At 42.0% G+C, this 139,360-nt stretch overlaps 7 protein-coding genes across 11 annotated transcripts; 5 read left to right on the forward strand and 2 right to left on the reverse strand.

The window, feature by feature from the left end:
* Positions 1-14,770: 14,770 nt before the first annotated feature.
* Positions 14,771-35,142, forward strand: CDC23 (cell division cycle 23). Its single transcript, XM_080803993.1, has 16 exons — positions 14,771-14,950; positions 15,033-15,105; positions 18,094-18,231; positions 19,684-19,726; positions 20,495-20,600; positions 20,706-20,838; positions 22,395-22,572; positions 22,659-22,756; positions 22,905-22,986; positions 32,180-32,333; positions 32,454-32,573; positions 32,908-32,983; positions 33,291-33,352; positions 33,484-33,562; positions 33,640-33,759; positions 33,955-35,142. Exons 1-16 carry the CDS (start codon positions 14,790-14,792, stop codon positions 34,123-34,125), a joined length of 1,794 nt encoding a protein of 597 aa, XP_080660119.1. The 5' UTR covers positions 14,771-14,789; the 3' UTR covers positions 34,126-35,142.
* Positions 35,143-35,521: 379 nt separating this feature from the next.
* Positions 35,522-45,663, reverse strand: KIF20A (kinesin family member 20A). Its single transcript, XM_080804287.1, has 19 exons — positions 45,551-45,663; positions 44,923-45,108; positions 43,703-43,792; positions 43,479-43,598; positions 42,732-42,870; positions 42,203-42,390; positions 41,991-42,117; positions 41,614-41,808; positions 41,397-41,508; positions 41,222-41,290; positions 40,654-40,797; positions 40,341-40,506; positions 40,062-40,226; positions 39,794-39,933; positions 38,374-38,476; positions 37,678-37,873; positions 37,330-37,421; positions 36,952-37,089; positions 35,522-36,069 (listed from the first exon to the last, which is right to left on the reverse strand). Exons 2-19 carry the CDS (start codon positions 45,085-45,087, stop codon positions 35,752-35,754), a joined length of 2,667 nt encoding a protein of 888 aa, XP_080660413.1. The 5' UTR covers positions 45,088-45,108; positions 45,551-45,663; the 3' UTR covers positions 35,522-35,751.
* Positions 45,664-46,106: 443 nt separating this feature from the next.
* BRD8 (bromodomain containing 8) lies at positions 46,107-69,481 on the forward strand. Of its 4 annotated transcripts, XM_080803538.1 has the most exons (22): positions 46,107-46,138; positions 47,066-47,162; positions 56,307-56,376; positions 57,238-57,287; positions 57,503-57,625; positions 57,748-57,828; positions 58,375-58,439; positions 59,122-59,258; positions 59,792-60,010; positions 60,406-60,550; positions 61,432-61,641; positions 62,066-62,346; positions 62,695-63,147; positions 63,444-63,537; positions 63,737-63,783; positions 64,551-64,765; positions 64,974-65,066; positions 65,252-65,320; positions 65,714-65,891; positions 66,839-66,943; positions 67,417-67,461; positions 69,098-69,481. In XM_080803538.1, exons 1-22 carry the CDS (start codon positions 46,120-46,122, stop codon positions 69,155-69,157), a joined length of 2,856 nt encoding a protein of 951 aa, XP_080659664.1. In that variant the 5' UTR covers positions 46,107-46,119; the 3' UTR covers positions 69,158-69,481. The 4 variants fall into 4 exon arrangements, with proteins under 4 accessions (XP_080659664.1, XP_080659665.1, XP_080659666.1 ...); XM_080803539.1 differs by lacking the exon at positions 67,417-67,461; XM_080803540.1 differs by lacking the exon at positions 59,792-60,010.
* Positions 69,482-71,797: 2,316 nt separating this feature from the next.
* LOC308342874 (bromodomain-containing protein 8-like) lies at positions 71,798-74,289 on the forward strand. Its single transcript, XM_080803543.1, has 3 exons — positions 71,798-72,146; positions 73,170-73,433; positions 74,036-74,289. The coding sequence occupies exons 1-3, from the start codon at positions 71,844-71,846 to the stop codon at positions 74,189-74,191; spliced, it is 723 nt and encodes a 240-aa protein (XP_080659669.1). The 5' UTR covers positions 71,798-71,843; the 3' UTR covers positions 74,192-74,289.
* Positions 74,290-76,158: 1,869 nt separating this feature from the next.
* LOC308343328 (bromodomain-containing protein 8-like) lies at positions 76,159-80,215 on the forward strand (the record flags this gene model as incomplete). The annotated part of the gene is made up of 5 exons (XM_080804356.1): positions 76,159-76,166; positions 77,201-77,290; positions 77,388-77,456; positions 78,874-79,051; positions 80,069-80,215. 5 exons carry the CDS (start codon positions 76,159-76,161, stop codon positions 80,117-80,119), a joined length of 396 nt encoding a protein of 131 aa, XP_080660482.1. The 3' UTR covers positions 80,120-80,215.
* Positions 80,216-81,018: 803 nt separating this feature from the next.
* NME5 (NME/NM23 family member 5) lies at positions 81,019-106,617 on the forward strand. 2 transcript variants are annotated; one of them, XM_080804896.1, is made up of 6 exons: positions 81,019-81,060; positions 81,990-82,164; positions 92,558-92,763; positions 93,448-93,548; positions 101,403-101,521; positions 106,308-106,617. In XM_080804896.1, the coding sequence occupies exons 2-6, from the start codon at positions 82,036-82,038 to the stop codon at positions 106,386-106,388; spliced, it is 636 nt and encodes a 211-aa protein (XP_080661022.1). In that variant the 5' UTR covers positions 81,019-81,060; positions 81,990-82,035; the 3' UTR covers positions 106,389-106,617. The 2 variants fall into 2 exon arrangements, with proteins under 2 accessions (XP_080661022.1, XP_080661023.1); XM_080804897.1 differs by having other exon boundaries at positions 81,057-81,328.
* A 21,810-nt stretch (positions 106,618-128,427) lies between these two features.
* On the reverse strand, positions 128,428-132,685 carry WNT8A (Wnt family member 8A; the record flags this gene model as incomplete). The annotated part of the gene is made up of 6 exons (XM_080804934.1): positions 128,428-128,973; positions 129,993-130,135; positions 130,836-130,961; positions 132,117-132,255; positions 132,484-132,517; positions 132,618-132,685. 6 exons carry the CDS (start codon positions 132,683-132,685, stop codon positions 128,428-128,430), a joined length of 1,056 nt encoding a protein of 351 aa, XP_080661060.1.
* Positions 132,686-139,360: the final 6,675 nt, after the last annotated feature.

Below are 139,360 nucleotides of genomic sequence, written 5' to 3' on the forward strand. Positions count from 1 at the left end.
CAGATTCTCTCACATGCCTCCAGCAGGAACCCAAGCTTCTGACACCTTGATTTTGGACTTCCAGCCTCCAGAACTGTGAGACAGTACATTTCCGTTGTTTAAGCTACCCAGTGTGTGGTACTTTGTTTTGGCAACGCTAGCAAACTAATATAGGAAGCACACAAATCCAAAAAGACCTCCCTTCTGTCTCTCCAGTGGCAATTTCATACCCAAGCCCAGATGTTTAGAACTATGTGTGCTCTCCTCAAACCATTGCTGCTATAACAGCTCCAGTCAGGCCTGCTTCCAAGCAGCAGTCAGAAAGACTGGGAAAGCCCCTAAGAGCTCAGTCATTTTAAGTCCAGTCACCTACAATGATGCAGTTAAAGAAGAACATAAAGAAATTCCTGCTTAGGCCTGAAGAGCTTTAAAAAAGTTTGGGGGTGCCTGGGTAGCTCAGTCGGCAAGGAGTCAGCTTGGGATTCTCTTTTTCCCTACCCCTCCCCCCCCACCCCCCAGCCACTCGCTCTCTAAAATAAATAAATAAATCTTTTATTCAAGAATTTTGGAATTATTTAGCTATTTTACCCTCCTGTTATTTGAATAAGTAGTGACAATTACTTTACACTCATTGATTACTGCCTGTTGGGGAATTTGCTAAGGACTTTATACAAATCATTTCTTTAATCCTCTCAACCTTAGGAGATAAGAACTATTATTATTTACATATTACAGATGGAGAAACTGAGACTCAGAGCATTAGCTTATCTATAAACACACAGCTAGGCAGTAATGGAACTGATCTCTAACCCAAGTTGGCCTGAGCCCAGAGCCCGAGTTCTTTGTTACCATGTGCTCTGTCTCCCAGCCTAGGACATAGCAAGAGCTCATGGAATATTAATTCTCTTCCCTTGTCTGACTTAGTCTTGTTGTAATTGACATAAAAGCTACCATTTGTTCTGCCTGCTTCCAACTCAGAATGAAAGTAAAGTGACAGGCACATAGTAAGTGCTCAGTAAGTATTAGCTATTATACTATTAAAATTGCATTGTACATGTTCCTGTCTAGTGAAGATGGCGAATCCCTAGTCTACTGCTAATAGTGGGTACTTAGAAGTGTTCTTGAATGAACAAGGCCAATGGGATAGGGACCTGGAAAGTAAAGTTGATCTAGGAGAAAATGAGAGGCAAGGGTGGGGAGGTTGGGGCTGAGGAAGGGAGCGAGGGACACAGAAAGCAGTTGGCAGAAGGCCAGACTCCACTTTCCGTTGCTGAGGCTGCCCCTGGGGGTTGGGGGGTTGGGAGTGTGTAGTCCCTCTGCTCCTGATTGGTCAGTTTACCTTGTTTTATCCTTTACTTCCTCCCTTTCGGGGTGATGGGGAGGCTGCTGCTTGTGGTTGTATAAAGCTTTCTGGAATTCTTCCAGGAAGAGGATAAGCTCGTGAGGCACTAGCGTAGGAGTGTGTGAACAAGAGTGATTGTGTCCGGGCAGTCAGTGCCAGGGTGAGCCAGGAGGGCAGGAAATCAGGTGGATTTCTGTATAAATCCCAGCTCTCCCATTGCAGTAACTGTGTGACCTTGGGCAGGTAACTTACCTGCCTGAGTCTGATTTCCTCTTCTGTAATAAGGATGAAATAGTATCTATTGACAGGCATAAAATGCTTAGTACAATGCCTAATAAATAATTGCTGCTATTATTATTAAGTGTTAGGATTTGATGTCTTCTCTGCCTGAATATATGGATTCACCAGTTATCCTCCTCTCCCACCTATTCCCTCAGTCCTGAAAATTTGAGCCAAGTATTTCCAAGTGCCCCCTGATACCCCTACTTTCCCTTGGGCCTTCCAGTGGGGCCAGGCCTTTGGATACCTTTGGGCAGCCCCAGGATAGGAGGAAAGCATGCCTTCCTGATTCTCGGACGGTCCTTTTTCCCCCACAGCCCAGGAATGATTGATAAAAGCCTTATCTGAGTCACATTCCATTATGGGATTAAATCAGACTTACTCTGGGGCCTTCTGGCTGCTACCCCAGGCTGAGTGCCGGCAGCTCCTGGTTATTGCCTTTGGCCCAATCTGAGGTCATCACACTGTTATGGACCCAAGGGACCCTAAGGGGCAGGAGCTGAAGAGAAGCTCTGGCAGCCATTTGGGATTAGTTTCAATTAGCCAGCACTGACTAAAAATGGAAGCCACAACCAGGTACCCACTCAGCACCATGGGGGAGCAAATCAGAGATGGACACTTACCCTGCTAGCTCCAATCCGAGCAAAGGATGACAGGCTCCTTGAGAGCAGACGACAGAGATGTGGGAGATTAGCAATGGGAGTACTGAGGCCAAGCAATAATTCTGTGGTTGCAGGCAAGTTGCTAAATTTCTCTGAATCTTCAACTCTCAACTTGGAACATTAGCATTTACTACAAAGGTTAACCTAAATGGAAATGGTACTTGTTAAAAGGACAAGACCTTAGAGATAAGACTAGGTTTGGATCCTGGCTTGGTCACCCACTGACCTTGTGACATTGCTGTTAACTTCTTAGAGCCCCAATTTCCTCCTAGACGGAAAGGAGGAAATGACACTCTTCCCTCCCAAAGTTGTAAGGGTTATGGAAAACTAGGCATAGCGGTTAGCTTTGACTTGGACAAGTGGGCCTACATACTCGTCCCTCCCCACCCTACCACCAGTGCTGCTCAGTCAATAGACACTCATGATTTTTCTTCTCCTTCAGGCAGTGTGGAGGGGTGTGGATTTAGCCTTCTTGTCTACCGTCCCAAATTAGGAACACAGGAGAGAAGTTGCATTTCTCTTGCTAAGGTCTTTCGTGCATGTCTTTGTGTGCACTGGCTGAAGCCTGGACTAAACCAGGTGCCACATCTATATGAGGTCACCCATGTGGAGATGTGTTTACTGAACTGTTTAGGACCAGCCTCAGCTTCAGGGGCAGAGCAAGGAGAAAGGGAGAAATAAGGATTTTATTAGCCTTCAACAATCAGGTGGGTCTTGGAGCAGTCATGTGCAAGCTGTGAGCTATCTGGAAGACTATCCAAAGACAAGTGAAGTCTAAATGCTCAGAGCCATGCTGCCTCAGAAAAGGCTCAATCCGGAGCCTGGGTGCCAACTCAGGACTCCCAGCTTATACTTCATTCTCTCTGCCTGGGTCTCTCACCTCCCTGGCTTTTTTTCTCCCTTATCTCTTGTTTTTATTTCCACCACTTCTAAATTTATTGTGGTTGATTGTTTTCCTGTCCTGGACACACTTGGTAATCTGGCATGTGTGAAAGGACATCGGATCCTGTGCCTGTTGGAAACGCAACAGTCTTTGTGTACCTACTGTATGCCTGACGTGATCTCATCTCATTCTCAAATCAACCCTATCAGCAAGCTTCTCTTAATATCCTCCTATTCAGGATGAGGAAACTGTCATTCTAAGAGAGAAGACAAATTGCTCATGGTCACTTGGCCAGGAAGCAGCTGAAGCAGGACTTGTCCAAAGACCACATGACGCCAAAGCCTGTGACATTTCTGCTCCAACTCCAGATAAAGAGCATGCCCAGTTCTCAGCTGCACCTTCTCCCCTCATGGACCCTGGGAAAGTGTGTGAGCTATTCTGTTTTCTCAGGGAGGGCTAAAAGCCCACCAGAGTGGCTCCTGTGGTCTTCAGAAAAAATGGGACAGTAGAGGGTCCTTGGATGTCTACTTCAGGAGAGAGAAATCGGGCCCTGAGCTTGCAGGAGGAGGGATACTGGGAGTGGAGATTATTCTATCTAACTTTTAAAGAGCATAAGCAAAATAATACAAAAATGGGGGAGGCAGAGGTTACTTTGAAGTGGTGCCAGTAGGTGTAACCTGCTAGGACAATGTTTAGGCCCATGGGCCTTGGAGTCTGCTAGACCTGAGTTCGAGTTTCACACTGGCACCTGCTTCTGTGGGTGACCTTAGGCAAGGTATTTAAATTCTCGAAGACTCAGTTTCTTCATTTGTAAAATGGAGATGATGGGGGCGCCTGGGTGGCTCAGTGGGTTAAAGCCTCTGCCTTCGGCTCGGGTCATGATCCCAGGGTCCTGGGATCGAGCCCCACATCGGGCTCTCTGCTCGGCAGGGAGCCTGCTTCCTCCTCTCTCTGCCTGTCTCTCTGCCTACTTGTGATCTCTGTCTGTCAAATAAATAAATAAAAATCTTAAAAAAAATAAAATAAAATGGAGATGATGACAGTCCTTTGTTGTGAGGATCAAATGATACCATGCACATAAAGCACTAATACCTGGACCTCAGCCAATGTTAAAAAAATGGTATTATTGGGGCACCTGGGTGGCTCAGTGGGTTAAGGCCTCTGCCTTCGGCTCAGGTCATGATCTCAGGGTCCTGGGATCGAGCCCCACATCGGGCTCTCTGCTCAGCAGGGAGCCTGCTTCCTCCTCTCTCTCTGCCTGCCTCTCTGCCTACTTGTGATCTCTGTCTGTCAAATAAATAAATAAATAAATCTTTTTAAAAAAAATGGTATTATTTAGTAATAAAATTGGGTTAAGAGTAGACACCTTTCAGAAAGGTTCTATATCTTGGGTGGTGGTTATATGAATGTATGCATATGTAAAAAAAGATCATCGAACTGGAATGTTCACCTAAAATCAAGAAACCAATTCAAAACCGAAGCGCTGGGATCAAAGAATTGCAACTCTTTGCAAATATTCACACAGATTTGTGTAGAACCCCAAAGGGTGTCCTGATTATAGGAGGTGGACTCGGGTTTTTAAGAGGGAGAAAAGAAAGAGGAGGTAAATTGTTTCTAAGACAAGTTCATTGGCACTGAAAAGGAGGACTGGGTTTGTACTTCATTGATTGGTCAGGTGAAGTAGTCACTAGGCAAAAGTCCATGTCTTTTCAAACAGGATTTTCTCGTTCTTGCTGACTTCTGGGGATGTTGGAGATTTGGTCCTGTTCAAAGGTTTAGAAAACAGGACGTGCAAGACAGTTCCTCCAAATGGCTGCTCTGGCTTTATTTTAAAAATGGATCTATTTGTATTATTGTTCACAGTGCTGCACTTTTCACCTATGAAAATATGTACTTGTATGTATCATATACCTCAACAACAACAACAACAACAACAACAAGAAAAACAAAAGGAAGCTCTTGTGAGCCAGGGTTGATGAAGAGAAAGGATTCAAAAATTTTTTTAAAAAGATTTTATTTATTTATTTACAGACAGATCACGAGTAGGCAGAGAGGCATGCGGGGGTGGGGTGGGATGGGGTGGGGAGCAGGCTCCCTGCTAAGCAAAGAACCAATCCAGGGCTCGAAGGGGCTCGATGGGGCTCGAAGGGGCTCGATCGGGCTCGATGGGGCTCGATGGGGCTCGATCCCAGGACCCTGAGATCATGACCTGAGCCGAAAGCAGAGGCTTAACCCACTGAGCCACCCAAGCACCCCAGGATTCAAATTTTTAAAAAAATGACACCTGGATGGCTCAGTTGGTTAAGGCATCTGCCTTTGGCTCAGGTCATGATTCTGGAGTCCTTGGATGGAGTCCCGTGTCTGGGCTTCTTGCTCAGCAGGGAGCTGCTTCTCCCTCTGCCTGCCACTCCCCCTGCTTGTGCTCTCTCTCTCTCTCTCTCTGGCAAATAAATAAATAAAATTAAAAAAAAATTTTTTTAAACTTTGCAGCCTAAAACGTAGGGGAAAATGTATTATGGAGGTATGTCAGGCAGTTAATTAATAAATGCATATGGTTTTTCCTCCCTGGATTTTGTCATGCTTTGGGGATTTGTCAGTTTTCTTAAATGTATAATTTTTTTGGTGACCTCTTGTGTTGTTCTGAGCAAATATTCACTTTTATAGTTAAAAAACCCCACCCTCTTTGGTAGGGCCTAGCAGTAGGACCCTCTTCCCAACAGGAGGAAAGGCAGGAGTGTCCAGGTTCTGTAAGGATGGAGCCACACCCAGCATGCCCTCCTCCAATGGCCTGGCTGTGGGGTCTTGCAGCTGTCCTTGGGAAAGCCTGCCTAATGAGAAGTCTGCTGCCATCAGGCTCAGCACGGTGCCCCTGCTGAGGGAGCTCCTGCTGGATCATCTTCCCCAGGAGAATGAGCAACACAGTGATGTCAGTCCCATCAATTCTCCCTCTTCCCTACGGTTCTCAGCAGTGACCTTGGAGGTGAGGTATCCTTAGGGGGACTTTCCTGAGTCAGGGATAAAGGACATCGAGAAGGGGGTTACCCAGGGAGCCCCTGATGAGCAGGACTGGTAGCAAGGCATCCCATTACACCCTGGGGCTATTACCTTGGGGAAATGGAATTAGACAAGCCTGCCTTTCCATTATGCAAAGAAAGGGCTTTTCAAGTAAATTTCCATTTAAGAATGAGCTCAGATCAGTGAAGGTGCGGCCATAATAGCTTAGATGGTCATCACAGCTATTAAAAACACATTTTTTTCCCCTGTGCTCAGCTTGCCTTGTCATCTTCATATTGTTCATCCCCAGAAGACTGTGACTCAACCTTTCCCCAGCTTCTGGGAGCCAGGTTAATGTCCATCTATATTTTCAACTTTTTAATTCTTCAACATACAGGGTATATGAAATTTACATGCTTGGAACAGCCTGTGGGTGTATCCAGAATGTTATAAAAAGTAGATCTGGGGTTGGAGATGGGCAGCGTGTAGTTAGTAAAGCACTCCACGCGTTGGTCATTGCTTACAGTGTTGAGCTCACCTCTCTCTTCACACCATCTTATGCTACCCATTCCTTGCTTAGGTCCTCATACATCCACAGTTCATTTTTAGTTCAAGGCCTTCAAACTGGTGTCTATGTCACCTGGATACTCTTCTCTCACTCTCTCCCAGGCTGACACCTACTTACTTCCAGGTCTCAGCTTGAATCTGATGTTTTCAAGGACGCCACCCTAAAACCCACACCCCAACCCCAGACCAGGGTAGGGCTTTGAATGGCTTCTCTCTGTCTGGGTAACAAACCACCTTCAACCATGCGTATGCTCATGCTTCTGTGACTTTGATTGAGCTCCATCTTGCCTGGGGTGACCTGGCAAAGTGCAGCCGCCATCAGTTGTTGGGTTGACTGGGTGCTAGCTCTTCCTGGATAGCCTCACTCATATGTCAGGAGCCTCAGCTAGAATGATGGGAACAGCCAGGACAGCTAGAATGTCTGGGACAGCGAGGAGGCTAACCTGGGGCTTTCCTACATGGTGGTTTTCAGGCAATAAGAGGTTGGTAGTAGAAGCTACAGGGCCCTTTGAGGCCAAGGCTCAGAAGTCACATAACAATGTCTCTTCCATTTTATCTATTGGTTAAGGAAATTCACAAGGCCAGCACAAATAGGGTAACCTCCTGCTGTGAAGTAATATTGAGGGAGCCTGGATGGCTTGGTTGGTTAAGTGTCTGCCTTTGGCTCGGGTCATGATCCCAGGTTCCTGGGATCAAGTCTTGTATCGGCCTCCCTGTTCAGCATCGGGATCCCTGCTCAACATCGGGCTCCTTGCTCAGTGGGGAGCCTGCTTCTCCCTCAGCCTGCCGCTCCTGCTGCTTGTGCTCTCTCTCTGACAAATAGATAAATAAAATCTTAGAAAACAAAAGTCATATTGCAAAAAGGCACATACCCAGGGAGAGCTAGTACAGACAGCTCTGTAAGCTTTTCTTCCACTGCTCTTATCATAACTGTTACATAATTCCTTGTGTGATTGTTTATTTATCATTTTTATCCCCCCACTAGACAACTTCAATGAATGGGAGGACTGACTGTCTCATTCATCACTCTATTCCCAGAGCTTGGCACAAAGTGAGAGCTAATTAAATAGTTGTAAGTGAACACATGGATGGATGAATGAATAAAAAAATGAATAAATGAAAGATAAGATTCTTGGAGTTCCAAAGTTGCAACATAAGGTTCTGTAGATAGTCCTAGGTTTGAATCCCAATTCTATCCTTTCCTAACTATTTGACCTTGGGCAATTTTCTTCATCTCTCTGAGCCTTGAATTTTCTTTCTTTCTTTTTTCTTATTTATTTATTTTTAAGATTTTGTTTATTTATTTGACAGAGAGAAACCAGTGAGAGAGGAAACACAAGCAGGTGGAGTGGGAGAGGGAGAAGCAGGCTTCCTGCTGAGCAAGGAGCTCAATGCAAGGCTGGATCCCAGGACCCTGGGATCATTACCAGAGCCAAAGGCAGACACTTAATGACTGAGCCAACCAGGCGCTCCTCTTTCTTTCTTTTTTAATCTTAAAGTGGGGATAAAGGGGCGCCTGGGTGGCTTAGTGAGTTAAAGCCTCTGCCTTTGGCTCAGGTCATGATCCCAGGGTCCTGGGATCGAGCCCCGCATTGGGCTCTCTGCTCAGCAGGGAGCCTGCTTCCTGCTTCCCTTCCTCTCTCTCTGCCTGCCTCTCTGACTACTTGTGATCTCTATCTGTCAAATAAACAAATAAAATCTTAAAAAAAAAAAAAGTGGGGATAAAAATAACCCCCACTGTCACAGTCCAGTCCTAACTATGAGGGTTTCAACTCCACATTCATTCTCCCCTCCCCCCTTTTCTTTGAGACCCTCTTAGCTTTTCTTACTTATTAGGTGAGGGGGGTTAGTTACCTTATTTTAAAGGCCTTCCTCCAACTGCAGAGCATTGGAAACTGGGTTTTCAGGACAGAGTACATTCTGCAAAGGTCACCAGGACTCCATTCTATATAGACTACTGTCCCAACACCACCACTGGGTGTGAACCTGTGGTTCTCAACTGGGGGTGATTTGGGCCCCCTGCCCCCAGGCCATTTGACAATCTTTGAGACAGTTTTGGTTGTCACAGTTGGGGGTAGGGGCATGCTGCTAGCGTCTAGTGGATGGAAGCCAGAGACATGAAACATCTTACAGTGCACAGGACACACCTCGCCTAGCCCCAACAAAGAATTATCTGGCCCCTATAAGGTTGATATGGCCCAAACTCTGCTGGAACTGACTGTTCTTTCAGCCCTCACCAGGTTTAGATATAAAAAATTCTTCTTGGCAGTAGTCCGCCCTCACCTTTCTTTAGCCTTTGGTGTCTGGTGATGGCCACAGTCCTCCTATCCCTGGACCACACAGGTTTTTTTTTTAAAGATTTTATTTATTTGATGGACAGAGATCACAAGTAGGCAGAGGAAGCAGGCTCCCCGCTGAGCAGGGAGCCCAATGTGGGGCTCGATCCTAGGACCCTGGGATCATGTCCTGAGCGGAAGGCAGAGGCTTTAACCCACTTAGTCACCCAGGCGCCCCTGGACCACACAGTTTTGAGCAACAGCTTTCCCTCATAAGCAGTTTGAAGAGAGGGTAGGGAGGAAATGGCTCCATCTGTTGGCCGGAGCCTGCATCACAGCAGGGAACCCAGCAGATTCTTCCAGTAGAGACCTCAGGGAGAAGCAGGCTCTCCACTGAGCAGGGAACCTCAAGAGAACTCAATCCCAGGACTTGGAGATCCTGACCTCAGCCGAAGGCAGATGCCTAACCATCTGAGCCACCCAGGTGCCCCCAGTTTAAAGAATAATATTAAAAGAAACACCCATGACCCACTACTCAGATTAGGAGAAAACATTACAAACCGGTTCTGTAGAAGCCCCCCACCCCACGGACCCAGTTACACTGTCATCAGCTCTCTTTCCTTCCCCGCCTTCTATCCCTTTGCTTTTTTTCCTTTCCTTTCCTTCTTTTGTACTTCTTTTATTCCATTCTGTTCCTTTTAAAGAATTTTTTTTTGGGACACCTGGATGGCTCAGTCAGTTGAATGTCTGTCTTCAGCTCAGATCATGATCACAGTGTCCTGGGATTGAGTCCTGCATTGGGCTCCCTGCTCAGCATGGAGCCTGCTTCTCCCTCTGCCTGCTTACCTACTCTGTCTGCTCTGCCTGCCCTTCCCCCTGCTTGTGCTCACTCTCTTTCTCTCTCTGACAAGTAAATAAAATCTTAAAAAAAAAAGAATTTTTTTCTTTTTGCCCTCTGACATTTAATTGCTATGAAACCTAGAGCAAGATACTTAATTCTATGGACTTCAGCATATCTATCTATAAAATAGAAATAATAAGACCAATACCTACTTTACTGGCTTGCTGTGAGATTTAATGAGGTAATGTTTGTGTAGGCATCAAATGAGATAATCTATGTAAAATCTTAACAGACTTTGGCATAGTTGTAAGTCCCTAAACAGAAGCTATTTTTGTTTACATTATTATTTTATTTTATTATTACTTTTAAAGATTTTATTTATTTATTCATGAGAGACAGAGAGAGAGAGAGGCAGAGGGAGAAGCAGACCTCCCAAGGAGCAAGGAGCCCAATGTGGGACTTGATCCTAGGATCTTGGGATAATGACCTGAACCAAAGACAGATGCTTAACCATCTGAGCCACCCAGGCACCCTATATTATTATTATTATTATTATTTTTAAAGATTTTATTTATTTATTTGCCTACTACTTACAAGTAGGCAGAGAGGAAGACAGAAAGAGAAGGGGAAGCAGACTCCCTGCTGAGCAGAGAGCCCGATGAGGGGCTCGATCCCAGCACCCTGAGATCATGACCTGAGCCGAAGGCAGAGGCCTAACCCACTGAGCCACCCAGGCACCCCGTTTTAAAATAATTTCTTCTCTGACAGAAGAACTGTGTGTTATAATGGAAATGCACATGACCTTGAGAATCAGAGAGACATGGGTTCAAATAGTGGTTCTGTTATATACTAGCAGTGGTCACTAAAACTCTCCAGCTATCAAATGAAGGACAATGCTACTGATGGTTGGTAATCTATCACACAGGGCTGTTGTGAGAATCAGAAGAAAAGACAGGTAAAGTACACAAGAAACAGCTAAGAGACGTCTTAAAATCTTTCTCTCCCTGTCTCCTTTTCTTCTTCACTGACAGGGTAATTTTCTTTCCAGCAGGGGTATTAAAGGCAGCTGTGTGCCTGTACAGTTTCTCTTAAGCTCTAGATCCGGTTCGTCAAGTGTTTATCAAGTACTCACTAGGTGGCAACAAGCACCTCCCTGGCTTTGTGTTGTTAAGCCCAGGATACTAATCTCCTTGGAGGAAATTAAGTTCTAGGGTCATCTCCCTTCCTAGGTCTGAGCCCCTGGTTGAGGCCACTGGGCATCAGGATGTTGAGTGCAGCTCTGCTCTCTGAGACCCATCCTGTGAGCTTGGAAGCTGCCTGCTGGGTTGGCTTGGTGATGTGTCCTTGTGCACACTTAGGAGGAGGCATCCTGACCAGTAAGTAGACACAGTGGGGGCTCATAAAATGAAAGCAGAATCTTCGACTGTAGTGCAGGGATCAAACTCTGGGGTCCTCTCACCTCTTCTCCCATTCAAGGTATCTGTTGAATATTATGCAGAGGAGAGAGTCCTTGTTCTGAAGTAGGTGAGATAATGAGAGACTGAGGTCTCTGACTTTGGTTTCTGGAAGGGGCTCATAGGCTTCCAATGGGAGAGGAGCTTGTGCATCCCAACCATAATTGTGACTTCTTAATTCCTCATCACATCACTACCTTTTCATTCCGGTGCTGTTTAGTTTGTTTTAGTTTTTTTTGTTTGTTTGTTTTTTTGTTTGTTTTAAGATTTTATCTATTTGACAGAGAGAGAAAGATCACAAGTAGGCAGAGAGGCAGGCGGTGGGGAGGGGGGCAAAACAGGCTCCCTGCTGAACAGAGAGCCTGATGCAGGGCTTGATCCCAGGACCCCGAGATCACGACCCCAGCTGAAGGCAGACGCTCAACCCACTGAGCCACCCAGGCACCCCTAGCTTGTTTGAGTTTTAAGATTTTATTTATTTATTTGACAGAGAGAGACACAGCGGGAGAAGGAACACAAGCAGGGAGAGGGGGAAAGGGAGAAGCAGACTCCCCGCTGAGTCTGAGCCACCCAGATGCTTCTCATGTACTGTTTAAAAACAGAGGTTGTTTTCTTTCCTCTGACTTGCACTGAGGCAGTCTGAGTTCCAATTTTCAATTAAAAATTATCAGAGGGGGGACGCCTGGGTGGCTCAGTTGGTTAAGCAGCTGCCTTCAGCTCAGGTCATGATCCCAGCGTCCTGGGATCGAGTCCCACATCGGGCTCCTTGCTCGGCAGGGAGCCTGCTTCTCCCTCTGCCTGCCACTCTGTCTGCTTGTGCTCACTCTCGCTCCTCTCTCTCTCTCTGACAAATAAATAAATAAATCTTTAAAAAAAAAAAAATTATCAGAGGGGCACCTGGGTGGCTCAGTGGGTTAAAGCCTCTGCCTTCGGCCCAGGTCATGGTCCCAGGGTCCTGGGATCGAGCCCCGTATTGGGCTCTCTGCTCAGCGGGGGGCCTGCTTCCTCCTCTCTCTGCCTGCCTCTCTGCCTACTTGTGATCTCTGTCTGTCAAATAAATAAATAAAATCTTTAAAAAAAAAATTATCAGAGGCAGGGATGCCTGGGTGGCTCAGCCAGTTAAGTGTCTGCTTTCAGCTCAAGTCATGATCCTAAGGTCTTCTCCCTCTGCCTCTCCCCCTGCTTGTGCTCTTTTTCTCTGTCAAATAAATAAATTAAATAAATAAAAATTTTTAAAAATAGAAAGCTACGGGGGCGCTTGGGTGGCTCATTCAGTTAAGCGTCTTCCTTGGGCTCTAATCATGATCCCAGGGTTCTGGGCGACATGGGAGTCCGCTTCCCGCTCTCCCTCTGTGCCCTATCCTCCCACTTGTCCTCTCTCTCACAGTTTCTCTCTCAAAGAAATAAATAATATCTTTTAAATCTGCAAAATCCATGTAATACGAGGGACTGGGAGAAGAGGGATGGTATAGGAATAAATATTATATGACATTACATTAAAAAACAATACAAAGTTGGGGCACCTGGGTGGCTCAGTGGGTTAAGCCTCTGCCTTCGGCTCAGGTCGTGATCTCAGGGTCCTGGGATCGAGCCCCACATCGGGCTCTCTGCTTAGCAGGGAGCCTGCTTCCCCCTCTCTCTTTGTCTGCCTCTCTGCCTACTTGTGGTCTCTGTCTGTCAAATAAATGAATAAAATCTTAAAAAAAAATACAAAGTAATGATACTACTAGAACGACTATGGCCTTAAATATTGTGTAAAAAATGTATGACATGATCCCAGGGTCTTGGGATCGAGCCCTGCGTCAGGCTCTCTGCTCCGCAGGTAGCCTGCTTCCTCCTCTCTCTCTCTGCCTGCCTCTCTGCCTACTTGTGATCTCTGTCTGTCAAATAAATTTAAAAATTAAAAAAAAAATCTTAAAAAAAATGTATGACAATTCTATCCAATTTAGGTTTTCATTCATTGGGACAAAAGACTGATTGCGCCCAAAATGTGTTGTCTTGACAAAGCATTTGAAATCTTCTCTATTTTATTGTTTAAAAAGAAGACATAAAAATTTATAAAATCATATACCATTGTAAAAAATGTGATATTTAAAAGGGAAAATGTAAGAATTCTAAACAAGTCATGAAAGCATTATTTGACTACCTATAAGGCCGTAAACAATCACATCTCATTCTACATGTCAGTATATATCCAATTTATATTCAGTATATATACACATGGGTGGGACTCCTGGTTGGCTCCGTCAGTCAAGCGTCCACCTTTGGCTCAGGTCATGATTCCAGGGTCCTAGTATCAAGTCCCACAGAGGGCTCCTTGCTTAGCAGGGAGTCTGTTTCTCTCTGGGACTTCTGCTCCCCCTGCTTCTGCATGCGAGGGCTCTCTGACAAAAAAAAAAAAAAAAGAAAGAAAAGAAAATATACACACGGGTATGATACAATGCAATTTTTGTATTTGCTAACAAATCATGCTTTTCGTTCTTATTAAAACAAGTATAAAGTGTACATCATTTGTGTAACAAAAAAACAATTCTGCCTCACATACTGTATATTACAGTGTAATAAAGTTGACTTTATAATACAATTTTTAATATTACATATAGATGTAATATATATACTATATATACTAATCTAAAACAACAGACTTTAACCTAAAAGCACTTATATATAACACCCAAGGAGTAACAAATGATTTGAAAAATTCTCAAGAGAGCTGGTAAAGTCATATATAACTATGAAAAGTTTAAAAACAACAACAACAAACTGTTGAAAATGTTCACAGAATGTTTAAGAACACAAGGGGTAGATCTGGCTTTTAATCTAGCCTCTCTCCTTGGAAAAGTGATAGAAACTCCCTGAAGTTCCATTTCATCTGTAAAATTAGGATGATACGACTATCATAGAGCTGTTTAAAGGTTAAACCAGACTACGCTTGTAAAAAGACAACCTGTTATAGGGTAAACCCTCATTAATGTTAACTATCCTTAACCCCCTGGGGTGGATAAAGAGGAAGGATTCTTCACCTGAGGCCATACAGCCTACTACTCAAGGAAAAATCCAGAAGCTACCGGGCAACATTGGAGACACTTACATCATTTCGCCGTCCAATAGTACAGAATCTGCCTACAGACCACACTCTCTCGTCCAACCGCATCACCACTAAGGGGCAGGGCATTTTCCCTTCTGCACCCTTTCTTGCCCCAACTCCCAGCCCCAGCTTCCCAACCCACCTATTCTATTTACTCGTACGTCTTTGTACCGCCCAGAGACAATGCCTTTTTTTAAAATCACCCTACATCTTCTCTAGTTCTAACTTTCCCGCCCCAGCAACTCTTGAGCAATCGGAGATGGGATTGTCCCTTCTTTCCCCGCCTCTTGGTGACGTTAAGAGAAGTCACACCTCTCATTGGACATTCTGGAGCAGAAGCCTACCAATAACTGGCAGACTTTTTTGGTGCAGACGGACCGCTAGTATTATCTCTGGTGATTGGCTGGAGTGACGGGCCAGGAAAATGGCTTCTAGTCCGTCTGTAGTCCCGGTGGCTGTGACTGCTGCGGTGATCCCCGTCCTGTCACCCAGCAGCGATTTCTCAAATTTGCGAGAAATTAAGAAGCAGCTGCTACTCATCGCAGGCCTTACCCGGGAGCGGGGCCTGCTACACAGTAGCAAATGGTGAGATGTCGGGGTCAGAAGGGGCTGGACTTGGATCCTTGGCCTTTGGGGCCGTGGAGCTAATTCAGTTTGGGTGTTCCAGGTCCGCGGAGTTGGCCTTCTCCCTCCCCGCCTTGCCTCTGGCCGAGCTGCAGCCGCCGCCGCCTATTACAGAGGTAAGGATTTTCATCTCTGCTAGCGCTCCTCATCAACCCGAAGAGTTACCGAGTGCCCTGTCGCTGGATGGGAGCATAATGTTTATCAGGAATGTTTGTGGAGGGAATTCAAGCACTTAAGGAGCTGAATGTTCTAAGCGATTTTATCAGTGTGGGTTTGTTAATCTTTGTAAAGATTTGGTGGTGCTTTACTTAAGCTGAAGAAAATTAGTAAACAGTCCTTAAAAGACTTAAGCCTTTTAAGGTTTTGTAGCCCAGCCCAGACAATGTTCTTAACGTTGAGGAGGATCAACATTTTTAAAATTAATTAATTAATTAATTTAAAAAAAAGATTTTATTCATTTATTTGACAGACAGAGATCACAAGTAGGCGGAGAGGCAGGCAGAGAGAGAGGAGGAAGCAGGCTCCCCGCCGAGCAGAGAGCCCGATGCCGGGCTCGAGTCCAGGACCCTGGGATCATGACCTGAGCCGAAGGCAGAGGCCTTAACCCACTGAGCCACCCAGGCGCCCCCAAATTTTTGTTTTTTTAAAAGATTTTATTTGTCAGAGAGAGAGCGAGAGAGAGCACAAGCAGGGGGAGTGGTAGGCAGAGGGAGAAGCAGGTTCCCCAGAGAGCAAGGAGCCGGATGTGGGACTGGAACCCAGGACCCTGGGATCAAGACCTGAGCTGAAGGCAGAGGTTCAACGCACTGAGCCACCCAGGACTACCCAGAAGACTCAAAGGTTTTAACAACAGTGTGAAACTGGCTTTGGATTCAGATAGTTCTGGGTTCAAATCTCAGCTACGCTAGTGACTTTGGGCAACTTACATAATATGCTGAGCCATAGTTTTTTCATTTGTGAAACGCGGATAGTAATAGTATCTACTTTAAGGGGATATAGAGAAAATTAAATGAGATACAAATATATTTCATATATGATTTATATAGCAGGTATTTTTACATAGTCTGTGTAGTCTGAATGATTTTCATCATAATCCATTTCATTTTTCCTGAAGATGCCACTTCTTTTTTTTTTTTTTTTTAAGATTTTATTTATTTATTTGGCAGAGAGAGAGAGATCACAAGTAGGCAGAGAGGCAGGCAGAGAGAGAGGGAGAAGCAGGCTCCCTGCTGAGCAGAGAGCCCAAGGCAGGGCTCGATCCCAGGACCCTGGGATCATGACCTGAGCTGAAGGCAGAGGCTTAACCCACTGAGCCACCCAGGCGCCCCATGAAGATGCCACTTCTTGACCCCAGAAACCATGAGTATTTCCTACTCCAGAATATATTGGAGATGAGAGGGGATGGGGAAGGAAAAAAGAAAATGGTGAGAGGTTATGGAAAGGGACACTAGAGGAGTGCCTGTGTGGCTCAGTGGGTTAAAGCCTCTGCCTTCAGCTCAGGTCATGATCCCAGGGTCCTTGGATTGAGCCCCGAATCCAGCTCTCTGTTTGGTGGGGAGCCTGCTTCCCCCTCTCTCTCTGCCTACCTCTCTGCCTACTTGTTATCTCTCTCTCTGTTAAATAAATTTAAAAAACTTAAAAAAAAATTAAAAAAAAAAAAAAGGCCGCTAGACTCCTAAGCTGAATGTATATATTTAGAACTTGTTCCAATGAAGGAAACACTGAATATGTTTTGGTTCCAGTTTTGTTCTGATAATATTTGCAGCAAGAGGGATAAGGAGAATGAAGTTATTAAAGTTTTAATCAACTTACCCCTAGAATTTGTGAGGATTGTATGCTTTTTTAACTTAAATATGCATCACCTCTTTTATTTACATACAGAATTATGTCTGTGTTCTGTGCCTTTTGCAATACTAACATGTCAAAACTTTTTGAAGTATAAAAAACATAAGTAATTGCACAGTATATTGCATTTTTTTTTTATAGACATTATTCATTTGTCACAGAGAGAGAGAGAGAGAGAGCGCACCAGTAGTGGGGAGAGACAGGCGAAGGGAGAAGCAAACTCCCTGCTGAACAAGGAGCCTGATGCGGGACTCGATCCCAGGACCCTGAGATCATGACCTGAGCCCAAGGCAGACGGTTAACCAACTGAGCCACCCAGGCATCCCACTATATTACATTTTTGTACATATTTGAAAGACTAGAAGAGGCAAATATCAGATAATAATGCTAGACGTTTTCCATGATGTTTCCACTATTTCCTCCTCAAACCTCTACTACTTGCTCCATTTTACTGATAAAGAAAGGAATTCTCAGGGGTGCCTGGGTGGCTCAGTCGTTAAGCGTCTGCCTTTGGCTCAGGTCATGATCCCAGGGTCCTGGGATCTAGTCCTGCATCTCTGTCAAATAAATAAAAAAAAAATTTTAATTAAAAAAATAAAATAAAAAAGAAAGGAATTCTCAGAGAAACTAAGTAACTTCCCTATTAATGTCATGAAACCAGTAATTTAAGGAATTGCAATTTGAATCCCGGTCCCTAACACTAAAGTCTATGCAACTCCCACTACATTTAAAGAAACAGTACACATTTCTGAGTGTATTGGTTTAGTTTTTTAAATTTTTATTTTTTTCCCCAACTTTTTATTTTGAAAAAAGTTCCATAACCTTAGGGAGCACCTGGGTGGCTCAGTCGGTTAAGTGTCTGCCTTCAGCTCAGGTCATGATCTCAGGATCCTGGGATGGAGCCCTACATTGGGCTCTCTGCTCATTGGGGAGGCTCCTTCTTGCTCTCCCTCTGCCCCTCCCCCTGCTCGTTCTCTGTCTTTTTCCTCTCTGTCAAATAAATAAATAAAAAATTTTAAAAATTTCCATAACCTTAGTTTGTAATAAATAATATACAAAAATAATTAATACATAAATGTATATGTAAATAAGTATATATACACACATATATATGCTAGGTTTTGGGAGGAACAAAATACTTTTTCTTACATCTTGAAATTAATGAGTATACTTCTTCTTTTGTTAATGAATATGCTTCTTGAATTTTAATTTTTATTGTCTTAGTCTCTAACACTTACATAAACCTGTCTCTCTTCTAGGAGGATGCCCAGGATATGGATGCTTACACCCTGGCCAAAGCCTACTTTGATGTTAAAGAGTATGATCGCGCAGCACATTTCCTGCATGGCTGCAATAGCAAAAAAGCCTATTTTCTATACATGTATTCCAGATATCTGGTGAGGACCATTTTAAGATGTCATTCTGCCTTCAGTGAAACATCCATATTTAACACCAAGGGGGAAAACTTTAATCTTTTAAATAGTTTACCAGTAGTCTACTTGTTAAATGTACTTTATACTTAACAGTAATAAAGAAAATATCAAAAAAAAAGTTAAAAAATGACAGTATTAAAAGAAAATATTAAAACAATCCATAGGGCACCCGGCTGGCTATTCTGTGGAGCATGTGACTTTTTGATCTCTCAGGGTCACGAGTTTGAGCTCATGGGTGTGTAGAGTTTTGGGTGTAGAGATTACTTAAAAAAATAAAATCTTTTAAAAAAATTGACAATATATTTTTTTAAGTTTTATTTATAACTCACGAGCCCAAGATCACAAGTCGTGTGCTCTTCTGACTGAGCCAGCCATGTGCCCTGATAATACTCATTATTGACAAAGGTGTGAGGCAGTAGACTCCGTATTTTGGTAGTAAAAGTTCATAAAGAGGTTTTAGAAATCAATTTTGGCAGATTATGTCCATATGAAATACTGTGACCAGACAATTCTACTTTTAAGAAACTTGTCAAATAGAAATACTTCAATATATGCACAAGGATAGGGATATTTATTATTTTTTGTGATAGCCATAAAGTGTCAATAACCTAAATAGTTATTGTTGATTCTTGCTTGAAGTATTCTTTTTTGTTTTTTTTTTTTAAGATTTTATTTATTTATTTGACAGAGAGAAAGAGATCACAAGTAGGCACAGAGGCAGGCAGAGAGAGGGAGGGAAGCAGACTCCCTGCTGAGCAGAGAGCCTGATGCGGGGCTTGATCTCAGGACCTGAGATCATGACCTGAGCCGAAGGCAGAGGCTTTAACCCACTGAGCCACCCGGGTGCCCCTTGCCTGAAGTATTCTTTAATGTGATGTTGCAAAGTGGTGATTTTCCACACCAGCGTTCTCTCTACATTTACTACTTGCCACTTGGCATTCTATACTATACATGAGCTTTTCCTCCCCTTCTCCTTCTCCATTTATTTATTTAATATCAAAGATTCATATATTTGTAATTGTTTGTTGTTTAGTACTTTACTTAATTAGTTTGGTGCTCGGATTATTTCAGATTTAACCTTTGGGAGCCCTTGAATTATTTAAAAGTAGTGACCGTGGGGCGCCGCGGTGACCCAGTCAGTTGAATCTCTGATTCTTGGTTTCCATTCTGGTTTGATCTCATGGTTGTAGGATCCATGTTGGGCTCTGCACTCAGCATCTGCTTAGGACTCTTCCTCTGCTCTTCCCCCCCTCTCTAAAATAAATAAATCTCTAAAAAGTAAAAAATAAGAGTAGTGGCTGGTAGTATTTGCTCTTTGGTTGAACTTGGGCCCTTTATCTGGAGTCAGGTTGCTAGTTTTAGAATGAGTTTCAAAATAAACTGAGATAAGACCTTTTTATTGATTTTCTCTTACAGTCTGGAGAAAAGAAGAAGGACGATGAAACAGTCGATAGCCTAGGTATGAATTTCTTTCCCTTGTCTTTTGGACTAAAGCAGGGGTTGCACACTTAAATGCCTACATGAGCCAGGCAGGTAATATAAGTGTGTGAAGTGGACCTAGGAGGACTGTTACAAATGGGGGAGGTCAACTTCCTGCTTGTTACATACCTCCGGCTGAGGACTGCCTTAAGGAAATGTGGGCCTAGTGTTATCAAGGCTTTCTTCCCTTGGCCCTACACTGTTCTTTGGAACCTGAAGCTAAAAACTCAGATTTTTAGTTGAGGCTTGTGATTTTTAAACATTGATAACTTTCGAATTTTTAAAACCCTCTGCCGGCCTGGGGCACCTGGGTGGCTCAGTCAGTTGGGTGTCTGACTCTTGATTTTGGCTTGAATCATGATGTCAGGGTCCTGAGGTTGAGCCCCACTAGAAGATCCATGCTTAGCTGGGAGTCTTCTTGAGATTCTGTCTGTCTGTCCGTCTCTCTCTCTCTCCCCTCACCCCCCCACCACTTACACTATCTCTCTCTGTCTAAAATAAATAAATACATCTTAAAACAACAACAAACAACCTCTGTGGGTCTAACAACATATGACTGCAGACCAGTTATCAGTTGTAATTTCTGGAACAAAGTAAACGGATCGTATAAGATGTTGGCCACTTCTCAGCATTCTTACATAACTGGTGTAAGTTCCAGTTGTAACTTTGGTTGATACCAAGGGGAATGTCTAGGTCTATGAAATGAATATTGGCAGTCTTTCCTTAGATGTGAGATTTTGTTTCCTAGGTCCACTGGAGAAAGGACAAGTAAAAAATGAGGCACTTAGAGAATTGAGAGTGGAGCTCAGCAAAAAACACCAGGCTCGTGAACTTGATGGATTTGGCCTTTATTTGTAAGTGTCAGAGTAATTTGGATTTTTCTATGACATTTTCTCCTGGGTAGAGGGGAGTTGTTATGAAACATTAACTTTTCCTGTAATTGTTTCTTGCCTGCCTAGATATGGTGTGGTGCTTCGAAAACTGGACCTGGTGAAAGAGGCCATTGATGTGTTTGTGGAAGCTACTCATGTTTTACCTTTGCATTGGGGAGCCTGGCTAGAGCTCTGTAACTTGATTACAGACAAAGAGATGGTAAATTGAGAAATTTATATGAATGAACTTGGCTCCAAGTCTTACGTAATTCTGTAATGGGATGGGAGGAAAGAGGTTTGCTAAACCTTTGCTTGTAGCTAGGTCTTTGCTCCTTCTCTAATCTCTTTCACTGTTGGAATTTCAGTCTTCATTTGAAAGTCTAATGTCTGGCTCTTTGCTGGTAGTTGCTGTTGTATTTATGTGTAGTTATATTAGAGTATCTTCTCTTTATTTCATGTTTCCACATTCGAGTTTTACTCTAACTTGTTGTATAACTAAATGTTAGTATACTTTGTTTCCTTATTCCAGAAATGCTATAGGAAAGGTTTCTCTGACATCAAGGATTATATTAAAAACATTTTAAAGGTCTCTTCTGGGCTGTCCTAGGACTCCATAAAGATTTATAGATTTATTAATGAAATAATGTATATGGAAACTGCTTTATAAACAGCAATCCTTTTATTAGTCATTGTTAGAGGACATTGTCTATAGATTTTATTTTGCCATTCTTCAGTAGTTAATGGAATTGATAATACACTTCATTTTGTTGGCTTTGAAGAGCCAAAGGCTGGTTGATTTCCCCCAATAATGATACGTGCTGCTAAATCTGTATCTGAAATCTTATCTTGGCTTATTCTTATTCATTATCTCTAACTGCCTGATAGACTTTTATTGAAAGTTTGTTTTATCTCTGAACTCAAAATATGCAAAACCAAGGTTCTGATCTTGCCTGACAAATTCTCATTCTTCCTCCCAGCTTGAGAGACTCTCTTGATAGCATCACTGTTTCTCAAGACACCCAGTCTTGATGCTGCACGGTCATATTTGTTCTCTTTCTCTTACTCTTCTTATGTCTAGTCATTTGCCAGACCTCGCCATGGTTTTCTTCTTATATACATCTCTTTCTCTTGGTTTTCTTCACTATCTTGATTTTCAACATAGATTTGGATTACTTATAATTAATAGCTACTTTTCTATCTAGCTTTTCCATTTATACACTCCCATTCCTAAGCTATCGTGTATACTGTTTTCAAACTTACTCTTAAAACACCTATGTCATCATGTCATTCTCTTGCCCAGAATTGTAGTGGTCTCCTATTGCATCCCACTTGCTGTTGCGCCATAGTACCTGCTCTACCAGTTCAGTCTTATTTTTTCACTACTTTTGAGCACATAACTTCCCCTTAAACTAAGCTAGTTTCCTCATCCTATTTACATACACTCATCAGGATTGTTTTGCCTGTGTTTATGTTGTTGCCCTGCATAGAATGTTCTTTTTTGCTCTTCCTCTCTCTTTTTTCTTTTCAAGTTCTAACCATCCTCTAAGACTCACCTGAAATCCTATCTTTTCTTTGAAGTCTTCCTCAACTAGGTCATTCCTCCCTATTGTGCTTGTGAGTCCTGCTCACTTAATTGAATTGCCCTGTGTCCATTGTTAGGTGTTCCCATAAAGTTTTGGTGATAAATTTCTCTAGACAATAGAGATAGTTCCTTGATGTTCATTTGGGAGAGAGGTCAAAGTATATTAAGTGTGTCCCTCTCTCTCCTGCTGGCAGCTGAAGTTCCTGTCTTTGCCAGACACCTGGATGAAAGAGTTTTTTCTGGCTCATATATACACAGAGTTGCAGTTGATAGAGGAGGCCCTGCAAAAGTATCAGAATCTCATTGATGTGGGCTTCTCTAAGAGCTCATATATTGTTTCCCAAATTGCAGTTGCCTATCACAATATCAGAGGTGAGTGAATAAGGACAATGAAATACCATCAAATCCTGAAGGTAGCACTGTATTGTTTTCTAAACTTTCTTATCTTCTTTCTACAGATATTGACAAAGCCCTCTCTATTTTTAATGAGCTAAGGAAACAAGACCCTTACAGGATTGAAAATATGGACACATTCTCCAACCTTCTTTATGTCAGGGTGAGCTGCTTCCTTTGCTTAGAGTTGTTCAAGCTCTTTTGTGCTTTAATCTCCTGGGTTGGATTGTCACTGGGTCACGTTAGCCATGAGAAATATAGTTCACGGAGTTCCTCACTCTTGCTTAGATTGTCTTTCTTTTTTCTTCCAGAGCATGAAATCTGAGTTGAGTTATCTGGCTCACAACCTCTGTGAGATAGATAAATATCGTGTAGAAACATGCTGTGTAATTGGTAAGAGACTACTTTTTTCTTTTAAGATTTGTTTTCTTTATAAGTAATACAAATGTAAAAATAATGGTATAAAAGCATCAAGGATAACAAAATCATAGACTGTAGAATGTAAAAGCTGGGTATAATCCCACCTCCAAGATTGGTGAACATGACTCCAGAATATTTTTCTGTGTGAATACTAAAAATGAGAATGTGGGTGCATGTGTGTGTATAATTTGCTTGCAAAACTATCATTATAAACACTGATTTGTAACTTCCTCTTTTTTTTTTTTAACCGTGTATCTTTTCCATCGTTTTATTTAGTACATCTAGATTTATATTATTTTGATGGCTATTTGGTATTACATAGATGTACCATCATTTTTTTTTTTAAGATTATTTATTTATTTATTTATTTGACAGACAGAGATTACAAGTAGGCAGAGAGGCAGGCAGAGAGAGAGAGGAGGAAGCAGGCTCCCCGCTGAGCAGAGAGCCCGATGCGGGGCTCGATCTCAGGACCCTGGGATCACGACCCGAGCCGAAGGCAGAGGCTTTAACCCACTGAGCCACCCAGGCGCCCCAATGTACCATCATTTTTATGTAATCATTTTCTATTGTGTAAGTTGTGGCCACTGTTTGTTGATATAAAAATAGTTTCAGGAACCATCTTTGTGGGTGTGGATGTATGTGTGTGCACGTGCAAAATGGTATTGTTTTGTTTTGTTTTAGATTTTATTTATTTATTTGAAAGAAAAAGATACAGCAAGAGAGGGAACATAAGCCGGGGGAGTGGAAGAGGGAGAAGCAGGCTCCCCGAGACCTGATCCCAGGACCCTGAGATCATGACTTGAGCTGAAGGCAGACACTTAATGACTGAACCCCCAAATGGCAGTTTTATTAAAGATCGGGGTACAGGATCTGTGGGCAGAAAGAACTGCTGCGCTGGGGTCTTGAGGAGTGGGGATTATATACTTGGAGTTGGAGGAAGGAAAAGGGAGGTTTCAAAAGAACTTTCATGTGCTAAAGAGGACTGACCTATAAAATACTGAAGGCCTTGTCATTTTCAAGTTAAGATTGTTTTCCCCTCTAGCAAGGTTTTAACTTTAAGATAGTTGGGAGATTCCTGGAAGAAAATCACACATGTCCCACCCTGGAATGAGGGTTTGGGGGAGGTTGTAGGTTGTCAGCTTATGCTTTGTCTTCAGCTTGCCTTCTGCTCTCTCATCATTTCCCCCCTGAACAATTTTGACCTTTAAATCTTCAAGGTTGTTGAAGGTGGAAGATCTCATCTTTTGTAACTTCTTCCTGCTGAGTAGGGGTGTAGCGATGCCCCTACCTAGGGTCAACATTGGTCAGTTGGGGAACACATAGGGGAGTTATGAAAGGGGAGACAGCTGAATCCAACACGGTCAACATATATGAACCTCCTTGAGGAGCAGGGGTCATCTGTTGATGTGAAGTCATTGTAGGTGTAGAGTCTTGGCACCAAGGAGAGAGATACTGAAAAAGACAATGCATTAAGAGGAGTATGGCTATAAAGAAGTCTAGTAAAGAGATCCTTAATAGTTGACCATAATTTTCCTCCAATCCAGAGTTTAAAGCAGTCACTAAAGGAAAGAGATCATTTAAAGCACCAGTTTGAGTATTCATGTCAGTTAAAAACCCAGAAATATTTTTGTGATAATTTGGAATAAATACACAGCATTCTGTTCTTATGATAGTGCAGGTTCTGCCTTGTGCAAGAGTTAAAGCACCTAATGTCATTCTGTTTTGTAAAGCTACCTTACACATTTGTATTACTTTAGTATTTAAATGGAGAAATGTTACTCTGAGTGTCATTTAGGGATTTGACCATGTACTTATTAAGAGCTTCTTTGTGTCAAACAACATCCTCCAGTCTTAAAGAGGGAACAAAGATGGATGCCAGGTGGTCATACCAACAAGACACAGGACATATCCACCATTGTTTTAAATTTGGAAGGTTAGCTGGGTTGGTAATGGTTTTAATAATGCATCCATGCATCCAGGCAAAACCCAGAGTACCTCGGCCTATCCAGCCTGGGGAAGCAGTGACCACAAGTTAGAGTCGTGTAGCCATTGAGTCCCAGCCAGGAGCCGGCCATCTAATACTGGGCCTCCTTGAATTGCAGTCAAGATATTAAGGGCTGTTTGGTTTTGGAGGGTCATCCTTTGAATTTGTGTGAATTTCAGGCCCCTTTGATGGGGGACTTATGGCTTGATAATAATCCCCCTTTCTTTAAATTGCACCATGGACATATAGGACTAGGATGGCATATTTGGAGTCAGTATAAATATTTTTAAGGCTTTTGCCAATTGCAAAGCACAGGTGGGGGCTACAAATTCTGCTTTGGGGGCGGATGTGTTTGCTGATAGGGCTTGGCCTCAGCAGCCTGAATTAGACTGACTATAGCATACCCAGCTTTTCTTACCCCTTTTTCATGAAACAGCTGCCATTGGTAAACCAACTGTCGTCTGCATTTTTGATAGGAGAATCTTTTATTTTTTTTTAAAAGATTTTATTTATTTATTTGACAGACAGAGATCACAAGTAGGTAGAGAGGCAGGCAGAGAGAGAGGGGGAAGCAGGCTCCCCGCTGAGCAGAGAGCCCGATGCGGGGCCTGTTCCCGGGACCCCGGGTCCATGACCTGAGCTGAAGGCAGAGGCTTTAAACCACTGAGCCACCCAGGCGCCCCTAGGGGAATCTTTTAAATCTGGTTGACTGGAATAAGCAAGATCAATGACCTCCTAACAGTTAAGCTCTATAGAGATTATGATGGTCAGGTCCATGCATAAGGGTAGCTGGGTTTAAAGTTTGATAGGTTTTAAGTATTATTTCAGGCATATCTATAAGCATTGCCTGGTGTTTAATAAGTCAGTTTCCCATGGGATGCTTGGGTGGCTTAGTCGGTTAAGCATCTACCTTTGGCTCAGATCATGATCCCAGTGTTGAGGGATCGAATCCTGCATCGGGCTCCTCGCTCAGCAGGGAGCCTACTTCTCCCTCTGTCAGCTCTGCCTGCAGCTGTCCCTGATTGTGCACTCTTGCTCTCTGATAAATAAATAAAATCTTAAAAAACAAGAAGGTCAGTTTCCCAACATCCCTTGGTGGCTTTTGGTCTCTAAGACACTCTGGACCTGATGTGAAGTCATTATAGTCAGGGACTGTCCCATAGTGAGCTTTGAGGCTCCTTTTACCAGGAAGGATGTTACATACTTGGCTAAAGCCTTTATTTGCGATTGCACCTCAATAGAGGTGGCTTCTAGAATAAATACGACTGCAAGGGATGAAACCATCAAGAAGCCCCCCTTCTTTAAAATATATTTATTTATTTATTTATTTGAGAGAGAGCACGAGCAGGGGGAGGGGCAGAGGGAAAGGGAGAAGCAGACTACCCACTAGATGCCACCAAACCTCTTCCCCCAGTTGTGATAACCAAAGATGTATGCAGATAACTGTCAAATCTTGGGGTTAGACTCATCCGTGGTTGAGAACCATGGCCCTATGTACTCCACCCCACTAGTATGACCTGATCATCAGTTGACATCAACACATCAGTAGCCACTTTTGGATGAAAGTAAGCTTGGTTGTGATTGAAAGCCTCGGTTCCCTAGAAACAAAAGGGAGATGTCTCTTGCTGGGTGTGTGATGACACTGCGTTGAGATCATACATTTGTATCTTTCTAGGTCAGGAAGTTCTTAAACCAATAGAATTTCAGTCCATCAATTCACTATTTCTAGCTCTTGAGGAAGTTGTAGTTCAGTATGAGAAAAAAGCATTAAAAAAATGTAATGGGGGGTGCCTGGGTGGCTCAGTCATTAAGTGGCTGCCTCTGGCTCAGGTCATGATCCTGGAGTCCTGGGATTGAGCCCCACATTGGGCTCACTGCTTGGCAGGGAGTCTGCTTCTCCCTCTCCCACCCCTACTGCTTGTGTTCCCTCTCTCGCTGTGTGTCTCTCTGTCAAATAAATAAAATCTTAAAAATAAAAATGTAACAGGAACTTTTGGAATGTGAGAGTGGTTCCAAAAGTTCCTGTTACATTTTTATGTAGTGATCTTTTTAGTGTCAGCATTATGAAGAAAAGATAAAGTCTGTTATGAGGGTGGAACTCTCTTTTATTCAGAAAACATCTTTTGAGCATCTTCTGAGTGCCAGGCACTGTACTTTGTATTGTAGTACCTACCCTAATTGCCTATTGAGGAATACTAATAAGAAAATAACTATAATGCTATGGGTTGAGTGTTAGGATTGAGGTAAACTAAAGATACTGAGAGTTCATACAAAAGATACCTAATCTAGCGTATGATTAGGGAAGTCTTCTTGAGAAGATGGTGCTTGAAGGCTGGTCAGAAGTAAAAGAGTTCAGTAAGAGAGGAAAAGGATTGACATGGGAAGGGCATTGCACTGCAGAGGCACTGAAGTATGAAACGGGCGTTGGGCATGAAGGAGCTTCTCGTCTGGAAGCATGGTGTGGGAGGTGGAAATGTTCAAAAAGGGGCCAGATCTTGACGAGTCTTTTATGCCTTACTGAACATTTGGATCTTATTTTGAAAGTGGTAGGAGTCTTCTGACGAATTTTTAATCAGAGAGTGATGGAAGTTCTCAGATTTTCATTTTCAAATGATGACTGTAGTCAATGTGCTGGAAGGATTAGAAAAAGGGCAAGACTAGAATCGGGGAGACCAGCTAGGAGATTTTGGCAATAATCTAGTCTAGGGATAATGATGAGAGCCTACACTGAGGTATTGGCAGGAAGGATGGAGAGAGGCTATTAGACTTAGAAGATATTTAGGAAATAGAAGAAACAGGATTTGGCAACTGGGTAACCAGATGGGCAACAGTGCCCTGTATGTGAAGAAAGAAAACAGAGGTTGGGGAGATAAGGAACAATCCTTTTTTTCACCTCTTGACCTAGAGCCAATTAAAATAAAAGAAGACATATATCTGAAGAGTAATGATTTAGGAGTTTTTTGGTTTTTTAATAATCATTTGAGGTGAACTTTTTTTTTTTTTTTTAAAGATTTTATTTAGGGGCGCCTGGGTGGCTCAGTGGTTTAAGCCGCTGCCTTCAGCTCGGGTCATGATCTCAGGGTCCTGGGATCGAGTGCCACATGGGGCTCTCTGCTCGGCAGGGAGCCTACTTCCCTCTCACTCTCTCTGCCTGCCTCTCTGCCTACTTGTGATCTCTCTCTGTCAAATAAATAAATAAAATCTTTAAAAAAAAAAGATTTTTATTTATTTGAGAGAGAAAGAGATAGCAAGAGAAAGCACAAGGTGGGGGGTGGAGGGCTTAGGAGGAAGGAGGGAGAAGTGGACTCCCCACTGAGCAGGGAGCCTGAGTTGCAGGGAGGGGGGGGCTGCGAGGGCGGCGGGGGGTGGGGGCGCTCGATCCCAGGCCCCAGGGATCGTGACCTAAGGTGAGGGCAGATGCTTAGCCAACTGAGCCCACCTAGGCGCCCCTTGAGGTGAACTCCTTAATGAACTGTTTTTTTCTCAGCATATCTGTAAATGGCCAGCACAGTGCCTGACATGGTAAATAAATGTTTGTTGAATTCAGCCCACCTACCTTAAAAAATAAGGATTATTAGTTCATGGCTAAAAAATATACTTCAGCTTCACATTGTAGCCAGTTCAGAGAAATTAAAAAGGAGAAAGAAGAATGGAGAGAAGAAAAGAAACTGAGGACCCGAAAGAATGAACTCTTACGAATAGAGTGGTGGCAGGGATCTCCTATTTGTTTAGTCCTTGCTTCTCCTCTTAGGTCATGATACCAATTGATTGTTTCCCTATGTGTCTTTTCTGGAGTCCCAATCTTTGAGAGGCAGCACTTAAGTATATATAACAGCATATACTATAGAACGGTGTAGTTAAGTTTGGACTCTGGAATCAGGCTACCTAGTTTAAATCTTGGTTCTGCTACTAACTAGCTGAGTGACCTTGGGCTTAACCTGTCTATGCTGTAGTTTCCTCAATAAAGGCATAACAGTAGATCCTGCTCTCAGGTAATTGTCATGAGGATTAGATAAATTAATGCCTAGAAAGCACTTACAACAATGTAGGTTGCCCAGCATGTTGTAACCTTCATTATACTTTGGCTCTTCCAAATAAGATAAAACAAAACAAAACAAAACAAATCTCATTTACTTGGTCGTTGCTCAAAACTTGGCTTATTCTGACTTATTTAATGTCTCTATCATCCTCACTTCTTTAGCACCTAGGGCTTATATGGGGCTATATCCCTTTTTCTGGGTGAGAAATCAGTATTTTGACCTAGAAATGTACCATGTTGATACATAGAGCTTTCATTACTTCCCTTTTCCTACTCCCTAGCTAATGACTATTTAGGTTATTTTTTCATTTGTACTGTTAGAAACAGTTTGTTTCATAGCTACAATAGAAACAGGATTTGTGGGGTTTTTAAATTATTATTAAGTATAATGTTATATTAGTTTCAGGTGTACAACAGAGATTTGACAATTCTGTATTTTTTTTTTAAAGATTTTATTTATTTGACAGAGATCACAAGTAGGCAGAGAGGCAGGCAGAGAAAGAGAGGAAGGGAAGCAGGCTCCCCACTGAGCAGAGAGCCCGACGCGGGGCTCAATCCCAGGACCCTTGAGATCATGACCTGAGCCGAAGGCAGAGGTTTAACCCACTGAGCCACCCAGGCACCCCTCTGTATTTTTTTTTTTTTTAAGATTTTGTTTATTTATTTGACAGGGATCACAAGTAGGCAGAGAGTTAGGCAGAGAGAGAGGGAGGAAAGCAGGCTCTCTGCTGAGCAGAGAGCCCGATGCGATGCGGGGCTCGATCCCAGGACCCTGGGATCATGACCTGAGCCGAAGGCAGAGGCTTTAACCTACTGAACCACCCAGGTGCCCCGACAGTTCTGTATATTACTGAACATTCACTATAATAAGCATAGTCACCATACCAAGTTATTACAGTATTATTGACTGTATTCCCTATGCTGTACTTTGTAGTCTGTGACTTACTTTACTTTATAACTGGAAATTTGTACCTTGTAATTATTCTTTTCTAAAAATAGCTTTATTGAAAAAAACCCAGCTTCATTGAGGTATAATTTAATACCATAAAATTTACCAACTTTAAGGTTATAATTCAGTGAATTTTTGTAAATTTGTACAGTTGTATAACCATAGCCGTAAATCCAGTTTAGAATATTCTGGCACCCTTGGAAGTTCCCTTGAATGTGTTTGCAGTCAGTCCCCCTTGCATTCCCCAGCAACCACAGATTTGCCTTCTTACTCTATATTTTGCCTTTTCTTGAAATTTTCATGTAAATGGAATCTTGGAATATTTAGTCTTATTGTGTGGCTTCTTTTACTTAGCTGTTTCCAAAGTTACCCATGTTGTAGCATGTATCAGTAGTTCTTTCCTTTTTTTTTTTTTTTTTTTAAGATTTTATTTATTCATTTGACAGACAGAGATCACAAGTAGGCAGAGAAGCAGGCAGAGAGAGGAGGAAGCAGTCTCCCTGCTGAGCAGAGAGCCTGATGTGGGGCTCGATCCCAGGACCCTGAGATCATGACCTGAGCCGAAGGCAGAGGCTTTAACCCACTGAGCCACCCAGGCGCCCCTAGTTCTTTCCTTTTTAAAGATTGTATTTATTTATTTGACAGAGAGAGAGATCACAAGTAGGCAGAGAGAGAAACAGGCTCCCCGCTCAGCAGAGAGCCCGATTTGGGTCTCCATCCCAGGACCCTGAGACCATGACCTGAGCCTGAGGCAGAGGCGTAACCCACTGAGCCACCCAGGCACCCCAGTTCTTTCCTTTTTAATGTTGACTAGTATTCCATTGTTTAGAGATATACATTTTGTTTATCCATTTACCGATTGACATAAGACAGATGGCTTCTATACCCTTTCTGCAAATAAAATCTTTCAAAAAATCCCAGAAGTTTTCACTTGTTCTCTTCAGGACCCATGCTAATAGACCTGCTTTGATTCTTGTGGAAGAGAGGAGCTCAGAGCTCTGCCTTTTTATCCTTTGAGGACCTCTTTAGAAATCTAGGAATATAGTTGGAAAACTACCAAGCTAAAACATACTACAGACATTTCCTACTTTTTTTCATTGTTGTTTTTTGTTTAAAGATTTTATTTATTTATTTGTCAGAGAGAGAGAGAGCACACAAGCAGGGAGAGTGGCAAGCAGAGGGAGAAGCAGTCTCCCCGCTGGGCAAGGAGCCTGATGGGGGACAGGATCCCAGGACTCTGGGATCCTGACCTGAGTGGAAGGCAGACACTTAATTTAACCGACTGAGCCACCCAGGTGTCCCTTTCTTACCCTTTGTTAAGAAAATGTGGATAATTAAGGAGGGCATGTGATGTGATGAGCACTAGGTGTTACACCTAACCAAAGAATCATTGAACATGGGGTGCCTGGGTGAGTCAGTGGGTTAAGCCTCTGCCTTTGGCTCAGGTCATGATCCCAGGGTCCTGGGGTCAAGCCCCATATCAGGGTCTCTGCTCAGCAGAGAGCCTGCTTCCCCCGCCCCCCAGCCTGCCTACTAGTGATCTCTCTCTCTCTGTCAAATAAATAAATAAAATCTTAAAAAAAAAAAATCATTGAACATTACATCAAAAACTAATGATGTATATGTTGGCTAATTGAATTTTAAATTTAAAAAATGGAGGAAGGGGTGCCTGGATGGCTCAGTGGGTTAATCCTCTGCCTTCAGCCAAGATCATGGTCTCACGGTCCTGGGATGGAGCCCTACATCGGGCTCTCTGTTCAGCAGGGAGCCTGCTTCCCCCCCTCCTCTCTGTCTGCCTCTCTGCCTACCTGTAATCTCTGTCTGTCAAATAAATAAATAAAATCTTTAAAAAATAATAATAATTAAAAATAAATAAATAAATAAAAATTTAAAATGGAGGAAAAAAGAGAAAAAGAAAATGTGGATAAATGCTATATTCAGATGAAATAAACTGAAGAAAAACTTTTAAGTGTTAGGGAATTTTTTTTTTTTTTAAAACCAGAACGTGTAATAGATGCAGTATATTTCCCAAGGTAATGATGATGTTCCCTTTGTATAAATTGGCTTTTCTGCAAACACTTTGGGGAAATGGGTTATAGTTTCATGTCTGCTCTGTGGAATGCTATTTTAGTGAACTTACATTTTTACCTGTCTAGTTATTCATATATATATTTTTTTATTTTTCAATCAGGCAATTATTATAGTTTGCGTTCTCAGCATGAGAAAGCAGCCTTATATTTCCAGAGAGCCCTGAAATTGAATCCTCGGTATCTTGGGGCCTGGACACTGATGGGACATGAGTACATGGAAATGAAGAACACATCTGCTGCTATTCAGGCTTATAGGTGAGTTTCTAGTTGAGGGGGGAGGTGGAGGGGATTACTGTGATGTTAGGAGCCTCTCTTGAGCCTATAAGTTGCTAACCTTGATTCTGCCCTCTAACTAGTCTCTCTTGCATTTTATAGACATGCCATTGAGGTCAATAAACGGGACTACAGAGCCTGGTATGGGCTTGGACAGACCTATGAAATACTTAAGATGCCATTTTATTGCCTTTATTATTATAGACGGGCCCATCAACTTCGGTAAGTCTGGTGAATGATGTGTTTGTTATGAGAAGAGCTCATACTTTCCTTTACCTTTTGATAGGTACTGAAGAATCACAGTGAATGAATGGTTTTGACTCTTAGAGACCTGGGTTTAAACGTGCCATATGCTTTTTGATCATTTTTATGTAGTGTATTCTAATGGGTTAATAGTTTAATTGTGAACACAGAATAATACAATTATATGAAGTATTGGATTAAAGATCAGTCACTGTATAGATTTGAAATAGTGGTCGGTGATGGTGTTTCCTTAAGGAAGGACTTTAGATTTTTTTAAAAGCCTTTGCTCAGACTGTCTGTTCTTTTTTCTTAGGCCCAATGATTCTCGTATGCTGGTTGCTTTAGGAGAATGTTATGAGAAACTCAATCAACTAGTGGAAGCCAAAAAGGTACCTGCAATTGGGTCCTGCAGAATTGGAGCGGAAATTAGCAGTTTGGATGAAGGGTTGGGCTCTCTGCTCTAATTGTCCTTCATTCTGATCTATCTACATATGAAAGTCTTAAGTATTTATGGACTCGTAGGCTAAAAAGCAAAGCAGAACTGACATTATCAGTGGGCCTATCAGTCTAGTAAAAATGCTTTGCATTCTGCCAGTCCACACTTCTGGGTGGCTTATAAGACTTGGGCCTTTATGTGGTAGGCCATGGCACATGGGACATTGGTCAAAGTGACCAGTTTGGTTTTTTTTTTGACAGTGTTATTGGAGAGCTTATGCTGTGGGAGATGTGGAGAAAATGGCTCTGGTGAAACTGGCAAAGTGAGTGAAAGGAGTGAAATGCTGTTGTTATTTCTGTTGGCTTCTCTGGTGTGGTACATCATGTGTTTTTACTTTTATCACTAGCTTGCTTTGAGATCCGATTTGTACTTACAGACCGATTTATTTTGTAGGCTTCATGAACAGTTGACTGAGTCAGAACAAGCTGCCCAGTGTTACATCAAATATATCCAAGATATCTATTCCTGTGGGGTATGTGTCATGAGCGTCAGAATTGGGTTGCTGTTCTCATCCTGACCACCTCAGTCACTCCTGCTTTCCCTGTCTAGGAAATAGTGGAGCACCTGGAGGAAAGCACTGCTTTCCGCTATTTGGCCCAGTACTATTTTAAGTGCAAGCTGTGGGATGAAGCTTCGACTTGTGCCCAAAAGTGTTGTGCATTCAATGATGTGAGTAGCAGTTCTTTACTAAAGGGTTTGGATTTTAGGCTCAGACTTAAGATCTTTACTGTGACCTGAGGGTGGAAGATGGGTGAGAAGTGGAAAGGCTACCTTGATCCATGAAACTTAGATATCAGCATTTTAGAACTTGTTTTTGAGAATAGCTTTGGACATATTTTGAAACATTGCCTGACTTTGTTTCAGACCCGGGAAGAAGGGAAGGCCTTGCTCCGGCAAATCCTACAACTTCGGAACCAAGGCGAGACTCCTTCTACTGAGATGCCTGCTCCCTTTTTCCTCCCTGCCTCACTGTCTGCTAACAACACTCCCACACGCAGAGTTTCTCCACTCAACCTGTCTTCAGTCACACCATAGTTGGCTTCTTTCAAGCCAGCACATCACTAGACCCATGTTAAGCCTTACCTCCGTGTAAGGATGGCCAAGTCTGTTCTTCCAAGGACCTTGGTTTTTTTGTTTATACAAATGGAAATAGCTCCTTGGGGACAGTTTATAGAATCACCTTTGGTGTAGACTGACAGAAGAATCCTGGCAACAGAAATTGTCTTTTGCCAGTTAGATGCACTTCTATTTCCCTTCTGTTCAGAGAGTGGCTTCAGATCTTGGCCTTCTTCCCAGACCTCTTCCCCCCTAAAAAACATCCCTTTAACAGCACTTTAGCACAGGCAAGGCTTACAGGAACAAAGTTTCAATGCTGCTGGGAGTGAGAGATTCCTTGGAGAGGCATGGAAAGGAGAAAAGTATGCCATTCTACCCTCTGCAGGCAGTAGGGACAATGTGTACCCTAGGGAGGTCAGGGCACTTGATAGACATGATCTCATCATTCTTGGATTTATGGAACATGACTATGCTGTCAGAGGTAAGATTTGAACAGAGTGAAGCTGTACATTTGTTCTTGCTTTGTGGGGACAGTCTAAAACATCATTTTAAGGACTTTTCCTAGAAGCTTTCAAATAGAAAGGAACTTACTAGAGTTGAATCAAAGAAGAGACAAAAAGAATCTTACTTTTTAGGGAACTATTGATGGCAAAAGAGCCTATGGAGTTAGCTATACTCTTACTAAAGCAAATCAAGGAGGTGGGATTAATAAATTTCATGGACATTCAGGAGTGTTGTTTTGTGACTATATAGACAAGAATAAACTCACTTCAAGCTGGTCTGTTGTAATAAATATTTTTGATGTTATTTTTCTCCCCCCTCTGTTATCTCCAACAAAATGGTTCTTTTCAACTTCACTTGTTTAGATAAGGTAAAGAGAATCATTCTTGCTGTATTCTTGGAGGGTTTCAGGGCTGTGCATGTGTATTCAGTAGGAGGTAATATGCTGGGACTATAATGTCCTCTGTAATAAATTTGAACTGTATTTATGCTGTGGATTATTCTGAGCTCAGGGCTCAGTCTTCCTTTGTTGTTTCCAGAACAAGTTTGTTAGCCAGTCACCTCTTCAGGAACGACACTTCATTTTATATTAAGGTATCTATATTTTATATTTTATATATATGTGTACATATATATATAAATTTAATATAACTTTATATTAAGGCATTAGAGTATCTAATGTCCCTTGAATTCATTTCTTACAAGGCCTCTCTTAGCTTAGCTGTCCACTAGTTACATATCTCTACTGCCGTTCCTGTTCAAGGTTCCAAGGGGCCCAAATGATGTTTAGTTTTCAATTTTTTCCCTGTTTTAAAAGTCCAATTTTAATTAATTTGTTAAATTTGGAATTCAAACAAAAAATGTGAAACCCACAAAAAATGTGAACAGTATGTTTATTTAATATAACTTTGTGCATAGAAACCATATAAGTAAAAAAGCATGAGATTACATATGTGATTATATTACAAAAGGGAGGAAAATAACTAGTGTATGTATATTGCATTCTGGATACAGTTCCAGGTATTGGTAAAGCTTTTTAAGAGACCTGTTTCTCAAGCAGTGACCTGCCTCAGGGCAATGACTGCTCTCTCCTTCCCCACAGCCTTAGTATTTTTTGCCAAAAGGCCCAGATTTGAGTAAAGGGGAGCGCCGTGAGCGCAGGATCCGGGCATAAGGGCTACAGTCTGTTGAGCTTTGGCAGGTGGGTGTTCTGGGAAGTAAATTTCGAAGAAACGGTTTCTTCCCTGGGGGCTGTTGGTTTGGTTGCTGGTTTTCCTGGTTGGCACCAAGGCGCTTTTTGGTAGAAGCCTGGCCTTGGAGTTTTAGTACAGTATGATACTGCTCTGCGATGCATGCTGCCTTCTTCCGAAGGTCCAGTTTTACTAGCATCATGTTATTCTGGAGCTCAGCCAGGGTCTGATCCTAAAGAAGATGAATAAAAGTAAATAAAACATTTTGGTCTGGTGTATTAGAGAAACTAAAGTGCAAGGTAACACGTGCCATCCACTACCTAGTTACTAACAACTGTTTTTACAAAGATTAATTCTTTAAGATAAGAGCTTATCATTGAATAGGGAGTGTTTTCTTAAAAACCCAAACAAATAGCACTGGATAGAAGGACATTTTGTAATATGTGGCATGAGCTTGAATAAGTTTATTTAACCTCCAAGAGCCCTAGTGCCTATGTATTAAGAGCTGTGTTTAGGGGCACCTGGCCGGCTCAGTCAGTAGAGCATATGACTCTTGGTCTCAGGTCATGAGTTTGATCCCCACGCTGGGTGCACAGATTACCAAAAATAAATAAACTAAAAAAAAAAAAAAAAAGCTGTGCTTAGTCTAAGTTTTTTTTGCACTCTGAAATCAGGGTGCATTTACTGATGACAATTGTCATAGCTTAATTGTTAGTGTTTTGTCTTAGTGGTATATAAGATAACACTTTCTTAAAATCTATGCATTTTGGCTTTTTTGGTTTTTTAAATACAGAGTTTTATTTTTTTAAGCAGGCTCCATGACCAATGTGGGGCTTGAACTCATGACCCCAAGATAAAAGTTCCTGACTGAGCCAGCCAGATGCCCCTTAAAATCTACACATTTTGGATGAAATATGATCTACTTCCATAGGTTTGTTATAACAGAAAATGCCTATAAATTACTTAGATTAGTAACCTTGTACTTAATAATTTTATTCCTTTAAGACTAGCCCCCAAATCTCTGCCTTTCTCTTCTGCTTCTCATTCTTCTTTCTCACGTATGTTCTAGAGTGGGCTGATGGGAGAGAAGGAGATATATATAAGGTGCCCTGACCTGTTTGATTAAGATGTCATCACAAGTGGTCAAGGCTTGACGAAGTTTTCCTGCCCCAGTGCTGTGGCAACAGGCTCTTTCTGCTGACTGGAGAGATTCACCAAGTTTCTGAAGCTCTGTCCGTAGCAGCCTTATATTCTGAAAAAAATAAGAGTAGGAACCACATTGTGGCCAAGATCAACCAAGATAATGAGCTGAAGAAATTGAATAGCCATTTGAAGAGAAGTAAAATTAGAAAGGCTAGTCAGCTAAATGAAGTAACCACTCTGCAGGACTGTGCACAAAAAACAATAACCCTGGTCCTCACATGAACCACGGATAGAGGGCTAGAAGCTGCCTTAGGTAAGATCCTTGGTAACAGAGAAAGGTGTAAATTACCTTTTGGCCCTCCTCTAATTTCTTGTCCACATCAATGGTAAAGGGCTTGGCTGAGGGTGGTGGTTCTAACATTTTCTGATACTTCTGTAGTTCTGAGGGAAGGAAACAAGAAAACTTCAACATGTAGGCTTTCTAGCCTTGGACTTACCTCTTAACTGAATTAACAGTAGCTTTTATATTTGCAGCAAATATAAAAAGGGAGGTCATGTGCATCCTAGAGTGAAAGGTCAGGGGATGTAGCTCAGAGTTGAGAAAATTATCTTTGAGTTGGGAATCTGAAGGCCCAAGTTTCAAGAACAATTCTTCTCTGAACCACTCCTATGCTTTGTGCCCTCTCTCCTTCCTTACCTTCAGTGGTGGAGTTTAGCTCTGCTCTGCACTGTTCCAGTTTAGCTTTAAACTCATGGAGCTGCTGATTGGAGGCAGAAGCTGCCAACCTTTGTGACCGCCGAAGGGAAAGTTCAGACCGTGACTGTTGAGCTATTGGCTGCTGTCTGGCTTCTTGCAAAAGAGCTTCTAGCTCTTCAATTTTCTCATCCCGGTCCTAAGAGGGAAGCAGAGAGCACAGTTCTATCCAGAGTCAGGCAAATCCTGCAGGAACAGATGACTGAACGGTGAACAAAACCTTCCCTGACAGTTACGCTTGAATAGCCCGTTAGCAGGGTACCTGGGTGGCTTAGCCGACTAAGTATCTGACTTAGTCTGACTTTGGCTCAGGTAGTGATCTGGGTCCTGGCTCCGCACTCAGCAGGGAGTCTGCTTCTCCTCCCTCTGCCCCTCCCACCCTGCTCATGCTTGCTCTCTCTCTCAAATAAATAAATAAAATCTTAAAATTTTTTAAAAAAAAAAAGCCTGTTAACACTTAAACCATTTCAAGGTCAACCAACCCTTAATTCATAGACTGACACCTATACAGTATAAGAAGACTAGGAAAAAACTGAGTTACATATTCCTCCCCTACCAGAGTTTATAAAATCTATTTACATCAGACAAGCTAGTGATGGGACTCAATGGCCAGTTGAGGCTGCTTTCAGGGCAACTCACCTGAAGCTCTTCTTGGTAAAAACTTGTAAGAGACTCCTTAAGGATCTTTAGTTTCTCTTCATACATTTCCTCTAATAGTTCCTTCTGGGTGTCCAAATGTTCACTGTCAGAGGAGAAAAATGTATAAAGAAGATGGGGTATGGGCGCGGTGGCACACACCTGTAGTCCCAGCTACTCGGGAGGCTGAGGCAGGAGGATCGTTTGAGTCCAGGAGTTCTGGGCTGTAGTGCGCCACGCCGGTGTCTGCACTAAGTTCGGCATCAATATGGTGACCTCCATATTGCGGGGGGCCACCAGGTTGCCTGAGGAGGGGTGAACTGGCCCAGGTTGGAAACAGAGCAGGACAAGAAGATGGGGTACATATATACACACATGCAACACAAACGATGGAATGCTACTCAGCCATAAAGAATGAAATCTTTCCCTTTTGCAATGACATGGATGGACTAAAATTATTTTTTTTGGACTGAGAAATTATGTTAAGTGAAATAAATCAGAGAAAGACAAAATACCATATGATTTAACTTTTGTGTGGAATCTAAAAAACAAAGACTTTTTTTTAATAGGCTTAAATATAGAGAACAAGCTAAACTGGTGGTTGCCAGGGGGTAGGGGGTGGGAGGAATGGGTGAAATCAGTAAAAGGAATTAAAAGGTAAAAACTTCCAATTGTATAATAAATAAGTCACAGAGATGAAAAGTACAGCATTAGGAGTATAGTCGGTAACACTGTAATAATGTATGGCTGATAGATGACTACACTTACTGTGGTTAACATTGAAAAATGTATGGAATTGTCAAATCCTTAGGTTGTACATGTGAAACTAATGTTGCGTGTCAGTTATACTACATAATAAGTCTTCTTTTAAGAGAGTGAGAGCGAGGGGCGCCTGGGTGGCTCAGTGGGTTAAAGCCTCTGCCTTTGGCTCAGGTCATGATCTTGGGGTCCTGGGATTGAGCCCCACATCGGGCTCTCTGTTCAGTGGGGAGCCTGCTTCCCCCTCTCTCTCTGCCTGCCTCTTTGCCTATTTGTGATCTCTGTCAAATAAATAAATACAATCTTAAAAAAGAAAAAAGAGTGAGAGCAAATCGGGGGGAAGGGGCAGTGGGAGAGGGAAAGAGAGTGCCTAAAGCTGGGTGCACACCCAGTGCAGAGCCTGATTGGGGGGGGGGGTCTCCATCTCATAGCCCTGAGATCATGACCTGAGCCAAAAATCAAGAGTCAAGCTTAACCAGCTGAGTCACCCACAAACCCCAATAATAAGTTTTTCTTTTTAAAAGGAGAAGAAAAGGTAAGGGAGCGAAGATTCTGAGGAGTAAGTTTGGAGAACAGAGCTTAAGGCACAATTCTATCCTAGTCCCTATTCCCCACCCTCTCTCTGCTGTAATTGACAGACCAAGAGCGGTCACTCAGCTGATACCTGCACCACTGTTCCCGTTGTTGCATCTGTTCCACCATCTCATTGCAAATTTCATCACGGAGCTGCATCTCCAGCTGCAACTTTTCCTGCCGTTCTTTACAAAGCAGTGCTTTCATGGCTTCCACCACCTGTAGGAGCTCCTGGAGGGACACACAGTTCACAAGTGATCAGATGTCCATGCCCCACAAAGGTAAAGGCCCACCTAGAAGACAGTGTGGAAAATATGTAGCCATCAAGCTGCTACTCCAGAGCTTTCTTGCATTCTCACCTCCTTGCCATACATGGAGATGTCAGCATCATTTTCAGTGTCATCATCAAGGCCTGGATCTGTCTTAGCTCCCATCTCTAAGCTGGGAGATGCCTGTAGACTCTGTTCCTTGATGAATGACTGTAGCGATGGGAATCCCAATTGCACAGGTGGAGCATGCACGAGCTAGGGATGGAGCGGGTGGGAAATCAAGTGAATTCATAACTAGTCCCTAGCAGATTACTTAAATAAAGGTGCCAGCCCAAAGTGAGCACAACCATTGCACCTACAGCTTCTTACCTGGCTGGCAATGGCTGAGAACTTGGCTACATGAAGGGTCTCATCATAGGTAGATGCAGAGGGATTCACATTGACAATCATGCAGGAGCGGCCTCGACCTGTGAAGAAGCCTTGGAATACTCGAGTCAACTTGCTGTCACGGAAGGGAACCAGGTTCTGTTTTGACCTAGCAAAGGATCAGAGAACAGAGCTGTGAGAAGAATTCCAGCCCTTGGAGTATCCCAGCACCATCTCCAGTATTAACCAGGAGGTCTCTTAGCAAGCTGTAGTGCTCCAGACCATCCCAACCCACAGTTTACAGTCAGAAGCTCACCGATTCTGCTGGTTTTGGCGCAGGGCAGCAATACAACGGCCCAAGGTGTGCAGAGAAGTATTAATGTTTCCTGCTTCCTTCAGCCGCTCACCACTTTTCTGATCTTTGCAGCGCTCTGAGCCAGCCAGATCACAGAGTGACAACCTTGAATGATGGACAGGATCTGACATAAGGACCCCACATGTTATGAGCTTTCCAGCCCTTCACATAGTTCTCGGGAGGGGAGGACCCACCAAGGATCTCTGTACCCAAGGAAGCAGAGCAAGGCTCTAATAAAAGTAGTAACTCTGAGGAATTCCCTTAACCCCTGCTCCGTACCATTTATGACCAAGCAGCCCACATTTCTAAACTTTTTTAAGATTTTATTTATTTATTTGACAGAGATCACAAGTAGGCAGAGAGGCAGGCAGAGAGAGGAGGGGAAGCAGGCTCCCTGCTGAGCAGGGAGCCCGATGTGGAGCTCAATCCCAGGACCCTGGGATCATGACCTGAGCCGAAGGCAGAGGCTTTAGTCCACTGAACAACCCAGGCGCCCCATCAGCCCACATTTCTAAAGGGAAAAACTTACTCGCTGATCTTGGGGATGATATCCCCTTCCCCCTGAAGGTGCAGGATCCGTATCGAGAAGATGCTGTGACTGGAAATCAAGAAAAAAATGAAAAGTCACTGTGTATCTTCCATGACTAGGTGGAGGACCATTGTTTCCTAGAACTTATGAAAAGTTGACTCCCACAGCCCATCACCTGCGGCTAGAGTTTTGGTTCAGATGGGTGCTGGCAAAGCTCTGGTTTTTACGACCCACTTTGAGCAGTTTCCAGGCCTCCTCAGCATCCTGAACATGAATCCAGTTGAGATCTGAGGCAAAGAGAAAGGCGCACAAAAGATGGGAGCATCTAACTTGTCCAGGTTTCTCCCAAGTCCCATTTCAGGGTTGTTGGCAGCCTCCCCAACTTCCCATACCTTTCACATATGGATTGCCATTCTGGTCTTCACATAGCCTCAGAGTCTGCCTCTTACGCTGCTGGCTAGGTGGTTCTAACAGGTCATAAAGCAGTTCATTGTAGATCTCAAAAAAGGAGATCCAAATGGAGAAGCGAATATCAGCAGGGACACTCACAGGGGCAGTGTCTGGCTGTGCCCATCGGTGACTTGTTTCTGGGGAAGAAGCCCATGTACACGGCATCAACTCTAGAGCAGTCCATCTCCCCTTCGGCCTGTGGGGGCCTTAGAAGGAGCAGCTTAGGTTGAAACCTTTGGTCTATACATCTGGCAGCTGCTGGGAGCAAGGGAGTGAGTTTCTACTGTTACTTGGTACAAAGCCCAGTCATGGTACATACCATCCAGCTGGCTACTGCTGGTCATGTGACTGGAGGAGAGACCAGCGATGCCGCTGTCAAAGCTGGTGCTGGTACCCATCCGACCTTCAATGTAGACACTCCTCTTCAAGGAGGTGGACAGCTCCTCCTAGAGGGGCCCAGGGAGAAAATAAGCACACAGCTTTCCACAGATTTGTCCTCTTATCCCCACCTCTGTGAACCTAGCACTTCACCTCTTGGAGGCCTCCACTTAGCAGGGCCAATTTCTTCATTTCCTCCTGTCGGATCTGCTTGCTGTCTAGCCAGATTACCTCATTGAAGAATACAGGCTTCAGATCAGGTGTTGGATGAAGTTGACCTTGGAGGCTATTGAAGATCAGAGCCAATGACCGGGGTAGGATCCCTCCATCTTTGATGGTACCTGGAAACACGTTGAAAGATGGATAGCTGAGTGTTCTTCCCAAATTCAAAGCATCAAAAGGCAAACAAAACATCATTACAGGGGCATCTGTACGGCTCAGTTGGTTAAGTGTCTGCCCTCTGACCTTCAGCTCAGGTCATGATCCCACAGGGTCCTGGGATCAAGTCCTGTGTCGAGCTCCCTGCTTCTCCCTCTTCTCCTCCCCCCTGTTCATGCACTCTCCCTATCTTTCTCTCTCAAACGAATAAATTAAAAAATCTTAAAAAAAAAAAAAAACCAAAAAAACAAAAAGCACCATTACAGGCCAATCAGCAATTCTGTGAGGCCTACTACTCACTCACCTTGAATTGTGTGGGTTTTCCCTGAGTTGGTGACTCCGTATGTATAAATGAGCCAGTTCTGCCCTTTGAGTACATCCTTTACCATCTCCTTCACGGTCAGGTTGAAGAAGGATGCCTGTCCCACTTCTGGCCCAAAGATCTAGAGACAGACCCAATTTCTCAGAGGCCCATCCCTCATCTCCCACTTGCCTCCTGTACAGAGCCAGCAGATATGTCCCTTCCTGGGTGACTGGCTCTGGAGACTACTCAAGCAACCTCTTCCTGTAGTGCTGCCAGCTGCTCTCCAAACACTGAAAACTAAACTGCTCTCTGCCAGTGCCTCTTTCATCCAAATCAACAAATATTTCCAGGTACTATCAGGAATGGAGGGATTGTACCCTGGTCTTTGCCTCTGATCTTCAGTAGTCTCCAAGGCCATTGTGTGGGCCTTAGAGCAACACAGTAATCACAGTTGTGGGCTTTGGAGATGGATAATTCTAGATGCAAGGCCTAACACTACCGATTCAGCCACATAACCTTCACTGAGTCATAGTATCCTTATCAAGAAAATAGGGACAAGAATGATAATAATGGGAAATGTTGGGAATTAATGCACATAAAGTATGTGATGCACTGACTCGCACACGAGTCCCCAAAATTATAGACATGTAATGGAACTCATGGTCAAGTGAAAAGCTTCCCTTCTAAAGAGAGAATAAAGTTGCCCCTAATATGTTGGTTCTTGTTCATAAAGTAGTAGCTCCATACCTGGGAAAAGGTGAATCTATGGGCAGCTTGTCCAATTCCCCTCTCATTACTCTTCTGGGCAAAGGAATCCTTAGGTGCCTGTAGAACAAGGGTCTCCACATTCTCAATACGGACACAATCCTGAGAAGGGGTAAAAAGAAAAAAAATCACAGAAGGAAACAATCCTGGAAATCTTTACTGTATTGCATCATTCTATCTTAAATCCTCCCACCTCAGACACTCACCTGATCTTCCTGTCGTTCCAACTCTGAAGGTAACAAGGGCCTAACTCTCAGGTATACTTTCACCTTCTCTGTACTATCCTCAGATGGAACCTGTGGCAGAATTCCAGGGCGGAATCAGCAGTTACTTCCAAGCAGATGGGCAAACATAGCTTATTTCCAGAGAATCTGCTAACACTACCTCCATTTCACCTCAAATGTCCGTACAGAGAGCTACTCTATAGCTCCATAATCATTCCAACCCACATGGGTTTTTTCACTGTTTTATCACCCTTCACTGTCTTCAGTATCCTGGAAACATGGCCTGCCACACTGACTTTCTGAATTAGAACTGGTTAACTGGCAGGCAAATCAGACTGTGATATTACAGCAAAACATAGTAGTTAAGCACCTTGGAGGCAGATGAACCTAAATTTGGCTTCCAATTCCATCATTTAGAAGTATGACATCTTGAACAAGTTCTTTAGATTCCCGCCTCTGTTTCCATATCTGTAGAACTGGGTTAATAATAGAACCCACTTCATTCATTCAACAGACGTTTAGAGATCTACCTACTAATGGCCTGGGAACTCCAATGCTCTGGTAGTCCACAGTCAGGGATATTACCAAGGCTCCTGCTCTCATGAAATTTTCTCTATAAAAGAGGAGACATCCTAGTAGAGTTGTGCTCAACCAGCACCATTTCCCTGCCAAGGGACATTTAGCTACGTCAGGGGAAGTTTCTTGGTTGTCACAGTGGGAAGGAGCTAGTGACATCTAGTGGGTAGAGGCCAGGTATGCTGCTAGACATCTTAGGGTACAAGACAGCCCCATAAGACAGAATTATCTGGCCCCAAATGTTAATAATGCTGCAGCTGAGAAACCCCAGTTTGGCATAAAGACTCCATAAATGGAAGTTACAGTTGATATTAAAAACATACTAAATGGCAATATGGTATTGGGCAAATTATTTAACACATCTAGGCCTCATGGTGAAGAAGAGAACTATTAGCCTTCTCTCATAGGACTGAGTATGCACGTGAGTATCTTTCATTAATGGAATGCAAATAATAGCTCTTATGGACACACAAATTTACATTTTTTACTTGTCCTGCTCCTAATTTTGAATTGATCTCTCAGACCCTTGGGATTGCTGTCTTTGACCTCATACTAATTCTGTTAACAACAACTGGTAGACTGAGGCTATCACTTTCTGCTGACAAGCCACTGTCCAACTCCTTTACCTGCTGCTTATCCTCCAGGGAGGTGGAGATGACAGAGCAGTCTGATATCAGGTCCTTGCGTACCACAGACCCTAAATCTGCAGCTGTGGACTCAAACATGGGGGAGACTACAACCTCCTCATCTGACAGCAAGCCGGCTGGCGGAGAAAGGATCCCTTGCGACATGACAGCAGGGGCAGCTTAGGTCTACAAAGAGACAAGAGTGGGTCGGGAGGGGAACCTTAAGGGACAATCTAAGAAACAATTTCCTTGCCCCGAACACCTTCCTCTCGCCGCCTGAATTCCGACTCCCTTATTCCTTCAAATGCCAGTAGAGGGATAGGGGATAAGAGAAGGAGTTAATCACGTAATCCTGTCTTAGGCATTTCCGACCGCCAAAAAGAATGAAGATACCTCGCTTTTCCAAAAGCAGAGGCCATACTCTAACTAGGGTGCCTCGCTCACCGGTGTAGAGGAGGAGTTATATTTGCCTAAGGCTCCTTCTCCAACCTCACTCTAGGCCCCAAGGGAGGACAGAGGTATTAAAAAAAAGGGGGAGGGGGTGGCAGCAGCTTCGGTTTCTAAAAGCCTATCCCTCGAGGGCAAGAACTGGTACAGCAGCTGGGCTCTGGCACAGCCCTAAACTCACCGAAGACGCGACACTCGCTTCTCCTCTGGTACCGGCTCACACACCCTGCAGCCGAACCTGGACTTTCGCCGTCTGAGAGCACAACTCCACCCACGAGGCGCACCTTTGTTACTGATACAATGTTTTAAATTACGCGCTGCGTTCGTTCGGCCAATCAGACAGCGAAGCCTGCAGCTGCCAATCAGCGCAAGGAAAGGGGGCGGATGAGCCTGGTAGACCGTTTGCTCTGGCTTGACCTCTGCTTTCTAATGTGGGTCCGGGTTACCAACTGACGGCGTTTGGACTTGGGCCGCGTACAGTTCTTCGCGCTTAACACTTTTCTTTGCACCCTAGGAGCTTCTTTCTAAGAAACCTAAAGGATATTCTGAGGCTTCAGCGCCATCCTCTTTAGCACATTCCTTCCCATGAGCACTCAAGAAGCCTGATTTAGGGCTTGTTCGTCCTGGGGATGGGACTACGTTTCCCAGGAGGCATCGCGAACAAACTCCCGGACTCTATTTCCCAGAGTTCCCGGGAATTGGCAGTGCCAGACCGTCTTCCCTGAGGGGGCTGGAGACTTCAGGGCCAAGATGGCGACAGGAACGGGTAGTAAGTATGTCCGTTGTTTTTGCGTGGAAGGCCTTTTAGACCACAGGCTAGGTACCAGATTTCTGTCACACGTTTGGGGATTAGGAGCAATGATTGCCCAAGAGTCCAGGGTCTTGAGAGACCTGCGCTTGATCGTATCGTGAAGACTAACGATTAGAGGCCCAGAAGAAGTGTAGGGTGTTGTGTCTCAAGGAGTCTGCGGAGATTTGAGAGAAGCAGCTCAGCGAATCCTTGTGTGTTTGGGAACTCTGCGGAATGCGAGACAAAGGGGCTCAGGAGACTTGGGTGTGCAGACGAAGAGATGCTGTGAGCCATAGGGAGTAACCGGCTCTCAGCCGTTCGTTTCTGGCCAGCGTTTGTGAGGCCCGTGGTCTATCTCCCAGAGAAATGGGGTACTTTAACTCTTAGCTTTTTCGGCCGCTAGGGAAATTGCGTTATGTGGATCTGAGCCATTTTCCTGTTTCGCACACTGAGCTGAGGCCCGACAGCTAGAGGGAGGTTGAAGTACGGAGAGAAGTAAACAAGTTTATGCTAAGAAGGAGGCAGGGCAGGAGGCGCGGGATGGGGGAGGGGAGTGGCTGCTGAGAATCCTGGGAAAGAAGCCCTGGCGTTCAAATAGAAATCAAGTAGTCTTAAAACTGGGCCTTTCGGGAGAACTGTCTTATGCTTACGCTGGCATTCTCCCCTTCCTTTTAAAACAAAGTAGCCATGTCATTTGAAGAAGTAGAATGTTTTGACAGATACTCAGTGCAGTTTGCAGGGAATGAATAGTGATGATTTTTAGGACAGAGGTGAAAATCAAGAGTGTGTGTAGTAACTCACTTTGTTCCTACAAGGTGGGATGTTTTGCATTAAGCTTTTAGTCCTTCCTTTGGGTCTTAGAACTAGTGCCTCAGTGGTTGTTCTCTAAGACTTTTCTCCTTTTAGAACACAAGCTGCTGAGTACTGGCCCTACAGAGCCATGGTCCATCCGAGAGAAGCTCTGTTTAGCCTCTTCAGTCATGAGGAGTGGAGATCAAAATTGGTAAGGTATCTAAGATAGCTGCATTCTTGAGTCTTAGAAACTTTGGGTATTTTTTTATTACACTGGTGGATTCCTATGGTTAATCATACTAGCGTTTAAGCAGTATTTCTTTTTTAACAGCATTATTGAGATTTAATTCAAATTAAATAAAATTAACCTAGTATACACACATAATTTAGTATATTCACAGAGTTGTGTGACCATTATCACAGTCTAATTTTAGAATTTTCATTACTTCTAAAAGAAATCTCTTACCCTTTCCTTAGTTGTCACTGTACAATCTCTACCTCCCCAGCATTCACCCCCATTCCCACCCTCAGGCAGATACTCAGTCTCCTTTCTTTCTCTGTAGCTTGCCTATTCTGGAAGTTTCATACAGATGGAATTCTGTAATTCGAGGACCAGCTGAACTGTTTCCTTAATTTTTTAAAAAAGATTTATTTATTTATTTTAGAGAGAAAGTGAGAGCACAGAAGCAGGGGGTTAGAGGGACTCCTTTTTTTTTTTTTTTGATAGAGGGACTCCTTAAGCAGACTTCCTCCTGAGCATGCAGCCCGACTCAGGGCTTGATTCCAGGATCCTGAGATCAAGACCTAAGCCAAGATCAAGACCTATTTTTTAAAACAGCCTCATGTTTTTTACATTCCCACAAGCAATGAATGAAGGCCCCAATTTCTTCGTATGCCTGACAACACTTACTGTGTGTCTTGCTAGTGGCTATGAAATGGTATCTCTTTGTAGTTTTGATTTGCGTTTCCCTGATGACTAATGTCGAACATATTTTCATGTGCTTATTGGTCATTTATATCTCTTCAGAAAAATGCTCTCGTCCTTTGGATTCTTTTTTTTTTTTTTTAAGATTTTATTTATTTATTTGAGAGAGAGAGAGAGAGACAGAGAGTACCTTAATGGGGAGAAGGGGAAGAGGCAGAGGGAGGAGCTGATTTCCCGCAGAGCAGCAGTCCCGGGAACCCATGATCATGACTTGAGTGGAAGGTAAACGCTTAACCCACTGAGCCCCCCCAGGTGCCCCAATCCTCTGGATTCTTTATATTATTACTGAGTTTCAAGCATTCTTTGTGTGTTCTGGACACAAATCGCTCATCAGATAATTTGCAAATATTTCTCCTATTTTGTGTGCTGTCCTTTTACTTTCTTGATTGGTATCACTTACAACACAAAGCTTTCAGTTTTGATGTGTCCAATTTATTTTTTCTTGTGTTGCTTATGCTTTTGGTGTCATAGCTAAGAAACTATTTCTGTGTTGTTTTTTTTTTTTTTAAAGATTTTATTTATTTATTTGACAGATAGAGATCACAAGTAGGCAGAGAGGCAGGCAGAGAGAGAGAGAGAGAGGAGGAAGCAGGCTCCCCGCTGAGCAGAGAGCCTGATGCCGGGCTCGATCCCAGAACCCTTAGATCATGACCTGAGCTGAAGGCAGAGGCTTTAACCCACTGAGCCACCCAGGCGTCCCTATTTCTGTGTTTTCTTGTCAAACCTTTATAGATTTAGCTCTACACATTTAGGTCTGTGATCCATTTTCAGGTTTTTTGTTTGTTTGTTTTTTAAGATTTTATTTATTTATTTGACAGAGGTCACAAGTAGGCAGAGAGGCAGGCAGAGAGAGAGGGGGAAGCAGGCTCCCTGCTGAGCAGAGAGCCCGATGCAGATGCGTGGCTCGATCCCAGGACCCTGAGATCATGACCTGAGCCAAAGGCAGAGGCTTAACCCACTGAGCCACTCAGGTGCCCCTTGTTTGTTTTTTAAAGTAGGTTCAACTCTCAAGTTGGGGCTAGAACTCACGATCCTGAGATCTAGGATTGCATGCTCTACCCACCGAGCCAGCCAGTCACCCCGTTTTGAATTAATTTTTGTGTATGTTGTAAGGCAGAGGTCTCTTGCACATAGATCTGTCCCATTATCCAGTATTTGTTAACAACACTATTCTTTCCCTATTGAAACTGTCTTGGCACTCAGTATTTCTTTTTTTTTTTTTTTAAAGATTTTATTTATTTATTTGATAGAGATCACAAGTAGGCAGAGAGGCAGGCAGAGAGAGAGGGGGGAAGCAGGCTCCCTGCTGAGCAGAGAGCCTGATGTGGGGCTCGATCCCAGGACCCTGAGATCATGACCTGAGCCAAAAGCAGAGGCTTTAACCCACTGAGCCACCCAGGTGCCCCTCAGTATTTCTTTTTAAGGACCATAAAGTAGAACTGTGGTTTCCAGCTTTTTACTTCTAGTGCATACCCTTTTTTATATTTATTTTAAAAGATTTATTTTTTCTTCCTTTGTTTTTTAAAATTTTTATTTGAATTCAATTAATGTATAATGTGTTATTGGTTTCAGAGGTAGAGATCATTGATTCATCAGTCCTTTTTTTTTTTTTTTTTTTAAAGACTTTTTATTTATTTATTTGAGGGAGAGAGAGAGCACCAGCAGTGGGGAGAGGCAGGCAGAGGGGAAGCAGGCTTCCCACTAAACAGGGAGTCCGATGTGGGGCTCAGTCCTAAGATCCTGGAATCGTGATCTGAACCAAAGGCAGATGCTTAGACTGAGCCACTGAGGTGCCCCCATTCATCAGTCTTATATAATACCCAGTGCTCATTACATGAGTAGCCCTCCTTAGTGTCCATCACTTAGTTACCTTATCCCTCCCACCCCCTTCCCTCCAGTAACCTTAGTTTGTTTCCTGTGATTAAGAGTTTCTTATGGTTTGTCTCCCTCTCTGATTTTATCTTAATTTTTTTTTTCCTGTCTTCCCCTGTGATCCAGTTTTGCTTCTTAAATTCCACATATGAGTGAGGTCATGTGATAATTGCCCTTCTCTGATTGACAAGATATATTTTAGGGAGAAGGAAAGAAAACCCCTACTGGGAAGGGGAGGGGCAGGGAGGGACAGAGAGAACCTCAAGCCTACTACTGTGTGCTGAGTGGTTCCCCACATGGGGCTCCCATCTCACCAGGCCCGAGATCACAACCTGGGCTGAAACCACCTGAAACCTGAGCGAAACCACAACGTAAGCTGACTGCACCACCCAGGCACCCCTCTTTTATTTTTTATTTATTTATTTATTTTAAAGATTTTATTTATTTATTTGACAGAGGGATCACAAGCAGGCAGAGAGGCAGGCAGAGAGAGGGGAGGGAAGCAGGCTCCCCGCTGAGCAGAGAGCTCGATGCAGGGCTTGATCCCAGGACCCTGAGATCATGACCTGAGCGAAGGCAGAGGCTTTAATCCACTGAGCCACCCAGGCGCCCCTACCCCTCTTTTATTTTTTTTTATTTATTTTATTTTTTTTTAAGGTTTTATTTATTTATTTGACACAGAAAGAGAGATCACAAGTAGGCAGAGAAGCAGGCAGAGATAGAAGGGAAAGCAGGCTCCCTGCTAAGCAGAGAGCCCGATGCAGGGCTTGATCCCAGGACCCTGAGATCACAACCTGAGCCGAAGGCAGAGGCCCAACCCACTGAGCCACCCAGGTGCCCCCCCTCTTTTATTTTTAACATTTTCTGTTTTTCCTCAAGATTTAAGGAAACCTTTTTCTTTTTTTTTCTTTTTTTTTTTTTAAGTAGTATCTACACCCACGGTGGGGCTTGAACTCCCTACAGCCAGATCAGGAGTTGTATGCTCTATCAGTTGAGCAAGCCAGGCACCCCTAACGACACCTTTTAATTGTCCTAAGTCTTGTAATTACTTAATTTTCAAATTTGTGTCTTTTGGTACATCTCTACTACTTTAATTGTTCAAATGAGTTTGCTAAGGCTTCCATTATTGGTCACATTTAGCATTTCTGCAGTGTTACATATTTTTCAAATAACTTTTTTCTTTAAAGATTTTATTTATTCATTTGAGAGAGAGACAGGGAATGAGCAGAGTAGGGGAAAAAGGGAGAATCAGGCTTAGCAGGGAGCCTGATGTGGGCCTCCTTCCCAGGACTCCAGGATTATGACCCCAGCTGAAGGCAGCTGCTCAACCAACTGAGCCACCCAGGCCCCCCTCAAATAACTTTAAAGGTGAAATCTGGGTATCCTAGGTAATAGTTGTTCTTGAACCAAATTAAATGGTAAACCCCAAGACAAAATGAATCACACTAATTTGATAAATCAGATTAAAAATAGTATAAGAATACTTAAGTAAAAATGGAGTTTTCTTTATTTTAAAAAATATATATTTAGGGACGCCTGGGTGGCTCAGTTGGTTCAGCAGCTGCCTTCGGCTCAGGTCATGATCCCAGCGTCCTGGGATCGAGTCCCACATCGGGCTCCTTGCTTGGCGGGGAGCCTGCTTCTCCCTCTGCCTCTGCCTGCCACTCTGTCTGCCGGTGCTTGCTCGCGCGCTCTCTCTCTCTGGCAAATTAGAAAAAAAAAAAAAAGGAAAAAAAAATATATATATTTAGAGGGGTGCCTGGGTGGCTTAGTTGTTATGTGTCTGCCTGCAGCTTAGGTCATGATCCCAGGGTCCTGTGATTGAGCCCAGCATTGGGCTCCTTGCTTGGCGGGAAGCCTGCTTCTCCCTCTCCCACTCCCCCTGCTTGTGTTCCTTCTCTTGCTGTGTCTCTCTCTGTCAAATAAATAAACATAATTAAAAAAAAATTAGAGAGTGAGCGAGTGGGGGAGGGGCAGAGAAAGAGGGAATGAGACATGCAGACTCCTCTGCTGAGCATGGAGCCCCACAGGGTTCAGTCTCACAACCCTGAGATCATGACCTGAACCGAAATCAAGAGTTGGGCACTTAACCGACCGAGCCACCTAGGTGCCCCAAAACTTTGATTTTTTTTTTAAAGATTTTATTTATTTATTTGAATCACAGGTAGGCAGAGAGGCAGAGAGAAGAGGGGGAAGCAGGCTCCCTGCTGAGCAGAGAGCCCAATAGAGGGCTCAATCCCAGGACCCTGAGACCATGACCTGAGCTAGAGGCAGAGACTTAACCCAGTGAGCCACCCAGGCACCCTGATATTTTAAATTGTTTTTCTTTTCTGAGGAGGTGCTAAGTCAGAAGGTTCAAAATGGTACACGGTGTCTTCTGTCACTATAGCTCATCTCCCAGTGTTAACATTTTCTTAGAGTTTCATTTACTTGTGTTTCTCCAGTATTAATTTTACATACATGAACAAGTGTTTTCTTTCTCCCCCTACTTTATAAACAGAAATGGTTTAATACTATACATACTATTCTTTTTTTTTTTAAATTTTATTTATTTATTTGACAGAGTGGGAGAGAGAGAGAGATCACAAGTAGCAGAGAGGCAGAGAGAGGGAGGGGGAAGCAGGCTCCCTGCTGAGCAGAGAGCCCGATGCGGGGCTCGATCCCAGGACCCTGGGATCATGACCAGAGCCGAAGGCAGATGCTTAACTGACTAAGCCACCCAGGCGCCCCTATACATACTATTCTTGCTGCTGCTTCTCTTTTTTACTTTAACTTAATATATGAAGCTCTCATTCCTTTTTTTAAGGCAGCTGCATGGTATTGATACAGATAAACTATAATTTATTTAACTGGTACTCTTTTTAAAAAAAATTTTTTTTTTTATTTTTTAGATTTTGTTTGTCAGAGAGAGAGTGAGAGAGCACGTGCGTACAGCAAGGGGAAGCAGCAGGCAAAGAGAGAGTCAGGCTCCCTGCTGAGCAAGGAACCCATTTCGGGACTCCATCCCAGGACCCTGGGATCACAACCTGAGTCAAAGGCAGACGCTTAGCCAACTGAGCCACCCAGGTGTCCCTGGTATTCTTTTTTATTTATTTATTTTATTTTTTTAAACTGGTACTCAAGGGGTGCTTGGGTGGCTCAGTTGGTTAAGCATCTGCCGTTGGCCCTGGTCATGATCCCAGAATCTTGGGATCCAGCCTGCATTGGGCTCCCCTGCTCTGGGAGAGCCTGCTTCTCCCTTCCCCTCTTCCGTTCCCCTTGCTGTGCACTCGCGCATGTGCTCTCTTTCTCTCTAATAAATAAAATCTTTAAGAAATAAAAAAAAACAAACTGGTACTGTATTGATGGACATTTGCTAATACAGATGTAACCTTGCATAGTTATTTATTAACTAAAAGCAGAATTACTGGGTCAAAGAATGTAGGTGTTCATAGAGTTTGATAAATATTTCAAATTGTCTATTCTGAGATTCTTTCGATTTATATTTCCATTGGTAATGTATCAGAATGCCCCTTTTTCTATGTCCTGGTTGTTAGATATTTTTGATGTTTGACAGTATTATAAAAGGTGAGAAATCTCATGTTCTGCATTTACATTAATCTTAATGATGGGTAAGGTTGAATATCTTCATGTGTTAAAGAGCCACTTGTATTTCTTTTTTTGTAAACTGCTTTTTCCCATTTTTCTGTTTATTAGTCTTTCTCTTTAATTGGGGAAGGACTCCTTACACATTAGGGAGATTAGCCATTTGTTTGAGCTATGAGATAGTTTTTTTTTTTTAAACCAGTGTGCCATTTGGCTTTATTTATGGTAACATTTTTACCTTAAGACTTTTAAAATGTAGCTTATCAATTTTTAATTTTTTTTTAAGATTTTATTTATTTACTTGACAGTGGGAGAGAGAAAGAGAGCGCCACATGCACGTGCGTGTGCACAAGCAGGAGGAGCAGCAGACGGAGAGGGAGAAGCAGTCTCTCCACTGAACAGGGAGCTAGAGCTAGAGTGGGGCTTGATCCCAGAGCCCTGGGATCATGACCTGAGCCGAAGGCAAATGCTTAATGACTGAGCCACCCAGGTGGCCCTAATTTTTTTTAACAGTTCCTAGATTTTTTTGACCTATTTAGAAAGTTCTACCTTAGTGTGAGATTATAAAATAATTCTCTGGTTTCTTCTAATACTTTCATGGTAAAATTTAAAAAAAATATTTAAATTATTGATTCATTTGGGGCTTTTCTTGGTCTAAGGTGTAAATTATGGATCAAACTTTATTTTTTGCTAATAGCTATCCATAGAACTGTTGAACTTTTAAAGGAAAAGAGTTGGGGCACCTGGGTGGCTCAGTTGGTTAAGCTGCTGCCTTTGGCTCGGGTCGTGATCCTAGGGTCGTGGGCTCGAGTCCTGCATCAGGCTCCTTGCTCAGTGGGGAGCCTGCTTCTCTCTCTGCCTCTGCCTGCTTGTGCGCGCGCTCTCTCTCTCTCTGATGAATAAATAAATAAAATCTTAAAAAAAAAAGGAAAAGAGCTGTGTGATACCATTATCTCAACACAAATATTAAAAACTTTTTTCTTTTTAAAGTTAACCTAGTTTTTCAGGGCGCCTGGGTGACTCAGTTGGTTAAGCACCTGCCTTTGGCTCAGGTCATGGTCTTGGAGTCCTGGAATAGAACCCCACATCGGGCTCCCTGCTCAGCGAGGAGCCTGCTTCTCCCTCTCCCTCTACTCCTTCCCATAGCTCATGTGTGCTCTCTCTCTCTCTCAAATAAATCAGTAGAGTCTTTAAAAATACATTTATTTTTTTTTAAACTAAACCTTTCTTTTTTATTAAAAATATTTTATTTACTTATTTGACAGAGAGAGAGATTGCAAGTAGACAGAGAGGCAGGCAGAGAGAGGAGAGGAGGAAGCAGGCTCCCTGCTGAGCAGAGAGCCCGATATGGGGCTCGATCCCAGGACCCTGAGATCATGACATGAGCTGAAGGCAGAGGCTTAACCCACTGAGCCACCCAGGCACCCCTAAAAATACATTTAAAAAATAAAGTTATGTAGTCTTTCAACCAAGAGAAGTGTGAGAATAATATAGAGAATCCATGTACCCAGACTAGATTTAACAAATCTTAATATTTTGTCATGTTTTCTTTGGATCTTTTTCAAGATTTTAAAATTTTATTTATTAGAGAGAGAGCATGTATGAGCCCGGAGAGGAGCAGAGAGAGAAGGAGAATCTCAAGCAGGCTCTGAGCTTAGTGGAGGGCTTAATCTCAGATCCCTCAGACCATGACCTGAGATGAAATCGAGTTGGATGCACAACCGACTGAGCCACCCGGTTGTCCTTCTTTGGATCTTTTTAAAGAAAAAAACATAGATACAGTTAAAGCCCTACACTCTTCCTTGATCCTGTTCTAGTCCTGTTTTTATTTTTGCCTGTTTTTGTTTTTTGTCTTTACAACTTTTTAAAAGGTTGTATGATTGCATCATAGTAGAAAGTTGTGTCATTTTTTTTCAGTTAATATTATGTGGTATATATTTTCATTTCACCACATATATTTCATAATTATTTTTATGGCCTATTTAATATTTTATAGAGGTGAAATACCAAAAGTTAAACATCCCCTGCAGGCATTTAGGAAAAACTTAACTGTTTGTCAGTTTGATCAAGTCTACATGGTGCTTTCTTCTTGGTACTTGCTTCTTTGTTAGATTATTTTTTTTAATAATATACTCCTGGGAGTTGTATTAGTGGATCAAAAGATAACTTTTTAGTCTGGAATACATTACAGATTGTTTTTCAAAAGACACATCTCTTTCAAAAGGACCAAAATCAACATAAAAATACTTGCCCAAATGCACAGAAATGATAATGTACAAGGTTCAAATACCTTCACTTCACTCAGGAAATTTATGACCTAGGAAAACTGTTTGGCAATGATACTTTCCCTCTAAATGAAATTTTTTTTCAATTTGTGAGAGAGAAAGCACACAAGCTGGGGAGGGGTGGGGGAAGAAGCAGGCTCCTCACTAATCAAGGGGTGCGCAATGCAGGACTTGATCCCAGGATACTGGGATCATGACCTGTGCTTAAGGCAGGCATTTTAACCAACTGAGCCACCCAGGTGTCCCCCGCCACCAAATAAATTTTAAGTGGTTGTGGGGCGCCTGGGTGGCTCAGTGGGTTAAAGCCTCTGCCTTTGGCTCAGGTCATCATCCCAGGGTCCTGGGATCGAGCCCCACATCAGACTCTCTGCTCAGCATGGAGCCTGCTTCCTCCTCTCTCTGCCTGCCTCTCTGCCTACTTGTGATCTCTGTCAAATAAATAAAATCTTAAAAAAAATTTTTTTTTAAGTGGTTGTGTCATTTTCCGTAGTCACGTATTTCAGAATACTTCCTGGTGGCAGTTTATCGTTCTAAATTTTGTACTCCAAACCTTGAACTCTTAGCATACCTCCCCCCACCACCCTTTTTTCCCCGTTTCATGTGTAATAGGTTTTCTCATTTTGTGTAGGGTATCAGTTAGCAGAGCAATCAAGCCGTTTGCAGAACCTGGCCGCCCTCCAGACTGGTTCTCTCAAAAAGTAAGTTCCCAAGCAAGTACTCTTTTAGAACATCTTAAGAAATGTGAAGTGGGTTCCTTTCTGGGCCCTGCCCTTTAATCGTAAGGCTTTAATGCCATGAAGAGGAAGCATAGTTGAGAATACCTTTTCATTTTTCCCACTGTTTACCAATTCTTTCATGTGTGTTCATATTATAAACTTTCTTACCTGTGTAACATAATATGTACGAGGCTAAGCTTGGGAGTTAGAAGATCTGGGTTTAATATGACTTCAGTTAGAGTTTTGGGACCATGATTTTCAGTTTTCTCATTTGTAAAATAGATAAAAGTTGCTTCAGGATTGTTGTAAAGTTTTAGTCGAGGTAATACCTATAAAGCATTTAGCACAGTGCCTTGCATATGGTAATTACTCAGTAGATACTAACTATCAATATTGGCTATTGGGTTGTTTTTCCCCAAATATATGAATTCCAGGTCAGAAGACTCCCTTTTCTGTGTCCTGGTATTTAGGATTTTTTTTTGTTTTGTTTTTTTTACAATTTTATTTATTTGAGAGAGAGAGTGTGAGAGAATGAGTTCACAGTCAGGGTGGAGGGGTAGAGGGAGAACAGACTCTTTGTTGAGCAGGAAGCCTGATGTGGGACCCTGTCCCAGGACCCTGGGATCATAACCTGGGCTGAAGGCAGATGTTTAACCAACTGAACCACCCAGGCACCGTCCGGTATTATTTTTAACTGATGTGACTGCAGAGTAATTTGCCCTCCTAGAAACCACTCATATCTTAATAGAGATCTCCTCTCTAAGCCTTAGTCTGATATGGTAAAACTTTGAAAGGTTGCTTCTTTCTAGGCTTGCTCATGATATTTTTACTTTTTTTCCATAGCATTGTGCTTCCCAGTACTCAGAGCTTCTAGAGACCACTGAGACCCCAAAGTGAGTACAAAGCCAGACATTCAAGCTACATCTCTTTAATGGAAAGTGTCCACTGTGGAAGTCTGCTTTATATCTATTAACATTACTGGGTGATTAAAAAATAGAATAGAAGTTATCTATGGTTAAATGGTGGAGAAGCTCAAAGAAAGCAGTTGGGATTGGGAATAGATGTTCTTCTATTAAAATACTTGTTTTTGTTTTAAAATTTTCTACAGACGGAAACGGGGTGAAAAAGGAGAAGTGGTTGAAACCGTTGAAGATGTCATTGTTCGGAAATTGACTGCTGAACGAGTTGAGGAACTAAAGAAAGTGATAAAGGAAACCCAAGAAAAATATAGGTACTTAATCAGAGAGAAAATACGATGTGGTTGGGAGAGACTAAAGGTGCTGGGTTCTTATACCAGTCAGAATTTTTTAAATAGTAGACTGAAAAACCCAGTTAACTTACTTCTCTTTCTAGACGGCTGAAAAGAGATGCAGAACTAATTCAAGCTGGGCACATGGACAGCAGACTGGATGAGCTTTGCAATGACATTGTGATGTGGGTTATATTGTTCTTCCTTTTGTACACACCTCTCTTGTTTTATCCCGTTTTCACCTCAAGTAATCTGGCTTATCTCCTCCATCTGCCACCCCTTTAGATTTGAGTGATTCTGGAAGGGAGAAGCTGCAGAGTGGCCTAGTAGCTGGGAGGGGGGAGTGAGTTGTAGAAGGTAATGTGATGGAATATGTCAACGTGAGGCCATAACTTAGTTTTGACTTGAAAAGTGCTTTAGTTTGCCTATGAAGAGCTGGTAGTTAGGGAGTACACTAAAAATTTTCCCGTTTGGGGGGTACCTGGCTGGCCAGTCAGAGCATGTGACTCTTGATCTTGAGGGTGTGGGTTTGAGCCCCACATTGGGTGTAGAGAAAGTAAAATCTTAAAAAAAAATTGTAAAAAAACATTTCCTGTTATGCTGCTAAGGATTCTTTTTTAGGCCTTTCCTTCAGAAAGTGCTAGCCTGACAGAATTTCCTTGTGAGGGTAGGGTACTGTGACCTACAGAGGAACTAGAGCTGTAGGATCTTACTCTTACTTCTCTCTTTAGGAAGAAGAAATTGGAGGAAGAGGAGGCGGAAGTAAAGAGGAAGGCTACAGATGCTGCATATCAGGGTAAACCGAACCTTGTGACTCTGTTTAACCATTAACTATAGGATACTGCAGGCTAGTAACAGCTGAGGACTACATTGTAAGATAGAATCCACGGATGCTTATTTACTTGTATACTTTTCTGTATCCTCTTCTCTTTTACCAGAGTAAAAACATCCCTTTCTATTCAGGAAGAAACTCTTGGAAAATGATTTCTGCTCAGTTATCACTAGACTTTGGGTCATTTTAGGGTACAAAGGCTTAAAATAAATGTTGAACATCATTAAGTTTTTAGAATTCAGAGTCTTGTAAGAAGATTAAGAATAGCCCACTCTTTGGATAAGAACTTAAACATTTGTAAGTCTAGGAATACATGCTTTGAGCCAGTGAGGTCTTTCCCTCTTGTTAAAAGCAGAAACCTAATAACTTGTCGAAGAGGTTATTGAGGAATGTTTGAACCACTTTTCTACCTCAGGATCTTTGAGATAGTTTAGTGAGTTTGCTTAGTGTGAGAATTATGCTTTGGAAAAATGAATCTAAAAAGTTACCTGTCTCCCAGAAGTGTTAAAGATTCCTAATCCAGACTCATAATGCAGCTTGAATTATGCAACATCCCCATTTGTCCTTTATTATAAATAGTAGAGTAGTGTCTACTTTCATTTATTTAATCTTAAAGACTAAGTAATCGTTGTCTTTTATGTTCTAGCTCGTCAAGCAGTAAAAACACCTCCTCGGAGATTACCCACTGTGATGGTCCGCTCTCCTATAGATTCTGCCTCCCCAGGAGGTGATTATCCACTTGGAGACTTGACCGCAACCACTATGGAAGAGGCCACCTCTGGAGTGAGTATATTTTCATCTGCAGGAATTGATCAGCAAAGGGGCAATAAGCCAGCAGAGAGCTGAGCGATGAGGAAACGACTTTTGGCCAGAGGCATTTTCCTCTCTTGGTCTGAATGTTAAAGACTTAAAGTGCCATGTTCTGTGCTCTAAGATAAGGATGGACCTAAAAATATTGAGCCTTGTGACCTTTTGGGAGATAGGTAAAATACTATGTTAAGAATTATTTGTAAGTAAACTAGTCTTATAAAATTTCTATGGAAGTAAGTTTTCTTGTAAATAGAATATTGGTAGTGGTTAAGCAGATTGTAAAAGACAGGTTGAGTGGAATATTTGGGTCATTGTGGGTTTGAGTGGGTAGAAGAGAAAAAACTGTGGGGAAGAATGGAGTGGCTGAGAGCAGGAGGGGTAGAGGGTTTCTGGGCAGTTTCACTCAGGACTAATAATGAAATAGTTAGACACGCTAACCCGTCCAGATTAGTAGGGAACCTTCCAGAGTTTGAGAAGTCAGATAAAGGTTCTCTGTTGTCTCTTAGGTAACCCCTGGGACTTTGCCGAGTACCCCAGTCACCTCGTTTCCTGGGATTCCTGACACCCTTCCTCCAGGCTCTGCACCCTTAGAAGCCCCCATGACCCCAGTAACAGATGATTCACCCCAGAAAAAGATGCTTGGACAGAAAGCAACTCCACCCCCCTCCCCTCTGCTGTCAGAGCTCTTGAAGAAGGGCAGCCTCCTGCCTACTAGCCCCAGACTGGTATGGAGACTTCTGTGGGTGTTTGAGAGCTGTGGTGATTTAGTACTTTGGAAGGGAGTGCCTGGGACCTAAAATATGACATGGAAAAAAAAAAGTTCAAAAGAGAAAAAAGAGATCTCCTAATTAAATGTTAATTTAAAAAACAAAAACAGAAACAACCAATAAGTTGATAGTATCCTTGGGTCCTAAGTTATCTGAAACCACAATTATTTCAGTTCTCTTCTCCAGAGAACTCTTGTCAAATAACTTTTAAAAATTAGAGCTTCCCTTGGGTCTGAAATTATTTTCTTTGGATATTAACTTCATGAAGTTTGGTCAACTGCTGGAGCTTTTTTTGGGAAGTGGTAGTAAAGGAAAGCTTGAGTGTAGCCTTCACCTCTATTCTTCCCTGGTAGGTCAATGAGAGTGAAATGGCTGTGGCTTCTGGCCACTTGAACAGTACAGGTGTCCTCCTGGAGGTAGGCGGGGTTCTTCCCATGATACATGGTGGGGAAATGCAGCAAACGCCCAACACTGTTGCAGCCTCCCCTGCTGCCTCAGGTAAGTCAACACCTTTCTGTTGTCCACTTTACTTCGCAGATGTTGATCTTAGTGTTGACTGTCTTTGGTTTCTAGCCTTTAGTAGTAAGCAACGGTCAGTCGTAGATGTAAAGCCCAACTTTTTTTGGTGCTGCTTCACCTGTTAAACCATGTAGTGCCCCAGATTGTAAATCCATTTTTATTTTCAAAGTACTGATAGCTCTGGATGACCACAGCATAGATATCAAAGAGAAGAGTCAAGTTAGTAGTAAAACTGCTTCCCTGGGGCTTGTGAAATTACGGAAAAGTGCTAGAGATACCTGAGGTTATAGTACAGGGGATTGAGATTTGAAGCCAGAGAACTGGATTTAGTGTCAAGCCTGCTGCATACTGATTTTATGGCCTTGGGTAGATGATTTAACCCATAAACCTCAATTTCCTCTCTTATTAATTGCAGTGTGTGTACTTCACAAGGATGTCATGAGAATTAAGTGAGATAAAGTAAAGCAAGAAAAAACTTGACAAAATATCAAACCTTAGGGATATTTGAATGGTATTGAATTTGGGTGATTTATGGCATGCTTAACTGTAGAAGTGACAGATTTATTCATACCAGTTTTTCATGGTTTTGTTGTTACTGTTTAATTTTCTTCTGGGAAAAAAGTTACCGCCCATTTTTGACATACACTGTGTGTTCTGGTGCTTTGGGTCATTCCTTACTTGGAAGAAGTTCTTTATTAGTAAGGTTGGAAAAAGTAAGGGTATAGATAATCTTATTCAACAGAGAAGTTTCTTTTCATTCTTGAGACTAAAAATTTTCTTGGTTGAGTCTTAAAGTGGCTATTGCTTCTTGTTCATGTGCTTTCCTCTTACCTCGTTTTATGTACCTCTTTGTCTGTTAGGTGCTCCCACTCTTTCCCGGCTTTTAGAAGCTGGTCCTACACAGTTCACCACTCCTCTCGCTTCCTTCACTACTGTTGCCAGTGAACCTCCAGTTAAACTTGTGCCACCCCCTGTAGAGTCTGTGTCCCAGGCTACCATTGTCATGATGCCTGCGCTGCCAGCACCATCCTCTGCTCCGGATGTCTCCACTCCTGAGAGTGTAGCTCCAGGTGCGTCCTTGACCTGCGCCCTGAGCAGCCACTAGGTCCAGAATTCCTTCTCGAACTTCAGTTAGAGAGAATGGACCCAAGAGCATCAACTCCATCCAATTCAGTGCTTCTGTTCTGTTCTCCATGGACACATACCATCTTTATCCTTAGAAAAACAAGAATTTGAGAAGATGTGGGTGGGCACTTTTGTGTTGGGGGAAAAGGGCTAAGTGTATAAATATGAGTGGGCTTAAGAACATGTTCTCACCCTACTTTCTAGATAAAACTGGGGACAAGAAAACATACAAAGATGTAGATCTAAGATAACTTTTTCTGAGCTTAAGAGTATGGGTGCTTGACATCTGTCTGTAGCCTTGGTTGATCTCGAGGTGGTCACTTGATATCAAATGAGGTTCTGAAATGTTTTTCTCTTCTTATTATTCAGTGAGTCAGCCTGACACTTGTGTCCCCATGGAGGCTGTGGGGGACCCACATACTGTGACTGTTTCCATGGATAGCAGTGAAATCTCCATGATCATCAATTCTATCAAAGAAGAGTGTTTCCGATCAGGGGTAGCAGAGGCCCCTGGGGGATCAAAGGCTCCCAGTATAGATGGGAAGGAAGATTTAGATCTGGCTGAGAAGATGGATATTGCTGTGTCCTACACAGGTGAAGAGCTGGACTTCGAGACTGTTGGAGACATTATTGCCATTATTGAGGACAAGGTAAGTATTTAGCAAAGCCCAAAAGAATCTCTCGTGAGTCCTACATAGGCTTCTCTCCTCAGCCTTTCCTTGCTTCTTGTAGTAAGAATTAAAAAAACAAGCAGTTTTGTTTCTGCCCGTCTCTATCTCCTTAGTCCTAAAGCCCTTTGGCGTTTACATGAGTCATCTGCCCAGCCATCCTGATGTTACTGGTTTGTTCAGGACAGAAACCTGTCCGTTGGTTGCTTCTACTATATGGAGAAGATGGAGAGAGAAGCTACAGATTGAGGCCATCTCATTTGGTGCTAACAGAATTGAGGGACTTGGACTTATTTCTGTGAATTCAACAGTGTGTGTCTTATGGGACAGGTGGATGATCATCCTGAAGTGCTGGATGTGGCAGCAGTAGAAGCGGCGCTGTCGTTCTGTGAAGAGAATGATGATCCCCAGTCCCTGCCTGGCCCCTGGGAGCACCCTATCCAGCAGGAGCGGGACAAGCCAGTATCTCTCCCTGCACCAGAGATGACAGTAAAACAGGAAAGGCTGGACTTTGAGGAAACGGAAAACAAAGGAATCCACGAACTGGTAGACATCAGGGAGCCCAGTGTTGAGATTAAAATGGAACCTGCAGAATCAGAACAAGGCATCTCAGGTCCAGAAATAGTAGCTGGAGTTGTTCCAGCCACAAGTATGGAGCCACCAGAACTCAGGAGTCAGGACTTAGACGAGGAACCCAGAAGTATTGCCACTGGAGAGATTGTTGAAGCAGATGTTCCCAGTGGGAAAGGCGATGAGACTCCACTTACAACTGTGAAGACAGAGGTATTTAAAATCAGGGGCTGGGAGGATGGAGGGTTATACCTTAGGTAAGAAGTGACTGTTCAGGCCTTTGGTTTTCCTCTTGAATTCCTGAATTTTCACATGGTTGATGTGTCCATAGCCCACAGGTATGATTATTGCTACATACGCTTATCCTGTTCCTTGTAAGGTGACCATTATATTCCTGTTACATGAGTAGGACTTAGAATTTCTTCTGTAGTCTCATCACTGAAAAATAAACTTGTGTCAGCTGAAGCGATGTATCAGTACTTAGAGAACTTATTCTTTTTGGTCTTCAGGCATCTCCTGAAAGCATGTTGTCTCCATCACATGGCTCCAATCCTATCGAAGATCCTTTAGAGGCAGAGACTCAACACAAGTTTGAAATGTCAGGTAAATAGTAAGGCCAGGAATTCTGTACTCTAACTAACTTGAAATCCTTTGCTTTGGCTTCTGAGGGATTGTGGGTTGTGGGCAAGTAGAAGAGGTAGAATAGGTCAGCATGGAAAGGAGAGCTGCAGGGGATTATTGTCCATAGGAAGGGGAAGGCTAAGGTGGAAAAATCTTCAGGTAGTCTTTCTCTCCTCTGCAGACTCATTGAAAGAAGAATCAGGGACTATTTTTGGAAGCCAGATAAAGGTATTTCAGACTTTTCTTTATTCCTCTTGCTGTGTGACTAGATTTCCCGATAGCACTACCTTTTTAATGAATTACAGTAAACATGCATCTTACTCTCTGAGATGAGACTGGTTAAGGAGTTGCATGGGGAAAAGTTGCAGTGGATAGTTAGGCATACTGGCAGTACTGTGGCCACATGTGCTTCCCATCTGAAAGAGTTTGTGAACATCACACAGAGCTTTCTTTTGCACATAATGTACAATGAAGCTTTGATACTTCCAGAGTGATTTGGAGTAAATAGGGATGCCAGAGTCAGGGAGAACATGTAAGAAATAAGATTATTAGTTACACTGTCCAAAGAAAATTACCCAGAATTTTCTTTTTAGAATTACTAAAGTGGTAGTAACAAACAGATTTAAAGTAATGCGATGTGAGCTTGCTCCATCAGAGGAGATACAAAATAAAAACTATTTTTGATAACTTTGTATCCAGGGTCAGAATTCCTCTCAAGAGCAAGGGGAAAGAAGGAACGCCTCTTAGCTTAGTCTTAAGTAAGTAGCTTTTTTTTTTCTTCCTTTTAAAAAGATCCTGGGTCTTATTCTTTGTCCAGGTTCTGTATTACTTGATCAGTGAGTGTTCGTAGATGGTAGTATAAGTGATAGAGGGCTCAGTCAGGAAGCAGTGTGAGGCCGTTTTCTAGAACTGATCTAACCCAAAAGATCATGTTTAATGATGCTTTGCTGGATAGCTTTGCTTGCATTTGTTGACCGGAGCACACTGTGTCTAAGGATGCCCCAGGTGAGGATGAGGAGGAAGATGGAGTCAGTGAAGCGGCCAGCCTAGAGGAGGCTAAGGAAGAAGATCAAGGAGAAGGCTATTTGTCAGAAATGGATAATGAACCCCCTGTGAGCGAGAGTGATGATGGCTTTAGCATTCACAATGCTACGTTGCAGTCCCACACACTGGCAGACTCCATTCCCAGCAGCCCTGCATCTTCACAGTTGTGAGTATCTGAGATTCTTCTTTGAAGTCAAGACAGTGAAGGTGAGAAGTAGGAGAGGATCTTTTCCTTCACTCTTACTTTTTCTTCTTCTCTTTCCTCCTGGCCTGGAGCTAATAGTTGGCAAGAAATGATTAGGAATTTTATTTTATTTTATTTTTATTTTTTTGGACTTAATGCCTAGTGGGACTCCTTTGTTTCTTTATTTCAGCTCTGTCTGTAGTGAAGATCAGGAAGCTATTCAGGCACAGAAAATCTGGAAGAAAGCTATCATGCTTGTATGGAGAGCTGCAGCTAATCATAGGTGAGTTTTACCAGTCACCTAGGAGTTTTTCTCCTGCTCCTCCTCAGTGACTACAAAGAAGTCTGGGTGGATTTATATGGGATTGGTGGCTTTGACTTTTACAGTCTTCACCTACTTAAATCAGATTCCCTCACCTGTGCTTCTGAAGAGTAAGTCAGTAATTGCATCTTACTCTTTCTGGACAGGTATGCCAATGTCTTCCTGCAGCCTGTTACAGATGATATAGCACCTGGCTACCATAGCATTGTACAGAGGTAAGCCATTATTCTTTCAGCACGCTGACTTGCCTGAATTGTAAGTTGTTCAGTCTTAGTGGATTTTTACTATAGACGATATATTTAAAGCAAGTGTTTTTGATGTGAGTAAAGGTGACCAAGTGGTAAGTTGATCATTTCAGTGGCTGGATCACCAAAGATAGTCTACAAGAATTAACCCTCTTTATTACCTTTCCTAGCCAATACTTATTATAAAGGTTGACTTTGGTTTTTGGATTAAGTGCATGTTGTGGGATGAGGGGTTGGCATTTCAGTCCTGGCAGCTAAGAATAAGAGTATGTATGAGAAGATCTGTGTGATAATAATATATTTGGATCCATTTGAGTCCTCTTCCCCTCCACTTACTTGTTGCTGTTGTTGTTTTGTTTTTAGGCCTATGGATTTGTCAACTATTAAGAAAAACATTGAAAATGGACTGATCCGCAGCACAGCTGAATTTCAGCGTGATATTATGCTGATGTTCCAGAATGCTGTAATGTATAATAGCTCGGACCATGATGTCTATCATATGGCAGTAGAAATGCAGCGAGATGTCTTAGAGCAGATTCAGGTACTTTGAGGATCTTTAGTGTTTTAACAAGGATGAAATGAAAATACTCAGGGGAAGGATTCATACTGATGTCGGGAAAGGATGCTGGTGACTTTTAATTGGAATGTCTTCAGAGACACAGGAACATTTTGTTCTTGATGGATTCATGTTGGTTTTCTCATGTTGAATTGGTAAAAGAGTTATGAGAATATTCTTCCTTTCTTGGTTAAATACTTCAGTTTCCAGAAGTTTTTAAATACTTGGGGGGGGAATAATTTTTTTATAGAATGGTGATTGCATAAGTGTGTGTATATATATATATATATGCATATATATGTATATATATTTATTTGACAGAGATCTCAAGTGGGCAGAGGGTCAGGCAGAGAGAGATGAGGGGGCAGCAGGCTCCCTGCTTAGCAGAGAGCCCGATGCAGTGCTGGGTCCCAGAACCCTGGGATCATGACCTGAGCCGAAGGCAGAGGCTTAACCCACTGAGCCACCCACGTGCTCTGTGAACACATATTTTTAAATTACATTAAGTATATACATAGTTGATCTTCAACAAATGGTTTCTTCTTCCTTTTTATCACAGATAATCTACTTCTGTCCTATAGTTGCACTGTCCGACACCCTTTGGGATATTGAACTTCAAGGGATGTTGTCTATATCTGCTTAGTCTGCTAAATTAAATTACCTAATGGCCTTTGGTTCATTTGGTTTTTTCTCTTTCTCATTCTTAAGAGAGATTTATTCTGTTTTCTAGCCAAAAAGTTAGAGATACTTGGTATTTAGATCCTTTCACTAGAATGAAACCCTAATATGCTAAACTTTGAATTAGTCGAGAAGTATTTGAATGCTGTTTGCAGACAGATATTAAATGAAGTCCTATTTACAAAGCCAAAGTGTCTTAATTCTTCCCTACTGGATCAGGTCTCAGGGGACAACTGTCTTTATTTCCTCTGTAGCAATTCCTTGCCACACAGTTGATTATGCAGACATCTGAATCTGGGATCAGTGCTAAAAGTCTTCGAGGGAGAGATTCTACCCGAAAACAAGATTCTTCAGAGAAGGTGAGGAGACCAAGAAAAAGCCTGTATTCCAGTGTTCCAGAACTAGAAGTCTGAAGCATCCAAGGAGCCTTAGATTACTACTTGGTACTTGGTGACTGCTGGGCTTCTATATTCCAGTGGTGTATAGACATATAAATCTTTGGATGTATTCATCCAAGCGTCGAAAACACTTGCTGTGACTGAAAGGTCCAGTCAGTCACTTGAGAAATTGTGAGCTGAATGAGTGGATTATTAATTTCTCTGGGTGAGTGCTTACAAGGTGGGGGAAATGACTTTTGCAGCAGTTGGGGACCATCAGTTCCTGCTCCAGAAAGCATAATGGCCAGACTGCTTTTGGATCTCTTTCCTCTTGTTCTTGAGTTTTTAAATTTTGTCTTCGTGTGTGTGGTGCTTGTGTCTCTGTCCTGAGGTTTGGGGTGCTTGCGGCTGAGAGTTTCTGTGAACCTGATCAGTGTTTGTTTGTCCTCTAACAGGACAGTGTCCCCATGGGCTCTCCTGCCTTCCTTCTCTCTCTCTTTGTAAGTATTGAATGGCTGCAAGGGGTGGTGTTGCCACAGAGATTCTCAGCTCCTGCTGGGGGTGGGTGGCAGAGGGAAATCCAACATGCAGACTGTGGCAATGTCTTGAACTTCTCTTTATTCAGGTCATTGAATAAGAATCTGTCTCATTTTCTGCATTCCTGTCTTTCTGCATGTGTGTGTGTGTGGGCTGGGTAGGGACTATTTATGAGTTCATTGGACTGAAATGAGGTATTCTTGGTAAGGATCTAGGATGCACCTGCTCCTCATTTTTGACACCACCTTTTGCCATTTCTTTTCTCGCAAATAAAATTGCTCAGAGCAGCAGCTGCTAGCTGGCTTTTTGTAAGTGTTCCTCATACCAGCAGATACTCAGCACATAATTTTTTTTCCTCTTCCCCTAATGTTGAGTTGCAAGGCTGATGCCTGATACACAAATACTCAGTAAAATTAAAGGATATTAGTAATGATGAGTACTGCATACAGTAGTGGCTGGTAGAATTAGCGATATACTTAGTAAAGCTAGTCCTAAAGACTTACTGTTTTCCTCTGTGAATTGAATGACCCTCTGACTCTGTTCATTATGGGGCCCTGAGGCGTGATGCAATGGAAGAGCGTCAGCTTGAAAACCACATGATCTTAAACTCACTGGATTATCTCTTGTAACCTTGTTTTCCTCATCTGTATGATGGAGCTAATATAATGAGATAACCTGTCCAGCCTACCTCACAGGGATGTTGTGAGGATAAAATGAGATCAAGGTATGGAACTGGCTTTGAAAAAAATTAAAGTGTTAAACAAATGCAAGGTGGTATTTTTATTGTTAATGTCGCCTCAAAGGCAATTTATGTTCATGAGGTCTGAAAAGTTTGAGTCCTTGCATGTTAGAAATGTAAAAATGGCCTGGCCCAGCAAAAGTGTTCACTAATTCATCTTGCCTACAGGCATCAGCCTGTACCACGGACGGAACACTGTAATCTCCCTTCTTTCTTACTGGCCTGCAACAGTGACTCTGGATCCCCAAGCAATTGGCTGGCTGTTGCAAAGCTGGTTAATAGGATGTTTTATCTATTGAAGACAGCAAAGTATTGCACAAGAGGAAGGAGCTGGGCTGCAGGGAGAGAGCAGCAAATGGAAAGAAGCCTTCTGATTGTCCTGATCTCATGGAAAACAACTGTCAGGAGGTGCTAGGGAACTAGTGCCAGGGTCAGTCTGCAGGAAAGGCCTTTCTTATAGGGACCAACAGCTGGACAGGTATGTTAGCCAAGAATCTCACTATCACTCCCCTTTCTCACCCTCCCAACTTTCTTTTACTTTACCTGTTCTTTGAACATGGCTTGGGGCCTGGGTGGGATGACTGATAGTCATTCTTTGGGACCCCAGGTGAAACCCCAGTGACCTGTGTGGTGGGCAGGAGCAAATAGTCTGTCCTGCTTTTCCTCTCACAAACTACTGCCAAGAGTTTTTTAGCCCACTCTGTGGGAAGACAGATATGTACCTCTCATTTCCTGGATTTTTCTGCTGATTTCTCTTCCTTCTTCCCCAAGATACCACATCCCCAGCATTGTTGCAACTTTTTTCTTAACCTCCTGATCAACTCACTCATGCTCCCTTTCTTTGTCTGCCTGTCATCTAGGATGGGGGCACCAGGGGGCGCCGCTGTGCCATTGAAGCAGATATGAAGATGAAAAAGTGAAGCTTCAGAGTATCCTCATTGAGCTGAACCTGAAGTAGAAGTAAACAAGATAGAGCTTGGGCTTGTCGGCCCAGTTCCAGAAGTGGAAGTTCCAGAAGAGGAGGCACCTGGGCCCTGTGACATGAGCTGGGGAAACTCTCTCAGAGAGTTGGAGTAGCACAATTGCCTGTTGTAGGGCAAAAATCATGGGCTATGTTAATGTCCTAATGTGTAGCTAGCAGATTGTAGCTAGTTTGTACTGTCTGGTGAAGTGTACAGACTTTTTAAAACAAAACACCTGTGAAGTGTGTGTGTACACAATAAAGTGAAAGAAAAGAAAACTCTAGCCTTTGGTGTGTTCTGTGTGTATATGTGTGTGTGAGAGGCTTGAGATTTTTTTCTGCATGATAGTTGTTACATCATCTGTGGAAATGAGATGACTGGGGGGTGGGAGTGGTATTATAATATGAACTATTCAACAGCCTAGAGAAGGTAAGTAACCAAGATTGAATTTATAATTAATGTTTTAAAGTGTTGCATTGTGTATTGAGGATAATCTTATTCAGCTTTTCTTGAATGTTTTGGGAAAACTTAAGATTTTCAGAGTTCTGTTTATGGCATTGCTTTTAATGAATATTAGAGCATGGACAGAGGTAGCACTGACCTTTATCTCAGACATTTGTCCTACTTAGTGTACTATCTTAGCAGGTAGTATTTCTAGGACAGTATGACAATATTTCCTTCCTGATTCTATATGTAGGGTTCTTGTATATTTTATAATTCATTGCTATTTGAAGGCTAAAATCAGTTTAAGGGGAAATTTATCATCTGAGTTTATTCCAATTTTTGTTACTAAGTAAAAATTAACTCCATGAGGTGAACCAGTTAGGAGCCTTATATTATATAGAAATGGACATTAATAGGGTATTGTCTAGTACATTGAGTTTTCTTGAAAAAGATGTGTTTAAGAAAGATAATAGAAGTTACAGATCTTTCTGGCTTAAACTGTGAAGCTTGTTAGGATGCTAAGGAAGTAGAAGACACAGTCTTGTGGGGTGATAGAAGGGAAATCAGTCAGTCCAAGAATTAGAAGGTCAGTAATTATAATGCAGGGGTGCCTACATAGCTCAGTTGGTTAAGCATCTGACTTCATCTCAGCTTAGGCCTAGATCCCAGGTTCAAGCCCCTCATTGGGCACCACACTGGGTGTGGAGCCTACTTTAAAAAAAAAAAAAGGAAAAGTATATTTCCACAGCAGTCTATAAACTTGCATGTGGTACAAGCCATGAAGCCCTAAAAATGGGAGAAAATTGTAGAGGAGATCCATTAAAGGATACAGACTTTGGGTTGGTAGAGAAGGTGACAGATGTGCTTAACAGCACATTGGATTAAAGCTCAAGAAACTGACCAGGAGGTTTTGGCATTTATTTTTGGCATTTATTTAGAACAGAGGATGGGCATTGAGAAAAGTTACCCTGGGTGGAAATTGATAAGTGGGCTTGTTGACTGAATATAAGAGAAGTAAAGAGGATTAGGAAAATAGTGTTGATAAGAGGGAAAAGGGAGTTTGGGAAAGAATGATTTTGGAGATAATTTAGGAAGAGAAATGATTTTAGTTAGAAACATTAAAGCAGATGGTATGGCACCTTTGCGTACATGGAAAAATGAGACCAGAATGCACATAAGAAGTAAAGGTGGAGATACAGGAGCTATTTGAGTAGAGATCAAAGTTGAAACCTCAAAATGCAGACATTATTTTAAGTATTAATAAGGAAGCAGAGGCCAGACAAGAACATAAAAGAAAGATTTCCTGCAACTGGTAAAAGAGAGGAGGGAGGGGTGCCAGGGTGGCTCAGTCAGTTGAGTCTGATTCTTTTTTTTTTTTTTTTTTTTTTTTTTTAAAGATTTTATTTATTTATTTGACAGAGAGAGAGAGATCACAAGTAGGCAGAGAGGCAGGCAGAGAGAGTGAGAGAGGGAAGCAGGCTCCCGCCGAGCAGAGAGCCCGATGTGGGACTCGATCCCAGGACCCTGAGATCATGACCCGAGCCGAAGGCAGCGGCTTAAACCACTGAGCCACCCAGGCGCCCCGAGTCTGATTCTTGATGTCAGCTCAGGTCTTGATCTCAGGGTCATGAGTTTGAGTCCCACATTGAGCTCCATGCTGGGTGTGGAGCCTACTTAAAAAGGGAGAAGAGAAAGGGGTAAGAAAACCGGGATAGTGTAGTGTAATGAGAGGAGGGGAAGATACTTTTAAAACTTGATACTGTACTCATTCTGAGAAGTGAGTTGGCTATGACTGGAAGAACGCCACAGACGTTTTTAAAGTATGTTTTGAGGATTCAATGGTTGATTAAAAATGTCTATACACTTAGCAAAATATCTCTTGTCCTTCAAATGTATTGTCTTCCAGTTGAGTTTAGGGGTGATTGGGGATAGAGGAATTCTGTTCAACTAGCTATGCTCCTATTCCTTTCTTTTGGAGTATAAGGAAACCCAAGAAAAAATTACTGGGTAATACCTCTGTTACACTGACATGAGCCTTTTTCATTTTATTCCTAATGACAAACATTTCATCTCCTGATGTCTCCCTTCAGTTAGCTTTTATTCTTTGTAATGGTGAGTAGAAAGAAGTTTCTGATCCCTCAACTTTGTACTGAAGATTGGAGATGAAAATGCCTTAGAAATAGCAGTACGAGTGAATTTAATGCATTTTTCTGTGTATTTACAGATGGGGCGTGAGTGGGTTTGGTTCGATTCGGAGCAAGACGATCCCAATGACTCTGAGCTGAGCAACGACTGCAGGTCCCTCTTCAGCTCATGGGATTCCAGTCTGGATCTTGATGTGGGCAGCTGGAGAGAAACTGAGGAGCCAGGGGCTGAGGAACTAGAGGAAAGCAGCCCAGGGAGAGAACCTAGTGAACTGCTTATGGGGGACGGAGGCAGTGAGGAATCTCAGGAAGAGGCAGAGGAAGTCAGCCGTCAGAATCTCCTCCACTTTCTGTCTGAGGTAATGGGGAACCATTATTTCCAAAGTTGGGAGAGTCTCAACTTTCTAAGAGAGTGCTTGCCCATGCATACATTTCTACCACTCTTAATATTGTTTACTAAAATGCAAGCTCCACAGTGGCAGGAACTAAGTTAATTGTTACATCTCTAGGACTTCATGCTAATACACAATATGTGCTGAATATGTACTTTTTGACCGAATGTTCTAAGATCCCAGTCATAAGGAGCCCAAGGTCATAGGAAGTGGAATTTCTGTATGCAGAACTGCCTTATGAATATCTGTTGCAATTCATTTTTCAGAGTCATGGGAGGTGACACCCGAACTCTTGGAAGGTTATAACATTATGACTTCAAGGCAGTATTTTACATTGTCCTTATTACCCTGGTTTATGGTTGAAGGCCAGGGATAAACTGAATTGGATAGTTAATATTTATGTGGCAACTTCACACATTCAGGAGAACCTAAGTCAAGATAAATCTATATTATGTGTTGCTACTTCTTTCTGCAAAGTCTGTGGAGGAAAAATTTTCAACAGTTTTCTCGACTGCCACTCCCAGTTGATCAGAGTTGACACTTGACATGAAAAATTAGAGCACAAGCTCTTTGAAGAGGCAAGAAATATATCTATCTTGTTTACTATTAGGTTCCTAGCAACTAGTTCAGTGTCTGGGTATCTGAGTTATTTTATACATCTTATTTTTTTTTTTTTAAAGATTCTGTTTATTTATTTGAGAGAGCACAAGCCGGGGGTGTGTCAGAGAGGGAGAAGCAGCTTCCCCACTAAACAGGGAGCCTGATGTGGGGCTTAATCTCAGGACCCTGGGATCATGACCTGACCTGAAGGCAGATGCCTAATCTACTGAACTACCCAGGAACCCCTTTTTTATACATTTTAATTGATGGAATGAATGAATTAATCTGTTTGCATCTCAAACTGAGTCATAGTGGCAATGTAATCATGTAACGTTATTGATATATAGATAATGGTTTCCAGTGGTGTTCCTATGCATACTATGATTGCAGGTAGCTTATTTAATGGAGCCATTGTGCATTAGCAGCAAAGAATCAAGTGAAGGTTGCTGTCTTTCATCTGGTACCAGACAACAAAAGGGAAGGGAAATGGAAGCTATTGAGAAAGAAGAGTCATGGAGAGAGCCTGAACAGCCTTCAGCAAGGGTAGACCCCTTGGTATTTGAGAAGTCAGTGGGAGAAAATGGAAGGCCGGAGGTGGCTTCAGCACCCTCAGATATTTGTGTAATTGAGCGACTAACCACGGAGAGTGAAGAGGTGAGTGAGTAACTTAAACCAGCTGGCTGATTGGTCCTCTACCCAGGGAGGCAGAACACATAGTTACTGCATGTAGGCTAACCCCAGAAAGTTTGGGTTCCTGGGGGCAAATCCAGGTTTCAGCACCCTTAACTGTAAATGTTTTTTCACTGTAAATGGAATAGTGGTGCTCTCTCTACCTTAGGTTTGCTGTGAAGTTGAAGTGAGACATTTCATGTATAACACTTTGCTTAGTGCCTGCCTCATAGTGAGCAATCGATACACTTTAGAATGTCATTATGTTGAATATTAGACCAGCAGCTCCAGGGCCACAAGTCATACTGACAGGTTTAAAAGGATACAACATCCACCTAGAAATTAGTATATTGGTCTTTTATTTTTTCTTGGGATACAGAATCATAGTTCTCTGGCCAAATTGTTAACAAGAATTCATTGACTAAGGTCTGGTTAAGTCATCTTTCTCCCATCTCTTGTATAGCTTTATGTAATTGACCCTTTCCACCTTAAAGTCAGCCTTCATTTACCCCATGCAAGTAAAATTACCTTGCAGCTAGTAAGTCTCTTTCTAAAGAGCTCTTTGTTTCTTGGCATTCCCCGGGGAGGTTCAGGAAGAATCCAAAGAGGAGGACCAGGGTGAAGGGTATGTGTCAGAGGTGGAAGACCAGCCCTCTTCAGGTGAGTGTGATGATGGCTTCAGCATTCACGAGACTCCTCTGGTGGATATCCTTTTCAGCCGTGCTACCTCTTCAAAGTTGTAAGTATGGATTTTTATCCAAGATTGTTAAGATTCACACTTTTACTTCTGTTTATGCCTACTTGAATTCATTACCATGAACATGGATTACTTTTGTAAATTAATAAAAAGAAATTAAAATTTGGAGAACACTAGGAATAGAACTAAATATAACTTTATTGTATAAATAGAAGTCTGTTTTCCTCTTATGAAACAAATCTGTTTCAGGCGTCTGGCTGGCTCAGTCAGTAGAGTGTGTGACTCTTGATCTTCGGGTTGTAAGTATGAGCCCCATGTTAGGCAAAGAGCCTACTTTAAAAAAAAAAGTTTCATTGACATTGAGAATCTCTTTCATAAATAACCTTTCTCTCTTTTTTTTTTAAGATTTTATTTATTTATTCGAGAGAGAGAGAGAGAGAGCATGCGTATGCATGAGGCAGGGAGGGTCAAAGGGAGAGGGAGAGAGAAACCTTAGCAGACTGTGCTCAGCATAGAGCCTGATGTGGGGCCTGGTCTCACAATCCTGAGATCAGGACCAGAGCCAAAACCAAGAGTTGGATGCTTAACCGACTGTGCCACCCAGGTGCTTCAATCAACTTTCTCTTTAATTACTGTATTTATTCAGGAAACATTGCCATTCAGATTGTCCCTCAAGTCTAATACTGAAACTGTACTTCTTTCAAAAATACTTAAACAACTCCTTGTAACTTGTAATTAAAAATTATTTTGAAGTATTGATCTCCTTTGTTTCTTTTTTTTTTTTTTTTAAAGATTTTACTTATTTATTTGACAGAGAGAGAAAGATCACAAGTAGGCAGAGAGAGAGTGGAAAGCAGACTTCCCACCGAGCAGAGAGCCCGATGTGGGGCTCGATCCCAGGACCCTGAGACCATGACCTGAGCCGAAGGCAGCGGCTTAACCCACTGAGCCACCCAGGCGCCCCTCCTTTGTTTCTTTTTCACAGATCCTGGGAAATTGTTTGTATAATTGTCTTCTTATAAATAATTATGAAGCTAAAGAGTACACTGTAGAAACTTAATTTTTTTTTTTTTTTTTTAGTAAAGGGAATTTTTTTTTTTTTAAGATTTTATTTATTTGACAGAGGGAGATCACAAGTAGGCAGAGAGGCAGGCAGAGAGAGAGCCTGATGCGGGACTCGATCCCAGGACCCTGAGATCATGACCTGAGCTGAAGGCAGAGGCTTAACCTACTGAGCCACCCAGGCACCCGGGAATTTCTTTTTAAATCAGAAAAAAAAAGTTGTTTTTGTTATGGTAATAAATAGTTCCTTTTCTGGGCCTGGTCTTGTATCTATATACTGAGAGAAGATAGCATGAAGTGTTTTTTTAAGTAGCAGATTTCAAAATTCTGTTATGTAAGTAGAACACAGCTTAATACCTACGTTGTTGAAGAATTGCTTCCTTTGCTTTTCTGTAACGCCTTGTGTAAGTATGAACAGAGGACATATATGATGACTTTCCAGAAAACGGGAAATCTCTAATCGGGGACATTTTATCTCATGACATTTTAGTACCTTGAATGGCAAAATCCACATTCTTATTTTAGGATTTAGGATAAACATGGACTATTTATTAGAAAGCAATAGATAAGTAATTGAGTCTCCTTGGCCAGGTGACTTAAGGGAAATAGAAAGCTGAGATTTTGTGTTATAATCAGGCAAGCTTAAAACTACTTTGAAAGATAGACGTTCTCCAGGCTCCTCTTTTCTTGGTTTCCCTTAGTTGGTACTAACTCTCAGGAAAAAATAGAAGTAGAACCTGTGGAGCACCACTCTAAGGCTGCAGGTGCTTTCCATTCCCATGTTTTTACTTGTTGCCTGGCATGCATTTCCAAATAGGTGGAAATAAAGGTAAGCTAGAGATTATTTCTTAAAATATTGCAAAGGTGATCAATGATGAGGTTACAAAACCTAAGGCAGTACCTTTCATATAATGGGGACTTAATACCGTTTGTGTGGATATATGAACAAAAATGCCCTGGTACCAAGGAACTGTTATTAATTCTGGTCAACTGACCAGAAACAAAGGAAGAGGTTTGTTTTGGTCTTTAAATGCCTTGTTCTGATAGGGTTCTGGATTTAAGGACAGTTGATTTTTGTGTATATAATTTAGATGCAGATGAGATACCATGCAGATGGATAGTTGTTTGGAATTGTTCAACTTGAAGAAAGATAAAATGAGATGTGAGTTGTGCTCGAATGGACACACACCGTATGGTATATAAAACACAAAGAGGGTGTGAAACTTTAGGTGTAAGAAGAACCCATTTTGAGAGATTAATGCGATATATTAAGTGGGAAGTATAACATAATGTTAAACTTTGGAATAAAGAGAAAACTTGTCAACTGGGAAGATTATAAGATGAAATAAAACAATGGACAGTAGCACCTGGAAGAAAAAATAACTAGACCATTTAGCCCAGAGAAGGAAGGGGCATGAGGAAAAATGAATTTTTTTTAGGTATTTTCTTAGTGAAAAGGAAAAATACATAAATTGTATAGCATTCAGATGAAACAAAAGAGAATTCCCTAAGATGTGTAACCAAGTATTTCCATCTCAGGAAATGCAGGAGAAATACTTAATACTGTGGCATGTTTCTGCATAAACATAGGACCAGATTCATTTCTGAAATACTTAATACTATGAAATATGTGAGCACTTACTATGTGCCATGCACTTGGGGAGCATCAGTGAACAAAGACTACTTTCATACACCAGTTTTTTAGAGTCACAAGTGCTGAAGAGCAAATCAGCAAGAGTCCAAAAGACAGAAGCAACTGTAGATTGGTAGTAGAAAATAACTATTTCATTAGGTAATAGTGACCGGTAAGAGAATATATGTAGTGTTTGGGTTCTCTTATGGAAGGATTAAATATGTTTTAATTTCTGGTGTTAGTTCCTTCCCATATTAAGTAGGAGCACTATATAATGAGGAAATCTCTTTACCTACCTGGGAGAGACAGAATACCATATGTGAAGTTACTGTTTCCTTTCTGTCCTATTTTATCGCATAGGTCTGATATAGGCCAGAGTGACCCTGTTCAGGATCACTTGTTATTTAAGAAGACTCTCCTGCCAGTCTGGAAGATGATTGCCAGTCACAGGTAGGTCTCCAAGCCACTCTTGGCCTTCACAGTCACTCCTCTCATTTGAATGACTTTCCACAGTTTCTTCATTCTCTCAGAGTTTGTCCCTTAACAGGTTCAGCAGTCCTTTTCTGAAGCCTGTGTCAGAAAGGCAGGCCCCAGGATACAAGGATGTGGTGAAAAGGTAAGGTCAGTGGAAAAGGGGTCAAGAACAGTTGGTTGCTTTTATTTCTGTCTTTTCAAACTTTATTTCTGATCCATCCATCCATCCATCTTTCTTTCTTTCTTCCTTCCTTCCTTCCCTCTTTCCTTCCTCCCTTCCTTCATTCTTTCCTTCCTTTAGATTTTATTTTTAAGTAATCTCTACACCCAACATAATATGGCTCAAACTCACAACCCCAAGATCAAGAGTCACATGCTCCACCAATTGAGTCAGTTAGGTGCCCTGATCATTTCTTTATTTCATTTAGATTACTTACAAACTCAAGATATATTTTATATCTGAACACGTTTATAAAGTAATGGTAAGTTTGGTCTTCATTTGAGAAAGAATGCAGGGAACAAAAGGATAATAATAGACTTTTTTCTTTTTTAGTATTGATTTTTAAGTAACATCCATTCATTGTAATCTTCCATAGCCTTTGATAGCTTTTGGTACTTTCTTTTGGACCAAAGCTTTAAAAAGAACACTATATTCATCAAGCCATTATAAGTATGCTAAGGCAAAGATGGTAATACAAATGGCTATTATAAACATTGATAGCACTATTTTGGATTTTTATAGCATAATTAATTAAAAATGCTGTCATAAACCAGTGTTTTAATAGAGTATAAAAGATCAGGAAAGCACCTTTGGAGACAGACTCCTTCATTCTATATGTGAGGAAAGTAAGGCCCAGAGGTGCTCATGACTTGGGGTGATCAACAGTGAATAGCAGAGCTAGAACTAAACCCTAGATTCTTAACCTCTTAGTTCAGTCCTCTTTCTACACTGTTATGTCTTCCCTTATATACCGACTCTCTGTGTCATTAGTTATTTATCTAAACATTCACTTGATTCACACTCTTTTCCACAAAAGAAGAAAAAAATTCTTAGCTTTTCATTATATAGTAAGAGCAGCAGATTAAACAACTAGTATAGGACTACACATTGAATAGTCAGTAACTCCTCTGTGACAGACTAATCATTGGGCTCCTTACAACTTTGGTATGTGGGGCCAGTGCCCCTCCTACAGGGGTAGAGGATAGTAGCCTCTGGCCTCCAGAACTTGTAGCCTCTGGAGTCAGGCTGCCTCTAAATTGGAATCCAAGCTGTGTGACTTTGAGCAAGTACTTAACCTCTTTAGCATTGGTTCCCCACTGCCAGTTGGTGATAATAAGGTACCTAGCTTTTATAAGTTTACTGAGAGGGTCAAGTGAATTAATGTACAAAGTGCCTTGTACTTGGCAAGGTAAGCACTTGGCCTATTGTAAAAAGTCAAATGTTAGCTGCTGTTGCTATTTTATTATTCGATGGTAATTAAGAGCTGGTTCTCTAAGAGAGCATGTTAGGTCCCACATAAAGGTTTTGATTTCCTTTGGTTTCTCTTGGCCATCTGCAGACCCATGGACCTAACTAGCCTGAAAAGGAATCTGTCTAAGGGACGGATTCGCACCATGGCTCAGTTCCAGCGGGACCTGATGCTGATGTTCCAGAATGCTGTGATGTACAATGACTCTGATCATCATGTGTACCATATGGCTGTGGAGATGCAGCGAGAAGTCTTAGAGCAGATTCAGGTACTATATGTAGCGAGCTGTAAGAAAAAGGAGTACAACCTCTGGAATCTGATTTCAGAAAGTCTGTGAGAATAAGAACGATGTTAAGGTGACCTTGTGTTCTCAGAGTTTATGTTTTGTTTTGTTTGTTTTTTAAAAGATTTTATTTATTTATTTGACAGAGATCACAAGTAGGCAGAGAGGCAGGCAGAGAGACGGGGAAGCAGGCTCCCTGCTGAGCAGAGAACCCAATTCGGGGCTCTATCCCAGGACCCTGAGATCATGACCTGAGCCGAAGGCAGAGGCTTAACCCACTGAGCCACCCAGGCGTCCTCGCAGTCCCGAGTACAGCCCTCATTTGCATACTCACTTATGTTTATGTTTAGACGTGGTTAAAGGCCCTGAGGTATTGACATTGTACCTACTGCTTTGGAAAACTCTAAGCCTCTGTAGGACCAGCTTTCATAGACAGTGAAGTAAACTAGTATAGGAAGATAGGCAGCAGTGGAGGAGTCTCAAGAGAGATGGGGATAGGTGGGACACCTGGGTGGCTCAGTTGGTTGGGCAGCTGCCTTCGGCTCAGGTCATGATCTCAGCGTCCTGGGATCGAGTCCCACATCAGGCTCCTTGCTTGGCGGGGAGCCTGCTTCTCCCTCTGCCTCTGTCTGTGCTTGCTCACTCTCCCTCTCTCTCTCTGACAAATAAATAAATAAAATCTTTAAAAAAAAAAAAAAAAAAAGAGAGATGGGGATAGGTAAGTAACTGGAGTTCCTGTTTCCAGGGCCTCAAGTCAGAGGGCTAAACATGCAGACCAAAGCTATACCTGTTGATATTAATGTATGTTCACACTGTCCCATCTACAGGGGTAAGACTAAGACATGGTAGGCAGAAGATGACATTTGGGAGTTTCTTTTCTGGGAAGGACCATATTTAAAAGGAAAAAAAGCATAGTCAAACCTCATTGCAGAAAAAGAAAATTGCGTTCAAATCTCTATAGTTTTTAAGATTCATAGCTTGCTATCTACCTTGACTCTGTAGGTGCTGAATATTTGGTTAGACAAAAGAAGAGACTTAAATAGTTTGGAATGAGAACCAGCCAGCTATGTGGATGATGGAAAACGTCTGGATAACCAGGAGCTGCTGTCCTGACCTTTTCTGGATTTGGGACCTCTTACTGAGACTCAGAGAAGATCTCAGTACTTGTTTACCAGTTTTCTGTTGCTTTTCTAGTAAGAAAAATGTGTTAACTCACAAAGGTGTCTGTGGACATAATATAAAACGGGGAAAGCTGAGATCTGGGGTTATGCCCGTAAATGTTGCTCACTTCTTTGTTCCTAAGGCTTGATTTAGATGTAACTAAATTAAGCCTCTTATAACTGCTCTATAAATAAATGTTATTTCACAAGTTGAAGATTGCTTTTTTAATGATTACAGAATCTGGGAATAAAGGGAACAACATCTGGTGTAATGACTGTAAGGTATTTGATGTGGGTTTCTTTCTTTTTTTTTTTAAGATTTTATTTATTTGACAGATCACAAGTAGGCAGAGAGGCAGGCAGAGAGCGAAGGGAGGAAGCAGGCTCCCTGCTGAGCAGAGAGACTGATGTGGGGCTCGATCCCAGGACGCTGGGATCATGACCTGAGCCGAAGGCAGTGGCTTTAACCCACTGAGCCACCCAGGCGCCCCTGACGTGGGTTTCTTATATATGCTGTCTGAAACGGGGTGGTGGGGGATGAGGGGAGAGTGTCTACAATTTGTCTCATTAATTATAAAGATATAATTGAAGCATCCTTTAAATGGCTAGGAGGGTAAAATAAGATGAGGAAAATGTTGGAAAATGTCTAGTGCTCGAAGATTGGCAGTGGGAATAAAGACGGGTGTAGGCTTGCTCCTTACCTTGATTAAAAAGAACCACCCGGAGTCTGTGACGCACTGTGCTGGGATTGGCCCTCTGCAGCCACCGTCCCTGAACTGAGCTTTGGGTCTCCTAGCAACAAGCGGCGGTAGCCGGGCAGGAGTTGGCTTGGGGGTGAGTGCGCAAATGAGGGCTGTACTCGGGACTGCGAGTGCGCCTGGAAAGGCCCTGGGACCTGGGGTTCCTGCTTTCTAACCAGGCCGGATCCTGTGTGTGGACTTCGAGGAGGGGCGGGGACTGGAGGCGGCTTACCTGCCCTGGGTGGAGAGTTGCTGCAGAGAACACCCCCCCCCCCCGCCCCGATCTTCAAGGTCTTCAGACTACCCTTTGGCCTCTGGACCTCAGTGAAAGCGCTTAGGAAAACCAAGGGCACGAATTAGAGGTAGAGTAGAGGGGCGCCTGGGTGGCTCAGTTCTTAAGCATCTGCCTTCGGTTCAGGTCACGATCCCAGGCTCCCTGCTCAGGGGAGAGTCCACTTCTCCCTCTCTCACACCCCTGCTTGTGTTCCGTGGCTCACTGTGTCTCTCTCTGGCAAATAAATAAAAATCTTAAGAAAAAAAAAAAAGACATAGAGTAGAAATTATGTTGTTTTTAAAGTTCATTTATGAACCTAACATCTAACCTGGAGCTCGAACCCAGGAGACCCAGAGATCAAGAGTCACGTGTTCCTTGGACTGAGCCAACCAGGCGCTCAGACATGATATTATTGAGACACTGCTCATAGAAAAAGATTCGGCAGTTTGTAGCTATAAGTTAATAACATCAAGCGCCTAGTAATATATATTTTTAAAAGATTTTATTCATTTGACAGACAGAGATCACAAGTAGGCAGAGAAGCAGGCAGAGAGAGAAAGGGGGAACCAGGCTTCCCGCCAAGCAGAGAGCCCGATGCAGGGCTCCATCCCAGGACTCTGGGATCTCGACCTGAGCCGAAGGCAGAGGCTTTAACCCACTGAGCCACCCAGGCGCCCCAAGCGCCTAGTAATATTGTTCTTAATCGCAGATACATTAAATTTGGGGTGGGACGATGCATGTCGTTGCAGTTGAGACCTGTGGAGAATCTCCTAAATTGTACCCTGAAAAGGCAGAATGGAGATGTCAATGCCCCCACCTCAGATATGTGTAGAAAAAACTCTGGCTATTATCAAACCGGATATTGCGGACAAAGAGGAGGAGATACAAGATATCATTCTCAGATCTGGATTCACCATTGTTCAGGTAACTCAGGGCATGATGATCATGTTTCTTTTTCTCTCTTTGCTCATTAAGAAAAAAAGAAAATGGGGGCGCCTCGGTGATTTAGTGGTTGGGGATCTGCCTTAGGCTCAGGTAGTGATCCCAGAATCTTGGGATCTGGCTGCATTGGGGCTCCCTGCTGAGCAGGGAGCCTGCTTCTCCCTTTCCCACTCCCCCTGCTTGTGTTCTCTCTCTCACTGCTCTGTCAAATAAATCTCTTAAAAAAATTTTTTTAATGCTTAAATATGTTAACCTATTTAGTGTCTTAGTACTTAGTACTAAACTTAGGTTTATTTTAACTTTATGTATTTATTTTTTAAGATTTTATTTATGTGTCAGGGTGAGAACAAGCAGGGTGAGCAGCAGACAGGAAGCAGGCTCAGGAAGCAGGCTTCCTGCAGAATAGGGAGCCAGATGTGGGACTCTATCCCAGGACCCCAGGATCATGACCTGAGCCGAAGGCAGCTGCTTAACCCACTGAGCCACCCAGGCATCCCTTATTTTAACTTTTAAGTGTAAAAGTTGTATGTGTTAGTTTTAATTTTTTTCATACTTCAAAAGGATATAAAATGAGAATTTTAATTCCTTTTCCCCCTCTGCTCTAACACCCAAGTCTGTCTCCAAGGAAAGGCATCTTCTTAATGCTTTCTGTCCTTGCAGGATTTTTTTTTTTTAAGATTTTATTTATTTACTTGACAGACAGAGATCACAAGCAGGTAGAGAGGCAGGCGGGGGGGGGGGGGCGGGGGGGGGTGGAAGCAGGCTCCCTACTGAGCAGAGAGCCTGGGATCATGCCCCGGGCCGAAGGCAGAGGCTTTAACCCACTGAGCCACCCAGGCGCCCCTTTGCAGGATTTTTCTAAGCATTTACAAACATTTCTTCCCCCATGAAACAGGACAGTCCTCTTCCCTTAACTTCTTTACAGAGTTGCTCTGATAGCATTCCATGTTAGTATGACTGAATCGCTCTCATTTTTCTTCAGTTCTGTGTAATATTCCCCTTTGAATGAATGACAATTTATTTACTTGTTCCTCAATTGATGGACTTTAGACTGTTGGTATTATTTTTCAGTTATTAAAAACATTTAATGTTTTAAAGCCTTATTCTGCAGTTGGTAGAGGTTTGAAAATGTATGTAAAAAGAGCCTTGTTAAAGATTATCAAATAGAATGAAATATTTTGAATACTTTTTGTATCATCCCTATTTGAAAGTACAGGTTTTTTCATTCTCATATTTGTATAGTGTCATATTGTCTATTTTGTCAGTGGGTTTTTTTTTTTAAGATTTATTTATTTATTTATTTATTTATTTATTTATTTATTTAACAGACAGAGATCACAAGTAGGCAGAGAGGCGGGCAGAGAAAGAGGGGGAAGCAGTCTTCCCGCCGAGCAGAGAGCCCGATGCGGGGCTCGATCCCAGCACTCTGGGATCATGACCCGAGCAGAAGGCGGAGGCTTTAACCCACTGAGCCACCCAGGCACCCCTTGTCAGTGTTTTTTTTTTTTTTTTGTCAGTGTTTTTAAAAAGAAAACAGGGGGGTGCCTGGGTGGGTCAGTTGGCTAAGTATCATGGTCTCAGGGTCCTGAGATCAAGTTCAGAATTGGGCTCCCTGCTCAGCAGGGAGTCTGCTTCTCCCTCTCCCTCTGCCCCTCCCTACTGCTCACATTTTATCTCTCCCTCTCTCCTTCTCCCTCTCTCTCAAAAATAAATAAAAGGAAAAAAAAAACCCTTCAGTCTTCAGGAAAAAAAAGGGATTTCAGCTGAACTTAGAAGGATAGGTAAAGGCTCAGAGTAAGAATGATAACAAGAAAGTGTAAGGAAGTAGTGCAGGAATGTATAATGAAATATTTAAAAGACTCAGATAAAGAACTTTTTAATAAGTTTTTAAAAAATTATATTTATTGGGGCACCTGGGTGGCTCAGTGGGTTAAAGCCTCTGCCTTCAGCTCGGGTCATGATCTCAGGGTCCTGGGATCGAGCCCCGCATCGGGCTCTCTGCTCAGCGGAGAGCCTGCTTCCTCCTCTCTCTCTCTCTCTGCCTGCCTCTCCGCCTACTTGTGATCTCTGTCTGTCAAATAAATAAATAAAATCTTTAAAAAAATTATATTTATTTATTTGACAGAGGGAGAGAGACAACGAGAGAAGGAACACAAGCAGGGAAGTGGGAGAGGGAGAAGCAGGCTTCCTGCTGAGCAGGGAGCCGGATTCGAGGCTAGAACCCCAGGACCGTGGGATCATGACCTGAGCTGAAGGCAGATGCCTAACCGACTGAGCCACCCAGGTGACCCTTTAATAAATATTGCTAGGATTTTTACCCTTAATCAGGGTAAACTCCAAACAGATCTAAGATTTAAATATTTTAAAATTAAACGATATAAATTCTAGGGGCACCTGGGTGGCTCAGTCGGTTAAGCCTCTGCCTTCTGCTCAGGTCATGATCCCAGGGTCCTGGGATTGAGGCCCTCATTGAGCTCCTTGCTCGGCAGGGAGCCTGCTTCTCTCTCTGCCTCTGCCTGCCACTCTGCCTGCTTGTGCGCTCCCGCGCTCTCTCTTGCTCTGACAAATAAATAAATAAAATCTTTAACACTTTAAAAAAAGGAAAAAATGATATAAATTCTAGAAGAAAAGATGCATGAATTTCTTTTATTCTTGGAGTGGGACAGCCGTCTTTACTATGACTTATCATCTGGGAGCCATAAAAGAAAAGATTGACAAGACTATAAACATAAAAAACTTAGCATAGCCAAGTAAACATCATAAAGTCAAAATGTGAAAGCACATGACAAACATGGAAAAAAAGATTCTCAATTCATAACACAAAGGGCTAATCTCCTTTAAATATATAAAGAGTTCCTAGAAAAAGATTTTAAAAATCTATTGAAAATGGGTAGAACAGGGTTGCTTGGGTGGCACAGTTGGTAGGGCATCTGCCTTTGGCTGGGGTCATGATCCCAGGGTCTTGGAATTACCTCCCCCCATCCCCCATTGGACTCCCTGCCAGCTGAGGGGGAGGCCTGCTTGTGTTTCCTCTCTCTCTGTCTCTGTCATAGAAATACATACATACATACATACATACATATTAAAAAAAAAAAGAAAAAGAAAGAAAATTTTTTAAAAAATAAAACAACACTGAGGGGTGCCTGGCTGGCTCAGTTGGTAGAGCATGCAACTCCTGATCTTAGGGTTGTGAGTTCAAGCCCCACATTTGGTGTAGAGATTACTTAAACATAAAATCTTAAAAAAAAAGAAACACTAAAATACCATCTAGCAAAATCATAAAGGTAAACCTCTATGGAAGGGAATCTTGCAGTTATCAAACAGTATTATAAATGCATCTACCCTTCGACTCAGCAATTTTTTTTTTAAGATTTTATTTATTTATCAGATAGAGATCACAAGTAGGCAGAGAGGCAGGCTGAGAGGGGGGTTGGGGAAGCAGGCTCCCTGCTGCGCAGGGGCTCCATCACAGGACTCTGGGATCATGACTTGAGCTAAAGGCAGAGGCTTTAACCCACTGAGCCACCCAGGTGCCCCTGACTCAGCAATTCTAATGATGGAATTCCTTCTGTGACCCATGTATTAATATGAAGTGTCATATATACAGATTATTTTTTGCAGCATTTTTTTCCACTTTTAAAAATTTAAATTCAATTAATTAACATAGAATGTATTATTGGTTTCAGAGGAGGTAGAGGTCAGTGATTCATCACTTTTATGTAATACTCAGTGTTCATTATATCACATGCCCTTCTTAATGTCTATCACCCAGAGCATTATTCATTTTTGAGCAAAAGATTGAAAACAACCTAGCATTCAGAGATTGGTTGAATAAGGACTCCTGGGTGGCTCAGTTGATAGAGCAATGTGACTCTTGATCTTGGGGTTGTAAGTTCAAGTCCCATCTCGGGTGCAAAGATTACTTGAAAAAAAAATCTTGGGATACCTGGGTGGCTCAGTCAGTTAAGCATCTCCCTTCAGCTCGGGTCATGATGGTGAGGTCCTGGGATTAAGTCCCACATCTGGCTCCTTGCCGAGCAAGAAGCCTGTTTCTCCCTCTGTCTGACTCTCCCCCTGCTTGTGGTCTCTCTCTCACAAAAACAAATACATAAATATCTTTTTAAAAAACCTTAAAAAAAGGATTAGTTAAATAGACTGATGAAGCCATAAAATTGAATACTCTGCAACTAATTGTAAAATGAAAAAAGAGGAACCTCTCCATGTCCTGTTATGGGAAAAAAAGGTAACAGAACTGTGTACAGCAATCTTTTATGATAGAGAAAAGTAACATATTCATATTCATATTTGCCAGTATTTGCAAAATGAAACGCTGGGAGATTAAAAAATGGTTGCCTATTGGAGAGCAAGGAAAATCAGGGTGGATTAGGACAGGGATAGGAATGTAATTTTTCAGTATATACTTTATTTATTTATTTATTTTTAAAGATTTTATTTATTTATTTGACAGACAGAGATCACAAGTAGGCAGAGAGGCAGGCAGAGAGAGAGGAAGGGAGGCAGGCTTCCTGCTAAGCAGAGAGCCCGATGCGGGGCTTGTTCCCAGGACCCTGAGATCATGACCTGAGCCGAAAGCAGAGGCTTTAACCCACTGAGCCACCCAGGTGCCCCAGTATATACTTTTTTTAAAAAAATATTTTATTTATTTATTTGACAGAGATCACAAGTAGGCAGAGAGATAGAGGGGAAGCAGACTCCCTGCTGAGCAGAGAGCCCCATTCGGGGCTCGATCCCAGGACCCTGAGATCACAACCTGAGCCGAAGGCAGAGGCCCAACCCACTGAGCCACCCAGGCGCCCCCTCAGTATATACTTTTTTATAGTGCTTTGAATTTTTTATCCCTGTAAGTATACTCCCCATTACATTTGGGGAAAAAATCAATTGAATGAAGTATACAAATAAGATAAAGCTATTCTATTTAAGTTTTTCTAGAAGTCCATCTTTTTAAAATAATTAGTGAAAACCTTAAGTAGTTCACATTAAATATGCCTAAGAATCACAAATACTGACACATCTTAATTTTAAATAATAGAATACTAGGATTATACTAAATCAGGTGGTTTTGTAACTTCTCCAATTTCTTTCTCTTGATTATATGAATTTCAGTATAAGAACAGATACAAGCACCTGTTTTGAAGTAGCTGGTCCTTGAATGTTAATTAGCATAAATGCTAATGTTTAGGGGCACCTGGGTGGCTCATTGGGTTAAAGCCTCTGCCTTCTGCTCAGGTCATGGTCCCAGAGTCCTGAGATTGAGCCCCGCATCGCATCGGGCTCTCTGCTCAGCAGGGAGCCTGCTTCCTCCTCTCTCTCTGCCTGCCTCTCTGCCTACTTGTGATCTCTGTCTGTCAAATAAATAAATAAAATCTTTAAAAAAAAAATACTAATGGGGCGCCTGGGTGGCTCAGTGGGTTAAAGCCTCTGCCTTCGTCTCAGGTCATGATCCCAGAGTCCTGGGATCAAGCCCCACATCCAGCTCTCTGCCCTGCGGGGAGCTGCTTCCTCCTCTCTCTCTGCCTGCCTCTCTGCCTACTTGTGATCTCTGTCTGTCAAATAAATAAAATCTTAAAAAAATAATAATTAAAAAAATTAAAAAAATAAAAAAAAATACTAATGTTTAGCACTTTCCCAAGTCAGCAGTAAATTTTTTACCAAAGGAAGCTTTGGTATATTGCATGCTTCTTTTTGTTTTAATTGTGATAAAAATATACACAACATAAATTTTACCATTTTTAAGGGTACAATTGAACAGTGTTAAGTACATTCCCTTTATTGTGCAGCCATCACCACCATCCATCTCTAGAACTTTTTCACCATCTGGAACTGAAACTCTGTACTTACTACTCACTAACTATTTATCCCTCTTCCCAGTCTCTGGTAACCACTATTCTGCTTTTTCTGTCTCTCTGACTTTAACTATTCCAGATATCTCATGTAAGTGGAATTGTACAATATTTATTCTTTGTATCATGTACTTTTAAAGTAGGCTTTTTGTAGTTGGAAGTCCGTTGAACCTTAGGCTTTCTTGTTGCATATAGGGAAAACCTGAAAAATGACGCATCCTTTCAATAGGTGGCAGTCTTTCCTTTGTTACAAACTAATGGTTGCCTTTCTGATATTATTTAAATACAGCTTACCTTTGTGAAAATATTCACCTGAATTCCAAAAAATTTACCTGATCTAATTTTTAAAAAGATTTTATTTTTAGGGATGCCTGTATGGCTCAGTGGGTTAAGCTTCTGCCTTCAGCTCTGGTCATGATCCAGGGTCCTGGGATGGAGTCCCACATCAAGGGCGAGCTCAAGCTCCTTGCTCAGTGGGGAGCCTGCTTCTTCCTCTGCCTGCCGCTCCCCTTGCTTGTGCGCATGCTCTTGCTCCCTCTCTTTGACAAATAAATAAAATCTTAAAAAAAAAAAGATTTTATTTTTAATCGATCTTCAGCCCCAGCGTTGATTTTTAATCAACCCAGAGACCAAGAGTTGCATGCTCTACTAACCAAACCAGCTAGGAGCCCTGACCTAAATTTAAAGTAAACAATGGAATTACTGATTCATTATCAAATTTTTAAAAAGATTTTATTTATTTGAGAAAGAGAGGGAGACAGAATGAGTGGGGTGGGGAGGAGCAGGCTTTCTGCTGAGCATCAACCCTCACCCTCACCCCTGCCCGAGTGGGGGGAACTTGATGCCAGGACTCTGAGATCATGATTAGAGGTGAAGTCAAACACTTAACGGACTGAGCCACCTTAAGAGGAGCTCTTAATTTTTATAATTATGCTCCATTAGACAGCATATCTGTAGCAGGTGGCTTCCTTTGCTTGTTAAGGGGTATGTGATAAGGGCTTACATTATAACAGATGACATTTTTATTTTTATTTTTTTTCAAAGATTTTGTTTATTTATCTGACAGAGAGAGAGAGATCACAAGTAGACAGAGAAGCAGGTAGAGAGAGAGGGGAAGCAGGCTCCCTGTTGAGCAGAGAGCCTGATGCCGGGCCTGATCCCAGGACCCTGAGATCACGACCTGAGCCGAAGGCAGAGGCTTAACCCACTGAGCCACCCAGGCGCTCCGAAATTTTTATATTTTAATGCAGCAACAAAAAACCGCGTACCAGTATGCCTAAGAATCACAAATAATGATGCATCTTATTTTTTTTTAAGATTTTATTTGACAGAGACAGCGAGAGAGGGAACACAAGCAGGGGGAGGGGAGAAGGAGAAGCAGGCTTCCCATTGAGCAGGGAGGCCAATGCAGGGCTCCATCCCAGAACCCTGGGATCGTGACCTGAGCTGAAGGCAGATGCTTAATGACAGCCACCCAGGCGCCCTGACACATCTTATTTTTAAATAACAGAATCAAGGATTATATAAAGCAGGTGGTTTTGTAACTTTTCAAAGTTCTTTTTCTTGACTCTATAAATTTCAGTATGTGAACAGATACAAGCACCAGTCCTGGACTGGTGAGAATGTTGTCAGTAGAGCCTATTTGCAGCAGTCTTGACCCACCTAGGTAAGCATCTTCCCATTTCTTGCTTTGGACAGTTTTGATTTTGTAGTACAAACCAAGCAATTTTGCAAGTTTCTGAAACCTGAGGGGACATGATTGTTTTGGAAGGAGCTTTAAGAGGTCACTTGGTAAATATCACGCTGTACTACCAGGAAAAATCTAACACACTTTAGAAAGATAGCTTTCTGCGTTAATCATGGAGATTTTTAGCCTTGACCTACCAATTTATTTCCATTCTCATCATCCTTATTCTAGCTAGAAGTTTTTCTTGGTGACTAATTTGCATCCCTCTGTTGTATCTTGAGTCTTTTCCTTCATGATCCGCCATACTGAACTGACAAACAGTAGTAATGGATGATTTTTAAAAAGCATTCAAATAGCTGCTTTTGGAGAAGGATAATCTCCAGAATGGCGGGTTGTACTTTGGTGATTTTTTTACTGATTCATTCGTATAATCTTATTTGTGAAGAAAATAACGTTTACTTGCCCTCAACATTTTATGTTCTTTCAAATTGAGAAACTTAATGCCAAGTATTTTAAGATCATAGTGAATACACATATTTATGACAGAACTAGAATAAAGATTACACAACTTTCACATTCAACGGAAAAACTTGTTTACTGCATTACTATACAGTATATTATTTCTAAGTACCACAATGAGACCAGTTCCCTAAAATAATATGTGAAAATTTCATAATTAATAGGAAAATATCACAAATAGATAAAGGTGAATTTGGAATATTCTGAAGTCCAATTTTGTTACTTCAATGTATACAAAGTATAAAAATGTTGATGACAGTAGTCTTTTTACTTTAAGAAGGAGATAAACTGAATTTGTCATCAATAAACCATATGTAGAGGCGCCTGGGTGGCTCCATCATCAAGTGTCTGCCTTTGGCTCGGTTCATGGTGTCCTGGGATCGAGCCCCAGATCAGGCTCCCTGTTCAGCCGGAAGCCTGCTTCTCCCTCTCCCATTCCCCATGCTTGTGTTCCCCCTCTCACTTTCTCTCTCTCTGTCAAATAAATAAGTAAAATCTTAAAAAAAAAACAAAAACAGGGGCACCTGGGTGGCTCAGTGGGTTAAAGCCTCTGCCTTCGGCTTGGGTCATGATCCCAGGGTCCTGGAATCGAACCCTGCATCAGGCTCTCTGCTCAGCAGGGAGCCTGCTTCCTCCTCTCTCTCTCTGCCTGCCTCTCTGCCTACTTGTGATCTCTCACTGTCAAATAAAAAACAAAAACAAAAAAACCATATATTGAAGTAGGCTGCCAGATAGGAATAGTCTTTCTTTCTTTTTTTTTTTTTTTTAAGATTTTATTTATTTATTTGACAGACAGAGATCACAAGTAGGCAGAGAAGCAGCCAGAGAGAGAGGAGGAAGCAGGATGCCTGCTGAGCAGAGAGCCCGATGCAGGGCTCGATCCTAGCACCCTGGGACCATGACCCGAGCCGAAGGCAGAGGTTTTAACCCACTGAGCCACCCAATCGCCCCAGGAATAGTCTTTCTTAAGTACGTTAAATAGCTGTTTTTAACTGAAGTGTAATTAACATTCAATGTTCTAATAGTTTCAGGTGTACAACATAGTGATCTGACAATTCTATACTCCAGTCAGTGGTTACCACAGTAAGTGTGGTCACCATCTGTCGCTGTATGACATTATTGCAATATTATTAACTCTTTTCTCTATGCTGTACTTTTCATCTCTCTGACTTACTACTCATTTTGTAAGTAGAAGTTCCTACCTCTTAATTCCCTTCATCTGTTTCACCCCTGCCTCCTACTAACATTCCCTCTGCCAACTGTTCTCTGTGTTTAAGAGTTTGTTCATTCGGGGGCACCTGGGTGGCTCAGTGGGTTAAAGCCTCTGCCTTCAGCTCAGGTCATGATCCCAGGGTCTTGGGATTGAGCCCCGCATCAGGCTCTCTGCTCAGCGGGGAGCCTGCTTCCTCCTCTCTCTGCCTGCCTCTCTACCTCCTTGTGATCTCTGTCAAATGAATAAATAAAATCTAAAAAAAAAAAAAAAGAGTTTGTTCATTTGTCTTGTTAGATTCCACATATCAGTGAAATCATGGTAATTGTCTTTCTCTGTCTGATTTATTTCATTTACTATAATGCCCCCTGGGTCTGTCCATAGTGTCACAAATGGCAAATTCTCATTCCTTTCTGTGGCTGGGTAATATTCCATTGTATATATATATATACCACATCTTTATCCACTTATCTGTAGATTGATCCTTGGGTTGCTTCTATGTCTCAGCTACTGGATTTTTTTTATTCAAGAATTTATTTATTTATTTGACAGAAGAGACAGCGAGAGAGGGAACACAAGCAGAGGGATTGGAAGAGGGAGAAGCAGGCCTCCCACCGAGCAGGGAACCCGACATGGGGCTCGATCCCAGGACCTGAGGATCATACCCTGAGCTGAAGGCAGATGCTCAACGACTGAGCCACCCAGGCACCCCTCAGCTATTGTTAATAATGATACAATAAATGTAGGGGTGCATATATCTCTTTGAATTAGTGGTTTTGTTTCTTTGGGTAAATACCCAGTAGTGGAATTACTGGATCATATGGTATTTCTATTTTTAGTTTTTTGATGAAACTCCATACTGGTTTCCACAGTGGCTGCATGAGTCTGTATTCACATCAACAGCACACGACAGTTGGTTAAATAACTTTGAGAAGTTTATGTATAGCCTACATTTAACTTTATCTCTCCCTTTCTTCATAATAAAAAAAATCTCAAATTTATAATCAAATTTGTATTAATTTCAAGTTATTAATTATTTAGTGAGTTATTATTGAACTGTCATTTGAAATACTTTTGTTGACTTTGTTTCTCTTATAGAGAAGAAAACTGCATCTCAGCCCTGAGCACTGTAGTAACTTTTATGTGGAACAGTATGGGAAGATGTTTTTCCCCAATTTAACAGCTTACATGAGTTCTGGACCACTTGTTGTCATGATATTAGCTAGACATAAAGCCATCTCTTACTGGAAAGAACTTTTGGGACCAAGTAATACCTTAGTAGCTAAAGAGACTCACCCAGACAGGTAACTTTCCTAGGGGGAAAAGTGGAATCCAAGTATAAAAATAAGAAAACAACAACTACAACAACAGCAACAACAAAACCAAAAGTGATTTCATTGTAATAGGAATTTGTTTTCAGTTGAAAATTTTCCTAAGTCAACTTTTTGTATTTTCTGGTTGGGATGGGGTGGGGTCAGTTTTACATTTTAGCTATTTAAATGTCCATCTTAATAGCAAATACGCTAAAAGGTCTCAGGGAATGTCTGATTTGTATTTGATTAGACTAATTTTTCTCATCCTTGAATTAAACTGCCACCTAAGTAGGATTTTTCATAAGAAAATTGGCATGGCTTTTTAAAATAATATTGTTTATAGAAGGCCAGAGAAACAGATTTTTAGCATTATCATTAAAGTTTGGAAATGCAAGGACATTGAATTCTTGCATTTTTTAATATATTTTGCCTTTTCACTTCTCACAAAACAACACCTCTTCACCCAGAGAACTCCTATTTCCCGGTGTATCCTCCTGCAGATTTAAATATATTTGACCCTCATCTAGGTAGATTTAAGCTAAAATTCAAAATAGATTAAAACCTCCATATGTGAGAAGTGGCAGTGCTTCTGTAAAATTCCTAAGTAGAATGCATATGTAAAGAGTAAGGAAAGGATATCACACTGGATGGTCATCATCTCTAACTTACTTTTAGTTTAAGGGCAATTTATGGCACAGATGACCTAAGGAATGCACTTCATGGGAGCAATGATTTTGCTGCAGCAGAAAGAGAAATTCGATTCATGTTTCCTGAAGGTGAGTTGCTGATGAGTAATTTAGTCAAGTGCATCTCACTATTGTTTGCTTTTTCTTTTATTTGGGTGATGTACCTGGGAAGGAAGATAACAGGGTTTTTCTCCAGTATATTTTGCCATATTTTGAAGTTACAGTTACTTACAAACTTGAGGCCAAGAATGGAAAATTCATTATTTCCCTTAGAACTAAATTGTGTCCTGTAGGGAATCTGTTGAGAGGAGTTTACTTTTTTCTTTCTTTTCTCTTGCACTAGCCATGTTTAGGGTTTCTCTTCTCCTTTGTTGCAATTCCTTAGGTGCTCCCTAATGCACCAGTAAAGTTTGTTACACATGAAAAAAAGACTCTCCCTTGGAAATTATGATAGATTTCCCATTTTTTCTAATACCTTACTGTTTGCCTAATGAACGCTTATGCAGTTGTGAAATTAGTAGGTCTCAGACCGGTTTTTTGTTTCCATCCTGTTATGGAAGTCATAAACCTTTTAGAACTGGGCATAGTAAGGAACAGCATTGAGGTTTTTAGTTTGTTATCAATATTTTTAGATCCAGAAGAAAATTTGGTGATTTCTGTTGTAAAGAAAAAGATGTAAAGCATTGGGAAACTTTGAATATTTCTTTCTTTCTTTCTTTTTTTTTTTTTGGCCTGTTATTTTTCTTTTAAGTCATTTAGGCCTATTCTTCAGTATTTTCTTTTTTTTTTTTTTTAAGATTTTATTTATTTATTTGATAGACAGAGATCACAAGCAGGCAGAGAGGCAGGCAGAGAGACAGAGAGAGAGGAGGAAGCAGGCTCCCTGCTAAGCAGAGAGGCCGATGTGGGGCTCGATCCCCGGACCCTGGGATCATGACCTGAGCCGAAGGCAGAGGCTTTAACCCACTGAGCCACCCAGGCGCCCCTCTTTAGTATTTTCTACTGATGATTTATTCAAAGAAAACTGAAATCTGTCTTAGAGATTTAAAAGTCCTGATTTTTTTTTTAACATTTTATTTATTCATTTGACAGAGAGAGACCACAAGCAGGCAGAGCAACAGACAGAGAGGGGGAAGCAGGCTCCCCGCTGAGTAGAGAGCCCGATGTGGGGCTTGATCCCAGGACTCTGGGATCATGACCTGAGCTGAAGGCAGAGGCTTAACCCACTGAACCACCCAGGCGCCCCTGATTTTTTTTTTTTTTTTAAGATTTTATTTATTGAGAGAGAGAGCATGAGCCTGGAGGAAGAGAGGGGAGGGCAGAGAGAGAGAGCGGGAGCAGAGAAAGAGGGAGGAGAAGACTCCCTGCTGAGTGGGGAACCTGCCAAAGTGGGGCTTATCCCAGGACTCCCAGATCATGACCTGAGCTGAAGGCAGTCGCTTAACAGACTGAGCCACCGAGGTACCCCTAAAAGTCCTGATTCTTAAACAAATAAAAACTGAGTTTTGTTTTGTTTTTTAAAATACTGATTTAAAGGTTTTTTTTTTACTTTCATTTTTAAATTTTTAAGTAATCTCTGTACCCAGCGTGGGGCTTGAAGTCATGATCCTAAGATCAAGAGTTGCATGCTCCACCCACTGAGCCAGCCAGGTACCCCACAAAAACTGTTTTATAACTATTTGTACACAAAAGGTGTACAAATTTAAGTACCTACTTAAATATTTTAAAATATTTATTTTATTCTTACTGATCTAATTTCTATCACATATCTCTTCCATTAGGTTTTCTTTGGAATTGTTTATTGTGGAAATTTCAAATATAATCAAAAGTAGACAGAATAGTATAATATACCCCTGATGAACCTATCACCCAACTTAAATAATTGTGATCAGTCTTATTATATCATCTATAACCTCTGCTTCTATTTCTAATGCTTCCATATTATTTTAAAGTACATCTCAAACATGAAATGTCTTTTTAATGTGATAGTACTTTATATTTAGTCCTCTTAGTGAATTATATTTTTCCTCTGACTCCAGACATCTAACTTCTTTCTGTTTTTTTCTCTTCTCATCAGTAAAATACAAATATTAGTAGTACCTGCCTAGCTAGGGATATTGTTAGGGTTGAATATATAAATGCATGTAAAATTCTCAGAGTGTTTTGTGCATATGTGCTCAACTATTAACTGCTATTACTGTTTTATTTTCTCTAGTTTTTGTTTTTTTATTTTGTTTTTAGAAGCTTTTCTTACTCATAGGGTTATATACCTAAGCTATTCTCTTAGATTACCTTTGGTTTTACCTATTGATTTGTCTTCTAGACATAAGTTTAAGAGACGTAATTAGAGGGGCACCTGGGTGGCTCAGTGGGTTGAGCCTCTGCCTTTGGCTCAGGTCATGATCTCAGGGTCCTGGGATCGGGCCGGCCCGCATCGGGCTCTCTGCTCAGCGGGGAGCCTGCTTCCTCCCCCCTCTCTCTCTGTGCCTGCCTCTCTGCCTACCTGTGACCTCTGTCTGTCAAATAAATGAATAAAATCTTAAAAAAAAAAAAGAGACATAATTAGACATTTGAGAAGCAGAAGTTGTGGGATAAATATAAATGATTAATTACCTACCACACTGCAGATCTTCTGCTATGAGAATATGAAGTTCTTTGAGTAAATTCTCAGAGTTTAGGATATGGGCTTCCTTTTGCTTAGAGGTCAGTCAGAAGAACTATGTGCAAAACCCTATAGGATGATTCACTCAAAAAAGTCACAAAGATATTAAGAGTTCCTAACCCTTGAAAAATGTAGCACCCTTACCTCTCCCTTTCAAAAGAGATGGCTAATTCAAAGCTTTGCTATATTTTATTCCTTCAACAAATTTATTGAATTGCCTACTATGTGCCAGAAATACAAAGATGAGTATTTTAACAAAAGAAGTACAATTCTTATACACTGAAAGGCATAAAACATTACCAAAAGAACTGAAAGACTATCTAAAATAAATAGATGTCCCAGTCCCATGTTGATGGATCAGAACAGTCAGTATTGTCAGGATGATGGTTCTCTCCAAATTGATCAATTAATTTAATACACTTCCTATCAAAATCCATACATTCTTTAATGTAGAAGTTGGCAAGCTGATTCTAAAATTTATCTGAAATTGCAAAAGATTTAGGCAAGGTAAAACAATTTTTAAAATGAAGAAATAAGTTGGAGAATTTCCACTAATCTTTTTTTTTTAAAGATTTTATTTCTTTATTTGACAGAGGGAAAGATCACAAGTAGGCAGAGAGACAGGCAGAGGCGGGGGGGAAGCAGGCTCCCTCTTGAGCAGAGAGCCCGATGCAGGACTCGATCCCAGGACCCTGGGATCATGACCTGAGCCGAAGGCAGAGGCTCTAACCCCCTGAGCCACCCAGGCGCCCCACTTCCACTAATCTTATTTCAAAATTTACTATGAGACCACATGAATTAAGACAATATAGTACTAGACATATAGATCAATGAAACACAATTGAGAATCTAGGAATAAATCCTTACATTTATGGTCAGTTGACTTTCAAAAAAAGTGCCTAGACAATTTGATGGGGAAAGGGTGGTCTTGTCAACAAATGGTGCTAGGACAACTGAATATCCACATGTAAAAAGAGAGAAAGAACACAGATCCTTGTTTCACACCCCATACAAAACGTAACAACAATGGATCATAGACCTAAACATCAGAGCTAAAAATAGCTAGAAGAAAAAATGGAAAATCTTCATGATCTTGAGTTGGACAAAGGGTTTTTTCATATGATATCAAAATCATGATGAATAAAAGATAATATTGGTAAGTTAGACTACATCAAAATTAAAAGTTTTTATGTTTCAAAAGCCATCATTAAAAATATTGAAAAGATTAGCCACAGACTGGTAGGAAATATTTGCAAATCATATAAAATAAAGGACTTTTATAGGATTTATAAAGAACTCTTATAATTAATTCAATTTAAAAAAGGCAAACAATTAAAAACCAGGCAAAAGATTTGAATAAGCACTTCATAAAAGATACACAAATGGCTAGTGAGCACATGAAAAAGTGTTAAAACATAATCACTGGGCAGGGGGCACCTGGGTGGCTCAGTGGGTTAAGCCTCTTCCTTCAGCTCAGGTCATGATCTCAGGGTCTTGGGATCAAGCCCCACATTGGGCTCTCTCCTCAGCAGGGAGTGTGCTTCCCCCTCTTTCTCTGCCTAACTCTCGGCCTACTTGTGATCTCTGTCTGTCAAACAAATAAATAAAATCTTTAAAAAACAAAACAAAACATAATCACTGGGGAAATGCAAATTAAAATCACAGTGAGATACCACTGCATACCTACTACAATGGATTATAATCAATGGCAAGGATAAAAAGATACTGGGATCCTCATACATTATTGTAAAATGATAAAGCCACTTTGGAAAACAGTTCGTGGTTTCTTAGAATGTTAAACATATGCTTACCATGTAACTCTGTTGCAATTTCACTCCTCTTAGAATTTACCTATCCAAGAGAAATGAAAACATAAATCTACATAAAGACACATGTGAATGTTTATAGCAGCATTATTTAGTATAGCCAAAAACTGGAAACAATTCAACTATTTATTAATGGTTAAACAAAATTTTGGATAGCCATACTATAGAATACTATTCAGCAATTTAAAAACAAACTACTGATACATGCTACAACATGAACAAAACTCAAAACATAATGCTGAAAGAGTCCAGGCACAAAAGACAACATACATGATCTGTTTATATGAAATATCCAGGAAAGGCAAATTTTTAGAAATAGAAGCTCAGTGCTTGCTAAGGGCTGTGGTGGGAATGGGAAATTGCAAATAGGCACAAGGGAACATTTTGGGGTAGTGAAGTGTTCTAAAACTGGATTGCACATACACACACATACGCTAAAAATTTATTGTATACTTCAGTGGGTAAATTTTATTATATGTGAATAGGCCTCAATAAATTTTCTTAGTAAAATTACAAAAAATAGATAAGGTCCCTTCTCCCTTGGAGTTTACATCTAATGTTCAGAAGATAACTATTAAACAATAATTACCCAAATAATTGCACAGTTATAATGACTGTATAATTAGTTACTATGTGGTAAGTGTTATACAAAGCAATTTTAGGGTATTATAAGAAACTATGATAAGAAAGGTCCAACTGACACAGTGACATGAGATCCAGGGAAGAACATTCTAGCAGATTGAACAGCATGTCTCTCTCAAGTAATGAGCAAGAGAGAATGTAACATGTTGTATAAACAAAGGTCAGGGGAAGATAAATATGAGGTTAGAGATTTAAGTAGAAATTACATGGTATAGACTCCTATGGGACTGTAAATGCAATGAGGAACCAATGAAGCTTTTTAAGGGTGGGAATGGCAATAATCAATTTTCATTTTTATTTTTTTAAAAGATTTTATTTATTTATTTGACAGACAGAGATCACAAGTAGGCAGAGAGGCAGGCAAAGAGAGAGGAGGAAGCAGGATCCCTGTCAAGCAGAGAGCCCAATGTGGGGCTCGATCTCAGGACCCTGGGATCATGACCCGAGCTGAAGGCAGAGGCTTTAGCCCATCGAGCCACCCAGGTGCCCCTCATTTTTATTTTTTTAAAGATTGTATTTGTTTGAGAGAGGGAGAGAGCACAAGTGAGGGGAGGGGCAGAGGGAGAGAGAGAAGCAGACTCCCTGATAAGTGGAGAGCCCAACACGGCTTGACAGGGGGCTTAGTTCCAGAACCCTGGGATCATGACCTGAGCTGAAGGCAGACACTTAACCGACTGAGCTAGCCAGACACCCCTCAATTTTCATCTTTAAATATTACAAAGGGGGACGCCTGGGTGGCTCAGTTGGTTAAGCGGCTGCCTTCGGCTCAGGTCATGATCCCAGCATCCTGGGTTCGAGTCCCGCATCGGGCTCCTTGCTCGGCGGGGAGCCTGCTTCTCCCTCTGCCTCTGCCTACCACTCTGCCTGTGCTCGCTCGCTCTCTCTCTAACAAATAAATAAATTTAAATAAATAAATAAATAAATAAATATTACAAAGGGCCTGGGTCCAGGGTACAGTAAACATGGTAAGTGTGGTCTTAACTTTCATGGAACTTACAGAGTAGAAGAGACAGATGACAAATATTTGTGTAACCAAAATAAAACAAAATTATTATAGTGATCAGTACAAAAAAGAGTGCTGTAATGAGACTAATAGGAAAGGAACTTACTCAAGTCCTTTAAGACATCTAGCTTTTCCTGGCATCCTGATGAAGGACTCTCTCATTGTTAGTTGTCTCATTGGGACTGAGCCCATACACTAATCACACAGAAATCTGTCTTCCCACCCTCTTTTTCCTTGGGCCAGTGATGACTTAAATCTGAAGACATGAAACCAGCAGCTTCACATTCTCATCTTTATCAAAAGTTGCCCATTGATGACATATAAAAATGAAAATAGTCTGTCAGCTAGGTCCCGCTCACTCCTTCTCTTGTCCTTCTCCCTTCTATCCCACTTAGGCCCCTTGTCCCATGAGCAAGTGGTTTATTTCCCTGCCTTCCATGAAAGTGCCTCTTTCTTCCAAAGATCAGTCCCTATCCCCTGGAAAACTCATCCATTAATAAAGCTATTTAAAGGGAAAAAAATGTTGCCCATTGAATGAGGTCAACCTCAAAAGACTAAGACTTATAAAATACATTCTTCCTGGTATAAATAAATTCTTTGTTGTACTGCAAGTCTGGTTGACATACATTAGTGTTTGAACAAGACTGAAAAGGCTAAAATTTTCCTCAATCTTAAATAATTTATTTAAAAACCTGAAAAATAAGAGCAGGAATGTGGCATACAAAAACAGTTTTTATGTGCATATTCAGTAGTTTATAAGGGAGTGAGAACTATGTGTTATTCACTGTTGTATCTATGCCACTTTGTAAAGTGCCTGCTATTATGTCGGCAAGAATTAGTTGTTGAAATGAATTAATCGCCTAAATTTTACATGTTCTTCATATATATATATATATATATATATATATATATATATATATATATATTTGTAAGTGGCAAGGATCAGAGATCCACTAAAAGTAGATTTATTTATTTATTTATTTATTTAGTAAATTAACATATAATGTATTATTTGTTTCAGGGGTACAGGTCTGTGAATCATTGGTCTTACAAATTCACAGTGCTCACCATAGCACATACTCTCCCCAATGTCCGTAACCCAGCCACCCTATCCTCCTCCCCCCACCCCCAGCAATCCTGTTTGTTTCCTGAGATTAAGCGTCTCTTATGGGGAGGGTATGCTCTGCCTCTCAAATTCTTCATTCATATTTTTCTTTTTCATGACATTGTCCATTGTAATATTTACTGTAAAAAATATGGAAATGCAAATGCAGACAAGGATGTAGTAGAAAACATAATCAGAATCCTATACATGTTCAACCTTAGCGGGGTTTTTGGGGGGTTTTCTTGCTTTTTTTTAAAGATTTTATTTATTTATTTGACAGACAGAGATCACAACTAGGCAGAGAGAGAGGCAGGCTGAGAGAGAGAGAGAGAGAGAGAGAGAAGCAGGCTCCCTGTCGAGCAGAGAGCCTGATGTGGGGCTCGATCCCAGGACCCTGAGATCATGACCTGAGATCATGACCTGAGCTGAAGGCAGAGGCTTAACCCACTGAGCCACCCAGGCACCCCAACCTTAGCGTTTTGATATATTTTTTTTTGCCGATCTTATGTGGTCTTATTATTTCTCTGTGTGTGCTTGTGTGTTTTTGAACACACTATGTATGCTATGTATCTAGTTCTGTTGCCCTTTTGTTAAAAAAACAAAACACAAACCTTTATAAGTATCATGCCACTAAAATTTCTTTCTTTGTAATGATTATATTTCATCATTTGTGTTAGTTTTAATGGGAATACATTTGTATTTGCAGTGATTATTGAACCCATTCCAGTTGGACAAGCTGCTAAGGATTATTTGAATTTATATGTAACACCAACTCTGCTTGAAGGACTCACAGCACTTTGTAAGGAGAAACCAGCAGATCCTTTTGTAAGAAATCTTTTTATTCACAATAAAGAAATTGTCTATAGTCTTCATATTTAAAACATTGTATTTTTTTCACAGAAAACATATTTATTTACATCCCTAGATAGTTCAACATTGCTCAGTCAGGTGGAAGAATAGCTGGGTGGGAAGAACTAGGATGGTATCCAGGGCCAAATGTCTTCCTTGTTTCTTCCTTATAGGTACTCCCACTCATTTGAAGACTCAGAGATAATCAAGGAAGGTTATTTCATTCATTTTTTTTTTTTTTAAGTAAGCTATATGCCCACCATGGGGCTTGAACTCACAACCCCCAAGATCGAGAGTGGCATATTCTTCCCACTGAGCCAGCCAGTCACCTCAGGGAAGGTTATTTTAATATCAGCCCTGACAAAATAGTGTCTCCAGCCTGTGTTACCATTCTGAAAGGGAATCCCCTTTGGAAGACAAAAGATTTAATCTCTCCTACTAACTTTGTCACTTTTACCAAAAACAAAAGATAAGGTTATTTCTTTTTTTTCCTTTTTATTTATATTACGTAATCTCTATGGCCAATGTGGGGCTTGAACTCATGATCCCTGAGACAAAGAGTCACACACTCTACTGACTGAGCCAGCTAGGTGCCCCTAGGCAGATTATTTCTTTAATAACTCCTTTTCATTGTGACAATAACATAGTTTACTTAGTAGGAAACCTGATATTACTGAAAAATATAAAGATGATAAAAAGATACCCCTGGTTCCATTTCCTAAACATGGTCGTTGAAGTCATCTTGCCTAGATTCAACTCTGACTCCAGACATCTAACCTCTGAGTTTTTCTCATCAGTAAAATGCAAATAGATTAGTACCTGCCTATGTAGTAGGAATATTGTTAGGATTAAATGTATAAGTGTATGTGAGGGCACTTGGGTGGCTTAGTTGTTTAGGCATCTGACTCTTGATAATAGCGCAGCTCTTCATCTCAGGGTTGTGAGTTCAAACACCTCTGGAGCCTACTTAAAAAAACACACACACACCAAGAAATATGAATGCATGTAAAATTCTTAGAGTGTCTGGTGCATATGTGCTCAAATGTTAACTGCTATTATTTTGTCTTTTCCAGTCCTGTTTTTTCTTTGCTCAGGTTTTATTTTTTTATTTCTATTACTATATATAAACATCTATCCCATAAATATCACTATATTTAAATATATATTTTATAGAAATTATTTTAATAGTTAAGTGATTTCTTTTATTACCCTTATCATACTTCTTTTGCTATTTGAGTTGTTTGCTATTATAAATAGTGTAACAGCAAGCATCTTTGAGTATAAGGCTTTTCACACAGAGATTATATCATTTGGAAAGAGATCAAAAAGTACAGGGGTGCCTAACTGGCTTACTACTAGAGCACGTGACTTGATCTCAGGGTTGTGAGTTGAAGTCTCAGCTTGGGCATGGAGCCTACTTAATAAAATAAAAAATAAAAAAATTTAAAAGGTAGAATTATAATTCAAAACGTATGAAAATCTAAAAAAAATGTTGCCCTTGGGACACCTGGATGGCTCAGTTGGTTGGGCATCTGCCTTTGGCTCAGGTCATGATCCCAGGGCCCTGGGGTCGAGTCCCACATCGGGCTCCTTGTTCAGTGGGGAGCCTGCTTCTCCGTCTACCTGCTTCTCCCTCTGCCTGCCGCTCCCTCTGCTTGTGTTCTCTCTATCTCTCTGACAAATAAATAAATAAAATCTTTTTTAAAAATGTTGCCCTTAACTTTCTTTTCTAATTAATTTTTTGAGTAGGTAATATTTAGAACAGTTTTTTTTAGTAAGCAATATTTAAATATGGTATAAAATTCAAAAGTTACAAGAAGATATATCATGAAGAATAACTCTCATTCTTATTTCTGTTCCTCAGTCATTCAGTTATACTTCCTGGAGTCATTCACTCTTAGCAGTCTCTATATATCCTTTCAGCAGAGAAAATCTGTACATATATAAGCATATATATTTTTACTTAAAAACATGTACATTTACAAATGCTAGCTAGTAAATATGCCATTTAATTCTTTTTACCTTATTTACACAATATATATTATAAATTATTAAATAACACCACAACCAAAATTGCCCTGTTTTAAAAGAACAGCTCATGGCATTCTCTTGAATTGATGTTTTACAGCTTATTAATTAGTCACATATAGATGGTAGTTTAGGTTGTTTCTACGTTTTTATTACTATGAACTGCCAACAGTAAATATCTTCATTCATGTCTGTATACCATATATCTATGAATAAATTCCTACAAATGGAAATACTAGTAAAAAATAACGTTTTTTTTTTAAAAGAATGTTTTGATGTGTTTGATGTGTGCATTTTAAATTTGGGTAAGGGGGCGCCTGGGTGGCTCAGTGGGTTAAGCCTCTGCCTTTGGCTCAGGTCATGATCTCAGGGTCCTGAGATTGAGCCCCACATTGAGCTCTCTGCTCAGCAGGGAGCCTGCTTCCTCCTCTCTCTCTGCCTGCTGTTCTGCCTACTTGTGATTTCTCTCTGTCAAATAATTAAATAAAAATCTTAAAAAAAAAAAATTTGGGTAAGTATTGCCAAATTTTGTAGTGGTTATACCATTTTATACTCTGATTAAAAGTAGATGAGAGGGCATTCCTGGATGTCTCAGTCAGTGGAACATGTGACTCTTGAGCTCCAGGTCACAACTTCAAGCCCCACATTGAGTGTAGAGTTTACTTAAAAAAAAAAAAAGAGATGGGGTGCCTGGCTGGCTCAGTCAGAAGAGCATGCGACTCTTGATCTTGAGGTCATAAGTGTGAGCCCCACCTTGAGCATAGAGATTATGTAAATAAATGAAAAACTTAAAAAAGAAGAAGAAAGAAAATTCTCCAAATTTATTTTTCATTTTCATGATTGTTTTATATATTTAGAGCCTCTTGATATTCCATATGAGTTTGAGGATTGACTTTAACATTTTTGCAAAAACATTTTTGGGAATTTCGTACGGATTGGATTGAATCTGTAGCTCACTTTAGGTAGTAATGACATGTTAACAGTATTAAGTCTTCCAGGGCACCTAGCTAACTTGGTCGGTGGAGCATGGGATGTTTGATCTCAGGTTTGTGGGTTTGAGCCCCACGTTGGGTGTAGAGATTACTTAAAAAATAAAATCTTAAAAAAAAGAAAAAAAATAGTATTAAGTCTTTGTATCCATGAACACCGGTTATCTTTACATTTACTTGGGACTTTAAATTTCTTTCAGCAACATTTTATAGTTTTCAGTATGCAAGTTAGTTAAATGTACTCCTAAAGTTTTTTTTAATGCTACTGGGATGGAAGCGATTTCTTATTTTCCTTTTGTGTTGTTTATTGCTGATATATAGAAACACAAAAGATTTTTTTTAATTTTTTATTTTTTAAACATGTAATGTATTATTAGCCCCAGGGGTACAAGTCTGTGAATCGCCAGGTTTACACATGTCACAGCACTCACCATAGCACATAACTTCCCCAATGTCCATAACCCAATCACCCTCTCCCTACCCTCCCCTCAACCCTCAATTTGTTTTTGTTTTTTTTTAAAGATTTTATTTATTTACTTGACAGACAGAGATCACAAGCAGGCAGAGAGGCAGGCAGAGAGAGAGGGGGAAGCAGGCTCCCTGCCGAGGAGAGAGCCTGATGTGGGGCCGAAGGCAGAGGCTTAAACTACTGAGTCACCCAGGCGCCCTCTCAATTTGTTTTGTGAGTTTAAGAGTCTCTTATGGTTTAGAAACACAAAAGATATTTATGTTAATCTTTTTTTAAAAAATATTTTATTTATTTATTTGACAGAGAGAGAGAGATCACAGGTAGGCAGAGAGGCAGGCAGAGAGAGAGGAGGAAGCAGGCTCCCCACCGAGCAGAGAGCCCGATGCGGGGCTCGATCCCAGGACCCTGAGATCATGACCCGAGCCAAAGGCAGAGGCTTTAACCCACTGAGCCACCCAGGTGCCCCTTTATGTTAATCTTTTAACCTACAACTTTGCCCAATTCATTAGTTATAATAGCTTTCCTTGGGATTTTCTCTAAATAGGATCATGTCAACTGTAAAAGGAGATAGTTTGACTTCTCTTCCAATTTGGATCTATACTTGACAATCTTGCATAATGTAAAACTTAGTGTTTCAGTTTTTTGTTTTTTGTTTTTTTAGAGTTTATTTATTTATTTGACAGATGGAGATCACAAGTAGGCAGAGAGGCAGGCAGAGAGAGAGAGAGAGAGAGAGAGAGGAGGAAGCAGGCTCCCCGCTGAGCAGAGAGCCCCAATGCTGGGCCCGATTCCAGGACCCTAGGATCATGACCTGAGCTGAAGGCAGAGGCTTTAACCCACTGAGCCACCCAGGCACCCCAAGTGTTTCAGTTTTTTAATGGTTATTTTCTCATTCTCAGTGATTTTGTAAATTAAGTTTTAAATGAGTTTTTTTTTTTTAAGATTTTATTTATTCATTTGACAGATAGAGATCACAAGTAGGCAGAGAGGCAGGCAGAGAGAGAGGAGGAAGCAGGCTTCCCGCCGAGCAGAGAGCCCGATGTGGGGCTCGATCCCAAGACACAGGGATCATGACCTGAGCTGAAGGCAGAGGCTTTAACCCACTGAGTCACCCAGGCGCCCCATAAATTAAGTTTTAAATTGATATATATTTATACTACTTATAGTGTGAGTTTGTATATACAGTGTATATTTATATCATTCATAATATATATTTATAATTTATAGTGTATGTATTTAAATGTTTATTACAAGTTTTTTTCTCTGTTTTCCTTAGATTTGGCTAGCTGATTGGCTACTGAAAAATAATCCCAACAAGCCAAAGCTGTGTCACAATCTGTCTGCAGAAGAACCTTGAAGTTCCTCAAAGAACAAATCACTATCTTACTGTGAAAGACATGCTTCTACTTTAAAACAAACCTTCCTAAGGGGTTTAAGTAATTATGTGTGAAATGAGTTGTTTTTAAAGATGTTTTAAACAAATGACTGTGTTTTGTGCATAAGATAGCATTACCTAAGGTAAAATATAGCTTTAGGGCATGATTTTTTGTTCTCTAATAAGAAAATTGATTTTATCCAGAAGTATTTAAAATGTTAATGAAACAAATGTATTTTTTTTTGTGATCATAAATGGGCATCCAGTTAGGAGAATGATTAATTTATATAAGACACGTTAGAAACAACTGAAGATGAAAAGACTATGTGCCAAGAAGAACCTGCTTTCGATTCCTGGGCCTCTTGACACACAGGCAAGGGTAGTGGCCACGAAAATGCCACTAGGACAGGGTAGCTGAAAACACATTTGATGGTGTGTTTACTATACAGAAAAAGACACTACAGTTTAAAAACAAGTCTCACACAGTGTTCCATTTCAGTTTTTTTTCTTCAAAAGGAGTGAGTTGTGTATAGGGAGGTTAAATATCTTAGAGATGAGAAAAAAATTAGAACCCCCTTCTTTATCATCATCATCTTCATCTTTATCATCCTCCTCTACTTCTCCATCTTCTCATCCTCTTTTTCTTGTTTTCAGCTTTGAGGACTTTTTTTTTTTCTTGCCACATAGACTTATTTTCGTATTTTGGTATTTCAGCAATTTATCTATTTTACCTGTTTTTCCTCAGTTTAGCAGCCTTCTTTTCCTAAGGCTGCTTGTCATCTACAGCAGTGTTACTCCACGTGTCTCCCCGTACATCACCAGTGCTTAAGCCAGGATGTTCTCCTTGGATCTGGGAGCAATAATCAACAAGAAAAAGACTCAAGGTAGCCTCTGTGGTGCATCAGGATCCTTGGACTTTGTTTTTATTTCCCTTTAGGAGGAATGTATGTTTCCTTGTCTGCATTTGCCATGTCTTCAAAATTACCTTTCTCTTCTGTTTACATGGTCTTTTACCTCTCTGAGCTCTTTTTGTAAAACTCTGAGAAGGTGACTGAAGCATCTGGTTGCTTCTTGTGGTCCTCCTGGAAAGTTTGCACAAAGAGTGCCTATGATGGCATTTTGCTTCTTGGTCTCTTAGGATCTTCTTTGCCTGTGTATAGTTATTTTTTTCAGTGTGACACAGAGTTACCCAGTGCACATTTGGCTCTCACCTGCCCTAGTCCTGTCTCTTTGGAGCCTAGTATACTGTAACAGCTGTTGTAGGCTTAGGGTATGACTTTAACAGTGATGTAACATTAAGTAATAGAAGACTGATAAAAGATCTTGCTGTATTATTTTTTTTAAGTTAGCAAAGTAAGACATGGAATTTTCTTTTTTCTTTTTTTTTTTGTAAGTCCTACATGGGGCTTGAACACATGACCCCAAGTCACATGTTCTACCAAATGAGCCAGCCAAGCACTCCAAGACACAGAATTTTAGTTTTGATGTTTTCCTAAGCATATATTGTATATCTAGATGCATTTATAATACACAGTTCAGACAGTTTAGTTTAAAAAGTTTATATATAAGTTTAAGAAACAACTAGAAAAATTTAGAAGATGGGATGATCTGCAGGAGAGATGCCCCCATCTTCTCAACATATTAGTGTCTTGAAAAAAAGGGACCACTTTAGATTTAAAGAGACTTAAGATACATAATCAGAACCAATACTAGTTTCTTGACTGGACCCTGGTTTATTTTACTTTATTTTTTTAAAGACTTTATTTATTTGTTTGACAGAGAGAGACACAGCAAGGAAGGGAACACATTCAGGGGGACTAGGAGAGGGAAAGCAGGCTTCCCGCCAAGCAGGGAGCCGGATGCGGGGCTCGATCCCAGGACTCTGGGATCATGACCGGAGCCGAAGGCAGACGCTTAATGACTGAGCCACCCAGGCGACCCTAGACCCTGCTTTAGGCGGAGAAGCTGCAAAGGACCTTTCTGAAACAACTGGGAAAATTTGAATCCAGGTTGAGTATTAGATGAGATGAAAATGTATTGTCTTGGAAAGTAAAGATGTTAAACTGGAAAAAGCACGTTATGAGGCAATATGCACAGCGTGATCTCCTTGATGAAAAAAATACATATATGTATGATATGGAAGGATACCCACTTGTTACATAATTATTATATAATCTCTGGAAGGTGGGAATATGCTTTTTTGTTTTTTGGGTTTTTTTTTTTTAAGATTTTGTTTATTTATTTGACAGAGATCACAGGCAGGCAGAGAGGGGGGAGGGGAAACAGGCTCCCCGCTGAGCAGAAAGCCCCATGCGGGGCTCCATCCCAGGACCCTGGGATCATGACCTGAGCCGAAGGCAGGGGCTTTAACCCACTGAGCCACCCAGACGCCCCTGCTCTTTTGTTTTTTTTTAAATTTTTGCTTAGCAGGGCACCTGGGTGGTTCAGTGGGTTAAGCATCTGCCTTCATCTCAGGTCAGTATCCTAGGGTCCTGAGATTAAGCCCTACATTTTCAGGCTCCCTGCTCAATGGGCAGTCTGTTTCTCCCTCTCCCTCTGCTGCTCCCCACTGCTTGTGCCCTCTTGCTAGCACTTGCTCTCTCTCAAAAATCTTTTAAAAAATAAATAAATTTTTACTTAGCAGTATTTAAAATTTTTCTGCAGTGTTTATGTTAAATTGCTTTTGCAATTTTTTCTAAGGTTTAAAAAGATCCACTCAAGCATCCAACTCTGGATTTCATCTCAGGTCACGATCTGAGGGTCTTGGGATCAAGTCTGCTTGAGGATTTCTCTCCTTCTCCTTCTGCCCCTGCCACTGTTCTCCCTTTCTCTCTCTCTCTCCTTCTGAAATAAATAAATCTAAAAAAGAAAAAAAAAAAAAGTCAGGGGCTTAACCAACTGAGCCACCCAGGCCATCCTAAAAAAATAAACATCTTAATGGATGTCAACTTAAAAGGGCTGGCAATATTTCTTTATTAATAGGCTACCTATTGCCAAGGTGTTTTACAAGTTCTTAGTGCTGGCGTATATATGATATATGAATTTTTGGACGTATTCCTCCTGAGACTGATATGCTTGCTATATTTCAAAACAGCTTTGGCATCGGTATTGGGAAGACAAACCAAAATCTTACTAACAAAGATAAGTGGTAGATTGTTGTATTTTGAGCAGTGGCCAAGAGCACGTAGGAAAAAGCAAATAGTTTTTACAATGAGATTTAGGTGTGACAGGTTCAGGTGGTCATTTCCTCCCCAAGAGGTATACTCTTGACTAAAAAAGAGGCAGCATTGTATATGGCAGAAAAATTCCACACCGGAAATCGGCTCCAGTTTCCAAACCTACCATTTGTTTTTGAAAAAGGGAGTGGGGAGGGGGTGGCGCCTGGGTGGCTCAGTTGGTTAGCATCAGTCTCTTTGATTTCCGCTCAAGTCATGGTCTCAGGGTCTGAAGATAGAGCCCCATGTTGAACTCCACCCTCAGAGCGGAATCTGCTTCTCTCATTCTCCCTATCCCTCTGCCCCTCCCTCCACTCGTGCTTGTACATGCACACACACTCTCTCTCTCAAATAAATAAAGTCTTTTAAAAAATGGAGGGGGAAAGAGAAAACAGACTCATTTGAGATACATTTTGGAGGTGGAATGGACAAAAATACATGCACATGGAAAGATTTATAGTTAGCTATTGCATTCTTTAATTTTAGACACATTTGAGGTAATTATTTCATGGGTCACAACTACAAAGGAAAACAGGAAGACTGCCTTCTTGTTTACTTCCTGGGTAACTGGAGAGGGGAGAAGACCATGTTCTGATGTACTAAAAGGTAGTACCAAAGTACTATTATGCACACATTTGTCCTTGTTAAGTGCTAGTGATTTCATGCATGTCTCTCACACTGAATGATAGTGTGGTATCCTTATTAACCAAGATAGATCGCTTAATTTATTTCCTTTCTCCAGGACTCAAAGAGAGCAAAGAAGAAAACAAGCAAGTATGCAATTCTGTAATGACTTGGAACTAAACAGTTCAGCAGTTTCTTTACTTCTGTACACATGTAGATCTGGGATGGCATCTAGAAGCTCCCCATGCCTGTTACTGCTCTTATACTTAGCCAGGAAACATGGTACATAATGTCTCACCTGGGCGTATCTACCTCAGCTTCATTTGGGGGATTTTGAAGTGCAGAATATTGCTTGAAGGAGAAAGTCCAGGGCAGTCGTGTGTTGGTCTTGGCAGAAGGGTGCCACAGATGAGCATGATCTGAAAGCGTCACAGATACTTTGGACAAGCACTTATCCAGCTCAGAAATACTGCTACTTCTTTTATGCAGTTAACTCTTTCTAAGAACTATTTACATTAAGTTTTGACTTTTGATTCAGAGATGGCTCAATTCTTTGTTTGCTCTTTCTCTGACTTCAGATGCTTTTCCTGGATTATTTTTGTTAGTCCCCTCACTAACAACAGTCCCTATCCTAATTTTATGCCTTTCATTTTATTTTTTTATTTATTTTAAAAATTTTTTAATTTTATTTTTTTAAAAATATTTTATTTATTTGACAGACAGAGATCACAAGTAGGCAGAGAGGCAGGCAGAGAGAGAGGGGGAAGCAGGCTCCCTGCGGAGCAGAGAGCCCGATGCGGGGTGGGGTGGGGGGCTATGCCTTTCATTTTAGATCCCTGATTGCTTTTCAAAAGGTAATTAAATCTCAGAAACTGGAGCACCTGGCTGGCTCAGTCAGTTAAGTGGCTGTCTTGGGCTCAGGTCATGATCTTGGGGTTCTGGGATTGAGCCCTGCATTGGGGGGGGGGTCCCTGCTCAGCGGGGAGCCGGCTTCTCCCTCTCCCTCTGCCTCTCACCCCTCCTGCTCCTGCTCTCTCTCTCAAATAAATAAGTAAAATTAAAAAAAAAAAAACAACTCTTGGTCTTAAGAGAGCCTTTAACAGAGTTTACTTCTAAAGGTCCAGGGATTTCTGGCAATTTCAGATAGAAAGTGCAAGTGAGATAGCTTTCGCCTACCTCACCAAAGGACATGACTAAAGGAAAAGATCTCTGTGTAGCAGTCATGCTTAGCTTTCCTATTAAATTAGACCCTTGAGGGGCGTCTGGGTGGCTCAGTGGGTTAAACCTCTGCCTTTGGCTCGGGTCATGATCCCAGGGTCCTGGGATCGAGCCCCGCATCGGTCTCTCTGCTCAGCAGGGAGACTGCTTCCTCATCTCTTTCTGCCTGCCTCTCTTCCTACTTGTGCTCTCTGTCTGTTAAATAAACAAAAAAAAAAATCATAAAAAAAAACATTAGACCCTTGAGTCCATTGGACTAAGATGACTAAATAAAATGATATTGTCTATTGCTTTCCTGCTTCCAAGGTGACCCAAAAATTCTCTCCCACCCAAATCAAGGGTTGATGACACTGCTTTGATTGATGCCTTTTGTTCCCAAACCAAATTGTTTTTTATAGCCCACCCCCTACCGGCACTTTCCAAAGTGCCACTGCCATCAGCTCCAGAGGGAGCCTCTTCCTCAGGCTTCCTGGCCAGCAGCTGTACTGTGGTGGCAAGGAGCAGGGAATGGGAGGAGAAAGCAGCTTGCAGACAAATGGGCAGCTAATCTGACCAACAGCCCCATCACTAGAACCATAAAAAAACTTCCTCCCCCACCCTTGTCTCATCTGCATTTCTTAGCTGAGGTGGTGGAATGTTCATTGGAAGAATTATGGCTTCAGTATGGTCTATCAGATTAGCCTCAATTTTTTTTTACCCTTTTTGTTTCTTAAGCCAATTCTGTTTATTGGGCCCACTATCGTCAGATCACTACAGACCTTATAGATATTAAAAGGGCAGGGCGCCCAGATGCCTCAGTTGGTTAAGTGTCTGATTTAGATTCAGGTCATGATCTCTGGGTCCTGGGATCAAGTCCCATGTCAGGCTCCCTGCTCAATGGGGAGTCTGCTTCTCCCTCTCTTTTGTTTCTCCCCCTGCTTGTGCTCTCTCACGCTTTCTCTCTCTCTCAAATAAAAAAAAAAACTTCAAAAAAAAAAGGGCAATAGGGGAATATTATGAGTAATTTTATGCCAATAAATTTGACAAACTAGATGAAACAGACAAGACCCTTGAAAGACACAGATTAACAACAATGTATCAATCTGAACTACAATTTCTAGATCCTTCTTTAAACTTTCTATTATTATTCTCTCCTATTACTCTCTCCGTGTTCAGCTTTTTATTATGAAGCAGCCATGCGGAGCTTACTCGCATTCTCAACTGTTCTACGAGGATCTGGTTACTTTTCAGGACAAGTGTTGTAATTGGGGGATAGAGAGGGTTAAACTATTTCACAAGAATAAACATCTCAGGGGTTAATATCTTCTATCAGGATTATAAAATCCTGATCCTTCTAGGTGGACTTCTAGGTGGTGTTGAGGCCTGGATGATGACCTCTCTGGCCTTTATCTAGTGTTTCTGGTCCTTGCCAATGTGAGAACATTTCAAGGAGTCTTTAACGTATATATGTGGTTAGAACCTCTTGCACCATAAAATGGTTAGAGGAGGACCAATATAAAACAGTCAGTCTGCAATGAAGCTGAAGCTTTGGAAACAAGCACATCCTTTTCAGTGGTGCTTGCTTTTATAATGTGTCATTTAGCAAATGGACTGTGAAGAATTAGTCATGCCAAACTTCTAACCATCAGATGACTAGCTATAGACTAAACATCCCAGTTGAAAATTTTCAGGCTTTAAAGTTTCAGTCTTTCCATTCTAAGTTCAATTAAAATAAAGTCCTATATCTAACAGAACCCCCAAGTTCTAGTGTACTTTAACTTCTTTGTACCTTTCAGAGATGCAAGTTCAACACACAATTGGCAAACCATTATGAATGTCCTTCATGCCCCTCAGGGATGTAAGAAAATGTAATATTTGAAACCATTGTTTTCTCTGTGCTGAGAAAGACAATATAGTCTAAGTAAAAATACCATATTATCACTGGTAAAATCACATTGTTACATCCCTCTTTCTATTGCTATTATGGTAGGTCCCAACCTGAAGCCACTGTTGTATGTAGAAAGCCAGACCTTTTGTGTAGCTTCCTGTAGGTGTGGGCGTCCCTACCTGCCCTCTCCTCTCCACTCTTCAGGAGCTACCTGACTCTGAGGGCTTGGCCCTGGGTTTTCCAAAGCCATCTGGCTGGCCTTTTCACTGGATCCTGTGCCCTTGCATCTTCTTAGACTTTTCTTCCTCTCACAGCTCCATTATTTTCAAAGTCTTTATCTTTTTTCTTGCTCTCATCTTCATCATTTTCCCTTTATTTTTAATCAGTGAGTTTGGTATTCTTGACCTCAAGCTGCTATAAAGATTCAGGTATGTCGATCATATCTCAGTAAAACTCAAAGAGTTTGAAATTTTGAAGCACAATACAGACTGCAGGGATTTAAAATAGTGTGCTCATGTGCTTTCTTACTGTTCTAGCTGGCCAGGGGACTCAGGCTGAATAGACACTGCCCATACTGAAAATGGGTTTCCTACTTCCTTCCATTGGGGAATTATGTTTGAAATTCATTCCCTCGATTTTGTGACAATCAACAAATATTTATTGAGTATCTCGTGTATACCTAATATGGTTAAAAAAGAATATTTCTTATTTGTTAGTCTGGTATTCAGGGCTCCCACACTCTGGCCAGTGCTTATCTTTCCCACCTTATTCCAGAGCCTGCCTTTATGGACATTGCTCTATTTAGTGTGGTCTATTGACTTAACTGGTTCATTCCTAATTCTCTACATTTGCTGAAGTCAGTCTCTTCCTTTACTCCTGCTCCCCACCTCACAAATACTGGATGACTCTCCTACTCTTTTGTGGTTACACAATTCCTAGCGTAGGAGGCAGTTCCTATAATTTTGCTCTAAAATGTGCTTGTTTCTTGTGCCTGTGAAATACTCATGCTTAATTTCTGACTTTTCTGGCACTTAATAATATACTCCTTTGACATAATGTAGTGGATAATATGGTGAAATGGTTTAGGGCTTTACTTTTGGAAACAACAAAGCAGTTTTGTATCATAACTTCTTGACTTCCTAGTTCTGTGACCATGGGAGAAGTTGCTTAACCTCTGAGTCTGTTTCCTCATTCATCTGTAAACTGGGAAATGATAGTACTGACCTGACAGGGTTATTGTAAGGATTAAATGTGATATGTAAAACACCCAACAGTACCCTGGAGGCACAGAGTGAGCAGTCAGTCAGTATTGGCGATTATTACTTACCTCAGGTTTTTTTTTTTAATTAAAAAATTTTTAAAAAATAATCTCTACTCCCAAAGTTGAGCTCAAACTCATGACCCCCAGATCAAGGGTCGCATGCTCTACCAACTGAGTCAGCCAGGAGCGCTTATGTTCCCATCATTGATGAAAGAACTATCTATTGTGACCTATGATGTGCCAAGCACTATGCTAAGCACCTCCATCTGTTATCTTATTTAATTCTCATAATAATCTTGAGGTTAAAATGATTTGACCTAGAGGCCATATCTAGGAATTTTTAGAGCCAGTGATTTGAACTCAATTATATTTGGCCCTAAAGCCTTTCCATTACTTCCTGGTGCTTTTTCACAGACATGGAAAACCTTGTTTTTCTCATAGGGCCAGCTAAATGTTGTGTGCAGACCAAGTTCATCCATTTAATGGATTTATGTGAATAAATCAGTGAATGGACCTTGGAACTGTACTACATTTATGCTGTTGCTTTTGGGGGCCTACAATCACAAGGTTTTTTTCCTTTATTACTTAAATTGTCTCTAAATCCCTTTGCATTTTCCGTATTACCAAAGGCATTAATGCCTTTATTTACGTTTAACCACTACTCATTCTTACCTAATACAACCCCTTCATTTATAGTCCGCGCAAATGAGGCTTGGGGTAGCTAAGAGACATGCCCAAGGTCACAAATCTAGCTAAGGCTGATGATCCAGTTTCCTGGCTTTCATCCAGAGTGCCGTATATTATGCAAGGAGCCCCTTCGGAAGAAGAACTTGAAAAGATTGTTATCAGAAGCTGTTAACAGCTTCCACCTGCAGCCCTTTTTGTGGTGTTAATTTAACAGTAACCCCTTTTAAAATATAATATACAAATAAGCTTCCTTCAGCACAAAATTCAAATTACGGGAATCTAATCATAGGATATGTATCTGAAGAACATCTTACCATTGCTGTTTCACAAGCTCTAAGTTTCTAGAAACCAAAACTAGTTCTAATTTATTCTGTATGGCAATTGGCATGGGACATCATATGAAGGCAGAACTGTTAGGAGAGAGAAATGTAGGGGCTCAGAATAGAACTTTAGAATTTCAAAAAAGTTTTGTGCATATCTAATGCATTTGAATCAAATCCCCTTCTTTTTATAGTAAGGAATTTGAAGCTCAGAAAGTGATTTGCATGGCGTTATAGTAAAATCTGTGAAAAAATCAGCAGTGCTTTTCCCATAATATCAAATTGCCTCCGTTGATTACTTGAAAATTAAAATTAAATTGTGTTGACAGTCACAGAGATGGCAAGAATAAATCCTTTTAGAAAAATATAAGATGACCCGGGAACTAAAATCAAACATTCCCTTAATCTCCCTGGGAACATGAACCCCCATGTTATTCAGGTAACTTACCCTCATGTACAGATTCTCCTGGCTTTTTGATAGTTCTTAGTGTTACTGGCAGAACTGTTTGTTCACCAGAAACATCAGAATTCAGAACGAGACAAAAATGGAATTATCTCAGCTAAATGGGAACTTTGAAAAGCTCCAGATTGTGATCTATTCTAAAGCGGCCTCAGTTTTTAACAACTTCTGAGCATGGAGCGGAATCAGGATGGGTTTGGGTCATCCTCTAGGAAAAGCAACAATTTCTTTCTAACGTTTTAGCCATAGAGGCAACAAAAATATCTCGCTCTTCAGTATAGTTTTAACAATATTTTAATCTTCACTGTGTTCTTTAGGTTGTGGGTTGTATTGGTACGCCTATGAGAGCCCAGGATTTGGCGGAAATTTTGTATTGTCCATTTTTCAAGAAAATTTCATTCTTTCCCGTTTGCGCTCATATAGATCATATAACTCCTATAGGTCAGACTTCTGTCATACCGTACTACCCTTCCTGCGTCTAAAGAAATCAGACCTGAAGAGGAGGATTATGACACAGTGGGGAATTGCATCCATACCCTCAGCCCATCCCCTGTCCTTCAAACTCTGGAGATTATTCAGAGTCAACCCCAGGGCACTGGTGAGTGTGGGAAGCTCTTGGAGGGGTGAGGAGTGGGAGGGCACCAGGGCCCTGAAAGATCTTACGAAGTTTCCTGCCAAGCTGGCCTAGGATTAACCCATCATTTCCCAGCCAGAGCTATCCCAGCTGTCTTGCTTTCCTGGGGCCTCTCATGTTAATCTATGGAATTGACCAACTGAGTTTGACCGTGACTGGCTTTGTTTTGCAAAACAAAATTGGTAAGGCAGGCCTCATGCTGATTGACTGAATGGTGTCATCAATTCAATTCAAGGGGTGCCACAAAAGCAAGGAAATGAAACTTCAATTTCCTCCTCATGTTAAATGATAGCTTATCATACCAATTATGACCCTTATGCAGCTCAGGGCAAAGTATTTTATTGCTTTTATTGTGAACAGCAATAAACCACTCTCACTTCCACTTTTTCCTCTAACTCCCACCCCCACCCCACACCTGATTAAGGCTCCTCCGAAAGGACTGTTCTCTATTGTCAATGGTCAGGGAACCAAAGCCTTGTTTTTTAACCCCCACGAACATGTCAAGATTTTACCTTTATTCTAGGAAGCACCAGATTTGCTTGAAAATAGAAACAAACAACCAAGGAGAAGTGGGGAAAAAGCCATTCCGGCTTCATTGCTCCGTTGTAATGTTCAGCTCCTCTCCTACCTGAATGAGCTTTGCTCCTGCTCTGGACCAGGCAGACATCTTTTGCTGTCTCCCCTGTATTCACTGCCCCTGTACACACCTCCTCTAGAAAGATTACCATAACACATTTTTTATGGGCACAAGTGTGCTTTCCTTCCCAATTGGGAAGGACTATGTCCCCTCATGTTTACGTGCCTGACCCACAGAAGACATTCATTGAATGAAGAGATTGAAAGAGGCCACCCACAAAATTCAGCTCATCTATCTCTCTACCTGCCAGCAAGTCTGGCAGCAATTCCCAGATTCCAAAAGAGATTCAGTTGCTCAGGTTTCTCACTGGCCGCTTGTGGACATCAGTGGGAGAGATGTGATGTTTCTTTGGACTTGAACCTGTACCCTCTTCCCTTCACCTCCTCCTCTTCTTAGGAAGTCCCAGTTACTCCCATGGCTTCAAAAACTGTCTCTATATTCATGTCTCCTAAATTTGCATCTCCATCTTAAATTTCTTCTCTAATTTATTTAGTCGGCTTTCCCAGATTTAATAGTCAACTGCCTGCTTGATGTCTCCACTTGAATGTCTCAGAAAAAATTCAAATTAACATGCTTAAATGGAACTCTTTGCAATTTTTATCTTTATTTCTTTATGTAAGCTCTATGCCCACAGTGGGGCTTGAAGTCACAATTCTGAGTTCAGGAGTCCCATGCTGTATTGACTGATTTAAAATGAACTCTTGGGGTGCTTGGCTGGCTCAGTTGGTATAGCATGCCACTCTTGATCTCGGGGTTGTGAGTTTAAGCCCCACATTGGATGTGGAGCTTACTTCTTTGTTTTGTTTTGTTTTTTTTTTGTAAGATTTATTTATTTATTTATTTGACAGAGAGAGAGATAGAGAGAGAGAGTACAGGCAAGGTGAGTAGCAGAGGGAGAGGGAGAAAGTCTCAGCAGGGAGCCTAATGCCTGGCTCTATCCCAGAACCTTGGGATCCTGATCTGAGCCACCCAGGTGCCCCGTGGAGCCTACTTTAAATAAACTAAATTTAATTTAATTTAAAAAAAAACTCTTTTTTAAAAAAAAGATTTTATTTATTTATTTGACAGAGAGAGAGATCACAAGTAGGCAGAGAGAGAGAGTGGGAAGCAGGCTCCCTGCTGAGCAGAGGGCCCATGGGATGTGGGGCTGATCCCAAGACCCTGAGATCACAACCTGAGCCAAAGGCAGAGGCTTAACCCACTGAGCCACCCAGGAACCCCTTAAAAAAACTCTTGATTTCCATCTTCCCATTAGCCCTAACCTGGTTCTCTCTCATTTTGCCTATGTCTGTAAGTGGCATCATCTGCCACTCGCTAACCAAAGCTAGAAAACCAAAGTTATCCTAGATCTCACCTCTTCTCCCACACACCACATTCAGTCCATCAGCAAATTTTATTGGTTCTACCTCATTTATACATACTTCTCATCTTCCCTGTTCTATTCACTCTGTCCCTACATTCATCCACGCCACCCTCAGGTCTAGCCTAGCCTAATATAATTTCCCTTTTGTCTCCAGGCTTCCACGCTTGCCTCTCTCTACTCCATTTTCCATATAGCAGCCTATATGAGTTTTCTTACAAAGTAATTACGATCCTAGCATCACTTCACTTAAAATCTTTTAGTGGTTTCCCATTCCTCTGGAGCAAAATTCAGACTTTTTACTGGGACTCTCTGGATCTTAGATTATCTGACCTCTGCCTACTTCTCTAATTTCACTGCATGCCACCACATGCAAACCACAGTCCAGTCATATCAAACTTTGATCAGCTCCTGGAATTTTTCAAGCTCTTTCTGCTTTGGCCTTGATTGCTTATGATGCTTCCTTCTGGATTATGCTTTCCTGAAGCTCTTATAATTGGATTCTGTACATCCTTTGGGTATCAGCTTACATGTCAACTTCACAGAGAGCCTTCTCTGACCACTTTCTCTTTTTTCTTTTTAAGATTTTATTTATTTATTTGAAAGAGAGAGAGACAGGGAGAGAGAATCTGAAGCAGACTTGGGGCTGAGCACAAAGTCCAACATTGGGCTCAATCCCACAAGATCATAACCTGAGCTAGGTCACTTGCTTAACTGACTGAGCCACCCAGATGCCGCCCTGGCCACTTTTTCCAAAGATGTTGCTGCCTTATTATGACAAGTGTACATATTTCTATCATGACAGTTAGCTTAATGTGTAATAATTTATTTTTTTCATTTACTCATTGTTTATCTCCTCCACTAGAATGTTAGTTCCATGAGGGCAGAGATCTGTCAATGTCATGAACTTCTGTATCCCCTAGATTTGTGCTATGCGTATAACAGAGTAGGTGTTCAGCGAATATTATTTAAGTAAATGAATGGATGAATGAATGAATGAATGAATGAAATAGGTTGTAAATAGGAGTACCATATAACTATCATCAAGCCAGGGTACTTTTCAGTTTGAAAAGAGATGCGCTGGGGCACCTGGGTGGCTCAGTGGGTTAAAGCCTCTGCCTTCGGCTCAGGTCATGATCCCCGGGTCCTGGGATTGAGCCCCACGTCAGGCTCTCTGCTCATCGGGGACCCTGCTTCCCTTTCTCTCTCTCTGCCTACCTCTCTGCCTAATTGTGATCTCTGTCTGTCAAATAAATAAATAAAATCTAAAAAAAAAAAAAAAAAGGAGACGCACTTAAAATTAAACTTGGGACAACAGCCATAAACCAAGAAATAATTGAAAGAACACTGGGTTTCCAGAGGTATCAGAAGTCCAAAGTGACTCTGACTTTGTGCCCTACAACGATTTTTTAAAGTTTGTTTATTGGGGTGCCTGAGTGGCTCAGATGGTTGAGCAGAGTCTGCCTTTGGCTCAGGTCAGGATCCCAGGGTCCTGGGATTGAGTTCTGTGTCTGGCTCCCTGTTCAACAGGGAGTCTGCTTCTCCCTCTTCCACTGCTGCTCCCCCTGCTTGTGCACACTCTTTCTCTCTCTCTCTCTCTCTGTCAAATAAATAAATAAATAAAGTCTTAAAAAATAAAGTTTATTTATTTTTATTTTTTTAAAGATTTTTTTATTTGACACAGAGAGAGATCACAAGTAGGCAGAGAGGCAGGCAGAGAAAGAGGGGGGGAAGCAGGCTCCCTGCTGAGCAGAGATCCCGATGCGGGGCTCGATCCCAGGACCCTGAGATCATGACCTGAGCCGAAGGCAGAGGCTTAACCCACTGAGCCACCCTGGTGCCCCTGTTTGTTTGTTTTTAAATCAAATGATGAACTGAATGTGGTATATTAGATAAATATTATAACAATGTGTTAAGTGGAGAGTCAAGAGCCAAAATATCAATTATTGAGAGCAAAGTTTAGTAGAAAATTTAGGTACAAGATATAACAGTATTAGTCAAAACTGGAGGCAAAAGTAATGAAGAGGAGGGTATAGATTTGGAGGCCAAACCTAAAGGAAGATGACTAAATATGAAAAGTCAAGCAGAGGGAGGAGTCAAGGAAGATTCAGGACAAGTCTCAGTCACTCACAGTTTCTCCATGGCCTGAAGTTTCTCCATGGAAACAGAAGTCGTAAGAGAAAATCAATGTTGTCATCCCAGCAGAAATGGTTGGTGAAGCATTAGACCTGTGGTGCCTTGAATTTGCACAGAGATGGGGATTTAGCAATCATCAGCAGAGAAACAGAACTGGAATTTTGGAGTAGATAAGATCTCCAACAGTGGGTGCCTCGGTGGCTCAGTCGGTTAAGTGTCTGCCTTGGGCTCAGGTCATGATCCCAGGGTCCTGGGATCAAGTCCGGTGTTGGGTTCCCTGCTGAGCAAGGAGTCTGCTTCTCCCTCTTCCTCTGCTGCTCCCCCTGCTTGTGCACGTACTCTCTCTCTCTGACAAATAAATAAAATCTTTTAAAAAAAGAAAAGAAAAGAAAAAAAGACCTCCAATGGTGAGAGAAGCAAGTGTGTCCTGGTTGTCAGTTTCGTGTTCTTGCCCTTGCACCATTTCCAACTTTGACAATTGTGATCCCAGCTGATGGAGGTGGGAATCAAGTCTACTTTGCTGAAATGATGGGGGTTAGAAATGAACTCAGGCCATGGAGAAATAAATGGCAAGTAGGGCCTGATGAGGCAATCAAAGCTCTGTGGCAGCAGAGAATAATTAAAAAGAGTGTGAGAGAAAACCAGTGAGAAACTGGAGTAATTAGGGTTATTTAGCTTGGAGAAAAGGAGAGTTTGAAGGCCTGAATCCATAATAAGAGCTCCCGGAGGTTTTAGTAGGCTTAAAATATAGCAGTGCTGATTCAGGTTAGACATGCAGCAAATGTCCTGATAAGTAGTTTATCACAAGAAGGAAGGACTGACTCCCCCCTCTCCCTTGGTCTTTCTTTTTATCTTTTCTTTTTCTTCCTTTTCTTTAAAGATTTTGTTTATTTGTTAGAGAAAGAGGGAACAAGCAGGGGGAGAGGCAGGCAGAGGGAGAAGCAGGCTCCCCACCAAGCAAGGACCCTGAAATCATGACCTGAGCTGAAGGCAGATGCTTAACTGCCTGAGCCACCCAGGCACCCCAAGATTTTATTTGTTTATTTGGAAGAGAGAGAGCGTGCATGAGCTAGGGTGGTTGGGGGGCAGTTTGCAGGCAGAGGGAGAAGCAGACTCTGCGTGGAGCAGGGAGCCCAATGGGGACTTGATCCCAAGACCCAGGGATCATGACCTGAGCCAGAGACAGATGTTTAACCATCTTGATGTTAACCATCTTGACGGTCCTTCTTTTCTTTACTTTTTTCTTTTCTTTTCTTTCTTTCTTTCTGGAGTTTATTTGAGAGAGAGAACAGAGAGAGGGAGAGAGAGAGAGAGAGAGAGGGAGAATGCAGGAGTGGGGGTAGAGGGGCAGAGGGAGAAGGAGAAGCAGGATCCCTGCTGAGCAGGGAGCCCAGTGACTCAGGGCTCCATTCCAGTATCATAACCTGAACCCAAGGCAGATGCTTAACTGACTGATGGTCTTGGTGGTCTTTCAAGCAGAGTGTACTCTTGATGGTCTTTCAAGCAGAGTGTACGGTGTTCTCCTCTTCAATAGGCTTTTGATCAGGAGCTTTTCTGTTAAGAAGCATGTGGCTGAATCAAGTCATCTCTTATGGACTACAGGAAGTCCTGGTGAAGAAACGACAAGGGACCTCAGTACCTCAACATGGGTCAGTTCAGGAACCTGAGGATCTGGGAGGAATGTGGGAATGAATCTGGGCTCTTGGTGCACCAGCAGGCCTTTTCCCTTACCCACATGCCTAGTTCCCTTACCCTAGTCTCCCTTCCCCCTCACTGACTAAGTGCAGTCTGAGGCTTCCTGGAGCCCTGGCCTAATTTCCTTAATACTTGCATTTGTCATCCAACATCACTTTTCTGATGACAAGGGCAGTCTGGGAGGTGGACAGAGCCTGAGCCATGGACAGTGTTTAGGGCCTTGGAATCTAGTGTTATCTCTTCAGTCATCTCCTTTGGTGACACTGGGCAGGACACTTTGTTCCTCTAAAACCAGGTTTCCCCCCTTTTGTTAGGGAATGTAGCTGGGATTAGCTGGTTTAGAGCTGTAGTCCTACTCAAAGGTCTTTAACTTCTCCTGAAGCCTTTGCTTTGGTTCTTGCTTTCATTTCATTTCCCCCCAACCCAAACATCTGTATCTAGGCCCTGAATCTCTCTCTGGCTTTTCTGATCAATTATTATAAGTAGTTTGTGATCTGGGGCTAGAAATTTGTCTTTCTCTGGATCCTGTTTTTCCTTCCACTACCCTCTAAAATAAACACTCCTTCTTTACATTCCTTTGAAACTTTGACCTCTAATATAGAACATAATTGTTAGCCTTTTTCTTTGAGTACCACCTAGCGAACCAGGATTCTGCCCTCCCAGGTCTGCAGGAGTCAGGCTATCTTGCTTTATCATTCTAAGGAAGGCCTTTGCAAGTCAAAAGTTAGGTTTCTCCATTCTGGAGAAGGGCTGAGAATTTAATGCTCCTGCTTGCTCAAGAGAGAGGAAGAGGACACCTTTCACTGCATATGAATGGTAGTCATTCTGCAAAGCTGTCATGACAGTTGGGAATGTCACCAGAGATTCCCCGGGCTCCCAGAGCCTGCGTGATGTCAAAAAAGAGTATAGATTTGGGTGATAGGGGCCCGGAATTAAAATCTACCTCCTTGTATTTAATTTTAGGTTGGGTGCTTAACTTTTCTGAGCCACAGTTTCCTCAGTAATAAGAGGGGAATAATTGTAACGCTTTAATTGGCTTGTTCCCAGGATTGAAGCATATAATATATCTTAACACTCGACCCTTAGTAGGTGCTTCATTACTTCCCTTTCACCCTTGCTGTTACAACTGCCCACTGGCAAACCCTGAGGAGATTGGCAAGGGTCCATAGGAGCTCTAGGAACAGACCTCACAGTTTTCTTGGGAGTCCCTAATTCTATGTATGACAAAGGTCAGATGGGAAGGAGGAGGAGGAAGAGCAGGAGGAGGTGAGGGAGGAAAAGGAGGTGGGAGGAGAGGAGAAAAAGCTTTGGAGGGGTCTGGCAAGCAGAAGCGTGTTTTTCCTTTTAAAATAGACTGAGAAAACAGGCTTCTATTCTCCAGGCCATGTGAAGTGGTGCCTGCATTTGAAATAACAGGGATAGGTTCATGGACAGGTTTTCCCTCATTGAGTTGATTCTTTTTTTCAGCAGGTTTTCAGGATCCATCATAGATTGTGGGCCAATATGCCAGTCTTGGGCCCTGAACCTATTGAATATAGGAGTTTTACTGTTCTGTCACCTTAATGATAGCCAGTTTGTTAAGGATGAGCCAAAAGGGAAGGAGGGTAGGGCTGTAACTAGTGAATCTGAATAACACTGCTATGCGTTGGAATGAATCCCTGACAGGAAGGTGATGGATGTAGAGAAATCTGAATTCCTTTAGCTTCTGGCTCAGGGTCTATGTAGGAAGATTAGTTGATGTGATTGATTGCCATGAGGGTAAGATGAATGAGGATGGAAGAGAGTTGGAAGGAGTGGGACGACGGGCTTTTTGGGGAAGTAGGAATTCTTTCCATGGAATTCCCAATTGCTCTGGGTTTCATTCGTTGAAAACCTCAGATATAAACTCACAGAAGATATAAGTCATTCTCTTCTCAAACATCATGTTTGTACAGGACAGTCGAGATAGTTTTGTTTCTGAAAATCGCCCCTAGGATTATTTGGGAATGTCGGCAAGGTCTGGGGGCTGTTGCAGTGGGAATGTCAAAGCATCAAGTACCTGGGTCCTTTGGTTGGAGATTCGGTTAGGAATGAAGGGAGAAAATCTACTTTGTTCATTTCCCTAGCACAGTGTCACAACTTCAGGTTTCTTGACGAGCACTTTGGCATCTTTGTGAACTGGAGGATTGACCTCAAGGCCACAGAATTACAATTTTTGTTTCTCTTTGAGCCCCAGGTTAATAATCTTTTCTTTATGTTGCCTATTCACCATAATTCTTGTGCTTTGGTAGTGCCTTGTTCCCCTTTCCACTACCACCGCACACAGACACTTCCTTTGTCACTAACTCTGGTGTCTTTCTGTAAGCTTCCTTAGGAGAGAGGTAGAATAAATCTTCTATTTCCTTGACATTGGCTATACTTTAATGAATTTCTCCTTGTCTCTGGCATCTGTGGGAGTTGTAAATGCACCAGAAAGAACAGAGACCTCGGGGAGCTTTCAAGGTAATAGCTTATGTTTTCTCTTGAGATGCCATCTTCCTTAGTGAATATTTCACCTTCCTTTTCACTAAAAAAAAAAAAAAGAGGGGTTATTTCCTGTTGGCATTAAAAAAAAACTAATTATTTTTTCTAAAAGTATTTAATGACAAGTATTTTTTTAACATTTATTTATTGTTTATTTATTTATTTATTAGATTTTATTTATTTCTTTGCCAGAGACAGATCACAAGTAGGCAGAGAGGCAGGCAGAGAGAGGAGGAAGCAGGCTCCCTGCTGAGCAGAGAGCCTGATTCGGGGCTTGATCCCAGGACCCTGAGATCATGACCTAAGCCAAAGGCAGAGGCTTAACCCACTGAGCCACCCAGGCACCCCTTTAATATTGTTTTTTTTTTTTAAATTTTTTTAAGATTTTATTTATTTATTTGACACAGAGAGAGAGATCACAAGTAGGCAGAGAGGCAGGCAGAGAAAGAGGGGGAAGCAGGCTCCCTGCTGAGCAGAGAGCCCGATGTGGGGCTCGATCCCAGGACCCTGGGATCATGACCCGAGCCGAAGGCAGAGGCTTAACCCACTGAGCCACCCAGGCGCCCCTAATATTTATTTTTTTAAAAAATATTTTATTTATCCATTTGAAGGAGGGAGGGGAGCGGGGGGCAGAGGCAGAGGGAGAAGGAAACTTCCCACTGAGCAGGGATCAATCACCCTGTGACTCAGGGCTTGATCCCAGGACCCCAGGATCATGACCTGAGCCCAAGGCAACACTTAATGACTGAGCCATCTAGGCTCCCCTATTTATTTATTTTTGAAGGGGCTCGAACTCACAACCGTGAGATCAAGAGTTACATGCTCTACTGACTGAGCCAGCCAGGTACCCCAGTAACTCATTCTTTTTTTTTTTTTTAAGACTTTATTTATTTATTTGACAGAGAGAGACACAGTGAGAGAGGGAGAAGGGAGTGGGAGTGGGAGAGGGAGAAGCAGGCCTCTGGTTGAAGCAGGGAGCCCGATGCGGGACTCGATCTCAAGACCCTGGGATCATGACCTGAGTTGAAGGCAGATGCTTAACAACTGAGCCACCCAGGCGCCCACTCATTCTTTTTGATAAGAAAAATATTTGTTTATTGTAGAAAAATGTAAAAATGCGGAAAAACACAAAAAGGAAAACAAATTACTCTATTTGTAATAGAGTATTGTATTACATGATAGCAAATGTTTTCATATTTTCTTAAGTAAGCTCTATGCCCACTGTGGGGCTTGAGCTCATGACCTTGAGATCAAGAATGGCATGACTTAACTGACCCAGCCAGGTCCCCCAGTATTTTCCTGTTTTAAAAAACAAAATTGGGTTATCCTGAACATGCTGTTTTGTAATTAACTTTTTTCACTTAATAGATCATGTATGTTTTTCATGTTGCTAAGTGTTTCTCCAGAATATTATTTTAATGGTTGATATTCCATTGTGGGGCCATGATTTAACTAGTTTGCCCTATTGTTGAACATTTAAATTTTTTTTTTTTTAATTTTTAAAGATTTTATTTATTTATTTGACAGAGAGAGAGAGACAGTGAGAGAGGGGCCACAAGCAGGGGAAGTGGGAGAGGAAGAGGGAGAAGCAGGCCTCCCTTAGAGCAGGGAGCACGACACGGGGCTGGATCCCAGATCCCAGGATCCTGGGATCATGACCCAAACCAAAGGCAGAGGCTTAACGACTGAGCCACCCAGGCGCCCCTTTAAATTGTTTTCTAATTTAAAATGTTAGGCTGAGGGTGTTTCCACACTCTCGGTGATCAGTCATTTTACTTGTTTATTCAACATATCTGAAATACCTCATCCCTGCAGGGGTGCTTGGCTTTTGCCCAGAGGGGAGATTCCCAAGGCTGGGATGTTCAGATTTAGGAGACCAGTTGTTGAGCCCCTAGGGGCTCCCCGCCCCAAGATTGCCAGTGGAAGATGTAGAATTGCAAATGAGGAAGGTAGAATCCACAACTTTCCTAGTCTCTTGCCCAGGTCCTCCCTGAGGCATACAGACACCCCAGGAAGCCCAAGTGAAGAAAGCAAACACACTTTGAATATGATTCAAGTTCAAAGGGCTTCCTTGTCCCTCAAGTTTCTTAGGTTGCATTAAAATACCACCTTCTAAATCTGGGAGTCTGGATTGTTTTCCTATTGGCCCAGTTCTTGGTTCTCAATTATATTATCTCTCAAACACATATCAAGGGGGTTGGATACTTCCAGTTTTCCCCTTAGCCTTGTGCATATTTGGAATATACAAGCAGGGTTTCCCATTCTTTTTTTTTTTTTTAAGATTTTATTTATTTATTTTTCAGAGAGAGCGTGCACAAGCAGGCAGAGTGGCAGGCAGAGGCAGAGAGAGAAGCAGTCCTATGTAGGACTCGATCCCAGGACCCTAGGATCATGACCTGAGCCGAAGGCAGCGGCTTAACCCACTGAGCCACTCAGGCATCCCTCCCATTCCCTTTCTTAAACTAAGGTTTCCAAAGAGAGAAATAAAAGGTCTCAGATGGATGGATATATATCCTAGCATTTATTGCAAAATGAAGTTGAGTTCCCAATCTGGGAAAATAACAAAACAGAGTCATTTTACAGCTCTTTGGGGGAAAAATCCAGTCTTTGGGCAGGGTGGTGGAGGGAATTATCTAGATAAGTCTAGATAAGCTGGGATCATCTGCCCACTTACTATGACCATTCTTTTTCCATGGTTACGAAGGTGGTTTCTGATCTCGGAAAATTCTCAGCTTATGTTGGGCCCTGGTTTCCCCAGAGTTTTGTGGGGAGATTTTTTTTTTTTTAAGTAAGCTCTGTGCCCAATGTGGGGCTTGAACTCACAACCCCAAGAACAAGAGTCACATGCTCTACCAACTGAGCCAGTCAGGCACCCCGAGAACTTTTTAAAAGTGCATACTCAGACGAAAAACCCAATACCCTAAAAAAACCTCCCACTAGGGATGTCTATGGTTTCTGCTTCACTTATCTGTGTGAGCATGTAGCTGGTCTTTCTGGAGCTAGCTAGCATGAGGGAAGGTTGCTCCTTCAGAAGTCCAGACAGAACTCATAGTTTTTTGCTTCCATTCCCTCTGAAACTTACAGTGACAAGTACTTTGAGGGTCCCTCTGGGTAATATCCCCCCAGACCAAACTCCCCTCTAGCAAGCTGCAGAAGGACAGGTGCAAAGACCAGGAAATAACTTGCAGGAGGGAGGAGATGGGGTCTGCCCACATTAGAAGGCCAGGCTCCAAACTCAACTCTGCCCAGAATGCACTGGGCAGGTTATACCTGGGCCTCCATTTCCCTGGAATTGCAGGTATGAAGGGCGCCTCAGACCAACCCTGTGATTTTCCAGTTGTTCTTAAATTCACTCTCTCTGAGAAAGCAACATGCCATCGAGCGAGGGAATCTGTGTGGGTGCTGTCAGGCACTGGCCTTGCGTCTGGACCACGCGCGGCCCGGAGAGCTGGAGCAGTAGTACCTATTCACCACACGCCTGCACTGATCACACCGGACTGTACAGCACCACTGGAATTTGCAGTTACAGCTGCTGATAGCCTCAGTTCTTCTCTCTTCCACCTGCAGGCCGCACTCGGTACACAAGCGTCCACAGCTGCGCTGCTCCCACCGGGATGCGTTGCGGCCGTTCTGCAGACACTCCCGACCTTCTGTGCCAGGGATGCCCAGGCTGGAATTGCGGGTGCAGTAATCTGGCGACTCCTCTAGAAAGATCAGCTCTGCCTCTGCACTGGGAAGGAAGGCCTCAGCGGGTGCCCAGCGGCCCTCAGCGCTGTTGCCAGCCCTCAGCTGCCGCTTATCCATCTCAATTTTCAGGGCCCGGTCATACTTGGCCTTCAGGTAGTCCCCCATCTCCCGGAAGTCAGCCAGCTGCAGCCAGCAGGTCTGGATGCTGCAGCTCCCGGAGATGCCATGACATTTGCAGGTCCTTTTCATGATGGCTCGCACTGCCTTCAGAAGGAAAGAGAGAGAGGAGGACTCTGGGTAAGGAAGATGGAAAGCGAGCAATTAAATGTGATATTTTAGAGCTGTGCTGCTTAACTTTGGAGGAGCATCAGAATTCCCATGGAGGCCTGTGAAAAACGCTATTCCTGGGCCCCACTTCAGATCTTCTCAGTTGGAGTGTTCGGGGGGTGTAAAGGCATTGGTTAGGGTAATTTTAAAGCGCTTTTGGGTATTCTTTGGGAAAATCGGGCAAGTGTTGAGGAAGTTACAGGAATCAGGAAACCTAAGCTCTAGGCCCAACTCCATCAACTTGTGTAGCTTGTTTCTTTCTCTCACCGGGATAAGAACGTTCAAGAGTACTGCAGTCTGAACCCCTACCCCCAAAGCAATTACTCATGTGTATAATTGCCTTGAAAACCTCTTCCCCTTGCTCTGGTCCAGGTCATGTAGGTATAGGTTCAAAGGGACATTTTTATGCTCTAAGCTTTAAATCTAACTTGCTTCCAGATTTGAGTTCAGAATACTCCAGAAGTCTTGGGGGGAGAATAGACCCTCCAGAGAAGCCTTGATCAGTCCCAATCCCTTGAAGTCCAGACAGATCTTAGGATACAGGTTGGATGATAACCACCTCCCCATTAATTTCCTAGAACACACAATTGAAATGGTTAAAATTTTAAGTCATGAGATCAAGGCTTTTGTGTACTATATTGTTCTGGGTTCTCAGAAACTTGCCTGTGGAAGGGGCTAAACCACAATGATTAGTGATAAGATTAAAGTAGAAGATCTGAATTTATGGCCTGGTTCTGATGCTTTTTAGTTCTGTTGTCTTGGCCAAGCCACTTGGCTCAGCCTGAACTGCTTTTGTCATCCAGAGAAGGGGGTAGCCATCCCAGTCCTGATAGGTGGTGTAAGGATGACACATGGGTATGAGACAGCTCTTGGTAAGTTGTAAGTTATAAGTGTTCAGATGTGAGGCTCTTGCCAGTACTGACCCTGATAGTTCACTCACAGACTCCTATACTTACCAGTCTGCCTGCCCTGTTGTTGTGAAGATTCATCAGGGCTCTAGCGTCCTTTCCTTTTTCCAAGCTGTCCACAAAGAGTTTGGAGATCCTTTCCCCAAATTCCACATTGTCGCTACAGCCTCCCCAGATCCAGCCATGACCTCCTGCACGTAAGGAAAGAATAAGTTCTACACATATTTCCCTCCTAAGTTTCAGGAGGAGTCAAGGTTACTTTGGCTAACATAGCTAAACCATCCCCCAAGAGCTCTAGAAGCATCTAAAGCTGCAGGTGAGACCAGGAAGTAGAGGTGCTCAGAGTGGATGAGTGAGGTCCTTTTCACAAAGACACCGCTCAGATACTTTCCATCTCCAGGCAATTAGTCTCTACAGCCTCAGTAAATGTAGGCATACTGAGCCTGGCCTAGGTGATCTTAGAAGTTCACTGTAGCTCAAACATTCTGGAATTCTGCATTACCCTACAGTAGTCTTGTTAGAGCCATCTCCTCCCTCTTTGATGACAAATCTAAGTCTCCTAGATGGTCTACAAATAACCGAGTAGCTCTGGATTATGGCCAAGCTATTCTCAGCCTGAAATATGAGGGTTAGCTTTAAGCTCTCTGGCCTTCTCATTCCTAGAGGTCTTGTTGGTTTCAGAGCTCAGTGTTACTTGGTGATCCTAGAATCATGGACCCAGCTCATCTCTTGGAAGTGTATAGGTCCAGGAGCTCCCACCAAGAAGTTGCTGCTAACATCTAGGGCTTTGAGGGACCTGTGTGTCCTTTAGCCTTTTCGTGGAAGATCTTAGCCTGCATGTAGCTCTGCCTCCCTCACTTCTTCCCACCCACATCAGAGAGTACAACTTACCTGTTTTTCCATTTTTCGACTCATCGCAGCCACAGTTTTCAAAATCGCCCATGCTACAGTTCTTGGTGATGGTGTACATGACTCCTGCAGAGCTGATGGCATGAATGAAGGAAGTCTCCCTGGTGGCTTTGGAGAGAAAGAGGGGACTGGAAACTTGGACCCTGATGACCCAAAGGAGAGGCTGTGGAAAAGTAATTGTTTCTCTCCCCTAGTCCCTGCCCCTTTGGGATTAAGAGGAGGCTCTTCTCCTTGAGAGAACAGTGTATGTCTTTCTAGCATCCTTATGTCTTTCAGGCAGACATGACTATCCCCATGGGGATGGGGATGGTAAAACCCACACAGACAGTGATGGGACCAAGGCTACTCTCCTCACCATTTGTATTGGGACCAAGACCCTGTTCTCATGAAATCCAGCCTGGCCTTCTGTTCATTAGTCACTGCTTCTTTGCCCTTGGGCAATGGGGTCCCAGGGCCGTGGAGCTGGCTTAGGAAAGAGAGAAGGGCCTTTGCTTCCTTCTGACATGAATCAGGAACTATGTAATAATCATAATGATCGTGACTACCATTTACTGAACTTGTGTCTTACTAAACTCTTTAAAAAACATCGTCTCATTTCATTTCCACACACTCCCCATTCTGTCTGCATACCCCATGGGAAGATGCTTCTCTTCATCCACATCTTCTTTACTTTCTTCCCCCTACCTCTTCTCAGGAAACTCTCTATTGTTTGTGTATAAACGACCTTTATGTGAACTACTACATACAGTTATAAAGAGCTGCAAGGTGCACACACACACACACACACACACACACACACACTACGACACAGCTCAGTGTGATCTTTCAGCTTCTCTGTTGTTGGGATTTTATGACAGCTGGGCAGATGGGAAACTCCTTAGGGGCTGCAAACACAAAGGCCTTTCCTTGTTTTTATTTCATGCAACTCAGTGCAAGGTAGGTATATACAAACACACAAATACAGAAATAAAAATAGAGAAATAATTACATTTGTATGGAAATAGTGTTGTTTTCACCTCATTCAACTCTTATAGTACGCCTGGTGTACTAAACATAGCTGGCCCTATTGACTCAATGACAAAACTGGGGTTGAGAGAGGATGTAACTCACTCAGGGTTTCACAGTAAGGAAGTAGCAGATCAGCAGATCACTGATACCTTTTTCATTTCACTGTGCATAGAGATGTCATACATACAACACATACACATACTGTAAGCTCACCTCCATGCACATACACCCCTTTGTGCAGGTGCGCAAACTTACCACTTCTCAGCCTGTTGTGAGTGGAGAGCTGGAGAGCATTTTCTGGGCAGTTCCAGCGTTCCCAAGCAAATTGGAACTTACACTCCTCAATGCCACTCTGGGCACCCAGGGCCACGCTGGTTGTGTAGGTCAGGTAGGCCTGGCAAAGGGAAAAGGGCTGTGAAGGTCAGCCCTGGCTCTGCTCAGTTCTTCTGGGGTTGGGGGGAACAGGCAGGACTCAAATGGGTTAGCTCTCCAGGAAGGAACAATTATGGGTTCCTCTGGGTGGGGGACTTCTGGCCCTGTCTCCCCTCCCCTCTTTTCTTTCCCCAAAAGAGTTCCCCTAGGAACCTGGATGGGTAAAAACAGGAGCCAGAGACCATCCTACCTTGGGACCTGTTATCAGGAAATTGTTCACTGACCTATCAAAAAGAGAAAAAGTGAGGCAGTGGTGAATGGGGATGAGATAATGGGGGTTTCCTCAGTGGGGAGTGGGGAAGGTGGCACAGGGGAAGAACTTACCAGGCAGAGGCACTGAAGGTGGCATAGCATATGCCCACAGCTACCCTGAGCATAAACAGGTCTCCCATGGCCTTGCTCACTCCCAGCGGACCAGGTCCAGCCCAGGGCCAACTCCAGAGAAGTGAGGAGAGGGCAGGATCCTTCTCAGTATTTATGTGGGGGAAATTCTGAATGGCCAAGGGGGAAAAATCAACAGCTCATCTCATTTGTCCCTTACTGGCAGGGCTGCAGGAGGCCCTGACCCAATGGGGGACCAGGAAGGAAGGACTCAGCCCAAGCCTCCAAGGAAAGCCCCGCCTCACCCCGCCCCACCAGCCCTTCTTCCCTCCCAGGCTGACAGAGGGGCTGAAGCGTTTCCCTACCCTTGAGGTTTCTTTCCTCTATAAATCAGACTTGTCTCTTCCAGCTCCATGGCTCATTTCTCAGAATCTTGTAGCCTGGAGCAGATGAGGTTCCCAACGCTGACGGTAGGTCAACAATTCCTCAGAGCTACAGTGTCCTCATCTGTCTGTGACTGTAAAGTCATGAAATCATGGGACTGTGGGACAGAAACACTTCAGAGGTCTTCTCTGTAATAGGCCCTTCTACCATGTTCTAGCAAAGTAAGTTCTGGTAAATTTCCTTCATTTATAGTCAGTCTTCATTTCATATGTGAGAATCAACATTTGGGCCACCCAGGGCTGTATTTGAAAAAGCGAATGCCTTTCTGATCCTGTTTTGCCGCCAGGACATCAGCTCCTTAGGCAGGAATCTTTATTTTCCTTTTTTTTTTTGTTATTATTACTATTCTTTTTTAAGTAATCTCTGCACCCAACTTGGGGCTCAAACTCATGATCCCGAGATCAAGAGTCTCATGTTCTACCAACTGAGCCAGACAGGTACCCCAGGAATCTTGCTTTAGGTCCACTTAAGTGCTTGAAAAGATGCCTGGATGAACAGACAAATGAATAAAAGAAATTGTGACCCCTAGTAGGGACCCGAGACATCATTCAGGTAAGTTTCTTGGGACTGCAGTGAAGGGGTGGAGATCTTCCTTGGTTGGTGGAGCTCTTTTCCTGGGCAGGGGAGGACAGCCCAGAGAGACTCAGAGGCAAGTACAAACAGGGGTTCACCATCCTGACTCATTAGTCTGTGACCATGGATGTCCAGATCACATCCCAGCTCCCCAGGGCCTGATTTGGGTGAGAAAGGGAGCTCAGACATCCCCCACTGAAGGAGTTCCAGGGGCCAAGGAGTCCTCAGGCTTTTTTACTTTTTAGAGCGGTGCACTCAAGCTTGGACTAGGTAGGATTGGTGTCAGTCTGTAAGCTGTTAACTGTTACCTAAGTACAGAAGTGCAAGTATTTAGAAATATTTATAACAATTTGATGTAGAAATTTTATTTATTTATTTTATTAATTTTTAAACTGCAATTTTATTTATTTATTTATTTATTTATTTATTTATTTATTTAAGTGGGCTCCACACCCAGCATGGAGCTCAATAAGGACTTGAACTCAAAATACTGAGATCAAGACCTGAGCCAAGATCAAGAGTTGGACATTTAATCAACTAAGCCACCCAGGCACCTTGATGTAGTAATTTTAGATATGCCGGATCTAATAATACGACATTGGACTGCTATTTTGTTTTTGTTGTTGTTGCTTGTGTTTTTGTTTTTAAGATTTTATTTATTTATTTTTGTCAAAGAGAGTTCAAGTAGAGGGAGCAGCAGGCAGAAGGAGAGGCAGTGTCCTCGATGAGCAGGGAGCCTGATGTGGGACTCGATCCCAGTCCCCTGGGGTCATGACCTGAGCCAAAGGCAGATGCTTAACCGATTGAACCACCCAGGTGTCCCAGGGGGCTCCTACTTTGTGTATATTTTTTGTTTCATTTTTCTAAGAGGATTGGTGTGAATGTCACGAATGCAAAATTTCTTTAATGGACTACAGTTCTGCCTCTCAGCCCCCTGAGAAGCTGTCTTCCCTTGTTTGCTTATGGGCTTCTCTCCTTGGGGAAAGAAGTATCTGAGACTTGAGTCACTTAGGAAAAGCCCACTGAGTTTGTTTCCTATTTTCCCCAGTCAAGAATCTAATGTTTAACTTTTCCTTCTTAAGACAGCAGGGTTGATTTCCATGCCACTTACTGTTTAGTCAGAACGGGGTTAGCATTAGCTCTGAGGTAGTCTCCCTGTGCCCCTTGAAAGAGTTTTAGGAATGACCCCACATTCACTTCCTGTGTATGAGCAACTGGGTCTTACTATCCTATGTCCCCCATTGCACCTGGCATTTAAGTTGGTACTCTATAAAAATATTCTTTTTTTCCCTAGGAAGCAGAGGGAAAGGTAGTAGGCTTTTTGTGTGCAAACTTTGTATATGCTTCTGCTCAGATTCTATAAAGTTCTCATAATTTCTGTAAAAAGAATTTAGGATGGGGTGCATGGGTGGCTTAGTCAGTTAAACAGCTGTGGTCAGCTCAGGTCAGGGTCCTGGGAGGGAGCCCTGCATCAGGCTCCCTGCTCAGCAGAGAGCCTGCTTCTCCCCTCTGCCGCTCCCCCTGCTTGTGCTCTCTTTCTCTGTGTCAGATAAGTAGATAAAATCTTTTAAAAAGACTTTTGGGTGTGCCCGGGTGGCTCAGTGAGTTGAAGCCTCTGCCTTTGGCTCAGGTCATGATCACAGGGTCCTGGGATGGAGCCCTGCATTGGGCTCTCTTCCCAGTGGGGAGCCTGCTACTTCCTCGCTCTCTGCCTGCCTCTCTGCCTACTTGTGATCTCTGTCTGTCAAGTAAATAAATTTAAAAAAATCTAAAAAAAAAAAAAAAAGAATTTAGGATGTTGAAGAATGGACTTTACTCCCGGGTATTAGGAGGTCTGGGCTTTGGCCACTAATTTGTTGTGTGACCTTGGGTAAGCTATTTACTACCGCATGGACTCAGTTTTTTCATCTGTAAAATGAAGGAATGGGGGCAATGTTGAACATTGAATGACCTCTAGAGACTTTCCCAGTTTTCTACATGCTGTAATCCTACTTTTAGGGTTTATAGAATTTACTAATCCCTGAGGTAATTATAGACCGAAGTGGGGAAGTCTTGTTTTCACCAGCCTGATGCGGGGCTCGATCCCAGGACCCTGGGATCATGACCTGAGCCGAAGGCAGAGGCTTAACCCACTGAGCCACCCAGGCGCCCCTGGATGGAATCTTTTTAATCTTTGAATCCTTTAGTTGCCTGTCAGGATAGACCTGGAAGATAGGTACCCAGAAGACCACCAGTGCTTTCTTCAGAGTGCTTTGACCCCTGTGCTAGACCCCTGTGCTAGACTGATTAAAGTCCTTCATGTGGACAGAGGGGCCCCTGAAAGGAGAGACGAACAGAGACAGGCAGTTCATGTTAAGTCTACAAATCATTTGCAGTCATTGTGCCTTCATTTCCTTAATCCCAGCTCCATTATCTCATTAATTTTTTTTTTTTTTTTCAGAGAAGAGGGGAGGGGCGAACACAGAGGGAGAATCTTAAGCAGGCTCCATGCTCAGTGAAGAGCTGGATATGGGGCTTGATCTCACAACACTGAGATCATGACCTGAGTGGAAATCAAGAGTCAAATGCTTAACTGACTGAGCCACTCAGATGCTCTCCTCCTTTTTTAAAAAGGCGCCACCCCCAACATGGAGCTTGAACTCACAACTGTGAGATTAAGAGTTGTGTGCTCTACACACTAAGCTAGCCATGCACCCTTATCTCTTTAGTTATTAAGGGTGTGGTCCAACTCTTGGTTTTTCTTTTCCAGGGAGGGAAATCTGGATCTGAAGACCAGAGCAGACAATGACAGGGAGGTAAAGGGCACGTATCACAAGGCAATGGTGTCTCTGAACAGGGAGTGTGCTGGCAAATAGGTGTTTAACAATCAGCTCTAGAGTGATAGGAGCCATGATTGGGAGTGTTTGCTGATTTCCACGGTGTAAATAATACCACCATGGCCTTTTTCAAACTACCAATGTAGACTTGGGAAGAAATGAGCAGTACCACATCATTATATAATATTCTATCATATGGATGTAATAGATGTAAATAACCTACAGAGTACAGGTAATAAAATGTCAGAAAACAATTAGGAAAAGATGAATTTTGAGTACTTGTTACCTTTGTTTTTAATATAATTTAATTGGTTATATAATTTAATTTTTTAAAAAAGATTTTATTTATTTATTTGTCAGAGAGAGAGTACACACAAGCAGGCAGAGAGGCAGGCAGAGGCAGCGAGAGAAGCAGGCTCCCCGCTGAGCAAGGAGCCCGACGCGGGACTCGATCCCAGGACCCTGGGATCATGACCTGAGCCGAAGGCAGCGGCTTAACCAACTGAGCCACCCAGATGTCCCTATAATTTAATTTTTTAAAAGATTTTATTTTTAAGTAATCTCTACCCCCAGCATGGGGCTTGACTCATGACGCTAAGATCAAGAGTCACATGCTTTACCAAATGAGCCAGCCAGGAGACCCTATGTAATTTAATTTTTAGTAAAGACTTGTTTAACAACTGGTGTGCAAGATTCCTGAAAATTTGCCTATCAGCTTTTTGAGCTGGGACGGACTGCTCCCCAGCATACGGTTGGAGCCCTGTGTCTTCCCTGCAGGCTCCTGGGAGATACAGTGCAAAAGATTTCTATGTGGAATTGAACCCCACTGTCCGTCAATTCCAGTTATATGCAAGGCTTTAACCCTTGCTGAGCCATAGGCTTGCTACCTGCCCTCAAGGGGCTTGGTATCTAGTAATTAGAGGCTAAGATGTGTATTTAACTATAACATAGGGCAGAAAGTGGAATACAATGAATAAATGCACGTACCCCTGGAAAGGTATTCATAGAGCTAGAAAGGAGGTAGGATCAGATAATCCTGGAAACCTCTTCTACCTTTACTGTTCAGGGATGTTGAGGTTTCAAGAGTCCTAGGGGAAGCTGAGGACTATGATCAATGAGGAATAAACCGAAGTCACCCTTGTGCCCAGCTTCAGAAAATCTAGAGGCCATTCATGGAACCAAGAGTGTCTGAGCTTGAGGGTCCTGTTTTATAAGATACATGAGGCCCAGAGACAAGGGATGTACTCAGGGTCACACATCAAGTTGAGGCCAAGAAAACTTGGATCCTGCCATCCAGGTTTGCTCTAGACTGAGGGATTTCCCATGAAGTAGGGCTTCCAGTGCTTGAACCAGGACAGTGCTGGGCAAAGCAGGTGGTTGGTCACCCTACAATGATGATGGTGTGCATCCTACGCCAATATTTCTTTCCGCACTCTCACTAAACTCCCAAATCCCTGGTTCCCTTATATATCTTTTCCCAGGCTTCGTCCCGGACTCTGACCCTACTAACACTTCTTAGACTGTAGGGCATGTTGGGGTGGGGGCAGTGGAGTGAGAGGGTGGAGAGAAGGTAGAGGTAGCTGAAAATTCCAGAAGAGAAAGAGATAGAATTTCTGACTTTTTACACTTCTCTGCTAATTAGATAAGGGGGTGTGGGGCAGGGTGGAGGGTGGGGGGTAGGGGTGGGGGGTAGTCGGGGAGAATGAGCCCCATGCATATTCTTCTAAAATGTAACACTGAGCAAATCTCAGTGTTTTTTTCAATCTCTGGTCTCCACCCCTTCTCCTTGGAAACTGGTCTTTTCCCGCCCCCTGGGGACCCTTGACTCCCAGGCCAAATGCCACGGATGCTTGAGGTCCTGGTCCTCCCTTTAGCCCCCCAGTTTAGCTTCAGTGACTTGCAAAAACTCCTCAACAATATGTCCAAGGAAGGAAGAAGAGAATACTTTAAGATCTCCCTTTCAGATCCAGAGTGGCAGGTGGAAGAAAAAAAGAGGCCCTCCTGTGTGGAAAATGGGAACAGTTGGTTGTCTGTTAAACATGTGGGTGTGAGGGCTGGCGTACATTACAGGGGATGAGTCTGCAAGCAATGACTAGATCTGTTTCATGTTTGAAGATGCTTCGTTATTCTGGAAGCTCCTTAAGGGTAGGTCCTCTCAATCCCAGCCACAGGGGGACCTGTCATAGGAAAGTGGCATCTTTCTCCACTGGATTGAGGTGCCCAGATAGCAGAAGCTACATCTTCACTACTAGCCTAGGAAGGTTTGGAGTTGGTGGGGCTCCTCCGAGGAGAGATTTCAGATGGTTAAAACCCCTTCATTCTGTTTTTTATTCTCTCACTGTTCTAAACTCCCATCTCTAGGCCCTGGATAGGACACAGAAATTCCCAATTAATGTTTCTCGATTGATCGCTGGGGAAGAAAGTATGGAGATGATTGTGGGATTTATTAGTTTTCAGAGAAATATTCATCCATCTCTCCGTTTATCCATTCTAAAAATGTTTATCTACTGTTTCAGGCCAGTACTCAACACTTACGAGTCTAATATGAATTATCCTTAGTTGATACATTTATCCTGGACAAGCTCGCAGTCTGGTCTGAAAGAGAAATGTAAATTTATAACAATACAATGAGATAAAGTACTCTGTTGAAGCTGGAAATGAGAGTAACAGGGGGGAAAAAAAATCCATAGAAATGGGACTTCTGATAGAGAGCTGCCATCTGGGGGCAGTAGATGGTACAACATGCTCCTTGTTGGCTCTGATGCTTCACAAATTGCAATTCCAGCCTGTATGAGCACCTGCCTAATGGGTAGTCAGCCAGCCAGCCCATTGATTGGCAATGGGGGGGCATATAAAACTTCTTCTTCTTCTTTTTTTTTTTAAGATTTTATTCATTTATTTGACAGAGAGAGA

The sequence above is a fragment of the Martes martes genome (assembly GCF_963455335.1).
Source record: "Martes martes genome assembly, chromosome: 5".
NCBI lineage: Eukaryota > Metazoa > Chordata > Mammalia > Carnivora > Mustelidae > Martes > Martes martes.

What these genes read in the sequence shown, in the direction of transcription:
- BRD8 (XM_080803538.1), top strand. An exon ending in TGCCTACTAGCCCCAGACTG is followed by an intron (nt 60,011 to 60,405) that starts GTATGGAGACTT and finishes CTTCCCTGGTAG; the next exon opens with GTCAATGAGAGTGAAATGGC. An exon ending in TTGCCATTATTGAGGACAAG is followed by an intron (nt 62,347 to 62,694) that starts GTAAGTATTTAG and finishes CTTATGGGACAG; the next exon opens with GTGGATGATCATCCTGAAGT.
- KIF20A (XM_080804287.1), bottom strand. Translation starts at nt 45,087, where the DNA reads ATGTCGCAAGGGATCCTTTCTCCGCCAGCCGGCTTGCTGTCAGATGAG. An exon ending in AATTAGAGGAGGGCCAAAAG is followed by an intron (nt 37,090 to 37,329) that starts GTAATTTACACC and finishes TATTTTTTTCAG; the next exon opens with AATATAAGGCTGCTACGGAC. An exon ending in ATGACATCTTAATCAAACAG is followed by an intron (nt 36,070 to 36,951) that starts GTCAGGGCACCT and finishes CATCTTCTTTAG; the next exon opens with GATCAGACCCTGGCTGAGCT.
- LOC308342874 (XM_080803543.1), top strand. Translation starts at nt 71,844, where the DNA reads ATGCATTTTTCTGTGTATTTACAGATGGGGCGTGAGTGGGTTTGGTTC. An exon ending in TCCTCCACTTTCTGTCTGAG is followed by an intron (nt 72,147 to 73,169) that starts GTAATGGGGAAC and finishes CTATGATTGCAG; the next exon opens with GTAGCTTATTTAATGGAGCC. An exon ending in TAACCACGGAGAGTGAAGAG is followed by an intron (nt 73,434 to 74,035) that starts GTGAGTGAGTAA and finishes TTCCCCGGGGAG; the next exon opens with GTTCAGGAAGAATCCAAAGA.
- CDC23 (XM_080803993.1), top strand. Translation starts at nt 14,790, where the DNA reads ATGGCTTCTAGTCCGTCTGTAGTCCCGGTGGCTGTGACTGCTGCGGTG. An exon ending in TGCCTATCACAATATCAGAG is followed by an intron (nt 22,573 to 22,658) that starts GTGAGTGAATAA and finishes TTCTTTCTACAG; the next exon opens with ATATTGACAAAGCCCTCTCT. An exon ending in AGACGGGCCCATCAACTTCG is followed by an intron (nt 32,574 to 32,907) that starts GTAAGTCTGGTG and finishes CTTTTTTCTTAG; the next exon opens with GCCCAATGATTCTCGTATGC.
- NME5 (XM_080804896.1), top strand. Translation starts at nt 82,036, where the DNA reads ATGGAGATGTCAATGCCCCCACCTCAGATATGTGTAGAAAAAACTCTG. An exon ending in AAAGAGACTCACCCAGACAG is followed by an intron (nt 92,764 to 93,447) that starts GTAACTTTCCTA and finishes ACTTACTTTTAG; the next exon opens with TTTAAGGGCAATTTATGGCA. An exon ending in TCGATTCATGTTTCCTGAAG is followed by an intron (nt 93,549 to 101,402) that starts GTGAGTTGCTGA and finishes TTGTATTTGCAG; the next exon opens with TGATTATTGAACCCATTCCA.